General features: G+C 36.9%; 6 protein-coding genes, 7 long non-coding RNA genes and 2 pseudogenes across 17 annotated transcripts; 13 read left to right on the forward strand and 2 right to left on the reverse strand.

The window, feature by feature from the left end:
• The first annotated feature begins 16,091 nt into the window (after positions 1 to 16,091).
• Positions 16,092 to 22,739, forward strand: LOC147523545 (anthranilate phosphoribosyltransferase, chloroplastic-like). The gene is made up of 10 exons (XM_086598953.1): positions 16,092 to 17,734; positions 17,819 to 17,962; positions 18,049 to 18,210; positions 18,303 to 18,386; positions 18,864 to 19,052; positions 19,948 to 20,038; positions 20,212 to 20,271; positions 20,375 to 20,493; positions 22,072 to 22,206; positions 22,295 to 22,739. Exons 1-10 carry the CDS (start codon positions 17,525 to 17,527, stop codon positions 22,334 to 22,336), a joined length of 1,236 nt encoding a protein of 411 aa, XP_086455079.1. The 5' UTR covers positions 16,092 to 17,524; the 3' UTR covers positions 22,337 to 22,739.
• Positions 22,740 to 25,596: 2,857 nt separating this feature from the next.
• Positions 25,597 to 26,523, reverse strand: LOC147523546 (glutaredoxin-like). Of its 3 annotated transcripts, XM_086598967.1 has the most exons (5): positions 26,414 to 26,523; positions 26,268 to 26,381; positions 26,090 to 26,178; positions 25,918 to 26,016; positions 25,597 to 25,828 (listed from the first exon to the last, which is right to left on the reverse strand). In XM_086598967.1, the coding sequence occupies exons 2-5, from the start codon at positions 26,378 to 26,380 to the stop codon at positions 25,743 to 25,745; spliced, it is 387 nt and encodes a 128-aa protein (XP_086455093.1). In that variant the 5' UTR covers position 26,381; positions 26,414 to 26,523; the 3' UTR covers positions 25,597 to 25,742. The 3 variants fall into 3 exon arrangements, with proteins under 3 accessions (XP_086455093.1, XP_086455098.1, XP_086455087.1); XM_086598972.1 differs by having other exon boundaries at positions 25,597 to 25,844; positions 26,268 to 26,434; XM_086598961.1 differs by having other exon boundaries at positions 26,268 to 26,428.
• A 5,462-nt stretch (positions 26,524 to 31,985) lies between these two features.
• LOC147523547 (uncharacterized) lies at positions 31,986 to 45,410 on the forward strand. The gene is made up of 4 exons (XR_015196590.1): positions 31,986 to 32,715; positions 35,684 to 35,772; positions 41,984 to 42,186; positions 45,040 to 45,410. It is a non-coding gene; the product is annotated as an uncharacterized LOC147523547 (long non-coding RNA).
• LOC147523548 (uncharacterized) lies at positions 38,515 to 40,309 on the forward strand. The gene has a single exon (XM_086557598.1). The coding sequence runs from the start codon at positions 38,564 to 38,566 to the stop codon at positions 40,307 to 40,309; it is 1,746 nt and encodes a 581-aa protein (XP_086413724.1). The 5' UTR covers positions 38,515 to 38,563.
• Positions 40,375 to 41,583, forward strand: LOC147523549 (uncharacterized). The gene has a single exon (XM_086557608.1). The coding sequence runs from the start codon at positions 40,375 to 40,377 to the stop codon at positions 41,581 to 41,583; it is 1,209 nt and encodes a 402-aa protein (XP_086413734.1).
• Positions 45,411 to 45,972: 562 nt separating the features above from the next.
• LOC147523550 (uncharacterized) lies at positions 45,973 to 46,931 on the forward strand. The gene is made up of 3 exons (XR_015196595.1): positions 45,973 to 46,240; positions 46,449 to 46,611; positions 46,678 to 46,931. It is a non-coding gene; the product is annotated as an uncharacterized LOC147523550 (long non-coding RNA).
• Positions 46,932 to 47,089: 158 nt separating this feature from the next.
• On the forward strand, positions 47,090 to 49,269 carry LOC147523551 (replication protein A 70 kDa DNA-binding subunit C-like). Its single transcript, XM_086598979.1, has 9 exons — positions 47,090 to 47,171; positions 47,251 to 47,369; positions 47,476 to 47,557; positions 47,864 to 47,993; positions 48,071 to 48,216; positions 48,322 to 48,439; positions 48,528 to 48,695; positions 48,776 to 48,892; positions 49,024 to 49,269. Exons 1-8 carry the CDS (start codon positions 47,161 to 47,163, stop codon positions 48,884 to 48,886), a joined length of 885 nt encoding a protein of 294 aa, XP_086455105.1. The 5' UTR covers positions 47,090 to 47,160; the 3' UTR covers positions 48,887 to 48,892; positions 49,024 to 49,269.
• A 2,044-nt stretch (positions 49,270 to 51,313) lies between these two features.
• Positions 51,314 to 53,803, forward strand: LOC147523552 (uncharacterized). 2 transcript variants are annotated; one of them, XR_015216121.1, is made up of 4 exons: positions 51,314 to 52,588; positions 52,654 to 52,812; positions 52,916 to 53,415; positions 53,537 to 53,803. It is a non-coding gene; the product is annotated as an uncharacterized LOC147523552 (long non-coding RNA). The 2 variants fall into 2 exon arrangements; XR_015216123.1 differs by having other exon boundaries at positions 52,679 to 52,812.
• Positions 53,804 to 56,189: 2,386 nt separating this feature from the next.
• LOC147523553 (uncharacterized) lies at positions 56,190 to 58,114 on the forward strand. Its single transcript, XR_015196603.1, has 3 exons — positions 56,190 to 56,605; positions 56,700 to 57,188; positions 57,599 to 58,114. It is a non-coding gene; the product is annotated as an uncharacterized LOC147523553 (long non-coding RNA).
• Positions 58,115 to 58,170: 56 nt separating this feature from the next.
• Positions 58,171 to 59,845, forward strand: LOC147523554 (uncharacterized). The gene is made up of 3 exons (XR_015196620.1): positions 58,171 to 58,914; positions 59,072 to 59,360; positions 59,806 to 59,845. It is a non-coding gene; the product is annotated as an uncharacterized LOC147523554 (long non-coding RNA).
• Positions 59,846 to 59,877: 32 nt separating this feature from the next.
• On the forward strand, positions 59,878 to 61,338 carry LOC147523555 (uncharacterized). Its single transcript, XR_015196610.1, has 3 exons — positions 59,878 to 60,061; positions 60,147 to 60,403; positions 61,263 to 61,338. It is a non-coding gene; the product is annotated as an uncharacterized LOC147523555 (long non-coding RNA).
• Positions 61,339 to 63,149: 1,811 nt separating this feature from the next.
• Positions 63,150 to 64,751, reverse strand: LOC147523556 (GDSL esterase/lipase LTL1-like; annotated as a pseudogene).
• Positions 64,752 to 74,543: 9,792 nt separating this feature from the next.
• LOC147523557 (4-hydroxy-tetrahydrodipicolinate synthase, chloroplastic-like) lies at positions 74,544 to 77,817 on the forward strand. 2 transcript variants are annotated; one of them, XM_086598989.1, is made up of 3 exons: positions 74,544 to 74,856; positions 74,943 to 75,008; positions 76,533 to 77,817. In XM_086598989.1, exons 1-3 carry the CDS (start codon positions 74,795 to 74,797, stop codon positions 77,458 to 77,460), a joined length of 1,056 nt encoding a protein of 351 aa, XP_086455115.1. In that variant the 5' UTR covers positions 74,544 to 74,794; the 3' UTR covers positions 77,461 to 77,817. The 2 variants fall into 2 exon arrangements, with proteins under 2 accessions (XP_086455115.1, XP_086455117.1); XM_086598991.1 differs by lacking the exon at positions 74,943 to 75,008 and having other exon boundaries at positions 74,659 to 74,856.
• A 464-nt stretch (positions 77,818 to 78,281) lies between these two features.
• LOC147523558 (uncharacterized) lies at positions 78,282 to 80,118 on the forward strand (annotated as a pseudogene).
• A 13,847-nt stretch (positions 80,119 to 93,965) lies between these two features.
• LOC147523559 (uncharacterized) lies at positions 93,966 to 97,548 on the forward strand. The gene is made up of 3 exons (XR_015196641.1): positions 93,966 to 94,090; positions 96,221 to 96,320; positions 97,429 to 97,548. It is a non-coding gene; the product is annotated as an uncharacterized LOC147523559 (long non-coding RNA).
• The last annotated feature ends 23,117 nt before the right edge of the window (positions 97,549 to 120,665 follow it).

Genomic DNA, 120,665 nt, shown 5'->3' on the forward strand with positions numbered 1-120,665 from the left:
TATACATCCTGCCCACGATACATCTTGCGCACTGAAGACATGCTCTTATAATAAATCCCTCTAATTTGTAAACATCATGATTTACCCCCCACCCCCATCACTCCGTCTGACTTCTATCCAATTCCGTTAGTATTCCAAAATTATCTCTCAAAAAGAGTCGTTATTACATTTTGTCTTTTTCTTATTTACACTTGAAAAGGAGTTATTAAATACCCGTTATACCCTTGGTTCAAGGGTAATTTCAGTATTAGATGGAATACCAACAGAAAGGAAATAGAAGTCAAACGGCGTGGGGGATAAATCATGATATTTACAAATGTGGAGGGTTTATTATAAACTGACAAATGTAGGAGGTTCTGACAAATTAACCCCTAAAATAATTATAGCTTGCCAAACACAAAATTCATTATTAAAAAAACTAATCTGCTATGTTAATTATAATATATTATATTTTGTTGCACCTAATTCCTGTTATTCCTATTATCCTATACGGCTATATAGTTTAGAATTCTCAAGAATTCATTACATGGAGCAGTTTTGAATTTTTTATACATTGATATGATCTTCAATGCATACGCATCTGATGTAATTTATATTAGAAAATTTTATGAGTCTCAAATTTGTCTTTGCATCTGAAAGAAGAAATGTGGTAAATTCGAAGGAAATAGATTACGCACTTTCTTATCAGTTCAGCAGTGTGTTTTTTAGAGTGTTATCAAATCTCAGGCCCAGCCCGTGGTGCAATAAGTGTTGGGTGGTCCCTAACCATAGGAGTACTGTTTCTGTGCAGACACCCTCTAATATAGAAATACTAGTGTATGCCCGTGCCTGAAAGGCACTCATCTCTTTGGTTTAGTGATTTGCCCACAATAGATAGTATTTAAAATGTCTAAGAATTAATTGAGATAAAATTCACTTACTATGATGGTTATGGGTCAGTAGATAGTACTACCAAGCGAGCGATATTCTTTAGTTGTTTTTAACTTATTAAACTTGATAATAATGATGAGAATGAAAAATAAATAAATTAAACTTGATAATAATGATGAGAATGAAATGCAAAATAAATAAATAAAAGAAAATGCCTGCAGCAAGTATCGAACCCGCGACCATACACTGAAAGAACACTGCTGATGTAACCGGGTTGCGAACACTGCTAATGCGATATAAAACTGACTTAACTAATTAAAAACAGCTGAAACACGTATCTTGAGGTTGATTATCACATTTCAGCCATCCAATTGTGTCAAAAATCGATCTGGACCGTTGTTTGTCTTAGGCTAAATGTAATTTTGTCCTGTAGTGCCGAAAAAATTCCTAACTTATTATATAGATACCTTGAGAAATGGGTGTGTGCTCGAGTAGGCAAATTTACCACAGCAGCTCCAGGATGCGATGACATCTCTACACTAGAATATAGCCGGGTCTTCCGGAAGCCTCTTCAACTCTCGAGTAGGCAAATTTAAATCTCTTTATTTACTTAATTTAAAAACACCTCCCTCACTAAATTTAGAATAATCTCCATTTTTATTAATATAATTTGAATAAGGTCATTTTTTATTAATAATTTAGAAACACCTCTCTAATGGTGGCTTAAATTAAATAATTACCCTCATTTCCCACGTTGAAATTAAAACAAGCCCTATTTTATTATTGATAATTTAAAAGAACCTCCCTAATATCACTTAAATAACATAATTATCTCTCATTTTGTTTAAAAAAAATAAATAGTTGAGTCTCTCTTATATAATTACAATTACAATTTACAATTATTATCCAAACAAACCATGCTAACTATCGATCTCGAGAGACGGGTTTCAAGACTTAAAAAAACCGATGGCGTAGCAAGGTTTGCATACTTGTCAGTATTGTAAGCTGGGATCATTATAGAGGTAGTCGCCCTCGAACTGTCGAACACGCGTTGTTAGAGGGGCGCGGCGCACACCCCAGGGCTTTGCACAAGCAAAGTTTTGGTTTTTCACAGATAAATCGAGATGAAATAAAATTTCGTTTTACATTGAAATTTCAAGTTACCATATAAAAGAAGTTAGGGTTTTGACCCATAACAAATGAGAGAGTAAAACGAATTTTGAGAGCAACCAAAATTAAGAAAAAATAAATAAAATTTGTAAGGAGAGAGATTAGTTAAAAGAAATATAGTAAGTGTGGAGATACTTGAGAGGAATGATTGTAATATTCATTCCCACTATTATAAAATGATTGGCTATTGTGAAAATTTAAATAACTATCATTGACTGAACCACGGTATATCTTGTGTCTTATTGTGTTATGTTTTTACATTGTTATTGCTTGTTTGTGATAGTTAATTTCATAGCTTATGTTTGTGGTTGTTGATTGTAGTGAAAGCTTAAATTTTGATTGGAGTTTAGAATGTCCATATACAAAACTATCTTAGCAGGGATCGATTGAGGAATCGATTGGTATCGGTTTCCCCAACTATAAACTCCGTCAACACTCAACAACCTGCCTATGGACACGTGGTGCAATATGTCATTATGCCCCATGAACGCCGTCTTTAGTTCAAACTTCAAACAACTATTAATTGTTAAACATAAATGTTTATTAATTATTTTTCTTCATTTGTGTCCTAAATATGTTTTTCTAACATTATTGAATCCACTATTTTAGTATTAATATCTTGTGTTAATTCCTTATTTCCTTCTCTTCTTCATCAATAGTTTCTTTGTTAACTATTTCAGTAATTATACACATACCTGAATTTCATTAACTTATAATAATTAAAATACCACATTATTAAGAAAAAATATATTAATTTTTGTGCATTTGCTTCTTTAATTAAAAAATATGTTCTTCACTTTCCTTCATTTTTGTATTCGCCATTTTTATTCCATAACAAACAAATAAACAAAAACATTGTGGTGCCAAAGATGCAATATGTTCACAACAGAACTTTTTCTAGTTGACGCTTCCGCTCTATTTATTTTGGTTTCGTAGAAGTTAGAAATAATCACTCCTGGGCTTTTTTTTAAGGAGGGAACTCAAAAACTCTTTTTTTTTTTTAAACAAATTAATAGGGTTTGGCAAACTCTTACCTGTATTAAACTCGTAAATAAATCATTTCCCTTAGATCATTTAAAACTAGTTCAAAAAGTTTACTATCTAAGGGAGGACCATTACATACATATTAATCATCAAAAGACACAGATAGGTTTGCAAGGTAATACGCACTCTTGTTAACTTCTCTATAGGCATGTGTAGAGAAAATTTCTGTTTCTCACGATCGAGGCCAGCCGCAGATCGAGTGGGCGCTACTTCGCTCATGACTCCGATGATTTAAGCGACCACCCAAAAAAGCGGCGCCAGCTTCGGTGCTCGATGATTTTGGCGCGACCAGCTCAAAGGGCGCCCAGCCGAGTCTTTTTTATGGGCCTCGCTACAGTAACCGCGATTTTTGGTTTTTTGGTATAAAAACAAAATCAGTTTTTTGGAAAACCTAACTTTTCCAAAACCAAGAAAGAGAGTGATTACAAGAGAACAATTCTTTGTGAGTTGAGTGTTCATTCTTTGTGAGTGAATTGAGAGAGACTTGTAATCTGTTACTCCGGACATCTATTAAAGCTTGGAACTCGCAGTGTGGATGTAGGCAAATTGCCGAACCACGATATATCTCGTCTTGTGGTTTGTTCTTCTTTTACATTGATTGTTTTATTTCATATGCTTGTTATTTGATATTGAGAAGTGTTGGGATATTGCTTGGAGGGTGTTGAAGTCTTGTCTATTGAGAAAGATCAATCTTTGTGTAGGATTGATCCGTTTGGTGTGGGTAACGTTGTTTCCGCAGTTAATTATTCACAACAATTGGTATCAGAGCGTAGGTATACGACCTAGGATTTTGAGTTTAGTACTAAAATTTGTGTAGACAAGGTGTTCGATTAAATTCCGAGGTGAAATTGTTTCTTTTGGGTTATTGTGTGTAACTTGAAAGATGGCTCCCAAGATGTCAAATGCAAGGTTTGAAGTAGAGAAGTTTAATGGGAAGAATAACTTTGGGATTTGGCAAGTCCAAGTAAAGGACATCCTCATCCAACAAGGTTTGCACAAGGCTTTGAAGGGATTAAATCTAAAAGCGAGTATGAGTAATGATGATTGGGAAGAGTTCGATCTTCAGGCTTGTTCATCAATCCGGTTATGTCTTGCTAATGAGGTCATGTATAGTGTGATGGGAGAAAATACCTATAACACCTCGTGTTTTATTATACGTATTTTTGTATTTAATTAATTAATTTAATTGTTTATTTTAAAAAAAATTCGTCGGATTGGACTCGGGATACGTGGGCTTGGTTTTGGGCCCGAGTCAGTGTTGGGCTTGGGTTTCGGACCCAAGTATATAAACACCCTGTTCTGGAAAATAGGGTTGAGAGAAAAATAAAATATAAAAATGGAGGCGGAGATGAAAGCTGGATTTCTGGAGGGTGGAGCGCGACGGCTCGGACTCGGAGAAATTCGTAGGAGCTGTTCATACAGGTGAGTAGCTATTTTGCTATTTCACCGGATTTATGGTTTTCGTGTATCAGTGTATACTGTTTAATGTTTACACTTTTATATACCGCTCATTATATCGCTTTATTCGGCGTTGTCCTGTCAGTTGAAAACTCTGTTGAATTTGTCGTGTTGTTAAAACTCGAAAACTCGGAAAGTGAGGTTGAACTGTTGAACCTCGACAGACGTTAATGGCTGCATGAACCAATGCCAAAGAACGCTTAGGATCAAAAATTTATATTGCGTGGTCTTAATATAGAGATTGGTGGGATGGGAAGATTTGGAGTTTGACGTTTGGTTGCTGTCGAAGCTCTGTAAACACGTTAATGGCGTCAGCTGTCGTTTGATTGTTTTTAAAATTTGTTGGGTTTGATGGATTGTTGGTGAGGGAGTAGTGTAGTAGGCGTGAGGGGGATCGAGTGGCCGTGATGAAATTGTTGAAGCTCCCAAGAAAATCGTTAATGGCTGCCAAGAAACCGCCAGTAACTGTTATGGTTGGCTTTTGGTTTTTTTGATTTTGAATGATTGGGTTTTGCTTTTTGATTGGTGGTTGGAGGTCGTCATGGTGGTTTGGAAGCCCGACCAATAATGGCGGACGAAAATTCTAGATCTAGTTTTTTGTGATGTTTGGATTGTATGATTTGGGGTTTTCGTTTTCATTAAAGTGGTGTGGGTTTCTATGAGGAGTCAAACCGCTAGGTTGGATTGGGTGGCGATTGGAATCTGGTGGTGGTCGGTTTTTGGTGGTGGTGATAGGTGAAGAAGATGAAACGCGATAACAAGCCGATTTGGGCTTGGGCCTTAAAGCCGCTTGTTTGGGCCGGTTTAGATTATTTTATGTGGGCCGAAATCTAATATTAAGTTTTGGGTTGGGCCAAAACTCTATTGGTTGATTTTGGGCCCGATTTTAGTTGGTTTTGTTTAAGGCCTTTTTCCAATTAGTCTATGGGCCGTTTCCTTTGTTTTGCTGGGCCGGTTTCAGTTAAATTTTTAGGCCGAACCCATTTGTATTTGTGGACCAGTTTAACTTAACTGTTTTGGGCCAGTTTCTAATATTGATTGGGGCCAGTCCATTGGACTTAAAATAGATCTACTTGGGTCTTTCAACTTTTAGACTTTCGGGTTCTAAGGTTTGGGCTTGGCCAGTTGGGTCCGAACCATTACCTTAGTCATGAGCCCATGAGCCATGCACATTGACCTTAGCCATGAACCATGGCTATGACCTCGAACCTGTTGAACATGGAAACGACAGTTTAACTTCGACCATGATGGTTGACTTTGACTTTGACCAGGGTTGACTTTGACCAGAGTTGACTTTGACCAGGGTTGACTTTGACCAATTGACCCAATTTGACCTTTTAACTCGGATTATGATTTGGGTTATTAAGATAGGTCTAGGGCTATTAGCATACTTGACTTTAGGCTAAGACCTCTATATATACGTGTGTATGTGTATTAACTACTATGTGATTTTGCAGTATTTTATGATATGCAACGTTATGACACTAAGACATCCCTGAAATTAATAACGCGTAAATAAAAAATACAGGAATCAAGATACTCATTCGTTCTCTGAAATGATATATAAAATAAAGTTTAATAATGCGTAAACAAAATTTACCGAACTCTTTTAGAACTCTCTACGCCACAAGTTTTAGAATTGAGTTTTATGACTGTTGATGTCATATATTAGGTGGGCATTTATTGAATGTGCCATAAATGGCCCGTTAGCGTTATATATGGGTATTCATTGAATGTGTCATGAATGACCCGGGTATTCATTGAATGTGCCATGAATGACCAGATTGTTTGGACTACCCTAGAGAGGAACTAAGGTATTCGCCTTGCGGGCTAGTTGTATTCCTTGAGTGTACAGGAATGTAAGGTTAGGTATTCCTTGAATGTGGCGGGAATGACCTAAGGTACATAGGTTGTGAAATATGTGTATAAGAAAAGTAATTGATTAATTAATAAGATAAATTAATTTGATTGTGCAAGTGTGCTTGGGTTTACTTTTGAATACCTATAGGATATCGACAGATGTTAGAAGTTCTAACTTTCTTTTGCAGGAGGGTAGGACTTAATAACATTTTGTGCAGGGACGCGGTCCTACCCTTATACAGCGGCGGATATCGGTAAATGTAATTTAATTATTTAGATATTAAAAGGGAGTTATTAGAATGAGTTAATAAAATGGAGGTTAATAAAATGGAAGTTTTGCTTGGGAAGAAGCTATGCCGGTTGAAATGACGGAACTAACTGTCTTCCAAGCTGTGAATGATTGAGTTATGGGAAATATAAAGTGATTGTTTGGTTTATTAAAGTATGATAATGTTTATTTGTATTTAGTCTACTCATACCAACAAATTCAATTTGCTGACCCATGTTTGCTTTGTTTTGGCAACGTGGGTGTGTTCTTGGGAACATAGGTGGAAGGCAGTGGAACCGTGGCGTGTGATTTGATTCTCACCGAGCACGATCTGGGGAGTTTAGTTTATTAGGTCGATCTTTTGGAAGGATGTAATAACGTGGGTTACATTTTATATTACATGAGAATACGATGTTAGAAATTGTTATTAAGTAAAGTTTGTTTATATTTGTATTGAGATGGAAGAAAGTTTTAATAAAGTGATAGTTGAGGAATTTTGAGATTTTTGTTGTTAAGTTGATCCCGCCAGGATGTGGGTTTTAGGTTTTGACATGTGTTGTATCCCCGTCATAGCACGGGTTTTAGACAATTGAACCAAGTGATGGTTGAGATATTTATATTTCAATTATTCATTTATTTTAATTATTTAGAAAATCGGTCTGTGACAATACCGCTGCCGGTATTTGGCTCAAACTAGAGTCTATGTATATGACAAAGAGCATGATGAACAAGATGTACCTTAAGAAGCGTCTTTATCGGTACATGATGGTCGATGGTTCAACGATGCAAGAGCACGTTAGTGAGTTCCGTCGGCGTCGCCTAGCGGATTATTTGAATGTTGGTATGAAGATGGATGATGAGGATCAAGCGGCATGTTTGATATTCTCCTTGCCGAAAAGCTATGAGCATCTAATGACTACATTCATGAACGAGAAAGTCGTCGATCTTGACGAAGTTCAGAGTGCACTTCTTTCTTATGAGTTGATGAAGAAGACACGTGTAGAGAATAGCATTGATGCAAGTCGGGGGCTAGTGGCAAGAGGAAATTAAATGCGAACAGGGAATTATTCAAGTAATGATAATTCTAGGTCCAAGTCAAAGAAGCCTTTAAAACATGTACGCTACAGTCTTCTACAATTGCAATGAAAAAGGACATTACGCAAGTAATTGTCCTCACCCGAAGAAAGAGAACAAGAGAGATGGTCAGAAGAAAGGTAAGGCAAAATTTGAGGCAAATTATGCTTCAGGGCTCTGAAGAGGATGAGTTCAGTCTCTGTGTGTCCACACAAGACTATATGACGAGAGGTGGATTCTTGATTCCGATGTTCCTATCATATGTGCCGAATAGAAAGTGGTTTACTTCTTATGAGAGCATTGATGGCGGTTCTGTTTTAATGGGTAATGACGTTGCTTGTAAGACGGTAGGAATTGGAACTATACGGGTCAAGATGTATGATGTATGATGGTGTAGTGAGGACTCTAACCGATGTGAGACATGTTCCTGAGCTAAAGAAAAGTCTTATTTCTCTTGGTACCTTGGATTCCAAAGGCCACAAGTTTGTGGGCGAAGGTGGAGTCCTAAATATTGTTCATGGCTCTTTAGTTGTTATGAAGGGTCAAAAATATGGAACCTTGTATACTCTGATTGGTAGTACGGTGATAGGCGATGTAGCGGTGGAGTGCATGTAGTAATGATTACGAGTGCACTAAGATGTGGCATATCGTTTAGGGCATATGAGTGAAAAGGGTTTGTCCGAGTTATGCAAGCGAGGGTTCTTGAAGAACTTGAAGAAGCCAGTATGGGGTTCTGTGAGCATTAAGCGTCTATGGGAAGCGATCTGAGTCAAGTTCAAGTCAAGCAAGCACCGCGACAACAGGCATCCTTGATTATGTGCATACAGATGTTTGGGGACCCTCCGGGTGGCTTCCAGGGAGGTAACGCTATTATGTCTCATTCATTGATGATCATACTCGCTATGTGTGGGTGTATATGATGAAATCAAAAGATGAAGTGTTTGAGACATTTAAGAAGTGGAAGGCAAGGGTTGAGAATCGCGCACGAGATAGGAAGGTAAAGACATTACGGTCCGACAATGGTGCTTGAGTATACCTATGGACCTTTCCAAGAGTTAAATGCGCAACAGGGAATTACCGGACACTTTGGGCCAAATCGAGGGGGGCCATACAATGAGAATGGAATGGCGAGAGAGGATGAATAGAACTTTGCTTGAAAGAGCAAGATGTTTATTGTCTAATGCCGTCTAGGCAAAGTATTGGGCGGAATCACGGTGTCCATGGCGTGTTACCCTGCATACAATAGGTCACCATACCGGCTATAGATTGCGGGACACCTTATGAGGTGTGGTCGGGTAACCCACCGTGATTATAGTATCTTGCGAGTGTTTGGATCGACAAACTTACTACCATGTGAGGGGCGACAAGCTAGATCCCAGAGCTAAGAAGGCCATATTTCTTAGGCCGCCAAAATGGGGGAGTAAGGGATCTGATTGTGGTGTCTAGAAGCCCACAAGTTCACGGGTCGTGAGAGATGTTACTTTTGATGAGACTTCCGTGTTATCTTTTGAAGCCGGGAAGTAGGCTGGGCGAATGGTGAGTCTATAGAAGTTCAAGCTAATGAGCTTGAGTTGTCGATCTGCCGGATGACCGGTTAGATCATGATGAGGTACCAAATCATGGAACCACACACCAAAGGAAGAAGAAGAGCAAGAGCATCCGCAACTTGTGGTGGTGACCACAAACCCGCGAGACAAGTTAAAGAAGTGCACAAGTATGGGCACGAAGCGGTGAAACACTATGGTCGTGGGATTTAGTGGCATATGCTTTGAATATCGAAGATGATGAGCGGATAGCTTCAAGGAAGCTGTTAGAGATGCTCATTACAAAGATTGGTTAGTAGCTATGCAAAGGCGAGATGGAATCTCTTGATAAAAATCACACATGGGACCTAGTTTTATTGCCAAAAGGGCAAAAGGACTATCGGCGATAAATGGGTGTTGAAAAGAAAGAGGTCCTTCCCCGAGTCCGAAAAAAGATGGGTACAAGGCAAGAGTGGTAGTAAAGGGTTTTCCGCGAGAAGGAAGGAGTTGACTACAATGAGGTATTTTCCCGGTGGTCAAACATCGTCCATTAGTGTGTTATTAAGTTTAGTTGCTCACTTCATTGGGAGTTAGAGCAACTTGATGTGAAAAACTTTCTTGCATGGGGACTTAGAAGAAGAGATCTATATGAGACAACTTTGAGAAGGGTTTGTCGTTCTTGAAAGAAGATTATGTATGCAAATTGAATAGGTCATTTATGCGGGTTAAAAGCAATCGCCGAGCAATGGTACAAGCCGCTTTGACACATTCATGATGCAACATGAGTACACCCGAAGTAAGTATGACTGCTGTGTCTACTACTTTAGAAGGCTTCATGGTAATGACTTCATCTATCTCCTGCTTTATGTGGATGACATGCTTATTGCTTCCAAAAGCATGGTGGAGATAGACAAGTTGAAATCTCAACTTAGCTCGAGTTTGAGATGAAAGACTTAGGTGGAGCCAAAGAAGATCTTGGGCATGGAGATTGACAGAGATAGGAAGAAGCGACGGATAGTTATATCTCGGAAAAATACATTCGAAAGTAATTTCTCGATTTGGTATGGAGAATGCAAAGTCGGTTTCTACTCCTTTAGTTTGGGCATTTTAGGCTTTCACTAAGTTCTCTCCTAGTTGATTGGAGGAACAAAAAAGCATATGGCTAATGTTCCTTATGCAAGTGCCGTGGGTAGTTTGATGTATGCTATGGTGTGCACGCCCGGACATTTCCACAGCAGTTAGTGTTGTGGCGGTATATGGAAAATCACGGGAAGCGGCATTGGGAGAAGCGATGAAATGGGTACTAAGGTACTTGAAGGGTACTTTGGATGTGGGATTAGCTTATGGTGGAGGCACTTGTTATGTCGATGGGTTTGTGGATTCTGATTATGCGGTGATCTAGATAGAGCGACGATCGACTCATCGGTTATGTGTTTATGATGCATAGTGCACGGTTAGTTGGAGGTCTATGCTTTGCAGAACTCTGATTGCTCTATCTACTACCGAGGCGCAGAGTATATGGCGGTGGCGAGGCGAAAAAGAGGCACTATGGCTTCGAGGTCTTCTAGATGATTTGGGTATTAAAAGCGAAACGGTGTTGTTGTGTATTGTGATAGTCGAGTGCTATTCATTTGGCGAAGAACCAAGTTCATCATGGTCGGACCAAGCATATCGATGTCCGATATCACTTTATCACGGGATGTGGGTTGAGGATGGTGATGTAGCACTTGAAAGTAGACACCCATGACAACCCCCTGGCGATATCTTGCGAAAGTTGTCACCGGAGTTAAGTTCCAACACTTTTTTGGACTTGCTCCAAATCCTACATGTTTGAAAGAGCCACAGTGTGGGGCCGCCTTCTTTAAATGAGGCGGATTATGAAGTCTTCCTTCTTTGGAGGTGTACTTACTTGGATGTGATCTTCTTTGGATGTGTTTGGCTCGGTTTTATGTGTTAAAACCTCACCGAGGTGGAGAATGTATAGAAAATTTCTGTTTCTCCGATCGATCGAGCGCCAGCCAGAGTGAAAGCGACTTCAGCTCATGACTCCGATGATTTAAGCGACCAGCTCAAGAAAGCGCCAGCTCTCGGTCTCGATGATTTTGGCGACCAGCTCAAAGAAAGGGGCGCCAGCGCTCGAGTCTTTTGCGGGCCTCCATTACAAGAAACGCGATTTTTGGTTTTTGGTATAAAAACAAAATCAGTTTTTTGGAAAACCTAACTTTTCCAAAACCAAGAAAGAGAGTGATTACAAGAGAACAATTCTTTGTGAGTTGAGTGTTCATTCTTTGTGAGTGAATTGAGAGAGACTTGTAATCTGTTACTCCGGACATCTATTAAAGCTTGGAACTTCGCGGTGTGGATGTAGGCAAATTGCGAACCGATATATCTCGTCTTGTGGTTTGTTCTTCTTTTACATTGATTGTTTTATTTCATATGCTTGTTATTTGATATTGAGAAGTGTTGGGATATTGCTTGGAGGGTGTTGAAGTCTTGTCTATTGAGAAAGATCAATCTTTGTGTAGGATTGATCCGTTTGGTGTGGGTAACGTTGTTTCCGCAGTTAATTATTCACAACAGCATGAGAGAAGATCATATCCTAAAACCTTGAAACTTCATATTTGAGTGCAACAATTAAATTATAGGAGAGCCATGGGGCTTCTTTAGAACCTTTGAGAATTTGAATTGCTCTGAGGGAGTCATAACAAACTTTAACCTTCTGAATATTTTGTTGCTGGCAGAGATGTAGTCCCACTTCAATAGCTTTAAGATTTTGAAATATTAATGAACGTTGGTAACCTCCACCGGTGTAAGTGAGAATAATATTCCCATATTGATCAATGACTATTCCACCATAGCCCACAATGTTCCGCTTCATAGAACCATCAGTATTCAATCAGTTTCATATACCCTATCAGAGGGAAATTCCATTTGTAGTAGATAGGTTATTTAGTTTTGAAATTGACTTGAATGTCCAACCTTGTCAGTAAGCATCTGATATTTGCATAATCTTGATTAGTGTCAATCCTTATTCCGAAGTAAATTTTCATTTCTTTGATAATAGAGTTAGCGATATGATTAGAAGTGCTTGAATTGTTACTGAATCTCTTGTTATTTCTCTCCTTCCACAAATGACCTATTGTGGTACAAACATACACCTTGTATATTTCAGTTTGTGGATTGTGTTTTCTATAGAAATTAATTATATCACACCATTCTGCATTTGAAGCTTTTACTGATCTTCCTAAGCCAATAGCATTTTTCACAAGTGACCAAACATTGGTAGAGAATGGACAATCAAAGAAGAGGTGCTTAGAGTTTTCCCTCGCAGAATCGCAAAAACAACATGAAGATGTTGTAATGACCTTGTAAAGGTTCTTTTTGGGCGAACCTTACGTGTGTAGGAATTTTGGGGAGAATGATGTTGCGACTGAGTTCGAAGGATCAAACTGCCTACGCGTACCCAGTTTGCTGACAACTTGGAATCAAGTCGAACGTAGTTCATTGTTTAGATTCTATGATCGAATGATCGATGGCGAACGGAGAAGATGGAGAGTGAAGAAGAAACATAGGATTCTCCTCCCCTTGTTAGAGAGTGGAGAGGAAATATATAGAATTCTCTCCCCCCTTTGGTGCTCCATTAGTTAATGATATTTAGTATTGCATTGATAGCTATTATTGCTCTATGCATGTATTCATGTTCATTTTGTAACCATTTGGTAACTCATGACTCTTGAGATGACCAATTGTAATGATTCAATGAATTAGTCTCAAGATATGATCCATGACAATGACACGTGTCGCAAATATATTGATGACAATATATGTCCCTCACACAACCCCCTCTCGTTAGGTCGTGCTTTCTTAAGAACAATCTGACGAGATAAATAATTTGACACGTGTCCAAGTGGAACAGTGAACATGTTGGAGCTCGTGTGAGTGTTCTGCTCTAGTGAGCGTAGGTCTAGAACCCTTAATGCTTAAGTAAGCATTCTGTTCGAGTGAGTGTAGGTCCAAGGACCATATAGCGCTTGTGTAAGCGTTCTGCTCCAGTGAGCATAGGTCAAGGGACCCTTAATGCTTAAGTAAGCGTTCTACTCGAGTGAGCTTAGGTCAAGGGCGCTCATGTGAGCATAGGTCAAGGGACCAAGAGTACTCATATGAGCATCCTGCTCTAGGGAGCGTTTGAGCTGGAGTGAGCGTATTGCTTTATTGAGCGTTATGCACTGGGCTGGCTCTTGTCGTATAGGTTCCCAATTAGTGAGAAATGTTAGTGCTATGTAGCATTCAAGCTTGAGTGAGCGTTTTGCTCAAGTGAGCGATGTGGCCTATGGGAGCCTGGTGCTCTTAGAGAGCGTTCTGCACTAAGTCGGTCCTAGAAGTATAGGTCCCGAACTAGTGAGAAGTGGTGGTGCTATATAGCGTTTGAGCTCGAGTGAGCGTTATACCCAGGTGGGCATCGTGACCCGAGTGAGTCTGCCTGCTCTAGTGAGCGAGTGGCTCTGGTGGCTTTAGTGAGTGTCCTGATTTGGAGATCGCAGTTGATAGCTAGCCTTGACTTGGTGTGACTATAATTAAACCGAACTTGATTTTTAGTAGGGCATCAAGTTGATTGGTTGATAGCTAGCCTTTTTGGAGTTTAATTGACCTGTGAAAATGCGAGCTGACACCAAAGAGTTAGTACAAATTAACGATAGTAATTTTGGAAATGTGTTGAGCATTGAGCTCAAATAATAACTGAATTGAACGTGTTTAGATGGCAATAAATAGCCCCAGTTTGGAGATGGTTTTGTCTAACCCCCATCTTGGAGCTTGAATGACTTGCACTAGATCGAACTAATACTGAAAAGGAATTAGAACAAAATAAATGGTACTTTCGTCAATAAATCGAGCATTGAACTCAAAATGCTAGGTTGTATGTGCGCATGTGGCTATAGCTAGCCCCGGCCTCTTCGAAGTGTAAGTGACCTGCCAAGGAGCAAACTGCACAGCTAATACAACTAGCCTCCTATATGTTCAAAGTATAGTCAACCTGCAAAGCACCCATCCATCTATAACAGAAAGGTCGTTAGTAGATGAGGTCGTCCAAAATGTATCAGAAATAGTCACGTCCTCTTTCTGTTACTACCATTAAGCCTTATGGCAGCATAATAAAAGATTCAGTCCAAGAACATTAGGCAATATCCATAGTGCAAGTGAGCGACTGTATGCTCACTAGATCGGAAATACTTGCTTTGGCATCCACTTGGTATAGTAACTAAGGTGGACGTTTGTCCAACAAAATGATCGATGGAGATAATAATCCATCTACATGCTGGATTATGTTGTTTGTAACGTCTATTTGGAATTGAGACTTTGAGTTAAAATTACTCGAATTGGCAGCGAACGGTCGACATTAATAGTTTATCGTAGATATTAAGAAACATAAAGCTTAGTGTAACCGCTCATGGGGCTGTGCGTAATTAATTAAATTGAAGTTATGCGGATATAAGCAAAATTTGAGATAAACAAGGGCAACTAGCTATAATCATGACGGCCCCCATGTGATAGCAATATGAAACCAATAACACTTCAAAAGTCATGAAAAAATTGTGAGTGTTTCTTCTGGATATATACAAGACTGTAGAATTTGGTGATAGTTTGAAATAATCAAGAGCAAGAATTATTAGTGCTTGTTGAGGTCGGCATGCAAGATACTCAAGTTCGAGAACTAATGGTAGGGGGTCGTCTCTGGAACAAGGCACAGAGGGGACTAACATGGTATCTTCAACATTCCATATTATTTGATATTAGATGCAAGTAATTATAGGAGTGAATATGCCACATCAGAATTTGGTGATTTTATTCAAACCAAGACAAGAACATGTGAAGGTTGTGCTTTTATTGATCTTAGAAAAACATAAGTGATGTTCTAAGCAATTGAGCCTTTGTGCGTCAGTCGTGAAATTCATAGCAAGAATAAACAAGTCTGATTAGCGCATTTGTCTTGCTATAGTAACGTGTGGCATTAACCTTCTAAAGTCATAAGCCTAAAGAAAGGCAATATAGGCAAGTATAAGAAGAATTGGAGTGAAAGACTTATCTGATGATCAAAGCTTATCAAGCGACTTTTCGTTAGTGCCTTCTCGTACTCCTAAGTTTTTTTTGAACCATGTTTAGTTCGGTCATCGTCTAACGCCATGCTTCAAGGGATTGGAAATCCAATGTTTTCTTGAATGATATTGTTGGAAAAATAAAAATGTGGATTTTTCCAAAAAACTCGGTCCACAGACAGCGCCAATATAAAGGATGTTTTTGGTAATCCTTACAAATGTAGGTTTAGTGAAGAGATTGGGATGGTTAAATTGAGTTGACCGAGTTTGTATGGACGAACTGCCTACGTATCAAGTTCTCTCTGTTAGGGGGAGACTTGAATCAAGTCAAACGTAGTTCCTCCTCTTCTTTATATAGGTGAGGGTGCTCGCGCCTCCCCTTAACCCGCGTCCAGTCAAATTCTAGACTTGATGGCACTTAAAGAGTCATAAAGACGTCCTACGGTGGAGTAATGGCGAGTGCATCTGCAGCTCCGGTCTTTAAGGTGACAGCCAGTCCTATGTTACTAGCCGTTGCAGTGATGGACAATATGAGCGTTCTGGACGCTTGCCTTTCTGGATGCAGACGTTCTGTGGGGGTGGCGTTCTGGGTGCTGACGAGGTCGCCCGACTATAGAGTACTAATCTTGAGCAACCTGGACACCTATATGAGTGTTACTGTCTTGGTGTGTTGGACACGTGCTTAATATTACTGGAAGTGTATATTACTCCCTCACAAACCTTTTTGTGAATAAGTCTATCTTGAGTAGGTAGACTCTCTGAGAAAAGATGCCACCCATTGAAAGATTACTTTGGATGCTCTAATGTCCCCCAAACCATCGAGCACCAATTAGGTTTGCTTCGTTTTCTTCTTAATGCTTGGTATGTTGCTTTTGAACTGAATGCCCCATAAGGTGAGTTCAGCCAGATTACTCTATCCTCAGATAAGTAGCGATTAATCTCGGTTGCCAAGACAACATTCTTAAGATCTGGATCAGGCAAATTGAGTACAAAATGATTCCAATGACCATTTGTGATGAGAGTGCTTACCTTGGCATATAGAGGAAAGTTCCAGTAATCTTTTGCTGATTGTATGTTGATCAATGAACTCTCATGCACCATGGATCATGCCATAAAAGAGTCTGGTCACCTGTTGAAATACTATATCTAAGGAGCTTCATAGCAGTTTTTCTGTTGTTTAGAATACATCTCCACGGCCAGGAGCAATCCCTAGGCACTGACATAGTCCAGAAATTTTTTTCTTTGATGTGCTCTGCCCAGTTCCATGTGATCCATAGCCCTGAATCTTTGCCTGCAAGTTTATAAATGAGACCACAATAAGCTGTTCTATTCCAGATGATAGGATCCTGAATCCCCAACCCTCCTTCCATTTTAGGGTATTGAATATTCTCCCTACTAGACTGGTGCATATTTTTCCCCATTTGAGATCCACTCTATAAGAATTTTGCACAAATCTGTGCAACCTTGATCAACACACCTTGAGGGAGAATAAAGGTTTTAGCCTAGTAAATGTGGAAAGAAGCTTGAACAGAAATGATCAGTTAAAGTCTGCCTGCATGACTTAGAAACCTATTCTTCCAGCTCTCCACTTTCATATAGTTGTTTTCTCGATCAAAGGCAAACAATCTTTGATACTTATTCTTGCTGAAACCAAAGGAAGACCCAGATATTTTACAGGAGGAGAGACAACTTGCATGCCCAAAATATGGCCAAGATGGGAACCATCTTGATGGTAGATTTGTTTAGGTTCAGCTGCAGACCTGTAGCCCCTTGAAAAATCATCTAGAATGAGCTTCAAACCCCATATAGAATCCTCATAACCTTGAATGAAGATTAATACATCATCAGCAAAACAGAGGTGAGTGACTTTAGTTGTCTTACATGATGGATGAGGCTTAAAATCTCTTCTTTGCAATCCTGTTTGTAATAGCGAGTTGAGAATTTCCATGATCATCACAAACTTATTTGCCAAGTTAACCTCTTTACTTTTCCCTTTCTATGATAATTTATTTACCCATTCTCATTTATTACTCCCAACTACCAAGGTTGTTCAATTATTAACCTCTTCTCTCTTAAAGACTAGTTATTGCAGTACAGGCTATCGTCAGTTCTCTATTTACTGGTGCTTTTTGCCGCATTTGAAAACGTAAAACATTTAGTCTGCAATGGCTCTGTTTGGTTGTCGTGCTCCAATTTTTTGTTCCTCAAATATTTGTTGTAGACCTCTCAAAAGGCCAATTACATCTTATAAGTATTCCAATATCTGTGTACCACTTCGTCGAATTCCGCGAGTGAGCTTAAGAACTGTGATGTCTAGTTTGCCTAACAATTATCAGGAGAGTTCCAATTCTTCATCCAAGTTTTCAATTACTGAGGTATAGAATACTTTCTTCTTAGGGTAGTTTAAGTACTTCTTTTAGTGTGTGAAATGATGAATATTTATTTTGTGGTTTTTTTAGTTATTGGAATCATTGATAAATCGGGTGGACTTATCGGAAGAGGAGGCGAAAGGGTCGCTCGATATTTTATTGAATGAGAGGAATGATGTATTAATTAGTGCTTTTCTTGTTCTCTTGAGGGCCAAAGGAGAGACTTATCAAGAGGCTAGTATTTATATAATTTCTCCCTAGTACATTATGTTGTCGATATCATTTTATCTCTAGATGATTTATAGGGATTTTATGTGCAGATTGTAGGACTAGCGAGAGCAATGATCGAATGTTGTAAAAAGGTGAACGGTATGACTGATTTGGTAGACATTGTTGGCACAGGTGGTGATGGGGCAAACACAGTTAATATATCAACTGGGGCTTCTATTCTTGCTGCCGCTTGTGGCGCAAAAGTTGCCAAGGTAATTTTCCTTTCACGTGAAAAAATAGAACAGAGATTTCGATTGGTTTGTCGGAAGGAAATTAGGAGATTGACATCTTATTAGCCTTGCAGCAAGGAAATTATTCCAGTTCTTCAGCTTGTGGAAGTGCAGATGTACTAGAAGAACTGGGAGTGGCCATTGACTTAGATCCTGAGGTCGGTCCGAAGAATTTTGCTACTTACTGAATTTTCATGTGGCGATGTTTATATCCCTAATTAATGTAGAAAAGATGGTTCATCTAATTAATTGAAGATTTTATTATAGGAATATGATATAAAACTGACAATTCTGGACTAAAAATTTGGAAGTCTAGCTGTTGAAATTGGAGTCGTTTGTTTTTTTCTCCCCGACACAAATGGTAATATGCAGAGCATGACCATTCTAATTTCTAAACGTACATAACATATGCATCTTCTAAGAGAACATGAAATGAAAAAATGAGTGCAAAGTAAGTGCTATGATGCACTTTATATTGGACCCCCATACCATTTGGTGCATTTTTGCGTCGGCACTCATATTAGTATACTTTCTTCTCAAGTATTGGTGAAACTTCATCGGCATTTTAAAGCTACTTGTGTTTTACTTGGGTCGATTCCATGATATGATAACCTCTTTTTCTGTCTTGTGATCAGGGGGTGAAGAAATGTGTAGCGGAAATAGGCATTGGTTTTATGCTTTCTCCCAAATACCACCCATCAATGAAAGTAGTTGGTCCTGTAAGGAAAACCCTTGGAGTGAAGACTGTGTTCAATGTCTTGGGGCCTCTACTGAATCCTGCAGGAGTACATTTTGCAGTCGTTGGTGTATACAAGGATGACGTAGTAAGTCTAAACATGTTTGATTGTAGCATTAGTGGGCTCTCTTCAGCTTTCTAGACATACAAGGATGACGTAGGCTTTCTTTTTTACCAAGTTAAAACAGCTCAAGATCAAAGTGTTTGCAATATGATGGACTTGGAAGGGCTGCAAAAAATTGGTATCTCAATGCACCTTGAGTCGGACCTTTTGCACTCTACATGCAGTTAGATATCGACTCTGCAATGCATTGGCATAGGCTGGAATTAATTGAAGAAAAATAAAGCATTTCATCACTGCTTTATCCATTGAAATCAATGGTTGTCTTAAATGACTTAAAATTGAGGAAAGCTGAAAGTTTTTCTGTAGCTCTAATCTACATACGAAGTGCTAGTATATTACACCGTTAATATGACAAATTGCATGCTCTTGGTTGTGTTTCAAAAATCTGGTGCTTCTGTGTAATTTTAGAGTTTTGCACAAACAAGTTCGATCCCTTGCCATGTTTAGAGAGCACGGACATTCCCAGTGTTCATTGTCAACACAGGGTTTTGTTGTTCACAGTAGGAAATTTAACATCTGTATTGTGAAGCACCATTTGGTGTTTGGAGCTTATAGGGACTAAATGCTTGCATAACTTTTCCTTTAACAGCTAGTAGCATAATTTATATCAGAAAGGGTCTGTCTCTGGTACATCATATCACCTGAAAAAGCACATTCACTCACTGCCAGAGCAGTTTGTGTTTCATTTGCTCCATTCTTTCTTATTAAACACAAAGAGTAATCATCAACTTATGCCGTCTTCACTTACCTTGTATGGATTAGACTTGAGCATTGCACTTCTTATACCTTATGTACTGGCAATTCTTATATCTTAGATGCTTATTCCTGATGCTAGATGCTTCTTTCTTTTTCCAAGCAGGTTCTCAAAATGGCAAAAGCACTACAAAGATTTGGCATGAAAAGGGCACTAGTCGTTCATTCGGATGGTTTAGATGAAATGACGCCACTAGGTAATATTTGCCCCTTATGCTTTTGAATATGCTAATTAAACTCTATTAGATCTTTGTATCTGCGAATCAGTTTCTGCCCTGATCTTTCTATAGATCTACCTTACTACTCATGTTCGATAATTGATTTTGCATACATCTCGCTAACGATCTAACAATATCCACTATATTGGCAGGACCTGGAACAGTCCTTGATGTTACTCCTGAGAAGATCAAAAAGTTCTCTTTTGATCCACGTAACCATCTTCTAAACCATACTTTCCAGTTAAAACGATTTCGATGAATTTTTTAACATATAACAAGTCAGATTATCTTTAATCTGTCTGTATGACTGGACAGTGGAGTTTGGTATTCCCCGGTGTACTCTTGAAAGCTTAAGAGGAGGAGGCCCCAGTTACAACGCAGAGGTACTAAGGCATGTACTCTCTGGTGAGACAGGATCAATTGCAGATGCATTTGTAAGAATTTTCCTTCTTGATTATCATATCTGCCTGTATGACCGGTTCCTTCATTTTCTTACCCCTCTTAAACGAGTTTCTAGGAATTTTGTCTTCTTTGTGGATGTTCATGCTTGTTTTAGAAGTTAAAATGGCTGGTCCCCAGAAAAACCATGGAAATTTGAGTTTCCGAAATGGGGCCCCTTTTACTTCATTTTTTCGTAGTCTCGTCCACTTCATTAAAAATATGAAAAAATAAAGTAAGAATAGAATGTCAATAAACCTACTCTTATAAGTTCAGAAAGTGCAGCAATCACCAACTAAAACACCAAAACACGCATAGGAACAGAAATGTATGTTGTTCGAAGTACCAAACATTTTAGTATCTGTTTGATTTCATTTGGGAATCCACTTATCAGTTTAAAACTTTAATAAATAGGAGACATATAGGCATGGGATCTTTCCTCACCATCAAGATTTTTTCATGAAGAACTCTTTTGTAAATGTTATCCATTGCTCTCCTTGTGTATCAAAATTGTTCTCTGCGGATGGAGAAAAATTGCTCTCGTGAAATCTAGAACAAAAATGTAGGAGTTTTTCCATGTGAAATTTAGCACATCCTTACTTACAATCGTAGCTTCCACCGACCTCTGGTGTCTCTGGCTCCAAAATTACTAGGTGTGTTGTTTCAGTTACCAGCTCCAGATCATTGGCAAATAATCCTCAAGAGGAAAAATTTCCGAAATTTGATATTGCCTGCATCGTCTGATTACTAATCCCTTTAGGCAAGTCCATAAGTAAAACAGGCTTCTTATACCACTTATACTCTAGATCCTAGACCTTCGCCTCTTTTCCTGATCCGATGGGAAATCTTGATTTCTACATCTGTAATAGTTGACACAAATCTTTCTTTTCAACATATCTAGTATATCTGCTCTCATTTAATCTCCATCAAATATATGCTTTCTCTAGGTTAAGAGTACAATTATGAAGATTTCTTCCTAATGCTTAAACCACAACTTAAAACCAACTGCTTGTATGGAACCTTAGCTTCAATCTGTTGGTGACTTGGTGTCACCCACTTCGCATTGTAAGCTTCTCACAGTATTTTGATGTCAATGGCATTCAATGAACCAGCCCTAGATGAGGTCGTCGGAGAAGATGAAGTCTGTTGGTGACTTGGTGTCACCCACTACGCATTGTAAACTTCTCACGGTATTTTGATGTCAATGGCATTCAAAGAACCAGCCCTAGATGAGGTTGTCGGAGAAACTAAGTTGCTAAAGAATGACAATTTTACATGTTCAACTTGTCTAAGTAGTTCTCTTTACATGGTATCAGAAGTGTCCTGTATTTGCTGTGTACAAAGAACCCACAAATTCTGATATATATGGGGATGCAGGAATGAGCTCAATTTTGCCTAGCAAAAATGTATCTCCCTTATCTGTATATTTGGTCAATGCTTCATTTTTCTATAACTAGTAATCATCTATCTAGGTGCAACTGCATCAGTTCACTTAACTCTGCGATTACACACCAACTCCATTAGCTATTTTAGAGTTCTGATACTGAGAACATCATATTTCCTGAACAATGAAGGTCCTAAACGCAGCAGCTGCCCTGTTAGTCAGTGGGCGTGTCCACAGCTTAGCTGAAGGAGTCGCATTGGCCCGTGAAACACATTTGTCAGGAAAAGCTTTGAAGACATTGGATTCCTGGATAAGTACTTCCAAAGTAAGTAAATTCTACTACTCATGCAATTAACTCTTTCATATAAGAATGGCTGCTACACTAATTTCATCCTATTGTTTCATAACTGCAGAGGGCAAAGATGGTTCACCGCAAATTTCCAGTTGAATTGTAATTGAAATCGGAATGAGGAAGGGGAAGAAAATACATTATTTATGAGAAACAGACATTAGATATTATGATATCTTCTCATTCCATGCTATACCAGATTTATACATCTATGCACCGATCAAGTGTCTTGCACCTGCTTATGGTGTCTCAAGTACTCGCCGATTCGGGAGAAAACTGAAGTTTCCACAAGAAAAAAAAAAGGGGCATGAAAAGAGAATCAAACTTGTAAACAACTAAAGAATTTGAGAAGATATTAGTCTGAACCTTTGGCTATCTCCATTTTCGTTTATTGTAATTCCCACTTTTGTAATAATATTCTCTTTTCCTTTTACAGTGTTCTCTTTCTGTATTTTCTCTGTCTCGACTTTTGAGGCTCAGCCTGAATGTAATCTTCTCTTCTCCTTTTACAGTGTTCTCTTTCTCTATTTTCTGTCTCAACTTTTGAGTCTCAGCCCAATTGACTTTCAGACCTCAAGCGAAAATGCATGTCGACTGCGGCATGGTTCCAAATATAGGGGCACTGTAGGTTATTCCCTAACGATCTAGAAAAGGTAAGGTTATCACTGATACTTCACTGTTGTGTATCTCGTTGGTTTTTGGTAAAGGGGTTGTCACCTTAGTGTTATGTCTAACCCTGTGAAATTGTTTTCTTGCATTTCGAGTTTACATTGAATATTTTCCTTTCTTTGGCACCCTGCGTCCAATTTGGAATTACATCGTTTTGGGAAAACACAGTTTCCAACTCTGACTTTGTTATTGTCTGAGTTTGAGTTATTTTGAAGTGGGAAGTAATCACTTGGTTACTTGGTCTGGAATGTCAGTACAGAAGACAGGGTAAAATCACTCATTGATTGATTTCTTTGATTCTTTTTGTGGTGTGTGAACCGAAAAAGATGAATAGTCCCACATTGAACAATGAAAATAGTTTATTATGGATTGATAAAGTGGAAATATCACTAACTAGTAATAGTACTGAGACTTTTTTTTGGATAAAACTCCACACCCATAGCCCAAGCCCAATGTGTTGTTAAGTAGGGGACAATATGGGGGTATATGCATGTACTCTTTTGCAAACTATTTGGGATAATAGGAACCTCCAGAAGTTTGAGAAAAGAGCTATGAGGAGGGTGGAGCTGCTGACAACTCTGTTCATACACAATGGCAAACTATTTGGGATAATAGGAACCTCTAGAAGTTTGAGAAAGGAGCTATGAGGAGGGTAGAGCTGCTGACATCTGTTCATACAATGGCAGAGAAGGCTCAAAGCTTTTGAAAGGGAGAAATCTTTATCTTTATCTTTATCTTTAAGAAGGAATACTAACTCCAATGATAATTCATCCTCTTCTAGCTTCAACAGTCATACATATGACTACAATATAAGTAATATTTCACATGCAAGTCATTCTATATCTCATCCAGTTGATTTTGTGAATATTAGGTTTGATGGAGCTTTCAATGAAGAGAAGCAAACTGGGGCAAGAGCTGCTATGGATTGGAATGAACATGGGGTACTAGTAGCTGCTGCGGTCAGTCGTTTCAAGGCAAGGTCTGCTAAGGAAAGTGAACTTTGTGATGCTAAAGTAGCTGTCAAGTTGGCAGCAAGTTTAGGAGGACATTTTGTGTTTGAAGGAGATAACACTATGGTGATCAAAAGTCTGTCACCAGAAGATTATCCCCTCAACTGGTCCTTACATAACATTGTGAACATTGTGGAAGGCATCCAATAGTTAGTTCTTTCAATTATGTATGTTTTGGGTGGATCAACAGAATCTGTAATGGAGAAGCTCATGAGTTAGCAAAATGGGCTAGTAGATCCACTGGCATGGATGAGCTACCCATATGCTGGTTGGACTTCAATTGTATTCCAGTTACTCTTTAATTTAATATAAGGTGGTTTTATCGAAAAAAAAAAAAAAATAAAAAATAAAAAATAAAAAATGGTACAAGAAGAATGTATCATTTTAAAACCACGAGACAGCACTGTAAATGGCAGTAAGTCCTGACCCAGCTGAAAGGGCTTAACCTAGTACAAATTTATCTTAGTAAGGATCCTCTTCTGGGGTACTGAGCATGGTCATTAACCTAGTACAAATGTATCTTCCTTCAATGTACATTTGATCAATAGTTCCTTCTCTTTAACTAGGAGATCATCTTCATTTCAACTCTGAATATAGCTGAATCAATTCACTTATATCTTCAATAACGCTCGGACTCCATTAGCTATTTCAAATTTCGGATACTGAGAGCCTATTCTATTACCTGAACAATGAAAAGGTCTCCAAAGCGGCAGCAGCTGTATTAGTCAGTGGGGTGTAGAAAGCTTCGCTGAAGGAATGGCATTGGCTTGCGAAACACTTTTGTCCTGAAAAGCTTCACCGAAACTAGACTCTTGGCAAAGTGTTTCCAACGTAAGTAAATTCTACTTCACTGCACAAGAAATATGGAGTGAAAGAGGAAGAAGAAGGCTCGAGCACTGGCAACAGAACTAGCACTGAAGTTGATGCAGGACATGAAAGTGTATTTGCAGAACGGCATACTCTCATGCAGGACATGAAAGTATAGTTGCAGAACAACAAATATAGCTGATAGACTGGGCATTGAACTGACATATAAAGAGCATGAGGAGCTATGGTGTCAATGGGAAAAGCAGAAAGTTAAGCAATTGAGATCATGTTGGATGGAGCGGTTGGTGAGAAAACTGATGGCTATGATGATCTCTCCAGGGATTCTAAATGTGATGTCCGTGATGGCTATGATGGTCTCTTCAGGGATTCTCAAGGTGATGTCCGGAGTGCTTTTTGTATCCTTCAGGAACTGAATGCAATAGATGCAGGACTTAAAAGTGCAATTAAGAAATGGCATGGAAAATGGTGGTAATGTCCGACACTCTCAGAGCAGTGCACACATACTACAATCATGTACAAAGAGAAAACCAGCCTGGTATTGTTCACACCTTGTTGCGGCTATAAGAACTTTTGGTTCTACGTTTGTAAGTTTTATAAGTCAACAAGTTGACACTCTTAGTGTATTTCGAGCCTCCTCATGATCTTAGACCAACTAACAACTTACTAGAGGATTTAAATTAATACAGGTTGACGTCTGTCAGAACCTCTAAAAAATAAAAACTACACCGTACGACTCTTCTGTACAAGAATGGTTGCTAGTCTATTTTTATTGTTATCGCCTGGGGGAAAGATTATTCACCTCGGGTTTCTAGTTAAAGTGTATTAAATCAAAACGCTTATCAAATAAAAAATACACGTCTTCTGAAACAGATATTAGCTACTATGCTATTCATCATATATAGAATATATATATAATGTCTACAAATCCATTCCTCATTACATGCAACTGTAAATTCAAGTCTTAACCACATATACATATTTTATGCACTCAAAACTTCTCGAACTTCAAACTTCAGCTGATGACTTCGCAATCGCACCAACTTCATTAAGCCGCGGCACAAGCTTCCCTTGTTTATGCATTGCCAACACAGCTGCAACCATGCCATACTATTATCGATTAAAAATTATAATAACCACAAATAAACTTCAAATAGTATTATTATGGTAATGACTATCTTACCATCGCAACCACCAATATGATCTCCACCAATAAACACGTTGGGCACAGTCCGCTGTCCAGTCCACGTGGCTAGTGCAGTTTGAATCTCATCACCATCACCTTTGTAGTAACAAATTTCGTCAAACAGATTGACCAAAGTATAAAATATAATAATAATTAACTAATTACTCACTCTCAATATCCAATTCAACGATGTTGTAACTAGCACCTAGTTGCAAAAACAGCTGCTTAACCTTCGTGCAATACCCACAATAAGTCTTGCTATAACCACACATATAAATATATCAAAATTATGTATCAAATAATAAATGGAAAAATCTAAATTGAATCAATGAAAAAAAAAATCAAACCTGAAGACAACTACTGGATTTGAAGAAACAATAGTCTTAGCTTTAGATAACGCCATATCTGGTTGATGTTCACCTTCTTTTGGTATAGCTCCAGAACTAGATACTCCACCCATAATATATATATATATATATATATATATATATATATATATATATATATATATATAGTCTTCTTCTGTTTTTTACTCTTGCGGTTTCGGGCTAGGCGGCGTTTGATTATGCTTCCATATCTTTAATATATATATATATATATATATATATATATATATCTAACTTCTTTAAAGAAAACGAGGGCTTCAACAGTAAATTCATCACGCCATTATTTTTTTTTCCAATTTTGCCCCTTATCAAACACGAATATTACAGCTCATGCTATTTTTTGTTTTATTTGTTTTATTTTGTTTTTTTGCAGGGATAAAATGGTAGTTTCACGTCCATAAATTAATGAAAAATAAAATAAAATAGGAGATTGTTAACGTGAAGGAGACATATATATATATATATATATATATATATATATATATATATATATATATATATATATATATATATATATATATATATATATATTCTATTAGTAAAATACACCATAATTAACCTGGCCTTTTAAATTAGACCAGCCTTTTTTCTACCGCCTAATACCCCTAATTTAATACAAAAAAATATTATTCAATGTCTTTAAAAAGGACTATTTCGTCATTTAATTTTGTATTTCCATTTATACCCTTCCATTACAACACACAGACAAAGGAGTTTTATGTAAATTAAGGGCAAAAACCAAATCCACGCCTCTATATTGACATGTACGCGGTTTTTGCCACTTAACTACCATTAATACCCACATCAATTACCATTAATACTCATTAATACTGAGTTCTTCCAACTTCCTCTCATTTCTTCATGGGCAGGTAGGCCTTTTTCTTTCCAAACACAAATCCGGATACCCTTTAAACTCTGTTCCTCTGGCTGGGTTTCTTCAGGCAATCAGAAATATTTTGATTATCTGAAGTTGTCGATTTCAGTCGCGTTTCTATTTGACATCATTTGAAAGATTAAGTGAAAAAACAAGAGATAAGACCTGATCTAGCCCAACTTCAGAGTTTTGGGATTTAGGTGGCCAGGTAAACGACATAAATTTGCATTGGAAGGTTGGTCTGCGCACAATTTGTAATTTATGTGATCGATGCTGCTTGTCCGTCTCGCTTTGAAGATTCGAAATCTGGATTGGGTTAGTGATGTTCTCTGCCCGATTTCTGCTGGTTTAGCCTTGGTATGCGTTATATTCTTTGTCGAGTTAAGTTTGGATGAATATTGTGTTTCATATATGAATGGTTTGTGCAGAAAAAATACTTCGGCAGCAGGATCTATAGGGGGCACCTCTGTTGATACTAGCTAACAAGCATGTGAGATAGCTGCAAGATTTCTCTCTCAGGCCTATGTATTGAACTCCCATACTGCAGTTATAAAAAACTCAATGCTTTGGAGACATGGTGTACTTTCTTAATTCAACTTTTTTGCTTCCTGTTATTAAAGTACAATCATGTTGCATAACTGAATGCTGTCCATTGTTTCCATCTCAAGTCACATAAAAAAATCACTAATAAAGATGAGATTGAAACACTACTATTGCATCTGCTTGGCTTGCTGTAGCTGTTGGCTTGAAGTCTTTCCGCCACTCTGAGGAATCTCAAGTGCAGGAATAACACCAAGCTGTGAAAAAAATATATGTAACAATGCATAATTGTTGAGTTATGAAGTTTTTTTTCTCTAGGCTGTTGGTAAAAGTTTCTTTGCTCATAATTTATTTTTGTAAAGTTGCTTTTGGTTTTTTACGAAACAGATAAATTTGAGTCCTCGCCTACACATATCGTTACAATACCCCACCCACTGTGAGTGTGTTTCTAGAGATATGTAGATCCTTCTTACTGTTACAATAGGTTTGTGTATTTATGTTGGTTTTTAGTTTTTTTTTTTAGTTTTTGTTGTTTAAATTATTGGGGGTGCTCTAAATTGGTTTCTCATATCAGTTTCTGTAATCGGTTTAGTTTTGTTTGTCTAAGAAAATGACTTCTTCTTAGGACACATTGGTAGAGAAAGCAGTATCTAAACATATACACTCAATCTACTTCGTTCACTATGACCCATTTTAGTCTCAACAACAACTACACATAAAAAAGATTTCAAGACTTTCGATTAAGCTTTTGGTTCTTTGCGGGAAGTTTACTGAATGAGGGATTCTTGCCATGATGATCAGTCCGCGAATTATAGTGTGCTTACATGTATTCCAAACTAAGCCTTAATCAATTGTGTTGTCGTCATCTTTGTGAAGCGAGCAGTTTTTTATAATGGAACTGGCTAGAGTCGCATGGCATACATTTTCTAAACCGATATCAACCTATGCCCTCATGATAATGTCTTTGCATGTCGGTTGAGGCATCATTATGATCTACTCAAAGAGATTTTTTTTTTTTTTTAGTTTTTTCTTTTCTCTAGAATGGCCCATAGGTAAAATGGTCTTTAGATTCTCCCTTCTTTCCTTATAGTAAGCTGTGTTTTATGTGGTGTTGTATGTGCCCTCAAGTGTCTTGAATATTAACTAACAGTGATACAGGGTCAGAGGCATACTGTATAAGTGGTCGTGTTGGGTAACTCGTGATTGTAAGCCCGTGATTGTGGTGTCCAACACGGGCACATAAATTAGACCTTTTGATACCATATAATTAACCTTTATTAATTATAGTCCGTGACTGTATTAGTAAATCACAGACCTCAGATTATATGCCTCACAGACCTTTTAATACTGTATAATTAACCTGGCCTATTAATTTAGTGTATGTCCTTTTACGGTGAATTAATATCCTTAAGGAACCTTTCCCATTAGGAGAATAACGAAAGAAGATATATTCAGAGGAAGTTGTGTGCAAAGATTTGGAAGCAAAGTAGGCAAGGCCCGTTAGGCCTTGGTTCATCCAAAGAAGGCCCATGAGGTTAGTACATAATCTTTTCGGTAATGTTTTTCCATGAAATTCAACTAAGCACAATCACCAAATTAAAGTGTAATGCATTACCACTCCAATTAAATGCCTTTTTTCTTAATGATTGGCATGCTTTTTTTGCTCATCGATTTTTATTAACTTCCCACCCACAATGAGAGTGTATGTATCTTTTCAAAACGCGTTTATAGAGTAATCCATTGAATGCAAATGTTCTTAATGAGAAATTGATTTGACGAGCTCCACTATCGTTATAATGAAATAAAAGAAATTAGGCATTGAGGCTTTAGAAAACAGGATAACGCATTACAAAGCGTTGTGGAAAAAGAAAGTATGGTTATTGCTTATTGAACACAATTTGAAAATCATGTCCGTTTTGCTTTACAAGTTACATAATTTGAAATCGGGTATGTTGTTAATTGTTCTCTGGAAGCATATTTACATAGTCGATCCTTTTTGCTATCGAAGTTATTAGTATAAAGGAAGCAATTCTTGATAAAGATAGCTAAATGTTACAACTTATGCATTGATTTTGATATATGGTGACACGAGACTTGATTGTTTTTAAATTTTTCTATGTTGTTGTTCATATATTGATGGGTATTTAAGCATAGGGTTCGGATTAGCCGTAATTGAATCTGAGGCCCCATTGTGGTTATTAGTCATTATTGGTATTCTTTTGATCAATCTTTTGTAGTTTAGATTTTATAGCTTTTCATTTTTACTATTTATGTGGCATGATTTCACCATGAAAGTGACTAATTTCACCTGCAGCAGCCCCGTCCGCTTTGAATTCTGATATGTATTGCTCCTGTTGTTAGACCTTGCTACAATCGCCTGCTCTCCTTATATTCCCCTTCTTAAAGCTTGACACTATTCGAACAACCCCGCCCCTTAGGGGATGCCCTCTTTTCAAGCCTTTCCAACCCCTTCTCCCGCTTCCTAAATTTGATGATTTGCTTTCATAATCGTTTTAATTTGATGGTTTTGAATTGCGTTTTTTTTATAATTTCATTTTCGTTAACTCATACTTGGTAATGTTGAATTTTTTTTGTCTGGTTTGGCAATAGTGGTGACTTACTAAGTCTTCATTTGGGATTGCATTTGGGTTCAGTGCTCATTCTTATTAGTGGTTTCCCAATGCCTAAACGACTAAAATGGAGCCATGGGTTTTAGAAACATACGAACGCGGCTATCATTATTTTGCGGGATGAGCATGTACACATTTTCCTCATGTGTCAACCAGCGTACGTGTTAGATTCTAAATACTCATACATTTGTGTATTATAACTTGACCATCCTGTATTGAAGCTGTGCTATGTGATTAAGAGAACGGCATTGGACTTTAGCTGGATATAATATGATGAACCTTTTAAAAAGACATTGCACTTAAAATAGTCCATATTAGACAACTTATAATTTAGCTTATCATACTAAAACTGGACATAGCAAATTTAGTTGAACATAACACCTTCAATCCAGGCGGTTTATACTGTATGTGATAATGGGTAGATGTTCTGTTAATTTGTTATGTTTTTATCATGGCAGGTGGTATAATTATTTCACTTTCTCGGCTCTTTTGACTTTGATGTTTATGATAGACTATATGGTTTGTTTATTAAAGTTGTATGGTTCGATATGCTTAAGTCCTAGCCAATGTTCTATATCACCATTTAGTAACAAACAGGGACAACGTCCTCTTGGTATCATTTATGTTATGTTCATTGGATGGGCTCGGTAAAAAATTGTTCTCTTCTACATCTCTATTCTCATCCGCTATGGTTACCCAACCATGTATGGGGGTTGCAAAGTCCATTAGGCATCGATTCTAATCCGATTGATTCTATTGTCGTCATGCTGATAGTTTTTTGACGTTTTGTGATTTGCTAAATGGAAATTGACCTCTTACAATAGCCACGCATTAAATCAGTGGCTACCATGTTCACAAAGTGATGATTTTGCCTTTTGTGTGCGTGTGTCTTTTCAGACCGTAACTGCCATAATCTTAGTGATGATAAGCTAACAGGGTGCTTTTTTATAATGCCCATGCCTCTGGTGCATTTGTTTTTGGGCCATTCAGGGCCAGGACAAGCTTACATGTTCACTTGGAACAGTTATTTTTTAAAATATTTAACGAACTCTTTGATCAGTATGCAAACCATAACTATTTAGCGACTTCTATTGGTTTTGTTGTTTTTATGTATTTCTGGTTTTGATCTCGCCTGTCATGCTTAGTGGCCAACTGCACTATGCTTTCGTGGCCCTTTGCCCTTTACCGCACCTTTAACCAAGTACCATCAATGTTTGCGACTTCTCTTGGATTTGTTGTTTTTATATATTTCGGATTTTGATTTCGCCTGTCATGCTTTGTAGGCGACTACACTATGCTTTCGTGGTCCTTTGCCCCGCACCGCACCTTTAACCAAGTTGCTTTTGTGTTTCAGTCTTAATGTTTCCAACATGCCTTGATTCTTGACCAAAACAAGGTCTACAATGATTAGGTTACTGGAAATCCAACAACTCTACACACATACCTACACATATTTGATGTCCCTTGCCATTCTTTGCCATGCCTCCGCATATGCCTAATCTAACACTACGTGACCAACTTCTTTGCAATAATGATTTAAAAGCTAATTCCGTATATGCAAGTTTAATTATTTATAACTGCTTTTTTAATTGGCCATTCAATGTTTAATGTGGCGTGATACACAATCCCTCTACGGCGTCTCATTTTGTTTTTTGGTTAAGCCCGTACGGCTTTACTCTACCACTAGAATTATGGTCAACTGTCATTGTGCCCCTCATGGTCATCGACACAATAGTCATGGATAGTTTTTTATTCATCTCGGCTATGATTAGGTTTTTCATTAACATTGTTTAGATCAAATTCCCAACGTTATAAACATCATTTTTGAGCCTTACAAGGAGATTTTTTTTCCATTTTTTCCTCTTTTCTCTAGAATGGCACATAGGTAAAATGGTCTTTAGATTATCCCTTCTTTCCTTATAGTAAGATGTGTTTTATGCGGTGTTGTATGTGCCCTCAAGTGTCTTGAATATTAACTACCAGTGATACAGGGTCAGAGGCATACTTTATAAGTGGCCGTGTTGGGTTACTCGCGATTGTAAGCCCGTGATTGTTGGGTCCAACACGGGCACATAAATTAGACCTTTTGATACCATATAATTAACCTCTATTAATTATAGCCCGTGACTGTATTAGTAAATCACAGACCTCAGATTATATGCCTCACAGACCTTTTAATACTGTATAATTAACCTTGCCTATTAATTGAGTGTATGTCCTTTTATGGTGAATTAATATCCTGAAGGAACATTTCCCATTAGGAGAATAACATAAAAAGATATATGAAGAGCAAGTTGTGTGCAAAGGTTTGGAAGCAAAGTAGGCAATGCCCGTTAGACGCGATTCATCCAGCAGTGCCCATGAGGTTAGTACATAATCTTTCAGTGATGTTTTTCCATGAACTTCAACTAAGCACAATCACCAAATTCAAGTGTACGTACCATTCCAATTAAATGCCTTTTTTCTTAATGGCTGAATTCTTTTGCTCATCGATTTTTATTTCCATCCCACCCACAATGAGAGTGTATGTATCTTTTAAAAAACGTTTATAGAGTAATCCATTGAATGCAAATGTTCTTAATGAGAAATTGATTTGACGAGTTCCACTATCGTATAATGAAATATAAGAAATTAGGCATTGAGGCTTTAGAAAACAAGATAACAGACACAAACGTTGTGGAAAAGAAAGTATGGTTATTGCTTATTGAACACAATTTGAAAATCATGTTTGTTTCGCTTTACAAGTTACATAATTTGAAATTGGGTATGTTGTTAATTGTTCTATTTGGAAGCATATTTACATAGTTAGTCCTTTTTTGCTATCAAGTTATTAGTATAAAGGAAGCAATGCTTGATAAAGATAGCTAGATGTTACAACTTATGCATTGATTTTGATATATGGTGACACGAGACTTGATTGTTTAAAATTTTTGTTATGTTGTTGTTCATACATTGATGGGTATTTAAGCATAGGGTTCGGATTAGCCGTAATTGAAAACAGGCCTGACTGTGGTTATTAGTCATTATTGGTGTTCTTTTGATCAATCTTTTGTAGTTTAGATTTTATAGCTTTTCATTTTAACTATTTATGTGCCATGATTTCACCATTAAAGAGACTAATTTCACATGCAGCAGCCCCGTCCGCTTTGAATTCTGATAAGTATTGCTCCTTTTGTTAAACCTTGGTACAATCGCCTACTCTCATTATATTCCCCTTCTTAAAGCTTGACACTATTCGAACAACCCCGCCCCTTAGGGGATGCCCTCTTTTCAAGCCTTTCCAACCCCTTCTCCTGCTTCCTAAATTTGGTGATTTGCTTTCATAATCGTTTTAATTTGATGGTTTTGAATTGCGCTTTTTTTTTAATTTCATTTTCGTTAACTCATACTTGGTAATGTTGAATTTTTTTTGTCTGGTTTGGCAATAGTGGTGACTTACTAAGTCTTCATTTGGCATTGCATTTGGGTTCAGTGCTCATTCTTATTAGTGGTTTCCCAATGCCTAAACGACTAAAATGAATCCATGGGTTTTAGAAACATACGAACGCGGCTATCATTATTGTGCGGGATGAGCATGTACACATTTTCCTCATGTGTCAACGAACGTACGTGTTAGATTCTAAATACTCATACATTTGTGTATTATAACTTGACCATCCTGTGTTGAAGTTGTGCTATGTGATTAAGAGAACGGCATTGCACTTTAGTTGGATATACTATGATGAACCTTTTAAAAAGACATTGCACTTAAAATAGTCCATATTAGACAACTTATAATTTAGCTTATCATACTAAAACTGGACATAGCAAATTTAGTTGAACATAACACCTTCAATCCAGCGGTTTTATAATCGCGTGATAATGGGTAGATGTTCTGTAAATTTGTTATGTTTTTTTCATGACAGATGGTATAATTATTTCACTTTCTCGGCTCTTTTGACTTTGATGTTTATAATAGACTATATGGTTTGTTTATTAAAGTTGTTTGGTTCGATATGCTTAAGTCCTAGCCGATGTTCTATATCACCATTTAGTAACAAACAAGAACAACGTCCTCTTGGTATCATTTATGTTATGTTCATTGCATGGGCTCGGTAAAAAATTGTTCTCTTCTACAACTCTAATCTCATCCTCTACGGTTATCCAACCATGTATGGGGGTTGCAGAGTCCATTAGGCATCGATTCTAATCCAATTGATTCTATTGTCGTCATGCTGTTAGTTTTTGGACGTTATGTGATTTGCTAAATGGAAATTGACCTCTTACAATAGCCAGGCATTAAATCAGTTGCTACCATGTTCACGAAGTGATGATTTTGCCTTTTGTGTGCGTGTGTCTTTTCGAACCGTAACTGCCATAATCTTAGTGATGATAAGCTAACAGGGTGCTTTTTTATGATGCCCATGCCTCTGGTGCTTTTGTTTTTTGGCCCATTAAGGGGCAGGACAAGCTTACATGTATACTTGGAACAATGATTCTTTTAAATATTTAACAAACTCTTTGATCAGTGTGCAAACCATAACTATTTGCGACTTCTCTTGGTTTTGTTGTTTTTTTGTATTTCTGGTTTTGATCTCGCCTGTCATGCTTAGTGGCCAACTACACTATGCTTTCGTGGTCCTTTGGCCTTGACCGCACCTTTAACCAAGTTGCTTTTGTGTTTCAGTCTTAATGTTTCCAACATGCCTTGATTCTTGACCAAAACAAGGACTACAATGATTAGGTTACTGGAAATCCAACAACTCTACACACATGCCAGCGCATATTTGATGTCCCTTTCCATTCTTTGCCATGCCTGCGCATTTGCCTAATCTAACACTACGTGACCAACTTCTTCGCTGGAATGATTTAAAAGCTAATTCCGTATATGCATGTTTAATTATTTATAACTGCTTTTTTAATTGGCCATTCAATGTTTAATGTGGCGTGATACACAATCCCTCTACGGCGTCTCATTTTGCTTTATTTGGTTAAGCCCGTACGGCTTTACTCTACCGCTAGAATTATGGTCAAATTCCCTACGTTATAAACAACATTTTTGAGCCTTATAAGGATAATTCCGATACTGTCTTTACATATTCATTGGATGCTGTGATATAAATGAGGCTTACATAAAAAAGGATGATCCCAGTTCACTTTCAAATTTTATACTATAATTATAATTATGAGATTAGTGTTACATATAAAGGTCTCGAGGTAGGATCAAGACAAGCAGCCATCATAGGCAATGCTTCAACATCTTCAATAGCCAATTTACCCCCCATTGGGAAGGGTATAGAGCCTTATGTACGTTTACACAAGTTTTTTAACCTTTTTTCTTTTGTTGTTTGCAGTCAATACGGCTCATAAGCACTCTGTCGATCTTTTGAGCTGCGTACAACGCTATAATGATAAGTTAATCTTCGCCCAATTAGAATTTAAGGTGCGTTGGCTTCACTCTTGAACATCTTCTTCCTTCTTAGGACCGGTATTGTTCGAATCAAAGTCGTCTATTGGGATATTTAGGATCACATTTTGATTATGTTCCTCTCTCTAATCAAATGAAATACATTATTATATTTGCCATCTTTGCATGAATCGCTTAAGTTAAAGTACATTCCGCAACTTATTTTAGTTTTTGAATAACTTGCGTACCTCACCAAATATGATGATATTATTTTAATTTTCTTGACCATCAACAACTATATATTTAATTCTTTATTCTTATTATCCTCGTGTGCTTTAAGGTATGTTTAACTTATTTGTGTTTTCTGTACTATTATATCTTTTCGTTTTGTTTTATTAATCTGTTAAATTTTTTTTGTCTGCGTTGTTTCGTTTCTTTACATTTTCGAACCTGTTAAGTTGGGACTGGATTAGTAACTCCCTAGAAATCATTTCTTTTCCTACCTTTGCAAAGTGGTCAGTGCAGGCAATATATTTTCCGTTTACAACCATTTAGACATGGATGCGCATGAGGAGCACCCAAGCTTGGGTTCCCTTAGTGATCGTGACGTACGACAACAACAACAACAAAACCGGCGTAATCGAGAGAGAGCAAGAGTAAGCAATATGAGCTCGGAACAGATGGCCCAGCGAAGGGAACGTAGGCGAATCAATTATTATCAACGAATCCGAAACCAAAGAAATGAAGAATTGACTTCTCAGAGAGAGCGCATGCGTGTAGCGTGGCATGCCCCTCAATCGTTTCTTGCTGATGGATCGTTGGACTCCAACAATTCGACGCCTCCCGAGTTAATCCCAGGCCTACACCCATCTAGAGATGTTCCACACGTATTGCTTTACGGAGAACGTGATTTGCAACGAATACGTCTAACTCATATAAGGCAATATGCTCGGAACTGTATTAGTGCAACGGCATCTACATCGGACATTGGTGGCAATGACGGTAACTACCACCACTAATTACTTATCCGCTTAGATTCACAACCGATTATTTATCTCCGGAAAATGAATTGACTCTAATCAGGTTTGGGCATCCTAGCTGATGATATTCCTTATGACTCTGCTATCAATAACGTTGGCTTGAATGGGGTAGACATCCAGATCAGCAGTGGCAGCGAAGGCGAGCCTTTTGAAGGTTACATGTGGACCTAAATCTTGACCCAATAATAGATTTGTTCTTTTCGTTTACGTATCTTGCAATACAAGGACCTTTATTTATTTTGTAGACATTGACGCTGACCACGGGGATTTCTGTGTTGATGCCATTAATCCATTCAATGGGATTAATACTGTAATTCACTCTGATGATGTCGGGGGGAACCATGGGGGTTCAAGAGAAGAAGTACTTCCTATGCAAGGTTAAACTTTGTCCTTGAATTAAACGTATCTATTTCATGTCTTTTAGGCTTTTCTGCTACTTGGCTTATGTGATTAGTATATTGACTTAGCAGAGTGTGTTGCATTGGATAACGGTCAGATCGGCCGGAGGAGGGGAGACACGGCTAGAAAAAGGCGGAATCATAATTGTGCACGAGGCTATGACAACTCTTTAGATGTTCAGACACATCGTTTACCACAAGCTACGAATTGTACACAATGCCAAGCGAAACTATTTCGTCGCGAACCGCCCGGTTTTTGCTGCTCAAATGGGACAATAAAATTGCCAGCTTTAACAGCTCCGCCTGCGATGATTAATTTATTCACATCTCCATCACCAACCGCTGTCGATTTTAGGAAGAACATACGTGCATATAATCATGTCTTCTCATTTACTTCTATGGGGGTTCAGATCGACGATGAACTGGCTAATGGTCGAGAAGGAATTTACACGTATAAAGCCCGAGGCTCTATTTATCACCGTATCGGTAGCCTTTTGCCCAGTCCTGGTCACAGACCTAGATTTCTTCAAATGTATATATACGATACAGATCATGAGCTTGACAATCGTATGGCTGAAAATGGAGTGTTGGACAGACGGGTATTGGCTATCATTCATAATGTTTTAAAGGAGAATCCGTATGTCCAGATTTTCCACCAAGTTTCCCAGAGGTTATCATCACCGAATCTCCGTCTACTTATTAGAGATAACCCAACAGGAGCACATCAATATAGCATGCCTACATCTTCTCAAGTGGCGGCGATCTTAGTTGGTGGTGAGGATCCAACTAACCTAAATGAAAGGGACATCATAGCTCAACGAATATCTGGAGAGTTTGAGAATGTTCCCGACACGGCCGGCTATTATGATCCACTTCAATACCCTCTTCTACTCCCTTACGGCAGCCCGGGATGGAATTTGCATATGTTCCGTTCTAATAGAAAACGACTCACGAGTCAACAATTTTATTGTTACTTGCTCCAAGTAAGCTTTCAACTTTGATCTATTTAGTGTTTTGTTCTGTATTGGTTTTCCAAAACAATTACCTGACCAATGTCTTATCCCATTGTTAGATTCGACCAAATGATCCACTTCTACTTCTCCGTAGTGGCCGTCTTTTGCAACAATACATAGTTGACAACTATGTTAAAATATCAACTCTGAGATTAAGGTGGATACGTGATCACCAACAAGAAATTAGGGCCGAGCTTTATCAAGGACTACAAGACTATTTAAGCTCGGTGAAAATCCATTCAGGTGTGTATTAAGTTTTATACTTTATTACCATTTGACCGGTTAGACATCCTTATATCCATCTCTTGAAAAATATTTAGGTAATGTTGGACGCAAAACAATCTTGCCTGCATCTTTTGTTGGGTGTCCCCGTGACATGCACCGGCGATATCACGATGCTATGGCATTAGTTCAAAAGTATGGGAGGCCGGATTTGTTTATCACAATGACTTGCAATCCGTCTTGGGAGGAGATCACTGATGAGTTGTTAGAAGGTCAAGTTCCAAATGACAGGCCAGATGTGATAGTAAGGATATTTCGTGCAAAGCTTGAAGAGTTGAAGAATGATTTGTTTACTAAAGGAGTTCTTGGGAAAGTCGTGGCACACGTTCATGTTATTGAATTCCAGAAAAGAGGAATGCCTCATGCACACATCCTTCTTATTCTGGACGAGAATGACAAGCTAACAACTGCAGACGATTATGACCAAATTGTTAGAGCAGAAATTCCAGATCCAAATATTGAACCAGAGCTATATGAGATTGTTGTCAGACACATGATTCATGGACCGTGTGGTACTGTTAATCCAACATGTGTTTGCATGAAAGATCAGAAATGTACAAGGAATTTCCCAAAACAATTTGCACCAGTAACTAATCAAGGTATTGATTCCTATGCTACATATATGAGGCGAGACAATGGTGCTTTTGCAATTGTCCAGAATCATCATCGTCGTTACCGTGTCGATAATCGTTGGGTTGTACCTTATAACCCGTGGTTGTTAAAAAAATACAATTGCCATATCAATGTGGAGGTATGCTCGAGCATTAAAAGTGTCAAATATTTGTACAAGTATATCTACAAGGGTTCAGATCGAGTGGCCATGGAAGTAACATCTACAGACAAAGAAGAACAAGATGAAATCAAGCAGTATGTAGATGGACGTTGGATTTTCCCACAAGAAGCCCTTTGGAGAATTTTTGAATTCCCGCTTAGTCAAATATACCCATCTGTGTATTCTTTGCAGGTCCATCTTAAGAATATGCATGAGGTCACCTATGAAGGCAACCAACTCATTGAGGATGTTTTGGCTGATGATAAGAACTCCCGCACGATGTTAACAGAATTTTTTAAACTTAATAGCATTGATGAGGCTGCTCGCCTATATCTTTATCGTGAGATCCCTGGACATTATGTATGGAACAGGACGTCCAAGCATTGGCAAGAAAGAAATGGACATAATCGTGTCATTGGAAGGCTTTATGCAGTATCCCCTCTTGAAGGTGAGAGGTACTACTTGAGGGTGTTGCTTAATCATGTTCGAGGACCAACGTCATTTGAGCATCTACGAACGGTCGGATCTAATGTATACCCCACATTCAAAGAGGCGGCTGAAGCATTGGGCCTACTTGAAAAGGATGATGATGTTCACGAATGTTTGCTTGAAGCATCGAGGATACAAATGCCCTCTTCTCTACGGAAATTATTTGTTACAATTTTGGTATATTGTAATCCATCTGGAGTTCGTGATTTGTGGAATGAATTCCATAGCTATATGGCCGAAGATTACACCGCGTCGGGTTTGAACTCAACGTATGCGACAGATCGTTTGTTACACGAACTTCAAGTGTTATTGGAACAACATGGTCAAAATATTTCGGGCTATGATTTGCCTGCAATCACCGAAGCACATGTCGACCTAGATGATATATCCAATTTGGTTAGAGAGGAACTGTCTATTCCCATTGCTTCAGAAGACATTACTTCTGTAAGTAAACTTACTAATGATCAAAAAAATGCTTATGAACAGATTATCATTTCGGTCCAAAGGAAAGAGGGTGCGGTATATTTCGTTGACGGACCCGGTGAACGAGCAAAACATACTTATATAAATCCATTCTAGCAAAACTCCGGAGCGAGGGCCATATTGCTATTGCAACAGCAACTTCGGGAATTGCTGCTATAATGATGCCTGGCGGTCGTACGGCCCATTCTAGGTTCAAGATTCCAATACCAATTACATCGACCTCCACATGCAAAATAAGCAAGAAGAGCAAATTGGCATGTTTGTTACAACAGGCAAGTATACTAATATGGGATGAGGCTACAATGACACATCGTTATGCGTTTGAGGCACTGGACAGAACTTTAAAAGACATCACAGGCAGTGAATTGCCTTTTGGAGGGAAGGTTTTCGTTATGGGTGGTGATTTCCGTCAAGTACTCCCTATTGTTTCACGTGGGACAAGAGCACAAACTATTGATACATGTATTACAAACTCACCACTTTGGGATAAAGTACATGTGGTACGTCTTAAGGAAAACATGCGAGCGAAAAATGATCCCGCTTTTGCGGAGTTTCTTATGAGCGTGGGCGATGGGACTAGACCATTTATTGATGGGGACATGATTGAACTTCCTAGAGATATTGTAGTGCCGTGGGAGAATGAGCATTCACGTGTGAATCTTATAAATGAGATATTTCCAAGATTACATGAAAATGCCGGTGACACTAACTACATGATTAAGAGGGCAATAATAACTCCTAGGAATGACACTGTTGAATTAGTGAATGATGAAATAATAAATCAGTTTCCAGGTGAAGAAGTGTCGTATTACTCTTTCGATTCGGTTGGAAATGATTCGCGTGGTTTGTACCCTCAAGAGTACTTAAATTCTATTTGTCCCAGTGGTCTGCCTCCTCACCAGTTGAAACTCAAGCTAGGAGCTCCAGTTATTTTAATGAGAAATTTAGATCCTAAGAATGGCCTATGTAATGGAACACGACTCATATGTAGAGGGTTCGACACACATGTAATTGATGCTGAAATCGTTACTGGAAATTCAGCTGGTGCTAGAGTTTTCTTGCCCCGCATTCCGTTGCACCCTTCTCAAGATGCAAGGCTACCTTTTGAGCTGACTAGGAAACAATTTCCTATCAAGTTAAGCTTCGCTCTGACGATAAACAAATCACAGGGTCAAACAATACCAAATGTTGGAGTATATTTACCCGAGCATGTTTTCTCCCACGGCCAACTCTATGTTGCTTTATCAAGAGGGGTTTCACAATCTTCAACTAGAGTTTTAGTTAAGAAGGGAACATTGAGGGGTCTCTCTGGAACTTACACTAAAAATGTCGTCTACAATGACATCCTCCGTTCTTGCAGTGCACATTAGCCGTTGGTGTCTTCTGTTCTTAGCTGCCTAATTATTGCTTCATATATCTGTATGTTATTTCAATCTTCCTTACTTCGTACGTTGATTGTGTCTCTTATGTATACAATATAGAACTACAGTTGCCTCTGCAATTTCCTTGCGTTGTGCACCGGTTAATCCATCAAACGAGGTTTAGTGATATGTTATCATTTGGTTTGCAATTTGACAAGTCAATTGCACTCTTTTTTGTTATAGTAGGTAATTTACATAGGTTTTTTCCAAGATAAAAATTAATTTTTATGTTGTTCCATTAAGTTCATTTCTGTTGAGAAGATATATAAATTTGTTAAATTATGCCTATACATATCCATTAACATGTGTAACCAAAGGAATTGATATTGTACTGCATGTGTTCCTGCAGCAATATTAACTACGCGAATTAGGTTTTCCTGATATCGCTACATCAAGATTATGTTTGCCGTGGTTACGTTTGCTAGCGAAGTTATTATATAAAACGGCGGAGTGGATAGTGTGTTGTTACAGTTTGTGATCGTTTCTTTAACTGGATGGAGCTTACTTAACTTTGGAGGCAACAAATTTTTCGCAAGCGCCAAGGAAGAGGAGGTAATTATAACTACTTTAAGTTCTACTGTTTACGTTGTACACTGTTGGTTGCGATGGTACGAGTGCCGAGAGCTAACTGACCTTATTGTTGAGTCTGGGATACCCTGGTGTCAGGGTGGGGAGCCTACTACTACCCTTATTGCTTCCAATATATGTTGAAGCAAATGCCAATTCCTAAATTTTTTGAGGCCTTTATCTACTACCAAGGCCTGATTTACACTAGAATAGATGGATTCGTCACCACCAGGGGTACTTAACCTGATACATCTGCTTGGCTGGGTGTGAGGTCAAATGAATAATCAACTCAACTGGGAATCCTGAAACAAAATATGCTGTCATGAGCTGACCTGAAACAAAGCCGATTATGTTGCTCACATGCCCCACCGCAAACTAAATAGCAGAGGTGAGTTATTCGGTCGAAAGACGCCGGGGATAAAGGTTAGTTGGACGTTTTGCACAAATGGTTTACCTAAAAATAGGGTACTATATGATACGGGCAGATTACCCTAACAACAAAAGCAGGCACTCGTGATAGTTAGTTTCGATTTTGCTTACCAAGCCAGCGCACGGGAAGGGATTCCCACAACGAAGTATTATCCATTGGGTCAATCATATTCCCTTGGGTACCTAGCCGTCTATGGAACACCTGGGAGCCAATGTTCAGAGCAAATAGATGCCACTGGTCCGAGCTTAGGGAAGCGTCCCCGGCATGGGTTACATACAGATCCAGTCGATTATATAAGATATAAGATCCCCTGCATCAGTTCCTGGTCACGCTGCGACTAAAGAGTCATTGTGTGGTCAGTCCTTTACCACTGAAAAGCTGTACCAGCCCTTCTCCCGGGCTTTTAAGATTTTGAAGTCATAATGGATGGCACAACTTGAGGAGTACAGTAGGGTGGCCGTTGAAGGGTCTCTTTCGTAAAATCCCTTTTTGTTAAATAATAGGTTCTCCCCCTCTTGAATTTTATCTCTATTAGCTGTAGTGGAGAAATCCTAGATCAGAGAGAGACACCCGCAATCAGAGCCGAACAATCGCGGATCGCCCTGTGCGAAGCGAGAAAATAGCACCTTCGCCACTTACATCCGCTAGAGCGTAGGTATCCGATTAGGACGTTGAGTGCTTCCGGTGAAAGCCTATCGGGTTGGGTTTCTTTGATCCTTTGATCTTGGTCCTTTCCTCTACGAGTTTCTCTTCCACCATGTAAAGTTACAACACTCTCTTCGACAGGCCAATGGCCAAGGCTTGCTCTGAGAATGCCCGTTGTTAATAAACATTAACATTATCTTGCTCATCCATATTGAGAAGTTTATACATTTCGAAATCTTCATTTTTGTAATGTTCTGGAATGTTAAGTACCTCAACTGGCAAGTAAGTTTGATCAATCTTCCTCTCCTAGCAGAAATGGAAAGGTTGTGAGTTTCTTTGCCCGACAGGGCTTTGGGCATTTGATTAGCAAAGGCCAGGTTAGGGTCGCCCCTGAAGCCATTCGTAGTCATGGCGGCTTTCCTTTATTTTCTATTTAGTGTCGAGCAATTGTTTCTTTCTTTTTAAGGGTGTGGCTCATCAGTATACCTTGCCTGCCCCTAGGAGGCCTCCCTATCCCTAACCCAGGGAGTGGCTTCAAAGGACGACGACATTCGATCCTGCAGGAAACTTGCACGTGTAGCTCAGAGCGTTTAATGAGGCTAGCTCGGAATACACTATGAATGAATCTTTTTTGCCGTTCATATGATCATTGTTGTGGTCGGCATAACAGCCAACTACAGCTGTAACTGGAACCGCAATTAGTTATTCAGCTGAGTATTAGCTGATGAGGCTTGGTGGGCTCACATATTCAAAGATGAAATGGAGCATTACCATAACGAGTGTGTGGGAATCCGAAAAGCCATTTACCCCGTATTTAAGCCCCAACACGGCAAAGTGTTAGACAATTACTCTTAACACTTAGTCTTCATTGCATTAAGAATGTAGCTACACTCCTAGAGAGTTGATACCTGATCGTCCAGTCTTAGGCCCACATTCGTCTTTCATTTCTTCCCAGTGAATCCCCTGTCTCCCTTGCTATAATAAGAACTTACCAAGGGACAAGGAAAACTCCATTGATTTATAGATAAATAACCATGTTCTGATTGCAGTTGTGATAGGCTTTTAATCTTATGGTCTTAAACAGATAAATTTAATTTGCATTTAATAAGTTCCACTGGCAAGTACTCACCGTTCTATGTTACTGCTCTTCTGCCAGTCTATTTTTTGTTTCTACTTTAATTTTGCAATCATCTCAACCTAGAGTAAAACCATGCTCTGTTTAGTCCTCTAAACCGACATTACGTTCTGATCGGCTTTCCCAGCTGAGCTGATCGTACATGAGTCATGGGGACCTTATGTTTAAGAATCTAAAGACCAGTTTACCTATGTGCCATTCTAGAGAAAAGAGGAAAAAACAAAAAATAGTTAGTAACCTCAGGTGAATCAAAGGGCATGCCAAGCAGAATGAAAGCATCGGCCAAGACCACGAACTCCTAGCCCAATTGGCATGTGACGTAGATTTGATGTCTTTGCGGTGTCAACAGGATAATAGTTAACATCAATTATCTTATTGAGGTTTGTAGTAACTAAGGCGGTAACCTGTCAATGCAGAACAGCAACGTAATTTTGAACTTGATGATGATATGACACAGATTAACCTAAGCCTAGAGCACATGCTCAAGACAGTTAATAAGAATTTCAGCCAGCTTCATTCCCTATCTTCAATCCACCAATTCACTTAACCTTACATATAGAGATATAGAAAGTGTCAAGTCAAGCATCAAATGATTTATTGATTAATGAATTTCTACCTGTTGTTTCAGGGGTGATTTAGCGACTTTGCCGACTTTTGTTTCCAACTATTCGGTGACAGGGTCAGGGAGTTGGATTCCGTCAGTGAGCCTTCAATCTTGGCTACTCATGGCTACTGAAATGGAATTATTGCTCCTGGTAGACGTTCACCACCAAACGGAAACTGTACATCAAAGTAACCAAATAGTGGTTCATGTGTGGAAACCACCTTGAATTTATGCTACTGCAGCATGTTTTAAGAGGACTGATGGTGACCAAACATTTTGATATACAAAAACACCAATTCTTCATATATTTAATAACAATCAACGTGACCTATACCTCATGTGAGAGCCTATATTTCTATTGTGCGCTATGGCCGTGAGATTACATCTCTAAAGTTTTCTTGCTGTTTTTTTAAAGATATTATGATTGCTTATTTTGTTTCATTTTGAACGTCCTATTGATTCAGTAGACAATACGTTAGCAAGTTATCATTTCTTGCCAATATTTATATACGTATTTGCAGTTTAATTAGGATATTCGTCCAGTTAGTAGATTCACATTGTAGTATACCAACTACTCCTAATGTGTACATTTGAACCACAAGAGAAGAAAAGTTACTAATTTGCACCTCAAAACACAATTGCAGAAACTAATACTATTTTCGCATTAATAAGGCGGTATGAATTTCCCCGTATCACCACACTCAATCATTTTAATCCCAATTAAATCAAAATTCAATCATTTTAATCTCAATGCTTATTCCAAGGAAAAATTATATAAATCAAATTTAAAACATCTTAATAATTAAAAAAACAAATTAAGAGCCAATAATAATAATAAAAAAAAAAAAAAAAAAAAAAAAAAAGTTAAAAGTGAAACATAGGTCACAATCATAATGGGCCTCATACACTGTTCATCTTGCCCATAACCAACTAAAATTTAATACGTGAGCAGTTTTAATTTATCCCTTTGCCCATTTAATGGGTGCTACCTCCGTCATTCCTCCTTCTAAAACGCCTACAATCTAAACAACTTCCAGTCCTCCCATTAATGTATATGTTTAATATGGAAAACGTATGCAACACCCTTACAGTCTTTAACCTCTTAAATTGGTCAAGACCGTTCTACTCCAAGGCTACCTAAACTATTGTTTATATACATGTTGTGCTGGAGAGGTTGTTGAGCATATCGTCCAATTGATCAAGAAAAAATATTTGCACTTTCCAGGTATTCGTTGTAGTTACATACCATGCTATTATTTTCCTCTCAATCATATTAGTCTTCGCCTTATGCGCAAAAAAAAAACTTTCTTCTATGGCACTATAAGCAGATTATATTCTTTTTTCTTATGTAATCTAGATGCTCTTTCTTTGGAATTGTGTGTTTAAGATGCCCGCTGAATTTCTTTCGTACATTCAATATGGTTGTTTTGTAGAAATCCTTCAATGGCAACAACACAATTCCAACACCTTTCCACGCTTCGTACTGGCACAACCAAATTGAAAATAAAAGTTCGTCTGACCAGAATGTGGGAGTCAATCCACTGGAATAACAACAATGAGGTCTTAAGTAGAGACTTTCTGCTATTGGATGCTAAGGTAATCAACCGCGTTTGTTTTGCAATCATTCAGAATTGACCACTGATTTTTTCCCCTTCTTGCCAGGGAACCCACGTACATGCTAGATTGGAATCGAAAGATTTTAAAGAATTTGACAAATTTGCAAAAGGAGCTTTGTTGGAAGAGGGCAACATCTACGTCATTGAGAGATTTGACGTCGTGTTAGCAACGACCTATCGCCCAGTGGTGCATCCCTTTGTAATAAAATTCAAACCAGAAACATTGATACAGCTAGCTGATGAAGGGGGGGCTGAAATCGCAAGATACAACTTCAATTTCATTGAGTTTAACGCGGTGCCGAAAAAGTTAAACGTAAAACTCTTCTATCGTAATCAATCACAACCTTATGCTTAAATAGCCCCTCTCCATTTGACTTCCCTATTAAATTAAACTGTATCTTAAAGTAAACTGAAAATGATCGAAAATCTAACCTTATATTTATTTAAACAAGCAGATGTGATTGGTGTGTTGAAAAAATTCGGCAGCACAAAACAAAAATCTGGATCAGTCTTAAAGGAGATAGTTCTCATGGATCATAAGTTAGTAGCCCCTTTATATATCAATTTAAACAAACGAACATGTCATTGTAACGTAATCCAATTTTTTCGTCGACTTTAGGCGCGCTGAAGTGACCATTACTTTATGGGGTGATCTGGTCGGGTCGATTCCTGATAGCATACTAACACAACAGAATGTGATCATTATAGCCACTTCGCTGGCTGCAAGGGATTATCAAGGTAATAATACATTTACCATGTTCACAATTTGAATTGTTACTGCAAATTAATTAATCTTAATTTCTATTCTAAGCCGATTAACTTTTAATGTGTCTTTTTGTTGTAGACAAGATAACCCTTTCATCTGTTAGTGGTACAAAGATCTATGTCAACCTAGATATCCATGCTGTCACTGAATACAAGCGCCGGTGAGTTTAGCATATTTATCTAACATATTTGCATTCGTTCTTACATACCGCATTTAAAAAATGGTTATGGAAATAAACAAAAAATGATATATAGGACAGAAATGGCACAACATATAACTGTTGTTGATGAACGTTAAGTATTTTCGTTTATATAACAAATGAATGTGTTGTAATCAACCACAATGGCATTTGGGCCAATTTCCTCTCCCTTTAATTTGTTTGTGTATATGGGTTACTGCCATTCTTTGGCTATATTGTCCTTTACACATATCGAGTCCTACAGTCATTTTTTTTGTTGCCCACTAGCATTGAAGCTGCAAACATATTAGTCGAGCTTGAGGCGCCTCCTCAAAATCTATCTGAAGAAGCACTACTTAGCGACAAGAGAGTTACCATCGGTGAATTGAAGGATATGGGAAGAGATCAATCATATAAGGTATATGCTAATTTTTTCTTTCATATATGTATGTGTATACCTTTTGCTCAAAATATACTCCATTCTTTCTTATGTAGGGATCAAGTTATACATGCAATGCCATTATAGACAAAGTTTACAGTAGTAATTGGTACTACAACTGTTGCAAGCGTTGTATGAAAACGATTGCTCATACTGACCCCAATACACACTGTCGAAAATGTAGGGTTGACAGCGAAAAAAAGTGAGTTTAATATGTGTTTTGTGTTATTTTTATTTCAATCAAGTACAAAATAGAAACTATATGTATATCTACTTCTTGCCTATACACATTCTAACATCTAAACAGATACAAGCTTCGATTTGCTGTTAACGATTTCTCGGACATTACAACTTTTGTGGCTTTCAACAAACATGCTGAGCACTTGATTAAGAAGTCAGTTGAAGAATTGGAAATTATCCATAAGGCAAGCTAATTAAAAACCCACATTACTTCCATCTATTTTTAAAATGAAGGTCATTTGTCTAAATTACCCATTCTTATCCAAATAACAGGACCAAGGGGCCAAAGCCGTTCAAACTGAACTAAGCAAACTTGAAGGCCGCTCTTACATTTTCCAGGTGCAAATTACCGAGTTCAGTGCAAAGGAAGGGTTTGAATCGTTTACCGTTGAGAAAGTTTACACTGACCAAGCTGTCATCGATTGTCAATTGGATGAGCAGGTAGTTTAATTCGTGTCTTTTTGTTTAGGTATCAAATTTGTTTTACTGCAATCACATCTAACCGTTTTACACAACCTTAGGGAAACCAAGATGCATCTGTGGAGTCAGCTGCTGGTGTTGTCGAAGAAGCTGATCCAGGCAAAGAATTGAACTCCGAGCTGGCGCCATCAAAAAAAAACAAAAGAACATAGTTCAAGGTGAATGTACAGCACAACACTCTTGGATGTTGTCATTTAAAATCTTATTTATTTTGTTTATTTAAAGAATACTACATGAAGCATCAAATCAAAAGTCTGTGTTACAATTTTTCCCCCTTTCTACATTGCAGGACACATCCATGGCTGCCAAAATCAATACATTGTCTTAACTCTACTTCTTTTACTGTGTGTTCTTATAATGAGGGATTTGGGTACTATTTGAGAAATGTTCCTCTTTATGCTTTTTTTCCACTGGTGCCTTTGTGTTTCTCTTTTTTTTTTTGGCACTATCTGTTTCGTTTCGTGGCTTGGTGCTTCCATATCAACTTTGAATTGTTTTTTATATCAGTTATATGTTAATTGTTTTGTTCCATTTATTTTTCCCTATGTTTTTTTTTCATGTACCATATGCTGCAATTTTTCTCTTACTTTCCCATGCGCATACACGAAACATCTATCCTAAGGATTGTTGCTACCATACCAGTACAGTAGAAATGAGGGTATATGTGGAACAGATGGAATCTCTTATGCAACTTTCAAATGTAGCACGTGTATTTCATATGGTGTGCCTCTCCGTTTTCAGGTGGTTTCATATTCCAGTTTTCTGTTTACCTTTTCTGCAGTTCAAATGGATTCTCTCTGTAAATCTTTTTTTCCCTTTTGTTCTGAGATGAATCTGTTAATACCATTATGTTACTTACAGGGTTGTTCTGTTTCACATTGGAAGTTAACGGAAGGTATACAGAGGTTGTGGTTAGGATTATTAGCAAACAAGCCCGACAAGTAAACACCTTTCGGACCGCTTCTGGTGATCAAGATAATTTCAGGATTAATTTTTATTAGGTTAATGCTTTTGCTGATATTGCTTTAGGCAACCACTTAATCATAATATAATTAGGGATGATGTCAAATCGAAGCCTCTACAGCGTCATGCGCTCATTGTATTCTGATTACCCCTTGGTGGTTGGGATTTTACGGCGTGTGCAAGGTATGATTTTGCATAATCAATCTCTTAAGTTAACCACAACCTCTATAATATTCCACATACCTAGCATGAAAGTTTTAAACATTAATTTTTTGTGGTCAACTATCAGAGTTCGGGTTCAGCTGATTTTTGGGCCACCAAAGCTTTTCAATCTAGGTATTATTTGTTTTATCAATTTTGTTCTCACCTATACTACTTTGACTTGCTTACCTTTCTTTTGTGTTCAAGTATCATCATATATTGCATGAGGTTTTATTTTTTCTTTTCTGAATGCATGATTTATGAAGTCGGTGCATGCGTGGCCTGAATTTCAAGGTTCATCTGTGTACGTGTAAATGTGGGTTCAATGGTTTCATATGTTGATGTTGTTCGATAACTTATTGGTTTTTAATATTGTCAAGAATGGTATCTTAAGAAAAAAAACCTTTTATCAAGAATGGTCTCCATGCCGAATAACACGTTTTGGCTCACATAAAGGGTTCCCATTTAAGATTAGCTTATCAATTTGCAAATCCCCTTGAGAGTTCACACTTTCAACCGAGCTGTGGGCTTAATATTCCTATATAGTTCATTTGCTATCGTGGGTTAACTAGGTTTAGAGAGGAGTTCATTTGTTACCCCATTAGGAAGTAATATTCACTTTATTCAACTTGGTATCTCTATAATCAAACCCATGCATTTTTACTTTCTTTGGCTATTTTGATACCATTTTCCCCGATTTCCTTCTAGAGCTTTTTTATAAAACTTACTTTCTTTGGCTATTTTGATACCATTTTCCCCGTACCTTATGTCAAAACGACCGCCTCTTCCTTCTGGAAGTCAACTGCAGCTGAAGAGGCCTTTTGATTGAAATTGATTAAATTAGAATTTATTCTTGTTTTAATTTTAATGTTTAGTTAGTCAATTACAATTGTTAGATCTAATTTCATTTACTTTATTTTTTTGATGAAGCCTTGATGAAAACTTTTGTTATAATTCTATTCCACTCTAGAAAGTCGTGTTTAGCCATGAGAATGGGTTTCTTAAATCCTTATTTTTAGGATGTAATTGTGTTTTCGTTTTGATAAAGCTCTCATTGACTTAAGGTTACTAGTTACTTAGAAATCAATTTTTATGATGGTTGTTCAATGATGGTTGGTTTCTTCCTTCCTTCTTTTATCTAGTTCAAAAACAAGCATTTTCATAGCCCGTAGTTAAATTCAACGACTTTTTTTTGAGAGTTCCTTCTATTGACAATTTGTTTTGAACTGATTTTTGAAAATAGTCTTTTTTAAATCCTGGATGTAATTGTGTTTTCGTGAATGATGGTGTTTACAGTTACTATTCCCTCCAAATGCGAGACCCCATAATGGTGGATAACTTGGAGTGATCTTATGGTGGTCTATTGGCAACGTTACTTGCCTAACCTGCTATCACCTTTCAAGGTATCGGTATGGATTCCTTGCTTTTCATGTTAAGTTTGCGCTCTCTTTGTCCCTTGTGATGAATAACCTGTTTGCAAAGAGTATGCAATATTACAACGATATCCTTCTTGTAGCATATGTAACCGCCTTATAGACCGTCCTTTTTCGCTTGGCCATATTAAGGTTATGAATATTAGGCATTGGGGTTGGCTGTCGATCAACTCTATACATGTCAAACCAGTTGAGAGTAATCACCATATGAGGGTACGTATCCTTGGTCCAAGCAGCACAAATTTTATAGGTTTTACAATACTTTAGAATCTATACTTCTTTTATCCCGACAAATATTTGTCAATGTTCATGGTATTGGGGTCTTTATTAATATTTGGTGCTAGGTTTGTTGCCGATCAACAAAGGAACGAAAGGTGGAGTGATTTGAAAGAACAAATTGTTCCTGGAAATAAAACACCATTTGGTTGCTAGAATTACCCATATTTAGCTTGGAACTTTAGATTTAGAACTAAAATTTTCTGATACATCAATGTGGCTTGAAGTTTTGTGGTTGGTGTGTTGTGTGTGGAGTCTTTTCTGTGCAATTATGCAGTACATATATGGATTGGATGTTCATAATAGAAGAAAAAACTATAAGCATGCGAACATATAATTTACCTTCTAACTCTTCCGTGTCTGTATTTTCAGCTTAATACCATGTTGAACTCGATAGCGTTGATCGTATATTAGTGGTTGACTCAAATAACAAAAAATAGTAAACCGAAGCGGGGAGGGACTAGATCAATTGTTGGGGCCTGTTTCCCCAAAAAAACAAAGGGCTGTCCTGGAATCTTTGTCACCATTGTGCAGAGAACGTAATTTGCCGAATGGACAACATATTGTCACTATTTGTTTTTTCTTTGAAAAAAAAGAATAGGGTCAATTGACATTTTTACCTTGCACTTCTAAAGTTTTTTATTCTTAGATGTTAGGCTAGGGTATTGGCATTGGTTGTTTATAGCTTTTGCTATCCAACTGTTCTAACGTAAGTTGGCGTGCAATGCTTACAGTGTTAACATTGGCAGCCATGGTAGTGTATCTTCGAGGAACTATCCCTTAAAATCTATTAAGATATCCCTTTACACTAAAGTCACTATTATGAAAGCTTTTTACTGGTTTGAGCAAATAGGTTGAAAGGGTTGATTCCTTCTTTAACCTTTTGAAGTCCTGCTGAAGGCAGAGCGCTTGGACAAGGCCAGACAGATTGATATTGCTTCGAGAGGGCCTCGCGGCCATTCTTGGCAGAAGACATACCAGGTATGGGTTTTGTCCTTATCTATTGTGCTACCAAATCTTTTCTAAAATTACACTGCCATCCTCAGCCAAAGTCCGATGTGGGTGTGTCAGCTTTCCCTCCGTCGAGCCAGTAATGGTCTACACATCACACATGCGTGGAAACAGGGCTTATTGCATCGCCCTGCTTTGCAAGCAAAGTGTTGATGCCTTGCCAATCCGAGCTTTGGACATTGTTCCGTTTAATGGTACTCCCATAAGTTACAAAACTCTAATATATATGTTTGCTTAAAGTGTGACATTTGGGCGGTTTTATGAAACATCAAATGCTTTCATTGTTTCTTTCTCCAGGTTGGTTAGACCCATTCTAAGGGTGTTATCTGCTGTTGGCCTGAAACAAAAGAATACTTAGGCATAGCCAACGGACCAGCTCCTTGATTCATTAGTGTTATTCGAAGTGAACACTCTAGCTGGATATTTTCCAGTGGTCTCAACACTTGATCAGGTTACAAAGTATTGCATTTTTGATAAACAATAACTCTTCATGCATTGATTCACAATCATAAGTTTCCGAGCATATTAATGTGTTTGTCATTTGATCTTTAGTTTTAAATTGCAGATCTTTCTAATTAGATACCAACTTGGTAAGCGTGAAATGGACTGGGGCTCGAGGCAAGCATGTTGTTTACGAACCCTTTTTATCAAAAATGATATTGTTTAGGAGCTTCTGATGACAATAGTCCAGTCTTGAAAAACGCCAGACCTGCGTGGGGTGCCAAATAGATCACTTCCGCGTTACTCTTTGACTCTCGCACACTAACCCTTAAACTGACACCACTGCCGATTGGAGCGTAAGTGATGTTATAATACTTAATTTGATTGTCACTTGACACGTTGAATGCCTATACCTGAATTTCTCAAGCAATCTTAAATGACTTTAGTTGACTGACACCTATCATACACATGACGCAGCGCAGCCTTGGAACCCAGCCGTGCGCTGCCCCTTCTGAAGTTTTCAAGTGCCCCTTCTGAAGTTTCCAAGTGATGTTGAACAGGAACCAGGCACCAGTTACCCCTGACCAATGTGTCCAAAGTTTCAGGCTTATTTCCTTTCAACGCCCACGCGAGTCAAATCAATGCTTAGGACTTGACTCCGATATAGTTATCACCATTCGTACTACTTTTAATTGTATCATCTAATTTTCTCATGTCTGAACTGTAATCACCTTTGCAACTGTGCTTGATACTTGACCCAATCAATCAATTTACTTATTGAATATAATTTACCAATCCCAGACCTATGGGCAATGCCAGTTATATTTTTATCAGGACTTATTTTCCTTACAATTTTTAAAGGTTAAACAGCATATGCTATCCAAACACTGAGCTATGTAGATATTAACCTCATTGGATACTAACATAGCATCACAATGTGTTGCTATCAAATACAAATGCGGTGCGCTACGTTAAGCAATCTATTCCACCAAGTATCCTATTAGTATAGCTTCTAAGATGTGTTAGTACTATACAAAGCATTTCTTATTTTTGTTAGTGTTTGACTTGGAGATTAATCCATGTGAAATCTCCATATTAGTTGATACATTTCTAAAGGTACTCAAATGCAACAACACTACACATACATCCAACCTTTGTTTTAGACAAAGTTTTTTATTTAGTTATGCAGATAGCGAACTAAGGATCCTTACAAGAAATTTCATTAACAGCGTAAGTCGAGATCTTTTATGAGAGTTCTTTGTACAAATAAAAGGGTTAGTCCATCACAAGTTTAATCTATGTGTTACTGTGTGGATGGGGCGGAGGTTACTTTCTAAATCCAACTATTATATGAACTGCAGGTTTCCAAACATTATGGAGTTGCAACATATAACTCAACACCACCACTGTGACCTTCCAAGACTTTGGATTCTTCAGTAACTATACGTTGGACAAACGCACAGAGTCTCACTCTTATTTGTGCGCACTACATGCACAAAGTGTACTACAATTTGTGTACATAAGAAATATAAGGCAATCTTGAAGTTAGGTATGTTAACTCGAGGAGTTTGTAGATGCCTATAGAAGAGAGACGGTCACTGTTGAAGGGATTATTTGCCCCGCATGCATATAGTCTAATGCATATTAAACTGAAATACTATTAATTTTTTTATTATAATATATATCCATTTCCATATGAATACTGCAATAGTTTTTTGTTCATAAATCCATATTATCGCTGAAAATTATAACGAAAAAAAACAAAATTGTGTATGTGTACACAAAAGCAATGATTTTGTTTTAACTGATAAATAAATTATGTTGTTTCAAAAGTTGCTTCCATACTAAGAGCTTAAAAGATGGTACAATTACTAGGCGATTACATGTATCTTATATAAGTAGCATGCTAATATTGAACGAACACGTACCAAGACTTTGATATTTTGACGCCATGTGGGGCCATAACACTATAAGCACTGGAACAGGTATTATACAAGCAAACAACACAGTTTTTCCATTATAAGGCGAAATAGTTAACGGATACTGTTAGGCTAACAACATTGTCAGAAATATCTACAGTTGAGCCTTTTGTACTCAAGCTTATAGATTTTTCTTTAATTTTTAATCCGGAAAATCGATCTTCAAAACAGGCTAACGCATATGGCAATGGCACCATAGGCTGGGATGAGTTCAACACGGCGGCAATGCATATAAAACAAAACGGATGGACAAGAGCATCTCTATACTGCATTCCCAATTCCAAAACTTTGATCAAGATCGTATAGGTACGACATATGAGAACAATTATTTTAGTCCCATAACATAATTATGACAAAAATGACGAACACTCCTTCGTAACAAAAAAATGTTGAAACTCCAAAATCATGTTAGGCCATTTAGGAGGCCATGATTTTCTCATTGGTTGTGGAACATTATGTTAAGTGCCAAATAGTATTGACACCAAATAATAACTTAACATAAGAGTTTCACTTGTGTCTTCAATACCCGTTTGTTTCGCCTGTACTCTCTGGAGGCATTTGATAGTAATTGGCCTTCCAATGGTTGCAAAATGTTACTTATGTAGCTAACATGAATGTATGAAACATGGGCGAGATGGTCTTCAGTTGACACTAATGATATATGTTTTGCATCAATATACAAGAGTGAATGTCGTTAAATTACTTAATTTTATGGTTACTTGAGACGTGTCATGCCTATACCTGAGTTTCTCCCAGAATCTTGAATGACTTTAGTTAACAGACGTGCAACGGACATATGATGCATCACATCCTTTGAGTCCAACCATGCATTGCACCTTTTGAAGTCATCTGTACGTAGTCTTCCTCCCCCGTTTCTTATTAATTGTAATGTATATAAATTGTTTTTATCAGGCACTGATTTAACATTGTTTTTCTTTGGGTTATACAAATAATATGTTGTTTTTCACTCCCTCTTAAGATTCAAGCGGGCTGAATATACTTGCGTTATTAATTACATGATTGGTTTTATACATTTGTATTGGCATCATCGTGTGATAACTGTTAAAATATAGACACATTTTAAATAAAGGGATTATAAACCAATAAGCAAGGGTCGAAAACACATTATTACAAATTATTAGATTCACATAACTGCTTCAAAGCAATTAGATCAAATTCTTGCGCATCCAAAACGTCGGTACCAATTATGGGCTTTCAATAATCCCGTCACGTTAGCCCAATTTAATCCTTCGCCAGCCTCTAAAATGCTTAGTCTCCCACTCTATTCACTTAAGTTCAAACAAAAGGAATCGAAAGACACCAATAAAAAAATTAATAAAAAAAACGGAAACACTTTCCACCCAAAAATGATTAGCCACTATCCATACCTCCTCCCCAATCATAACTCGACGAACCCCATTAATGCCCGAAAAAAAATAAACCGTCTGGCTCTCCAGCTTATTTCTACTTTGGGTTGGTTTGTTTTCTATAAATCCCCACGATTTTATTACATTTCCTCAATTATTACTCTCATTGCTTATTCATTCTCTCCAGCTAGACAAAGAAGGTAGGCATGTTATTCTTTCTTATTGTGGCTCTCCACTATTGTTTCGAATATTTCCTAACTAATTCATTTTCTTTTTTTGGTCATTCCATAACAGGCTATGGCTTATAACAACATTCCAATTTCATTCAAAAACTTGCTCGATGAGGCATCCCGAATCCTAGGTATGCAATTACCATCGTATGGATCAAATTTCGTCAACAGGCGGTATGAGGCATGGGTTGAACTGCAACCTACCAGAATGAGGTTTCTTGGCTTGCCCACACCATACAGGGACGACTCTGAACAAGTGGCGGCACGGCTGGCCGTCAACTACCTTAAGAATACGTTCGAAGTCGAAATCATTGACTACAACTTCCGTGAACTGCGTGAAACACGGGTGCAAGCCGAATCTCTTCGCAACCAAGTTAATCAGCTTCGTAACCAAATAGCACAAGTACGCAACCGGAACCTGACCTTGCAACATCAAATCCAGAATCTACAGCACCCGCTTGCCAATCCAGAGGTGATAATTATCAGCGATGATGAAGCCGATGAGCCCAACCATTATGTCGACTCGGATTATGAACCGTCCATGGACATTGAGGCAGGGTCCGAACCTTGAAGCTTTTACTTTCAAGTGTTTTTCTTTACTGTTTGTTCTTTTAAGTTTCCCTAAAGCCTCGATAATTACTTTCTCCAAGCCTAGGTTTGTATCAAAGTCGTTTATGGCTATGCTTACTATTAAGTTGAGTTTAAGAAGTGTTTCAGTCCTCTAATGCTGCTACGTATTAAGTTTATGTATGTGTTTGAAAAAAAAACTTGAGCAAATCATGCTTAATTCCCAATTTACTATGATATTTCCATTACTTTTGCAACTAATAATGACAGTTTATATGTACACATTCTTTTTTGTGTTCATTGTGATAAGTGCCGGCTATAAATTCAAGCAAATATATGTGTTCATTTGCCTGTTTCTACCTTCTTTTGGTATTCACCCTCTTCCCATTTATTCAGGCTATGGTTGACGCAAGTCTGTGTCCTAATGTTCCCACATGCAATTCTCTTCTTACTGCATTCCTTCGGGCACACCGGTTCCCTGATGCTTACGAAGTGCTTAAGAGTATGTTGGTTTTGGGAACTGCAACCTTCTTTACAGACTCACAAATTGCTCTTCTGCTGCTTTACAGACATAAGAATTCATAGTGATATGATGTTTTGTTGTTAGCTCATAACAACCACTGGCCACGCAGCTCATGCATTTCTGGTGTCCATGCCAGCTGCCAGCCTATATCGTCAGAACGTGAAAGATCGTACAAGCAACTTCATTGATCTAATGCACCCCTTCCAATTGTGACTTCAACCTCACTGAGGGTCGCTCCTTCAACAAAGCACTACAAACTGGAGATACGAACATGCGTCTGTCATTGAGGGCTTAACCAAAAGACTATCAAGCTTATGGAACCCACACACCTTCAACAGCTGCAGATAAATCAGTTATGACTGCAGCACATCCCGCAGATGCCAAGTCAGCCTTAAAGAGCGATTAAATACTGGGCGCCTCCTTCGCTTTGTTGGAACCCCTTTGCCAGCCGGTTTCACCAAATAAACTAAACAATGCCGGTAAAAAAAAAATACAGAGAGGAGTTATTTAAGAAAAAGCTGACAGAAAGAATAGCTCTGGAACACATTGTTGCAAAAGGTATGGTGGCTGCAATGCTGCTGGATGGCTGAACTTGATGGATGCGTACTTGGAGGGTTTAGATAATGATAGAATGTAAGTGAGTTTAAAAAATGATCAAATATGGACGTCATCGAAGTTGCTCTCCAAGTACTCGACGCTTTTTGTACCGGTGGCGCCCCTTGGTTCGTTGTAGAACTGCCCAGCTTATCTTCAGCAGAACCTTACACATTGTAGATGTCAAATTTTTCTGAAAAACTTTCAGCTTGGAACGGATCTGACGTCAACTGCTATTTGTCACTGCAACAATCCAGATACGGTTTGAGGAAAGTCGCCGCAGCGTTTTCAACTGCTATGGATGTCACTTAAATTGATCTCCACGTCCCCGCAGCGTTTTTATCCAAATTTGTCAGTTAGTGGTGGCACTTGCTTTGGCGCAAGAAACCCCGTTTAAGCTCATGGGGGAGCTTCTAATTTAAGATGTCGACTGATTTCAGCACATGCTTAGCATTAGAGGTTTTTTCCTAGATTTATCCGTACAAAAGGAGCTTGGAGTGAGGTGTATGTGCAAGGGAAGAAGGCTCAAACGGGGGTCATAAGCCCATGGACACCACTTGCTACGAGTTATTCTTCTTCGGCAGCGTCAACTTAAGTAACCTCTCCAGGTGTTAGACCTGAAAGCACTCTGACTTTGACGGCCAACAACTTTGGCCAATCTTCTTAGTTGGACTCAGATCTTGCTCATGATTAATATGATGTTGGATTTGCCTTTTATAAAGCCTCACCAGTTGCTTATCATTCTAAATCAGACCAAGGGACTTACGTTAGATTAGAAGAAAGGGTTATGAAAAAAGAACATGTCAGTCAAAAGCTTTATCGGATTAATTTCGGGACAGTACAAACGCCTAGCTATTATTTGTATGTGTGACAGCCTACACACTGCCGTTCAAGCTCAAGCCTGCAAGGTTCATAATGAACTTCAAATATCCAGTTATGGGTGAAATTGATAAAAGATCAATTGAATGGGTCCAGGATGCAGTTTCTTTGTTTGGGCCGGAAGATGGTCAAAGACCGCATAGGTTGTAAATCAACACTGAGGTACAATTTACAAAGTTTCATGTTAATTCATGGTTAACACTTGGTTGGACCTGTTTAATAAGACCATTCATGTGCTATTAGTGTTACTGGTTCCACCTGGATGTCCTTCTACCCAATATATTCAGATGTTGTTTAATGATTAATGCTTTTAGCCAATAGATTATCCTCATTTTTCCGTGTAAGATGAGGGCTTACGATCAGGAGCTCCTGCTAACAGTCTTACCCAACTGAGTAACTATATATGAATATGTCATTTTAATCTTGAACAGTTATATGTAGAAATTTAATTTGATTTTGCTGCCCCTGAAATCAGATACCAGCTTAATAGTTGCTTCATTAGTCCACGTAACCAGCTCCTTAATGTGTTATCATAGTTTGCCTATATTCTTACGCTATCTGATCCTCTGCTGCAGGTTTAAATGGGTAACTGTTTATTGTTGTGCAGATAGCAAGAGCATCCTTAAAACCCGTGGACACTGGGATGGGAATGGTCAAAGAAGGAAGTTATCTGGAGCATGACGGGAGCCCAAGCCACAGAGCAGGGGGATTGTTCAAGGTTCAAAGGAAATGTTCCCCATTCTTTGTTTTACGCAAAACCATTTGTCCTGGATTTACTGCCAGGAACCCCTTACAACCAACAGGTTGCCAATTGCAGCAAAGGGGGAGTGATAACTTCATGGATCCAGGATCGTGACAATGCAGTAGTGGTCTCCTCATAAATGTTTTCCCTAGATTGTTTAGTTAGTGGTCTTTTTGTTCTAAGATGTGTGGTTTATGTTTATGAAGGTAGAAGCTGGACACACGGTCCTTATTCATCACGTACCGGAGGAGTCAAGTCTCTTTTGTGCCAGTAGGCAAATGCCCTTGGCGCCACTGTAATTGGAACTGTATCAATAGAAGAGAAGGCAGCTCAAGCCAAAGAAGATGGATGTCACCACATCATAATCTACACTCAAGAGGATTTTGTTGCTACGGTCAGCATGATAACATCAGGCAAAGGAGTTGATGTTGTCTACAACTCTCTAGGAAAAGATACATTCCAGGTAAGCTCTGTAATAAAAGATACATTATGATGTAGACTTTGTAGAAAACATACATGCCACATAAACACTCTGTGTGTTTTAGACAATAAACTGATTAGTGTTACTATAAAAGGGATTTTTAATAGACCGGAATGACTAACTTTTTATTTATATTGTTGAATTTGAGGAGAGAGATGAAAGAACCTAATATTTGTTAAGAGGGAAAGCAGATTGTTCTGGTTAAACGGATTTCGATAGGTGTTGAGGTGGGGAATTATTTAAGGAAGACAAAAGAGTGAAAGTCAACAAGCGAGAGATGCACTGCAGTTTTTGACAATTGGTGCTCATATACAAAAGACTTCCACAAGGCCATCAGTATAAAGAACAATGTATCTATCTCGAGGCTCATCTTGAATGATCATTTTGTATAGACTAATGTAACTTCTCTCTATTGAGTTGGGTAATTCAGCTTGAGTAAGAAGAAGCTCTGCAAGAGGAATTGGAACCATTATATAGTTAGGAATTGGATAACTAAATTGGTGCCCCTAGATAGTAAAAATGGGTTATTTCAAAGAAATCTCATGCAAATTAACCAAATTGTTTCCCCAGCATGTGGTTTTCACGCCAGTATCCATTTTTCTTTCTTATAACCTGTATATAAAAATTCATGCATCAAAGTCATGTCTAACAAGAACTTATTGGAAATTGTCGGTATGTGGAACTAAATGAGGATCATTATGCAGAAAGAAATTTAAAAAAGTTGAACTTGATTACGTAATTGTGAATTAAAAGAGGAAGCTTAGAAATTAATTTTCGTACACAATCATCTCTATCCTTATGTTTAATCATCTCTATTCTAATACCAAATTTTATCTTGCAGGCTACATTCTCTTTTTTGTATACGTTATTGATCGGTTACACGAATATCTTCGAAAACTAATTGGTTTGAGGAGTAAAGTTGGAGCTTCGAGCGGAAGTTGAAGTAAAAGCTTCAAAAATAGAACCTTCGGCTCAAAGATAAAAGTTCAGAGGAGATAAGGTCACTTAAGGAAGAAATCTCCAATCTCACAGAGAATTTGAAGAAACTACAATTGGAATCTCAAGAGAAGGAGAAACAGGTTATCGCTGCTGAATATCGTGTTGTGGCCCTTCAAAAGCAATCGGAGGACCTACTTCTCGAATATGACCGATTGTTAGACCAAACTCTCGGGGCGGATTAAATTACAGAGAGGTTGATAGAGGTCTTCATGCAGCTCCTCCAACCTGCTCACATTCACACAGTGGTTTTGGTTTTTTTTTAAGTTTGACTTAACATCGCCTTTCTTATAGCACTTTCGATCATGAATCGCGTACATCAAAGAGGTACTCTGATTAAATATCAATGATGGAAAGGCATATTTCGATTGATGGTTTGATCTAAATTTTGTATTTTCTGCTGAATGTAGGTGGTCCGTCTCTCTTTTTGTGTGTTGTAGCCCTTTTACATTCTGTATTGACACTGCAAATACAGAATGTTTCATCAATAAGAGTATGCAGGGTATATATAAAGTTAAAAGAACTCCATGCTAATTCAATACAGTGGTTCAATTCATTGACTTTTGGACTGCTAATTTACCATGTCATGTCAATTCCAATTATGCAATATCCTTCTTATACCACGGACAATTTAAATGTTTTTTATAAAAGCGTTGTACAGTGGATGCATTAATCAAAAGTTTTTGTTGATAAGTAAGAGATAGTAAAGTGGAACAGTATAGTTTATGTTGAATTTAACACATGATTTTCTTGGTTTCAGATGAAAATCAGTATGTTTAACCACAGGCTCAACTGGAAGTAGAGTTCAATTCAACAAATGAACACTGCAGTTATGTAGGTTTTCCAGTACAATCAGAACATATGGATGTTTTAGTACAAATAGAACCATCTAATTAGATCTTTAGATCCATTACAACAGCCACAAAGAGCTTAGACATAGAGATCGACAAGCCGCGGCTTGCTCAAGAAGAAAAGCACTGATCGAGCACAAGATCCATTAGAACATTCACATCTGTGCACTGAGACAAGCCACACTGAACAGAAGCATGTTATTGGATCACTATATCTATTACAGCAGTCACAACAGTTGGACATAGAGACAAGCTATGCTCAAGAAGAGAAACAGCTGATTGGATCACAACATTCATTAGAACATCCACATCTATACAATGAGACAAGCCATACTGAAACATAGAAGCATGTGATTGGATCACTAAATCCATTACAACAGTTGCACCAGCTGGATAATGAGACATGCCATGTCCAAGATAATAAGTCGGAGGATTCTAAATCGAAGCCACAGAGGGAAGCCCAAAAGGTGAAAGGCCAAAACATTTTTTCCTTGCTGTATTTATCTTGAGAGGCCTCAAATAGCATTGCCAGTGCTTAGCTGTTGGCAGCATCAGTTTTTTTAGTTAAAGTTTTTATTTTACTGTTACAATTCCTTTTTATGGTCAGAGTTCTTTTGAGAATGCATCAGGTTTCTTCAGCAAACTTTTGCCTATTCAGCTAGAGAACTAAATTTAAAAAAATGCTGATTTGAAGTGTTATTTTGCATTTGTATTGACAAGGGAATGATATGCATAGGACAGAAGTGTTTTAGGAAAGCCCATGAGCTTCTACACAATGTATGTAAATGGTGCTGCACCAATTCACTTTCAGATTCATGTTCTATCTTATTCTATTAACTGAATTGCTTATCTTTATTCATTGCAGGTTGTCACATCACCAACTTCAGCACCGAATGCTATATCTGTTGAAGCACTAAAAAATACATTCTGGTGTCACTGATACAGCATGGGTAGGTTCTCTTAAATTGTTTCTTAAACTTCTGAATATGGGCTTCACATTGGGATTTTAATTCTTGAATCTTCCTTCTGGTTTCTTGATTAGCCACTTACAATTTTTGCACGTTAAGAGTTGTATTTTTAAGAGTACGTTATCACGCTGTACATTCTCAGTATCACACCTTAGATTATTTGGTTTGATGAATAGTTGTTGGTGAAATTAAAATGAGACTGTTGTTTTTTTTGTTATGATAGCTTCCCTTTCAAAACTTTTTTTATTACTCTAGCATTTTTTTTACTGGTACATGATTTTGATGATTTTGTTTACCATTGTTGATGCCCTTGCTTCTTTTCTCATTATTTGTATAAATAAGCGTCTTCAAATTGAGAGGTGGAGATGTCCCAACACTTATATCCCTTTCGAAGCTGACAGGAGATGGCCCAACACTCTCTCTCTATTGGAAATTGAATTATTACCAGTAGTACTTTCTTATATTCGGATATCACATAGCGAACGTAATCTGGGAGAGCAAATTGGCCAGATCTTACATAAGATGGGACTAAGTAGTAGTTGTTAACAAAGTCATTTCCACCACAAGTGATGAGAACAAGTGCTTCGTTCACCAGTCTTTTGGCCTGAGCTGTGCCCAATGAGTGCACCCACTCTTTGCTGATCCTGCTGGAAATACTGAATTTGCTATTAAGAAAGTTTATGTTTACCTGCATAATAGTGCGTCATCCATTACGACGTATTTATTAGATAGGTTTTTTTGGCGCTAAGTGAGCAAGTTTAATTGATAATGTAAATACACTAAGTAAAGTTCCATTTCGGGTTAGTATTATTAGATAAGGTTCGGTGGTGTGGGTATTAGAATTTGAAATGTGAGGCTTCTTACAAATTGGATTCCAGTGTCGTTGAGGACTCCAATCCCAGCAGAGGCAAAGTTAGCACCAACAAGTAGTCTCCGTCCAGTGAGCTATGGGCTTAAGTATGGCATAGTAGGTTCTTCACCAATTGACTGGCCTCATTTACATATATATATTTATGGCATGTGTTAGTATATATAACATAATTCTAAATTTAAGTAATAGAGCACTTTCAAATAAATTATACTAAAAAGGGAATTGGAAAAAAAAAAAGTTACTAAAGTACTTGGCCTTTGCTCAAATATGGAGCATACTTCCTTAAACTTTACAGTCTGCGTACTATAGTGTATAGACACAAACTATAAACGTACTCCAATCAAAAGAATCTCAAAATATAAAATGCATCACATGAAAAATGAGAGATATTTTACTGATAATATCAGGGATGTTGAGTCCATTGGAGAAACGGCCAATTGCACGATGAGTGGGATTGTCGATTCCATATGTGGATAAGCGTCAGCACGAGAAGTTGTTAACAGATAATTGCTGTTGCCACTATCCACAAGTGAATCGCCAAATACAAAATAAACACGCGCCTCTGCTTGAGGAACAAAAATGCCCAACACTATAACTACACTTATTAGCATGGAAGCAACAAAAGCCGAAGAGTTATCCACAGTGTTTTCAAATGTCCAGAATAAACAGTGTTGAACACAGAAATCTCTTGAACTATCTATGTTTCAACACGCTCAACTCTGACACGTACAGAATGATGGGTTTGTGTGCCATTATATAGTATTTTGGTTGTAAACAAACACAGTTGCAAATTAATATTTCTTGGAGGTAGGTTAATAAAAAATGGCGAAGTAATATTATGTTTACACTTTTCGGCAATTTCTTTTTAACATCGCGTGCATGGCACGTGCATCTTGCTAGTATATATAAATGAGGGGTCGAGTGAATAGAGAATGTGCGTGGACATAGGGGCATTTTGGTAATTTTATATTTTTTTATTATTTTTTTAACTTTTTAGGGGTAAAATAGTAATTTAACCTTTAGAAGTTAAAAAAAAAAGTTTGTGGATCCCACGTAGGTACCACGTGCCCAGTACCTAGTATAGAAAAACGAGAGGTCGAGTGAATAGTAAAGATGTGTGGACATAGGGGCATTTTGGTAATTTTATATATTTTTATTAATATTTTAACATTTTGAGGGGGCAAAATAGTATTTTAACGTTTATAAGTTTTAAAATAAAAAAATATATATTCTATAGATCCCACGTGGATACCACGTGCACAGTAGCTAGTGTCGTTTAGACGTTAGTCCGAATGGGGTATGTGTCATACGTGGCAAATTATCGAGGAATGAGAAGGAAGATAAAGCCCAAGCCCGCCACGTTTTGTATCTGGGCCTTTTGGGCCCTTAAGCATTTCCAAGGTGGCTATAGTAAGAAATGGTGGTCACAAAAATGAGTCATCTCTAAAACTGGGTAACATGATATTTTGCCGCTGAAATTGGAGAGCATTCCCAGTGGAATGTAAGGAAATAGCAATTTGTCACCTTTTTTGATAAAAAAACAATGGCCAAATACAAGAGTGATAATTTCACTAAGTTACAATAAATGTAGTATTTGTTATCGAGATTGTTACTGAGCTGTGAGTTTTGGATGGAACTTTTTATTCCGTCTCGTGTGTTTTTTTTTTAAAATTCGTTTTTTATTCCGTTCACGTGTTTTTTTTTTTTTATTTTACTTTTTTTTTCGGTTTTTTCTTTTTAGTTTAGACGTAATGTTTCATTTCGTCCGCCCGTTTTTTCAATATTTTTTCGTTTTTAATAGACTGAAACATTTCGTCTGAAGTTTAAAGAGCTTTTCACAAGCAAGATAGTTATGAGGGGAAATAGTCCTATGTGACGTCTATGTAGAGGTAACAAGTTGCTGATCAAAGCTGCTTGCATTGGGAATGCTCTAAGACCCACCCACGCCATAACTTGAGGTTAACTAGCAGCTAAAAAGGAAATTTGGAAAGAGTCAAATAAAAATAAGCCACGATGTCACATGACAATCTCACTGTGCGCGACACTAGCTTTCCATGTCGCCCCATATCCACAAAGCTTTTTCCACAAATTTGTGACCAATATTACCTAGGCAGTAGATGTAACCAAGATGTTACTTGACCAGAGATGATTTTTCCAGTTTTTTGTGATTTTTTTTCAGTGGATGTGGCTAGGGGTGTAATCGGGGCAGGCTGGGTCAACCACGGGTTAAATAGTGATGGGTCGGGTTTAGGGAATACAAATTCAGTGGTCCCCGGCGGGGCGGGTTGAAGTGTCATGTCTTAGTACCATCACCCGGCCTGTTGGGTCAGCTTACGGGGCGGGTTTTGGGCGGGTCATCCGGGTCGGACGGAAATTATCATTTTAACCCAATTTTACCCAAAAAAAAACGTTCTAATTCTACAAATAATATATTTCCAATTCACAACATAGAGAAAAAAAAAATTGAATCAATCAATAAAAAAAAAACTTGAACTTGAACCCAAAACCATATCTGTAAATTTGAAATTTTTTTCTCGTGATTTACGGGGCGGGTTTTGGGCGGGTCATCCGGGTCGGGTGAAAATTATCATTTTAACCCAATTTTACCCAAAAAAAAATTTCTAATTATGCAAATAATATATTTCCAATTCACAACATAGAGAAAAAAAATAGAATCAATCAATAAATAAAATAAAAAACTTGAACTTGAACCCAAAACTATATCTGTAAATTTTTAAAAAAATTCTCGTGATTTACCATTTGTAAATTGATTATTTTCCATATCATGATAAAATGAATATGAGAGCGAGGATCTATGGTACAAAACAATAAAATATAAACTAAAAGAATTCAAAAAATTATCATTTTAACCCAATTTTACCCAAAAAAAAAATTTCTAATTATGCAAATAATATATTTTCAATTCACAACATAGAGAAAAAAAATAGAATCAATCAATAAATAAAATAAAAAACTTGAACTTGAACCCAAAACTATATCTGTAAATTTTTAAAAAAATTCTCGTGATTTACCATTTGTAAATTGATTATTTTCCATATCATGATAAAATGAATATGAGAGCGAGGATCTATGGTACAAAACAATAAAATATAAACTAAAAGAATTCAAAATTAATATAAGGATGAATGATTCATCTTTTCCAAAATTCAAAAGTTGAATTTGAACTTTTGATATTTGTCCAATGTTCAAACTTGAATATATAAAATTGATGTTAAACTCGTAAGTTTGTATTCATATCTCTCAAATTCCTACAAAAATTAAAACAAAATATAAACAAAATACAAAAATATTAGAGTTAGAGTCTTGAAATTGTGCGGGTCAACGGGATTAGGTCAACGGCTTTTGACACAGTGCGGGTCAAGTTTGAGCATAGAACCTACACCCATAGCCCGACCGCGTAAAAATGGTGGCGGGGCAGGACGGGTCTATTTTTGGGTCGGTGCGGGTTTGGGTGGCAGGTGAAGATTGGATACCCTACCGGATGATGGGTCAACGGTTTTTTTTTACACTCCTAGATGTGGCCATCACCTAGAGATGCTTTGATGCTACCTTGCATAGAGGTGACCACCCCGAACAAAATCACTCTACCTTGAAAAGCTTTTCTTAGCAACAACAACAAGGTGACTAGTTAAGGGTGTTCATTCGGGTCGGGTCGGGTCGGATTACCTGTGATCGAAAGTTTGGGTTTTCTCTTGAAGCTTGTACTTTCCCTAAGTTGTTTGTGGCCTCTTCTACTTTTTGTATAATTTTCTTGTAGAGGGCCAATTAATGAAACCTAAATGTTTGCTACTCACTAAATTTTCAGAAGTCTCACACCCAAAAGAAATTTGTTGGGTTTTGGGGTCGGGTTCAGGTACCAAATCCCCACCGAACCCTAACCTATTATATGTCGAGTAAGTGTGAGGGTCGGGTTTAAATGAACACCCCTAAGAGCATTTCCAATGCAGGTGGATTTATTTCCCCTCTTATCACTATCGCGTAGGCAGTATTTCCCAAGTTTTTCACCGTTTTGGCGAAAAGCAAGGTGAGGCTACCCAATGCAAAGGTGAAAAATAATCCCGGACGGGATGTTGGATTCCGTCTGGAGGCATTTTGATTGAGCGGAATGAAACATCCCGTCAGGTATTTTGTCTGAAGTTAAAAAAAAACTAAAAAAAAAAATCGAGACGGAATGAAACATTCCATCCGAAAAAAATACACAAGACGGAATCCAACATCCGGTCCGAAGTTCACAAATTAGCCACTATCTCGATTGAAGATTTCATCTTGTTTTCAATTTGGGAAAATAGTCACCAGTTAGTCACCTTTGCATTGGGCACTGGAAACCAATCATTTCCACCTGCATTGGGAATGCTCTAACGGTGTCTCTAGCATGGACCAAAATATCACCAATATATCCGATATATCGGTATTTTGGTACACCGACATCAATATTTCCGACATATATCCACCGAATATAGAACTCTTTTTTTCCCGATATATATCGGAATTTCCTATATAAAACTTTATATCGCCGATATAATCGATATATCCGATATTTACGATATATATCGGTTGACTTTTTGACCATTTTTTAATATAAATCCGATATTTCCAATATATTTCCGATATTTCCGATATATATTATATATCCGATATTTTAAATAGTTTGAACTGGTCATCGAAAAAATGGATATATCCGATATATATCGGTTTTTGGGTACACCGATATATTCATCAATATCGATATTTTGGGCATTGGTCTCAGTCAGTAGTCCTTAGATATATATTATAGCTATACCCTCTTGGCTCTATTTTTCAAGGCTTTACAGAGTCTCAAACTTTTTCTAAACTCTAATACTAATTACGGAAAAAAAAAAATCCAAATCTTTAGATATATATTATAGTTATACCCTCACCAATCTATTTTTTGGAGCACTCTAGAGACTCCAATTTTTTCTAAACTCTATTACTAATTATAAAAAAAGTATGATATAAATAAATAAACAATCTCATCTAGAGTTTCACAGAATGTCCAACTTTTTCTAAAACATATAGCTAATTACGGGAAAAAAACACTAAATTGCAAAAAATAATATTTTCAACCAAAAATCCTTAGATATATATTATAGCTATACCCTCTTGGCTCTATTTTTCAAGGCTTTACAGAGTCTCCAACTTTTTCTAAACTCTAATACTAATTACGGAAAAAAAAATCCAAATATTTAGATATATATTATAGTTATACCCTCACCAATCTATTTTTTGGAGCACTCTAGAGACTCCAATTTTTTCTAAACTCTATTACTAATTATAAAAAAAGTATGATATAAATAAATAAACAATCTAATCTAGAGTTTCACAGAATGTCCAACTTTTTCTATAACATATAGCTAATTACGGAAAAAAAAAAACTAAATTGCAAAAAATAATATTTTCAACCAAAAATGATTTTCCTGAAATCCTTACACTACAAAGAATAGTTTCCACACTAATCTCAGACGAAGTTTAACATAACAAAGTTTCTTTCTAGAAAATGATGAAACAATGAAAGAACAAAGGAAAAAATGAATTGAGTTGCTTGAACATTTACTTTATGCATTTGTTAACCACACATGTAACTGGAAAAAAGGGACTAATCATAAAATAAGTAATAGTGTACACCAAAAAACAAATAAAATTGTATTGTATGCAATATATATATGGGCATAACAAATAAAGTTGAATCAATTTGAGGTGTAAAATTTAGTCACAGATTAAGGATTTCAAAACCACATGCCACAATAATTACGATATATTCTAATTAAATTTATGAATTTTATAATTTTCAATTTTAGCGGAATAACGAGATTCAGTTAAAACGGACGTTGGCTTAAATAAATTATATAACTATTGATTTAGTTAAAATAGACGTTGGGCTTAAATAAATTATATACCAAACCAAACCAAACCAAAACAAATTACATGTGGAAAATTAAATTATATAAAAAATAACATCACAAAATATATAATAGCAATTGGAAAAAAAAAAAAAAAAAAACCCCAATAATAACAAATATTTTCAAATATATATAATACTGCATGAAACTAACGTCAAAGAACAATTACCGAGAAACAAAAAACTATATGCAAATGCATTGAACTAACCTCAAATAATATTTAACAGGAAATCGAAAATTGGATGCACATGCAAACATTAAACTAATAAACTAATCTTAAACATTAATTAATGGACAATCAGAATATTGATACAACTGCATTAAACTAACCTCAAAAAATAATTAACGGAAAATCAAAACTTGGATGCAAATACATCAAACTAACACCAACAAATAATTGTCGGGAAATCGGAAACTGGATGCAAATGCATTGAACTAACCCTCAGAGATTAAATTACCGGGAAATCGGAAATTGGATGCAACTGTATTGAACTAACCTAAAAAAAATAACTAAATTGCAAAAAACAATCTTTTCAACCAAAAACGAGTTTTCTAAAACCCTTACGCCACAAAGAATAGTTTCCATACTAATCTCAGGTGAAGTTTAATATAACAAAGTTTATTTCTAGAAAATGATAATGAAACTACGAAATAACAAATTAAAAAAAATGAATTGAGTTGCTTGAACATTTACTTTATGCATTTGTTAACCACACATGTGACTTGGAAAAAAAAAAAAAAAGTAAACTAATCATAAAATAAGTAATAGTGTACACCAAAAACAAATAAAATTGTATTGTATGCACTATATATATGGGTCTAACAAATAAAGTTGAATCAATTTGAGGTGTAAAATTTAGTCATAGTTAAGGATTTCAGAAACCACATACCACAATAATTACGACATATTCTAATTAAATTTATGAATTTTATAATTTCCAATTTTAGCCGAATAACGAGATTCAGTTAAAACGGACGTTGACTTAAATAATTTATATAACTATTGATTTAGTTAAAGTAGACGTTGGGCTTAAATAAATTATATACCAAACCAAACCAAAACAAATTACATATGGAAAATTAAATTATACAAAAAATAACATCACAAAATATATAATAGCAAAAAAAAAAAAAAAAACCCCAATAATAACAAATATTTTCAAATATATATAATACTGCATGAAACTAACGTCAAAGAACAATTAATGAGAAACAGAAAACTAGATGCAAATACATCGAACTAACATCAAATAATATTTAACAGGAAATCGAAAATTGGATGCACATGCAAGCATTAAACTAATCTTAAAAATTAATTAATGAACAATTAGAATATTGATACAACTGCATTAAACTAATCTCAAAGAATAAATATCGGGAAATCAAAACTTGAATGCACATACATCAAACTAACACCAACAAATAATTATCGGGAAATCGCAAACTGAATGCAAATGCATTGAACTAACCCTCAGAGATTAAATTACCGGGAAATCGAAAACTGGATGCAACTGTATTGAACTAACCTAAAAAAAATAACTATAAATTGGAAACAGGATGCAAATGCGTGAAACTAATCTTTACAAATAATTAACGGGAAATCGGAAACTGAATGCAACTACACTAAACTAATTTCAAAAAATAAATTTGATGCAAATGCATTGAACTAACCTCAAGAAATAATTAACGGAAAATCAGAAATTGGATGCAAATTCATTGAACTAACCTCAAACAATAATTAACAGGAAATCAGAAACTAGATGTAAATACAACCTCATTGAATAATAAACGAGAAATCGGAAACTGGCCGGATGCAAATGTATTAAACTAATCTAAAAAAATGATTAACGGAAAATCGGAAACTAGATGCAAATGCATTTAACTGAGCGCGAAGAATAATTAGCAGTAAATTGAAAATTGGATGCAAATGTATTAAACTACAGCAAAGAATAATTAACAAGAAATCGAAAACTGGATGCAACTGCATTGAACTAACCTCAAAAAATAAATAACAGAAAATCAGAAATTGGATGCAAATGCATTGAACTAACCTCAAAATATAGTTGTGTTATATGTTGTGGGAATGTCTCGATAATTATAGTTTTGCATTTAAAACGGTGTTTATCTAATCTTTTTTCGTATAATTGGAAACACCTTGCTATTCAAGTAGCTTCAATATGAACTTTATCTTATTAGACAATTTCATAAAACTTCAATCAAACTTCTATTATTAAACAACAAATGAAGTTGAAGGGTTTTATCAATGGTGAGTTATTTTTTTTTAATAGAGAGTACGTGAGGTTTTCATATTATAAGAAATTTGGATGAGTGAGCAATATAATATCTGTATATAATAGTTATGCATATATAGTTGAATATATTTTTCAGAATAATTAATATGATAGGACCCGTTCGTAGGTAATCTTTGAAGATCCCACATAGTGAGTCAAGTATATAATTTAAAGAATAATTAACGGAAAATTGGAAACTGGATAATGTTTGATGATCCAATATAGTAAATCAAGCATAATTTATTTTTATGCCATGTTTGCAAGGACACTACATATGGATAAATAGAAAGTTGGTATTACACACCACATTGGATAATTAAAAGAAAATCGAAAACTGGATTCAAATACATTGAACTGAGCTCAAAGAGTAATTAATGGGAAATTAAAAACTTTATGCAAATGCAATAAACTAAACTCAAAAAGTAATTAATTAAAATCGAAACCGGATGCAATCATTAAACTAACGTCGAGAAATAACTAATGGGAAATTAGAAATTGGATGCAAATACTTGAAAAATATTTAACAGTAAATCGGAAACGGTATGCAAAAATGCATCAAACAAACCCCAAATAATAATTAACGATGAATCAGAAACTGGATGTAAATGCATTGAACTAACCTCAAAATATAATTAACATGAAATCAAAAACCAAATGCAACTGCATTGAACTAACCTCATAGAATAATTTACGGGAAATCAGAAGCTACATGCAAATACATTAAAATAACCTCAAAGAATAGTTAACGGGAAATCAGAAATCGGATGAAATTGCATCGAACTAATTAAAATCTCAAAGCATAAATAATCATAAATCATAAACTAGATGCAGATGTATTGAATTAACCTTAAAGAGTTATAAATGAAAAATCGAAAGTTGTATGCAAATATAATGAACTAATCTAAAGACTAATTAACGAATATAGAAACATAAAAAAATGGATGCAAATGCACTGAACTAACCTCAATGAATAATTAACGGGAAATCATAAATTTGATGCAACTGCATTGAACAAACTTCAAAAAATAATTAACGGGAAATCGAAAACTTGTTGCAAATGCATTAAATTAACCTCAAAAAATAATTAATGGAAAATCATAAATTGGATGCAACTGCATTGAACTAACCTCAAAGAATAATTAACGGAAAATAGAAAACTGGATGTAACTGCATTAAACTAAAATCATATATTAACTAACAAGCCGGGAAATCAGAAATTGCATAAAATATCCTTGATGAATATTTAACGGAAAATCAGAAACTGGATGCAAATGCATTAAAATAATCTTAAATAATAGTTAACTAGAAATCGAAAACCGGATGTAACTACATCAAACTACCCTCAAAGCATAAATAACCGGAAATTGATTGGAAACTAGATGGGAACTAACTTCGAAAAGTAATTAACGGGAAATCAAAAACTTGATGCAGATGTATTAAACTAACCTCAAAGAGTAATTAACGGAAAATTGGAACCTTAATGCAAATGCAATTAACTAATCTCAAAGAGTCATTAACGAAACATTGAAAACTAGATGGAACTGTACTGAATTAATTTTAATGAATAACTAACGGAAAATCGTAAACTTGGTGCAACTGCACTAAACTAACCTCAAATAATAATTAACGGGAAATCAAAAACTTGATACAACTACATTGAATTAACCTCAAAGAATAATTAATGAAAAATTGGAAACTAGATCCAACTATATACATTGAACTAGCCTCAAAGAATAATTAATGTAAAATTAGAAACTTGATGCAAATGCATTGAACTAACCTCGAAATATAGTTGTATTATATATAGGGAGAATATAATATCTCGACAAGTATAGTTTTGCATTTTAAGTAGTACTTATTATAATTATTTTATTATGATTGAGAATGTCTTGCTATTTAAGTAGCTTCAATATCATCTTCGCCACATTGAGCATTCTCACAAAATTTCAATCAAACTTCTATTATTAAACATAACAACCAAAATAAATCGACGGGTTTTACCAAGATTTGGTGCTTTCGTTTGATAGAGAGTGGTGCAAAAAATTTAAACAAGTGATTAATATAATTTTCATATCTCATAGCTATGAATAGTTGCTAATATTTTTTAGAATAATTTAATATAACGACACCCGTTTGTAGGACGGTTCGAAAGCTAGTCACTCACCTAATAATCTCATAAAAATAGCAATGCAACCAGTAACCTTTCGCTGAAAATTTTGTTTTCTTAAAGTGAACACATGGCGCACGTGTAATCCGCGTGCCAAAACCCTTGTCTGATAGCAGAGAATTGAAGGGACAAAAACCTTCCGTTTTGTCTCTCCTCTCTTTACTTTCCAAATGATTTTGATTTAAGCTGCTAACAATAACATCTCCAATGTTATCTCAACACACCATTCTTTACTAGACTTTCACCTTCACCTTCACCTTCACCTTCAAAAGCCTTTGTTTTAGGTAGATATGTATTCGTTAAGGACAACTTTGCAGCTTCCATACTCTGTTGGTTCTAACCACTGCAACAAGTTAGTCTTTCTTCCCCTCAATGTTATGTCCCTTGATTTATGTTTCTTGTTTCTTATTTATGCTGTTTAATATCTTCTGAGATCAGGAACAGTGGAAGATGGACGTCACCAAAAGTCCATCTCCCAATGCGCAGCCTTGAAGTTAAAAATAGGTACACTTACGTGAGCTTATATTAGTAGGGTGTGGTTGTTTTAGTTTATTTTAAAAGGAGATACAGATGTTTAGTATTATGTGTTGGTGTTATCAGCATGTTACTGTATGCAGAGTACAAATTGTGGCAAAAGTATTTGTAGTTTCGACCCTATCATCTATAGAATGTTGCCATTTGTTTCGTTTATGCGGATCATTGTAACTTTCTTTCTCCTTTTGTTCTTGTTATCAAAGTTTAGAAAATATGCTATACAATTATATACTCTCTAGCCCTCTTTACCAGTTCCTTATGAATCGAGATTTAGAACCATTTTTTCAAATGTTAAGCCTAAGGGAAAACCGTTTAGTGGCCAAGCGACGTTTTGGCGTCCAGATGTCAATTTAAACTCGTGAACAAAGTATTTGTCAAAACATTTAGTATTTAGCAATAAGGATTGTATTGTATAAAGGAAGAACCGTCTCTCAACCGATGTTATTCAGGGGAGAAACTTTTTCTTGCCCCTTTTATACCAAAAATGCAACTCAATAGTTTTCTCTTACTTCCTTTGTAGATTATGTTATTGCGTATTAGACCTAATAGGATACTATGCCTCCGACTGGTGGCATGTACCTGCAAAGTACACCCATTGTCTTTGAGGCACAGAAAGAATGCAAAAGGTCTGAATAAATTATATTGAGAATGCTCTTTTACTATGGTTGAAATTGTGGAGGAGGTTTAGTACACTCTTGTGACTTCTGTCGTTCAGGTGGGAGTTCATCGTGTTTTGAGGCACTGTGTTGTTTTATTGCCCTTGTCAGGTTCAGGGAGAGTTTTAGTTGGTGGTTTTTTTTCTCTCTGTTCTATTTCTCATAGAAGAGATCAAAGCAGTAGGATCTGGTATCCTTCAATAGAAAGCACAAACAACTATGATATGCCAAAGTTTGCTTGGTTTTAGTTGCTAATGAGCTGTTCCACTTAACTGTGCTACGAGCCTACTAATATCATTGCCATGTTGGACACCAAAAATAGAATGGGAAATTCTAGGCTTGATGACAACTAACTGTTGTGTTTGGGAAATCTGATAAGTACATCATTTTGATACGTTATTGCACGTGTAGCAACAATAGAAGAAGGAAGTGGGATAGGAAAATCAAAGGAAGAGGTACAATAGAATGGACTCAAAACGGCCCCATCCAGAGCCTTAAACCTTTTCTCCTCACCTTAAGTAGAAAAGCATATAGTATTGATTCTGATCTACTAATTGGGACATCTCCACCTTTTCCACTAATTTATGTTACTTTTGAACCCAGGTAGTGATTTAATAATATTGATATATATATATATATGGGGAGGGATAGAGCCACATTCTTATGTGCACATTATATATATGTGTGTGTGTGTGTGTGTGTGTATTTTTGAATTCTCATTACATCTCATTCAAATCCCATTAAGTATTGGCAATTAAGTGTGTTATGATTTTGACAAGTCTGGCAATAATTTTAAATTCTACATACCCTTATATTTTATCTTTGTTTGTTGTTTCAGGACAGTGTCCGAAGATATAAAATCCCTTAGATTGATAACAGCAATCAAGACCCCGTATCTTCCTGACGGCAGATTTGACCTTGAAGCTTATGATGCTTTGATGCACATGCAGATAGTTAATGGTGCCGAAGCAGTGATAGTAGGGGGTACAACTGGTGAAGGTCACCTTATGAGCTGGGATGAACACATAATGCTCATTGGACACACTGTCAACTGTTTTGGTGGGTCAATTAAGGTAATTGGGAACACCGGAAGCAATTCAACCCGAGAAGCAGTTCATGCCTCTGAGCAGGGATTTGCTGTTGGCATGCATGCTGCGCTTCACGTTAACCCCTACTATGGAAAGACTTCTTTGGATGGATTGGTATCACATTTTGAGGCCATACTTAACATGGGTCCGAGCATTATATACAATGTTCCATTGAGGACGGGCCAAGATATTCCTCCTTCTGTGATCCATTGTATTGGTCCGCATGCTAACTTTGCAGGCATCAAGGAGTGTGTGGGCAATGACCGAATTAAAGAGTACACGGAGAAAGGGATTGTGGTATGGAGTGGCAATGATGATCAGTGCCATGATGCGAGGTGGATCTTTGGTGCTCGTGGAGTGATAACTGTTACAAGTAACTTGGTACCTGGATTGATGCATGAACTCATGTTTGGAGGCAAGAATCCTTCATTAAACTCGAAGCTAATGCCACTTATTGAGTGGTTGTTCCGTGAGCCAAATCCAATTGGTATGAACACAGCTCTGGCGCAGCTAGGAGTTGTGAGGCCTGTTTTTCGTCTGCCTTATGTTCCTCTTCCGTTGTCCAAGAGAATTGAGTTCGTGAACATAGTGAAGGAACTAGGTCGGGAGAATTTCGTTGGAGAGAAAGACGTGCAGGTTCTCGATGATAATGACTTCATCTTAGTTGGTCGTTATTAATCTCAAATTGTCAGGTTCAACAGTAGTACTTCTGGTTTACTAATGGTTAAAAATAAATGAAAAGCAATAGTGGGTTTTGGTTTTTTTTTTTTTTTTCACCCACTAATAAAGCAATAGTGGGTGGGTGGATTATATTGGGGCCTTGGGATGTGGGGGAGGCCTATTTTGCTATATGGTCAGGTTACAGTAGGACTTCTGGTTTATTTAGTTTTGGATTCTTCAGATTTGTTTTTGATCTATTAACAGTAGCTGAAAGCCTGAAACTGATCGACAATTTATGTAAATCCTCTTCCAAGAGAACCAAGAACCCAAATGCCACTCCTTGTAACTTGCCAATATATATTCTTGCCTTGCTTTTTTTTTTTCTAGATAATGAGTCGAATTAGCAAAGATTCAGAAAAGATTTTCACTAACCATCCATGTGGCTGAATGAGTCAATGACCTTCTCCCATTATTAATCCACAAAAAGCAAACAATGTTTAAAAGCTCTTACTTACAGGAGTTACAGGACCGATAATCTTTTTAATTCAAGACTTTATAATAATCCAAATTATTTTAGTTTGTTGTCTTCGAGTGATATGTTGGCTTTATGAAGCCACGTTCTTTTACTAGGGTACTAAGAAATCTGTTACTATAGTTTGTTGAAATCTTGTGTGTAAAAACTCATATGGGAGGGACGGCAATTGTATTTTGTCTCTGTACTAAGGTTATTGTAATCTTGCCGCCAGCTTTCCCTTTTTTAAAAGAAAAAAAAAAAAAACAGAACAGCTGAATCTTTCTTCTTCGTATGCTCTCCCAACTATATTTCTACTGGTACTCAGTTCAAAACTCTCTTGATTTCATCGCCGTATTGCAACCAAGTCTTATGCAGCCTCCCGTTTTCAAATGTAGTGGTATTTCTTGCTACTGTCATCTTTTATTTACTAATTAAAAACCTTGAGTAAGGCTTAAATTCAATTCAAGATGGACAGGCGACTGTTTCAGGCTGCTTTGACAGGAAATGTCGAGTACTTAGTTAACTTGCTCAAAGAAGACCCCCTTATGCTCCATTCTGTTGCACTGGAATCTACGGAAACTCCTTTACATGTTGCCACTTTGGCTGGGCATATTAGTTTTGTGAAGTTTATCATAGGGTTGAAGCCAGAATTTATTGGACAGTTGAATCGAGATGGATTCACCCCCATACACATAGCAGCTGCAAACGGTTACTCTGAGATTGTAAAGGAGCTTTTGAAAGTCAATAGAGATTACTGTCGTCTTACAAGTAGAAATGGAAACACTCCTCTTCACTACGCTGCTATTAGAGGTACGGTAGAGTAGATGTCGTAAGTGACTTGATTTCTAGTTATGGTGATTCAATTGATGCTACAACCACTTGTGGTGAAACTGCTCTTCACCTCGCTGTCAAGAACAACCAGTTCGAAGCATTTTAAGTCATGATCAAAAAGTTGAAGCAGCTCAACAAAGAATCTATTGTAAATTTGAAAGATGAAAGGGGAAACACAGTCTTACACCTTGCAGCCTATATGAAGCAACGACAGGCAAGTAACACTTTATACCAGACTCAAGTCGCCTCAAATTAGGTTCTGAATTTGTGTATGATTATTCGTCACTTCATTGTGAACCATAAAGGAAAAGGTGGAAGGTTTATGCAAAAAGAAACGGTATAAGAATTTATAAATTTATTGAAAATCTTTATGTAGAAGACTAACATACTTATTTCCATCGTTTGCCTAATTGGCTGGAGGGAATATGCATGCTATTCAAGTTGGTCATCAAAATTATATGCTAACTACGGAGAACACCTGATACAATATCAGTAGAGAATGTGTGTGGATATTGGAAATTATATTCTAAGGTTGAATTTAATGAATTCTGGACAGGCGGTGGAGTTGTTGCTTGTGAAGGATACTATTACACTTGGAGTGGTAGAAGTGAACACCATGAATGAAAGCAGCTGGTGACAGAGAGATAGAGGAAATACTTCGAAGCGCTGGAGGCATGAAAGCGCAAGAACCACTCTCTATTGTAGCAACTCAACCAGCTAGTCAAGCTCAAGTAGTTCTCACAGATAACAGATTAGATACATCTGAATTATCTCGACTTGATCAGTTGGTAGAGTACTTTGGCTTTCAAACAGGTAAAGATTCCTCTAGCAACGTTCGAGATGCGCTACTAGTCATAGCAACACTAATTGCAACAACAACGTACCAAGCAGGATTAAGCCCTCCTGGGGGTGTTTGGGCAGATGATAGCAAACCTGGCGATCTCAAACCGCATATTGCAGGGAAGGCAATTTTGAGTTCAAAAAGTTGGATACAATTTGGTTCATTTTTCATTTGCAACACAGTAGGATTCGATCTGTCTCTTTTCTTCATAACCGTCCTAACAGCTAGATTTCCTTTGAGGTTGGAACTACAATTGTGCTTGTTCGCTCTTACGTTTACTTATCACGTTGGCTGCGAAAACGAAGACAAGGAAATTCAGGGCCTTAAACAAGTAGGTCTTTTTGTTTGGTACGTCTTGCTGAGTTCTTCAGTCATGTTCATGAGAGCCATATGTGAAATGGGACATTTATTATATTGATTGATTCAGCACCACTAGATTTCGGTTGCATCTGTTTTCTCAACTGATTCTCAGGGAAAATGTTTTTCGTTAGTTTCTTGTGTACCTGTTGGCATCATCTAAAAGGCTGCAAATGACAAATCTCCAGTTGTGGCTATTAATTAGTTTCTGCATATATGTTTTACCAGGTTACCTATTTTGAACTCTGGCAGCACCATGTAAGTATTCTCCGTTCTCAAACCAATCACTACAGCACACATGTCCACACACCCAGTGGCGGAGCCAGGAAATTGGGTGAGGGTGAGCCACAACTAGTTACTATATAAAAACTAAAATAAGATAACACCCAATTTGTCAAATTTTTGTTTTCCCTTGCATTATTTTTAAAAGTAAAAAAGAAAAAAACACAATTCGAATCCCATCACAAAAAATATGTAAATTTTGGAATTACAAAAGACTAGATTGCTTAATAGATCGATTTAGGAGAAAAAAAATATTACACGGATATTTAGCTTTAGAAAATTAGGAACTTAAGAAGAAAGTGCCTACAAATATATGCTTCTTACAAATATATATGCTTATGGAAACCACTTTAAAATTCCACAAATGAAAAAAACAATAAATTCTTTAAAACTGTAAGGAAAATAGTTCAAAAGGCATTGGGAAAAAAAATAAATACATAGGCACAATAAAAAATATTATACAATGTTTCGACATTTTTTTTTTTGGCTAAAGGGTAATTAATATTAATAACAAAAATGGTGTTCTGGACTTTACAAAGCGTTTACAAATTCTAGATTGGGAATATAATTCTCATGTTTACGCTTTCTCAAAAATCTATAGTGGGTAAGCAAAATTTGGATTTTCAAACTAGCTTGTTGCGCCAACATGGTTTATGATCCCACCATTGTTTTAAACTATACATGTTTAGACACCAGTACATTTTTTTTGTGGTCACTTTAGCATTTATTTTAATTGTTTTCGTTTTCGTTTTCATTTAATCCCGAAATTCAAATCAATGCTTTAAGTAGATTCAAAAGTAAATTTACTACAATTTTATGCAACAAATTAAATTGTAATGGACTCAAGTAATCGATGGATTGAATTCATTACGTACAAAATTGAATTATAACTAAAAAAATAAGAGATTGGGGAATTAAGGTTTAGAAAACATACCAATAAACATGCATATGAATTATTGGGACTGAGATTTGAAAATGTTATTACTCTTTTTTTCTCTTTCATCTTTTTTGGTTTTCCAAACAAGGAAAAACACTTGCCAAAAGTGTTGTTTCTCAAAATACATAAAATTAGAAATGTAACAAAATCATTTTCATATATATAGTAGTAATTTTTTTTTTGGAAGAAATTGAGGGTGAGCCAGGGCGTACCCTGGGCCCCCCCTAGCTCCGCCACTGCATACACCAGCTCGTGTCTTCACAGCCTCGCATATTCTTAAGTCGTACTACGCCACCAGGACGTAACCACGACCCAAACTCATATGAATTTAAATAGAGAGATAACATCACCTTAACATGGAAATAAAACATATAATATATATACACTTCTCCTAATTTCCTACTGATATATTCCATAATCTTGAGATATTTTGGATACTCCTAATATAATATAATTTGGATATATTCCATTCTATTCCTAACTTGATATCCTATCTAGTAGAGATATTTCCACCATATATAATAATAATACTTAAATAAAGATCCAATGCTTCTCGTTGTATCATATACTTAAACACATGCATACTTGCTCTATTCTCAACAAGACCAAACAGAAAACATATTCACTTACAATGGTAAATGACGTTGGCTATGTTTTTGTATCCAATTGGATAAAAATGGTATACAGATAGGGAGAACAGATGAAAATATGATGTAAGGTTATGCAACAAAACCGCTAGGTACGATGTTAGCGACAGAGAAGTGATACCTAAACGTTAGACCTAATAGGTACAATTGTAGCTCCAACCTCAAAGGAAATTTATGTGTTAGGATCGATATCATAAATAGAGACAGATCGAATATAATCCTATTGTGTTGCAGATGTAAAATGATCCATATTGCAGCGAACTTTTTGAGCTCAAAATTGCCTTCCCTGCCGTATGCGGTTTTGGATCTCCCTGTACGCTGTCTTCTTTTGTGTATGTTTTTGGGCTAAATCCTACTTGGTATGTTGCTGTTGCAATTAGTGTTGTTATGACTAGCAACGCATTCCGAACGTTGCTAGGGGAATCTCTACCCATTTGAAATCCAAAGTACTTTACCAACCGATCAAGTGGGGAAATTACAGATGAATCTGATGTGTTATGTGTGATAACTTGAGTTTGACTATCTGATTGTTTAACTTCAACAGAGAGTGAACTAAAGTGGTTATCTTAAGCTCTAGAATGAGATGTAGTCACAAGGTCCACTTTCTGTGGATGTTTCAAATGTGGTTGTAAATGTGTGGATTTCTACCTACGATCTGATGTTGAGGTTGATGGGGAATGACTGCACTCTTATTTGGGATAAGAGTTGTCTACGTATTAAGTTTCTTTGGTGAACTTAAATCAAACTTTACGTAGTTCATCTCTCTCTACTTATAGATGTTTGGTCTGACTTTCCTTATTTACTTCAGGCCGTTGTCAAGTGTAGATCCATATTTTGTGCTCTCTTGATGATTCGTCATTACTCCTGCTTTACAAAGTAAATGTCTCCTTCATTGGTGCGTTGACTGAGCTTCATGATCACGGTAGATCATTTGTTTCTATGTATGGCTGTATTTGATATTTGGGACGACCTGAGTTTGGGTCGTGGTTACATCCTGGTGGCGTAGTACGACTTAGGGATATACGAGCTGTGAAGATACGACTTAGTGTGTGGACACGTGTGCTGTAGTGATTGGTTTGAGAACGGAGGGTACTTACACAGCCCCTTTTATTTATTATTTTTTTTGGATAGCGGTGGTGCGAAAAGAAAAGATAAAATAAAGCTTTTTACACATGTCATACAGCTGGTTTATTTGAACGGTTTTGGAAAATGTGCGGAAACTGTTGGATCTGATCCATGGGCCCAACTCGCGGCGGATTTGTGGGCCAGGTAAGTTGGTTATGATTGTGTTTTGTGGGGAATGCAAAACGTTTTGGCTCTTTTCGAGATTTGTGCAGCTAAAGGGTTTTTGTGTCTGAAGGCCTTTCATCTCCTCGTTTTATCAAAACAAAGGAAGAAGAAAAAGAAAAGCGAAAACTTTCCAACCTTTTGTCTCCAGGTGTGTTTCTCTTTGATACACAAAGTTAGATCTTTTTGTTTCCTTTTCGCTTTTGTCAGGTCGATTACTAGTAGTAGTTTGAGTTGGGAAGTTGCATTGAATTAGTCGAGGGAGACAACTGTGAGTGATGGAGATGGTGGTGTTAGGGCGCGTAGTGGAGATAAGGCGTCATAGTCTTCCTCATTGGAGATGATGGCTGAGGAGGCGGTACCTAGGTCGGTAGGTTATCCTATTGATTTAAGGGAGTTTGGTTTGGAGAACTCCGATCTGACAATATACGACCTGAGTGGAGAGAGGAATGTATTTGGTTTGGATTACGTTCCTCGAGATGGGGGTGTTGTGGTTTGTTATGGTCAATTGAAGGCTGGGATGAGGTTACCGTTCTCACGTCTTACTGTGGAGGTTTGAACTTTTGTGGGAAAGCCCCTTGTCAGTTCATGGAGAATAGTTAGAGAGTTTTTCATGTATTAGATTTGTTGAATAATAGGGGTTATAACATCTGTTAGGTTTATCAGATGTGCTTGAGCATTTTTCGGTGAAGAGGTCATTTGCTATGAATTTTAGTTTGCAAGTGGTGAAAGATAAATATGATGTGATTGTGGGTGTGAGTAAAGAGGATTGGGGGCGTAGGCCCTTACTGGTTGTGGGTAATTATTGTCCTTCTCACTGGGAGTTGGCGAATCGTACTATAAAATGGGATGGTAGGTCGTTATGTTATAGGTTGTAGTGTATGTAGGGTAGTTGATATTTAGAATGTTCTGACAACTTTATTTTGTTTTGCAGAGGTTGCTATTCGTGGGCATACGAACACCGGAGCTATAGAAGAGTTTGCTCGTTTGAGTTGGGAGGAGAAACGATCTGTCTTGGAAGAAGTTGCGCATTACTTCAAGAAGGACGGAGGTGAGAAAATCAACCGGAAGAAGGTTGAGCAAAATAAGAGGGACCGAAAGTTAGTCTTTGATATCTCTGACTCTAGCTCGGATACTAAGATTGATCGAGAGGATCAAAGAAGGGGATCTGTTTCTAGTGCTAGGACTGTGGGAGGAGGCTCTGGTACCCATCCTGTGTCTAGACGACCTGTGGAGGTGGGTGAGAATGATAGGGGAGGTCGTGGAGGTGGGAGTGCTTAGGGAGGTGGTGATGCTCCTGCTCCATTTCATAGGCCTCAGTTGAAGAGGCAAGCTGAGGGTGGCGAGCCTGAGGGGGCTAAGAGGACGCGACCTGAGTATGAGAAATGACCTGTTATGGTGGAAGGTCGTTCTTCATCAGGTCGGGCTCCTTTGAAAATGATGAACTTGAAAGAGCTAGCCGTTGATGTTGGTGTGGCTGATGCTAGGGGCAAGAAGAAGGCTAGTAACACTGAGCCAACTGCCCACAAATGCAAAGGGTCTCGAAGTGCGTTCCAAGGTGATAAGACTGACGAGTTTGACATTCTGGATAGGACGGTCACCTATTACGACCCAGTGAGTGGGCTGACACGGCTGGTGAAGAATAGGGACTGTAGTTTCAAGTCTTCACTGATTGCAAATAGACTGCTGGAAAGCATTGTCCTTGATGGGGATAGAAGTGCCTTGGAGACTGGGAAGGATCTGGAGGCGAATCTGAAAGACATGGATCGCTCGATCTATTTTGTAAGTATCCTTCCGATCTGAGTTTTGTTTTGTGCTTTGAGTTATTGTTTTTTTACTTATTTTGTTGGTTTGTCAGGTTTTAGCTATGTATAGGAAGTTGAGAGAGATGGTGATTATTTCTGACTTGTACAAGGAGTTGAAGATTGCCAAGGAGGCTTATGATAAGTTGGTGGTTGTGCAAAAGGTTGAACGAGCTGAAATGGTGGGGCTGAGGGCTCAGGTCGGAGATTTGGCTGGGAAGGTGGCCTTATTGCAGCCATCTCTTGACTCTTCAAGGGTGGAGGTAGCACATTAGATTGCTAAGAGAAAACAATCGCAGGCCATTGCTGAACGAGTCTAGAAGGAGTACAACAACCTGGTTGATCTGGTAGAGAGCGGTGATATTTACGTTATAGTGTATGATTATATAGAACTAGAATGTAAGTACAAAATCCTGAAAAGGTATGTTGAAAGTGGGGATGCAACAGTAACTGTATAAAGTACTATTGTAGATGCTAGTAAACGATCTGATCTACCAACCGACCTGAGTGTTGCACCAGCTACCGAACCTACTGAGGATGCTGCCACTGTAACGCCCGTATTTAAAATACATATTTATTTATTTATTAATTAATTTAATTATTTATTTAAAAATCGGCTGGATTGGATTTGGGATATGTGGGCCTGGTTTCTGGGCCCGAGTCTGTGTTGGGCTTGGGTTTCAAACCCAAGTATATAATCACATTGTTCTAGATAATAGGGTTTTTAGAGAATAAAAAAATAATAAAAATGGAGGCAGAGATACAAGTTGGATTGCTAGAGGGTGGAGCGCGATGATTCGAACTACGAGGGATTCGTCGAGCTGTTAATTAAGGTGAGTAGATTAGTTTTCTATTTCACGAAACATGTTAATTATTCTGTTATTAATCTTTGTCCTGTCGTTGTTAAACACTTGTTAAATTGTCGTTGTTAAATTTTGTTAAACTGTCATTAGTTGTTAAAACTCGAAATCGACATTGAAATGTTGAAGATTTGATTGGGCCCGTTAACGGCGGCGCCAGCCCAAACAAACAATTGTCCGGTATATTGTTTGTTATACTGTGTTGTTGAAGTAGATTGATTAAAGTGTGGTTGGGATGGGTTGTTGGTGATGGGGTACCAGTGTAGAGTGTGTGAGTGCTGGAGATGGGCACTGGTGGAAGCTCGAAGCAAGCTATTAATGGCGGCGAGATCGCAGTTAGGATTAGTAATTTATATATTTTAAATCTTGATGTGTGAATTATGTTTTGGATTAGTGATGGGTAATTGAATGCCGGATTTGAATGGAGCTATGGAAGCTTGCAGGTGCGATAATGGGGGCGCGAGGGTGATACTGGGATACTGAGGGTTTGGTTTTTAATTTGTAATTTTCGTTGTTTGAACTGCTACTTTTGGTGTCGCGGGTTGTTGGTTGTGGATGTTTGGTTGAGTGGGGGCTTAGCAGTAGTGCTGTCGAAGCTTATGGAAGTCGTTAATGGCGGCAAGAAGTTTTAGATCTAGTTTTGATGAAGATGAGGGATTAAATGATGTGAGATTTTTGTGTTTGACAAAGTTGTAGCGGTTTTTGCAAGGAGTGAAACCAATGGGTTGATGAAGTGAGGGGTGGTGGCCGGAAATTTGAGCTGGTGGTGGAGGCTGCTGGAGGAAGGAGATGACGAATTGGGCTTGGGCCTAGGTTGGTTCCTTTGGGCCGGACCACACTAGTTTCAATTGTTTTGGTTGGGCCCGATTTTGTTTTAAGTTGTTGGGCCGGACCAATTCAATTAAGTTTTGGACCAATTTGGTTCAGTTCAATGGGCCGGTTTGTTTTGTTTTGATTGGGCCCGGTTTTGTTTTAAGTTGTGGACCAGTTTAATTTAAAGTTTTTGGGCCGGTTTCAGTTCAATTTTTGGACAGAACCACTTAACTGTTTTGGGCCAGTTTCTAATATTGTTTGGGGCCAGTCTATAGGATTTAAAATAGAGATCCCAATGGGTCTTTAAACATTTAGACTTTCGGGTTCTAAGGTTTGGGCTTGGCCAGTTAGATCCAAACCATTACCTTGGTCATGAGCCCATGAGCTATACACCTTGATCTTAGCTATGAACCATGGCTATGACCACGCACCTGTTGAATATAGAAACGAAAGTTTGACTTCGACCATGATGCGTTGACTTTGACCGTTGACTTTAACCGTGGAATGTTGACTTTTTCCAGATTTTCACATATTTGATTATATGGACAAATGTAGTAATAAAATATTGTCGTGAATTGTCTAACTTGGTTGGTCATTATCTAATTAAGATTTGACGTGAGTAGTGTGTAAAACATATATATATATATATATATATATATTGTGCTTTGATTGTGGCCTGTGGATTGTTTAATTGTGCTACGTTTTATGTTGTAAATTGTATGGACAAATCAAATGCTAAAATGCTGTGGAAGCTTGTATAAATTTGGTGGTCATTATCTAATTAAGATTTAACGTTGATATTGTGACATTATATAATATGTTGGGATATATATATATTAAATGCAATAGTTGTGGAGAAATAAATGTATAGACACTCTATTATTTTATCTGTGAGATGCTAATAGAGTATTCGTGGATATTTCCCACGGGAGTGTGGCGTAGAGCAATAATACATTGGCACGTGAAAGAATTAAAGTGGTTACGAGATATAATTGAGATATTTCTAAATATGGTGGCTTAGTGCAATAAGGTATTTGACCTGCACGTGATATAGTGGAATTATTATGAGTCATTAATGTATGACACCTAAATAAATTACGTAACGAAAATCCTAGAACCTAGCTACCACAACTCATGTGATTTGCCATGTGTGGGCGTGTGCAATTTGATTGGCCCTTCTGGCGTTTCAGTGAATCTGAATGGCCCTTCGGGCGTAAGTAATGTGATTGGCCCTTATGGCGTTTCAGTGAATCTGAATGACCCTTCTGGCGTAGCCGAATAGTTGCTTGATTATTCCGTTCGCAAAATAGAACGAGACACACGATATTTTATGCCGAATAGTGGCAGTACTTACATAATGGCTTCCGTGTGAGGGTTACCGGTGTGCGGCATCCCGCTCAGGGTAGTTACGCACGGAGTGATTCATTATGTAAGGGGAGGCATGTGGATGTACATGTTCGGCGTTGGAAAGCGATTGTGGTAGCCAGGCAAACTAGGTAAGACATAGATACGATGTGATTTTAGGGACACACAAAGAAAGCCTTAATTAATATAATTATGGTAATATGTTGGTTATTTGTTTAGTTCGAACCTAAAGCGCCTCGATAGAGGAACTACATGCCTTATTTAGTATGAGTATAGTTTGTTATGTGGTTAGTGGGAAGTTAAGGCGCCTCAGTGGGGGAACTACCTGCCTTAATTATTGTACTTAAGAATGTTGTATTAGTTGTTAGAAGTTAAGGCGCCTCGGTGGAGGAACTAACGGCCTTATAGATTGTGTATATATATATATAATTATATATTGTATTTTAGGGCTACTCACACCAGCATTTTTATAATGCTGACCCGATTTACATGTTTGCTTATCGGGTGTGTTCATTAAATGAACATAGTTGATAAGTCTTGACAGGTTTAGTGTGGAAGAAGATTGGTTGCTGCCGTGGTTTGCGTTAGCGTCGCATTTCAAGATAGGCTTTGTTTTCTTTTGAGGTGATATAGATTTTCAGTTGAGATAAGGTTATTTGCATTTTCATTTATAAATTTTTGTAATGAAGATGACTTTTGTTTAAGTTTAAAATTTTTATTGGTTTTTATTTATCCGCATATTTAAACTGTTTATGGGTTTTTGGAAGTGGAGAGTGCATCACACCTCGGAGATCGAAGAGTCGGGAACAAATAATATTTTTCCGAATTCTGTCAAAATTCGGGGTGTGACAGCCACTGAAGTGCCTAATGCAAGTGGTGATCTGGCTAGTGGCTCTGTTGGTGAATAGGGCTGCAATTTGGACCCCTTGAATGTGGAGAATATGTCTCGTGTCAACTAATTTTGCTCTTCTTGTGATATGTTTGATTATGGATGAAGTTTTTGAGCTATATTTTCTTTTGTTGTTAATACTGATAACTTCTATCTTTGATGGGAATACTGAGGTCATTTTCCCAGGATAATTTGGGGGCCTCTAGTATCTAACTGATTTTATAGTAAGTAAAGTAGTTAAATTACTTACTTGTTTTGAAATTAGATTAGATGCGAATTTGGTATGAATGTGATTACTTCCCTTGTTTTTTGTTTTGTTATTTGACGACCTGTACTGCATAGTAGTAGATTCCACGACCTGTCATATTTTGGTAGATTACCTGATGCTTTTAGGTCATAAGTATTTTTGCATGACCTGATAAATACGCGTAGTTGGCACCTAGGTTTCTTCGTGTCCTTAGGTGTGTGTGGATTGATTGAGTGGTTCCTTTTGGGGAAACTTCTTATTGATTTTTACTGATAATTAGCATTAGAGTAGTAATTATAGTTGAGTCAAACTTAACCCTTTCAAAGGCCTTAAGTTGACTTGTGGTCCTTTTGGGGGTACCTTGGATTGGATTTGACTGATAATTAGTCTTTGCGTGGCAATTATAGTTGAATTGTGCTTAACCCTGGCGTTGGTGTTAAGTTGATTTGCGGTCCTTTTGGGGGACCGTGGATTGGATTTGATTGATAATTAACCTTTGCATGGTAATTATAGTTGAGTCATGCTTAACCCTGGCGTTGGTGTTAGGTCGGTTACTTTGATATCCCAGATCGGGCAGCGAGTGCAAGATGCGTGGTACTCATGTTATGCAAGGAGAACACTTATACGCGAAATGCTGATGAAATTTTATTCATATTGATTGATACATCTGGAGAAAAATTATTGGTAAAAATGCTTGAGTAGAGCTGTATTCTAAGGTCGGGGAAGCACATCACTGAGCTGAGTTTTGATCCAGTAAGCTCCATTTCCAACGACTCTATGAACTATATATGGGCCTTCCCAAGTTGGGCCAAACTTGGCTGGTGCTAAGGTCTTTTTGAGGACTAGGTCGCTAGCTTGGAAAGATCTTGGGACGACTTTCTTGTTATAAGCTCGTTGGATAGGTTGGTGGTACCGTGCTAGGGATATTACGGCAGTTTCCCTTCGCTCTTCTAGGAGGTCGACTTCTTTAGATAAGATGTTGTCGTTTTCACCTGATTCGACGATGTCAGAACGTGTAGTTATGATTGTAAGTTCTGATGGTATTACTGCTTCTGTTCTGAAGTAAAGTGTGAAAGAAGACTCGTTGGTACTGGCTCAGGCTGTTGTTTTGTATGCCCATAAAATGTTCTCGAGTTATTCTGGCCATTGGTTTTTCTTGCTCTCCAACTTCTTATAGAGATTCTCTTTGATGGATTTGTTTGTGACCTCTGCTTGGTCATTGCTTTGCGCGTATCTAGGTGTAGAAAATGCTTGAGTGATACGCCACTTTTGTAGGAATGCCTTGACTTGTGTGCCGGCAAATTAAGTTCCGTTGTCCATAATGAGGGTGTGGGGTAGACCAAATCTTGTGATGATATTGGTCCATATGAAGTTGATGACGTTGACTTTCTTGACTTGAACAAGTAGGATTGCATCAACCCATTTGGTGAAGTAATATGTAGATGCAATGACGTATTTTATTCCTGTTTTTTTTTGTGGGATAAATTGTCCCATGATGTCTAACCGCCACATATGAAAAGACCACGGGCTGGCTATGTTGATCAACTCCCGTGCTAGACTTAGGTGATTGTAACCAAATATTTGACATTGGTGACATTTCATAATGAGTTGATTGATATAATAATTAGAATAATTAAACATATTTTACTTCTTCTTGATCATCCTTCACAAATACTACATACATTTAGGATTTTAATAAAATGGATTGACATGACATGGCACAATCTAGAACTCATAATTTTCTTTATCAATGAAATCTTTGGGATGCAAAATTTTCTCTATGCACTTAGGATATAATTCAGTTGTAATTATTTATCAATGAAACTCTTGAGCACCTTGGGATGGTGAATATATCCTCTCTACATTTCTAGGCTGCTAGCGAACCATTTGCACTCTGCAATCATATTTCCTCTTCGATACACATGCACAGTAAAAGCATTAACCGTGTTTAAAACTTAAAAGCCCCTAATTATTTTCCAGCGCCACTATAATACCAATCCACATGCGTAACCTTTACAGCCTTTTTATTCTCACCAGATGTCCATATCACAACTACTTTTAGGCTGTGTTTGGTTTACAGGTTTCTATTTCAAGAAGAAATTGAGTTCTTGGATTTCACTTTGCCTTGAATATATTTTCTGTGAATCCTTTTTTTTTTTAATGTTTAGTTCAAAAAGAAAATGATTTCTGTCTCCTACACTACTAGAGCCCTCAACCAAACCTCGCAAAACACTACAGCAAAACCCTCAAAAAGTGGATCAGTATTGCGAACCACTGGATCAAACCTCGCATAACACTACATCACACCCCTCGAAACCCCAAAATTTATGTTCTTCCTCTTTTTGTGTAAACTTTGTCATTGATAATGGCGGAAGATCGTGGTAACACATGTAATAATCTAACCATTAGCAGCGAACATTATTGTTTTGTACAGATGGGCAGAGGTTTAAATCGAAAGATATTATGCCTCGACACTTCTTAATCAAGAGATAAGGGAAGAAAAGAAAACAACTTTCATTTTATTTTTAGGTAAGTTGGTTTCTTGACTTTCTTCCATTTCTACATGCCCGGAGAATCTATTTTCCTCGGGTTGCCAAACACATTATATTTGAGTATTCAAATTCCTGGAAACCATTTCTTTACCCTGACCACTTTTCTGTGAACCAGACGGAGCCTTAGAGTTTTAGCAACCCACTTTTTCAAAGCTTCAGAAAAGACTAAGGGATGTGTAGTGTTGACATATATGAGTGTTCCGAGCCTACTCTAATATATTAATATACTTGACTCTTCACATAAGTTCGAGTTTATTGAGAAATTGACAATTTAACAAGATGCAAAAACATAAAAATATGTCTCTAGGAGTCCAGACTCCAGCATAAAGCACACTGATTATCAAGAGCACGACCTAATTGCTAAGAATAACCTAATAAGTTGGTATTTATCAATGGAGATTTTGCAAAATACAGGGACTACCTACTAGTATTTTACCACTTTAAATGTAATGAAACTCAAGGACTAAATTCATATTTCCATTCATTTTGATCATCGTTACTATTTGATCATACAAACAAGATCATGAGTCTTCCCATTATACCATCTAGGAGAATCTAATATTGCAAAAGGATGACTACATTATATTATACCTTTCTTCATAATGTAGTAAATAATATTGATAAAAATCAACTCCCACATATTCACAATAACATTGGTCTATTTTGTACAATCCCTATTGGTCTTATAAATCTTACTATATATAAAATAGAGGTTCTAGAGTACGCAGGCACACCGGTACGCAGGCTTCTGGTCCAAGTTTTTTTTTAGTATTTTTTTTGATAACCGGCTATATAAGTTTAATGATATTTAATTAAAATGGTGAAAACATAATTTACAACGTAGACTTTAATTTAGATTAGAGAAAAACCAACGCCCTCTTCATCTCTTTCCTTTCTATTGTTACCACCGTTCAACTGCCACCAGCCATTTGAAGCTTTTTATTCTCATCTCTCTCTCTCTCTCTCTTCTCTCGCACAAACAAAAATATGCAAAACTTCATTCTCCGTTGTGCAACGCAGCTGATGACGTTTAATAACAAAACAACCGCAATCAAATAAAGGTATTTAACTAATTCTCATTAATCTATCTTCCTGAAGAAATTACTTTTTTAATTGTGTTCCTGAAATGTATTGTCACTACTTATTGCATCGGTTTGCTCATTATTAACTATTAAGTTTTTAGTAACAAACATCCAACGAATAGGGCTGGTCATTAGGCTCGATGCTCGTGAGCAACTCGGTGCTCGGCTCGAGCTCGCTCATTTAGAAATATGAGTCAAATATGAGCACGTTTTAAAGCTCGAGCTCGAAATCAAGTAGCTTGCGAGCTACTCGAAACTACTCATATTTTACATAATTTTGTTAAAATATAGGATAATTGTTATAATAGTGTGTTGAATTATAATAGCTTATCACATATTAATTGTAATAATAGTGTGTTCACCTTATAACATTTGTTAGATAGAGGTTCATTGTTATTTTAGTGAATTGTAATCACACTCACATATGTCATGAGATTATCTCTGCATGTTATTTTGATATTTAGTAAGTATTATATATCTATTTTTGCTCATTTGTATCTAGAATATGTTCGAATTCAAACTTATGCACAAAACAAATCAAATCAATATTGAAAACTTGTGATGGAGTTCGAACATATAGCTATGAACTGTCAAGATCCAGACTCGAGAGCTACTCGGACACTTGATGAGCCAACTCGAGCTCGACTCGAAAGAATTTGAGCTTGACTCAAGCTCGACTCGAGAGACACACGTGCTCGACTCGAACTTGCTAAAGCTCGACTCGACTCGCTCGATGACCAGCCCTACCAACGAAGAGCACCAATGTACATGACATGTAAATGGAAACAAAAATAGATTGAATTGCTTATTTGCTTGTGGTCCAAGCTAGTAATGTAGAAACCAAAAGAAACTGATCAAATACTCATTCTGCCTGATAGTATATCCTGAAAATATATGCTTAGCTAATATTACCATGTGTTCGCTGAATGACTAACATTTTTAAGAAGCCTCCCAACATGCTTTGCTCTTGTGTCCTGTCATAGTATGTTAAGCATACTATGTCACTATTATTCAACTTGAGAAATACCTATATCTAATTTCTTATGGCTTTTGAGAGCTTATTCGACAACGTGCACTCATTTGTTTTTTTAATTCCAAGTATAATGTTGGTATTGTATTTGGACCTTTTGTGAAAAATCTTGAACAAGTTCTCATTAGAGTCACCACATGATCTGAATATGTCCAATGATATTCTTTTTCTTGAATCAGGTAGGTAGAGGATGAATTGCCAATCAAAATAAAAAAGTAGAGAGGACTCGCTTGCCAGAGAAATCTATAAGAAGCTTCTTGAGGTTGTGCAACCTTGAAGACCACACATTTTCTACGGTTGTAGTGTGTTCAGGTATACTTGTTTTGACTCAAGCTCTTTTACATGTTGTAGCTAGTACATTTTCACTTCCAAAAACTTCTACAACATAACTGAAGATGGCAGTTCTAAATCTTGTTCTAAAAAATGAAAGTTTACCCTAGATTTTATGTATTTGCTTATAATTGAAAAAAATAATAAGAGAATCCCAACTTATAATTGTTATTGTAGTTCAGTAGTTGTAGTTGTTGATAGGGTAAGGACAATCCCAACTTGGGGCCTTTGATAATTTAAGTAGACTAAGTTTGTCCTCAGCTAGTAAATTGAAACAACCTGCATGCTCTCCACACCCCCCCCCCCCCCCTCGCACCTTTTATTCTTCTTTCGTGACATACACAAGAGAAATCAATATTGTATTTTCAAGCTAACTCCCAGCCTTGTTAAAGTATTGAGGTCCTGAGTTATATTATATATAGTCCCAGTTGCAAGCTTACTTGAATATGATATTTCATTCCTCACTGCAAATTGAACTCGGGAATGAATATATGCTTATATGCTTATCTTTAATCTATTTTTAATCTTGTTTTCCAATTTTCAACCACTAGACGACTTACTGCTGCCGGCTATAGTCTTTTTAACAATTGAGCTTGCTCTCCTTGATACATGAAGAATGTCTTTCAAATTGTATCAATAGCATTTGAAGTTGAAGAGGTTATGCAGCCACTCCCTTTCTTCCATTTCTCTTGGGCAGCACCACATGAATTCAGAAGTTTTAGCTTAATTCTCATAAAACATGCATCTAGTACTCTTGTAGCAAGAATCCTGATTTTTTGTATTCCATCTTCAGTAGAAACTGCCTTAGCTTGTGAAGCCGTTTTCTTGCTGAACCAACAATGAGTGCTTGAGCCAAATAACCTTGCTCCACCAAACTTTGTCTCTTTTCCTTCTTATACAAATGAAAGCAAATGACAGTCAACTTTGCCTACCGTATCACTTTATCAAGCTTTCAAATTCTTGCATCTTCTTCTTCCTATTTCTGAAGTCATAAGTGTCCTGTTCTTAGAGACACTCAAGGTACATACTTATAGGTGTGTCACGCTAATGTGGTGCCAGCCCATTTCCACTTGCATTGTAGGTTGTTTTCATGGTGTTCATGCCTCTGTATGCCTTCTTGTATCAATTTGTTCCGAAGGATTCATTTCCACTGCCCAATTCATTATTACATAGTTCTCGATTGAATTATTTGCAGGCTAATGAGACAAGTTGCATTTGTTATCTCAAATAAATGAACTTACCTTGAATTTGTTCCAGAGTTTTTAAATAGGTAGCTCATTAGACTTTGCTACTGACACATCAAGTTCTAACTTATGTCTTTGAGAAAGTGGGCTACTCAAATGATTCTTTGTTTGTTTTAACTGACTTCATAATAGTATGGAAAGCTTATGTTCATTCATGTTAAAAAAAATGTGTACCTAGTTTGTGTTAGTTTTAGCTGCAAATTATTACTAATATCATTTTGTAAATAAGCTAACATTATATTCATTAAAAAAAATTGTGTGACCTTTTGGGTTGTAGGTAACATTAGATTCCCTGATTATGAATTTCGTGGTACATCCTAATGGTTTTGCACGGACGACCCAAGTCGTATAAAGCATTGCTTGAAGATTGGCGTTGTTGGGTTTGGAGTGCTTACTTGGTAGTTTTACTTATTTCTTTTCTAGGTTACATGGACACGCCATATTTTGAAAAAAAATCCGTGTCGGATACGTATCCACGTGTCTGTGTCAGACACATATTGCATGTAATTTATCTCAAATTTTGATATTTTGCCGTGTCCGACAATTCGTATCCGTGTCCGATACGGCGTGTCAATGTAACCTAGTTTCTTTTAGGGTTCTATGTTCATGGATTTGAAAATATAGAATTAAGTGGTTTAGATTGGAAATATGTTAAAAGATTATTATATGGATGAGGCTATTGATGGTAGGTTATTGTTGGGTCATCAATCTTTGAGAATTATGACTTACGAGTGTGGTTATCGAAATTGTTAGTCTGTTCATTTCATCATATTATGCTCAATAATCTCACTAAAATGTTGCCCGAGCTATTTTGTTTCTCAAAACAAAATCTAATTTCTCATTAGGGCCAAACACGATATGAATACAGGTAAAGGAGAGTGTAGCTGAACTGGCGAAGGCCAAAGAGTTTGAGGATGGAGTGTTTGTAGTTTCCAAAAAGCCTTCTTTACAAATCTCATCCACTTAAGGTACGCACACATAAGTATTTTGTGATTAAAACCTATATTATAATGTCATTGTTTGTGTTAGATCGAGAATTCTATCTAATGGGAGGTTTGAAACTATTTGTGGATAAGTTTGGGGGTGGACAATTATTATTAACTATTAAGACTACTGCTAAGCAGTGACACATTTTTTATATATAGTTTTTATAGACATACGTACAACTTAATATGCACATTGGCCTTGGGTTTTGAATTTTAGTTCCTAAGTATTTCTTTGTTACCATCCTCAACCATTTGTAGTTCTTCACTGTTTAAGTCGCGATAAGATCACACATGTCTGATGAAATCAAAACTGCATGTTAGTATATGGTTGAGTTTGTTGCTATTGGAATAACTGGTTTTGTCTTTTACTTTTGTTTTGGTGTTTGCATGAACTTGAATTTTACTTGTGTTTTAAAAATGTGCTAGGCTCATTATCCAAGAATTTAAAATTTTAATATATTTGCGTTGAGTAAATACGTACCATAGTAATATAGTATGCATTATTGAATTTACTGTAAAATTATTCAAAATATCCTGTGTATACGCTCTTTGAAAGCGCTTTGGATTAGAGAGCTTACCAAGTTAGCCGCTTTCTCGCTCCCGCTTCACGTTCTGGTGACTAAGGTCTGTCGATCAACTAATAGTACATCTATTAAGTAGTATTGTCTTGCAATTGAGACTTCTAAGAATCTTCATGTATTAACTACTTATTAGGACTCAATAGCCAATAATGATAAGAATCAACGATATAAGTCCCTAGTGCTTTTGAGGTCCTTTAAACTTTGTTTGTTAATTATAGTTACAAGTTCCCTGGCTATCTTCAGTTGCTTGATTATTTTCTTAGCTTTGCAATTATGTGGCAGTGTGCAAGTTTCACTACAATTTCTTTTGTGAAAATTTCTTCTGACTTGGTCTTCATTTGGAAAAATTAAATATATGTCCTCATTGTTATGAGTGAACTATAGTGATTGTCTATTTATTTTTTCTGTGTTTCCTTGGCTGGATTGAAATATTGTATACACATTGGATGTTGTGTTGCTTAATTGGAAGTACTAGTTTCTTATCTTGTTCTTTTGAATTTTTTTGACAGTCGTAACACAGCTAAAAAACAATGGGATGAGACACTTGTGCTCGTGTTAGGTGGAATAACCCTCGTTCTACGTTCATTTTTCTCTTTCCTGTAGAGTTTAAGCAATTTCTGGACAGGTTGAACTAGTTCTAAAGTCATTGAATGGTTTTATTTGTTCTATTTGTTTTGCCTCTAAAATGTAATGTATCTCTGATTGTGGGAATCTTTGCTTCTTTTGTCGGAAAAACATTTTAAATGGTAGTAAAGAGGTTGCTTTTGCAGCAATAAATTGTTCTGCACAACCGCTCTTTCTCATTCTCTGAAGGTAACCTCAATATCATATCAGCTAGCCATTGATACTTCTGTAAACTACCAAATTCTTTCAACTAAAAGGATCGTATGGATCAAGGAAACTTGCCAATGCCTTATTTCAAATCAGTACTCGATGTATATGAGTTTGTTCTTTAGAAGTCGGTCGATGCTAGTGGATTTGATGTATAATAAACTGACATATACTGTCATTGTTGTTGGTATTAAATCATTAAGATCCTTGAGCATCAAGTGGACACTGTAGGCAACACACAGGCCATTGCAAACATATTTTAAGAGCTTAAGCCTCAAGCGCAACCATGACCATACTAGTAAAAGAGCTTGAGTAAAATGTTTGGCAATGGTTAGGCTTTGTCTTATATTTTTTGGGTGTTTTTTCGTGAGAGTAAATTTTATTTTGGTGAGAGTGAAGAGACAGACACATTAAGACAAGTGAGCTTTCTAAAGTCTTTGTGACTTTCAGATTGTATGTTTGTCCTGTTCATCTTGTTTTTTCTTTAGTTTAATTAATGAGATCCTTTGTGGTGAATCATTTTTCAAGTAGAAGGTTTTGTCTGGGTTGGCATTATGCAAGGATAATCCTCCAGTCAAATTTGGTTATGATTTATAGGTTATTCTTTTGCATTTTGTAGGCAGGAAAGTCTCTTGTTGGTGTCTCTGCAGTTTGTTGCATACATGGGGTAATCTTTCGTTGTTAGCTTCACAAGATCTCTGAAGGAATGAGCTTTCAGTGATATTTCCATATTAGATTTGCAGGTGCATCTTTTAGCATGCATGTTAGTGAAGACAAGTCATGTGATATAGATTGTCAGAACCCCCATCACCCCAGTATTCTTGAGTTTGGTAATCACAAGATAGTTTTCCAGCAAGTTTTCAGTTGGGATGGGTGACAAGCCTCTTTTTGTGTGTAGATGAGATGTGGGATATGTAGATAGATGGTCGTTGAACAAAATAGAAGCGTATCAAAACCTAATTATCCCTCAATAAGTAAAGGATGAGTAGGGTATCGTTCCACTTTTAAGTGTATGTTTATATGAAGGACAGGATTGGAAAGGGGGTTTGAGGATTAAAAACTATGATTGTAGAGATTTTAGATTCTAATACTAAACTAAACTAAACTAAATTAAATTAAACTAAACTATTGAGAATTTATAAGAGAGGGAATTCAAGAGATTAGAATCCACCAATACTTTTGATTTAATGACATTTTGCTTCATGGTTGTTCTCACAAGTAGACTACAATTAGGCAATCGAGCGAGTGCTGATGCCCTCTTGGACGAAACATCGTTAACGAATAACTCTACTTAAGGTTGTTCCTATGTTCATGTTACTAGTATCTTCTTTCCTTTTATATGAGCTTGGGCAGCTATTCAATGAATCACCATCTAAGGCAAACACAATGAATACTTCCCTTACTCTAAAACATTACACAACTAGAAGAAAAGTAGAGAATAATAGTATAATATTCAATTATAATAAATAAAATCCTATTCTAGCATTGTATTCAATTGCAATAAATAAAAGCATGTTACTAACAAATATTCAATTGCAATAAATACAACCTTAAACTAGCATGATATTCGATTGCAATAAATAAAAACCCTAATCTATACTTCCATCCCCTAATCTGGGCAATAGAACTAATAACTAAAAACATAAAGAACTAACCTGATTGAAGAACACCATAAACCAAAAGAATCATTAAACCTTAAGCACTGGCTTCATCTCCTCCCTTGAAGGAGAAGATTAGTCTTCCATAAAGAAGGAAGAACATGAAGAACGAGGAGAAGAAAAGTCGAAGAACATAAGACTAGAAAGACTAATTTATTAAGACTCAGCTTGTTAAAACCGATCTTTTATTATTAATCTCTCTCTGCCTCAAGTTCTGGAGACAAGAGTATAAGTGAATTGGCAAAATACATAAGGCACTTAGGTCCTCTATTTATAGAGGTTACAATGAGCTCTAGAGGCATTCCAAACCGTCATTTGTTTCCTAATACAAATAGACTTCTTTCAGAGTCCAACTTCGTCTCCAAAATTGAGAAGGAATTGGCTACAGTGTCGATTCATGCGTCTGGATGCACTATTCATGCGTCTCAGACGCAATCAATGCGTCTGGACACTCGATCCATGCGTCCCAGATGCATTAACCGATTTTGTCTCTTCTGCTCTATCCTTCTATCCTCTTTTGCGGGCTTTGGTCCAAGCAATGAATCTTTTGGCCTTGGGCTTCCAAATAGGCTTTAAAATAGGTCCAAGTCGCATCTTTAATAGCTTCAATTCCTTGGCCTTCTCCATGATTATCCACGGGCCTCCCATGTGATCCTTAATGCTTCGAATTGCTCTGTTTTACCCCATTTTCTCTAATATTCCACAAAACTCTCTCTTTCACCTGTAGAATCATAAAACATACTTACAAACACTATTAGTCTACTAAGATGGCTAAACAAGAGGCATAATCGAGGGTTAAATAGCACTTTTTAAGCACTTATCACAACTCCCAACTAGCCTTTTGCTAGTCTCTTAGCAAATAAAATAAAAAAAATAGATAAGTGATCAAAATCACATCCTAATAACAAAAATAAAATCCTAACTCATTTTCGCAGGCATCGCGATTGCATTTACCATATGCAACAAGGCTTTAAATCTTTAAGTTCTCCAAAAAGGATGAGTTATAGTCTCGTGAGGGTTTTCAGGTGATATACCCACAAAATCAATCAATAGCATGTTCAAGAATGATAGTATTTTTCAGAGAGAGAAATTCCTTACCCACTTAGTGCTTACTCCAAATGCATCTCCATTCTTTGACTACATTGCTACAAAGACTCATAGATTATGATGGGAGATAGTAAAATTGACAAAATTCTCAATCAAGGCTTATGTGTGTACTTCGGTCAATCTCCTATACTCTCCTATCCAAGAAACGGAATCCCTAGTTTACCATAGGTAGATAATCTCGACTTTCAATCCTCACCGGTCATACTCTCGAGAAAGAATCGCCGTAAGATGGTATATTATTTTACCTCATGTATGTGGGGAAAAGAATAATGCATACTGAACATCCCACATACTACCTTGAAAAACGGACTTTGAATAAAAAGTAGTCTCATGGAAAAATGGCAATCACATATGAAGTGTCGGGTCCTTCACTTTAGCATCCTCTCACCTATTCTAGACTTTGTACCATCTTGTAATGATAAGTCATGGGTTGTAACTTGGCTTGGGTATTGGCTTATGAAGGAAAGGTAAAAAGGATTCAAAGGTTGTTTCAAAAACACTAAGGGTTTTGCTTCATTATTTTGAAGATTTCTTCAAATTCGTATTCAGAGAGAAAATTCTTCCTTTGTCTTAGCTTTTCCATCCATTCGTTCAACTTTTTTTTTTTTAGCTCGATTGGTATATCCTTGATTAGTCTTGGATATGCTTGTTTTCCACTAGCTTCTTTCACTTAGAACAAAATGATGGTCTTCATTGTATCTCTCTAGTATTTCCTTGTAATCTTCTTTTTGTGATATTTCTTCCTCTTTGTGCCCCTCGTATTCTCATAAACATATGGGTATGGCTGATAAATATTTTGGCTATACTCCTTGTCTGGAGTTGGGTAAAGGGTAAAGGGTTTTATGAAAGAAAATGGCTTATTGTAAGGCTCAAAAAGGTTTAACATGATGGTCCTACTAGGTGGGATAAAGGCTGAATGGGTTCACTACTTGACTTATCAGTATGATACTCTGTTTCGAATAGACTACAAGACCTAATGGCTATCTCCCCAGTTGATGTCACTTCGTGACATAAAGAACTGAAAGATGTTGAGTCACTAAGACTCGGATTTTTTGTAAGAACTCTCCAAAGAATGGATATAAAGCTCAAGTCTCACGGGCAAAGTCTAAAAATTCTACTTCCAGTTTACTAGGGGTTTAAATCTCTCTTCTAGCAAAAGTACACAAAACTGACCAAGTATTATGGTGGTGCCTTGATAAAGAATTCTATCAACAAGAACTATGTTCGAGCATAATAAATAGTCTACGCGGTAATGAAATCAATAATATCAACTATCTATCAAACTCAACACTAAGCAGTATAGAATCTATATCCCAGACTCATCATTAAAATTTATTTTTCTCATGCTATTGATATAGAAACAAAAATATTTTTGTTTTTGAAAACTAATTTTTGAAATTCATTTCTCAAGTACACCCTCCCCCCAACTTAACATATGCATTGTCCTCAATGTATAGAAACTAAGTAAATGAAATGAATGAGAAAAAGGGAAGATGTTATCATTGATGCCGAATATCAAAATTAATCCCAAAAATAAGAACATTTCCTTTTACCAAGATTTTTTTTTTTTTTTTTTTTAGGTCTTTTTAAGTAAGATCCCTAAGACTATATATCATGCATTATCAATTTGGAGTGAGGAGATCAGATTTTCTTACCCAAATCTGACGAATGTTTGGAGGACGAGGAGGTCTCACCTTGTGGGTTGTCAAAAATACTCCTTGATATGTCGAAAAGATTGCTGGTGAAGTTGCTTATCTACCTTGAACTATTTTAGGTCTAATGATTGTGTGATAGGCCTTGTGGTTCCTCTGTGTAGAAGATTGACAAAAATCTTTCTTTCTAACAGGACAATAGTATCTGATGTGCCCTTTACCACCACAACGATGATAATGGATATCTAGCTGACTACGCTCAAGGTGGGTGGTAGACTGGTTCACATACTTCTCTCGTTCAGACAATGATGGTGTAGAAGAGGCTTCAACAGTGCAATGCTTCTTATCAATATGGTCCACTTTCTGCTTCAGAAGACTCATTTCAATTTCTAGATTCTGTTGTTTTTTCAAAACTTCTTTAAGCTGATTCTCTAGCAACTGATTAGTTTGGGCAGAAGTCTGTTGTTCATTCTGAAATGTAGAGTTCATCTTCTCAAGGTATGATACTCTCTCTGCCAATTTTCCATTATGCTCACTTAAATCCTAAATTTTCTGTAGAGATTCCAAGAACATGGCTAGTAACACCTCTGTGGTGGGGTTCTCAGGTTCATCACAGTTTTCTGTAGATTGAGCACTCTCAATTGTATCTTCGAATGGGAAGGATTCTTGTATCATGCTATCAAGGAAGTACACCTCTCCACCTTCAGTGTCATCACAATCCTTATTCAACAGGTGAAAGATATTTATGTCCATGGACATCTTACCAAAGTTGATCATCATTTCACCGTTGTGACAATTTATCAAAGCTTTTGCGGTAGCGAGGAAAGGTCGGCCTAGAATAATTGGAATTTTATCAAAGGCCTCCTTGGTGTCTATCACAATGAAATCCACTGGATAGTAGAAATCGGCTATTTGAACAAGAACATCCTCAACTATGCCTCTGGGAATCTTGGTAGAATGGTCAGCTAACTTCAATTTGACTTGTGTAGGCTTTAGGTTCTCCAGGCACAATGCTTGGTACACATGATATGGCAAGAGATTAACACTAGCACCAAGGTCTAAAAGAGCATTACCCGTGAATTTTTCTCCTATCTTGCATGATATTGTAGGACTTCCTGGATCTTTGAGCTTGATTGGAGCTTGCTGATGGATAATAGATGTTGTTTGTCCAGCTAGAAACGCTCGCTTTGGAACATGAGTACTTCTCTTTATGTTGCATGCATCCTTCAAGAATTTGGCATATGATGGCAATTGCTTGATCGCTTTGAGAAAGGGGATATTGATGTTATCTTTCTCAAATGCCTCCTTCATCTCTAAAAATTGCTTGTCATTTTTGCTTTGAGCAAAAAACATAGGAAAATGTGCCTTTGGTACAAACACATCAGCATGTGTTTGCTCTTCTTTCTCTTTGACATTCTTGCATATCTTGTCTTGATCATCTTGACAAATGGGAGTGGAAAGGATTTCCCCCATTTCCTTCCGAACTTCATTTGAAATCTTGACCGATTGCTTTGTAGCAATGTCATCATGAGAAGGTAAGTCAACCTTGTTGTCTATTTTCAATTCTGATCTAAGAGTAGTAACTGAGCTGACATGATCATGGAGGTGATCAGTACTAGAAGTTGTCCCAATATGGCATACATCTTCACTCTTCGATATTGGTTCCAATAAACTAGGTTGAATGGCTTGTGTCTTTACAGACAAAGCAGTAGTGAGTTGGTCGACCTAAGCCTCTAGAGACTCCATTCTAGAACATTGACTTGCCTGAGATTGTTGGAGATTGAAATGGAGACTGTGCAAGAAGCTCTAGAACACTTTCAAACTTCTGATTTTTCTGTGATAGCAAAGTAATTGCATTCTCCAGGGGGCAGGTGCGGCATAATTTCTCCTAGGATCAAGCACTAACTCTCCACTTGTATTGGAATTCTGTTGAGAGTATAATTGTTGTTGAGGAACCAACTGTGAAGCTTGACTTGTCTGTAGAATATAACTTTGATCTTGAGAACACGGGGGTCCAAATACTCTAAATCTCCAATAATTTCCTTGAAAGTTATTACCACCTTGGTTGGGCCTCTGAAATGAGTTTATATTGTACTCTCCAACTGATGCATGTTGATAGTAACTAGGACATTCTAGAGTTGCATGGGAAGTGCCCGAACAGACTTCGCAGTATTGGCTAGCTTGCATGATTGGGAGAGATTTAGCTTGAGATTTGTTGATCTTGGAGGGATTCATACAAAACTGGTTAAATTTCTTACTTAAAGTTTCAATGCTGGTGGCCAGGCTGGCCAATGTAGACTTCAATTCTTGATCTGATTGTTCATGTGCTTGGTAACCAAATTGCTTTGGCTCCCCCTCCATTCTAGCTACATCCTCGTTGCTAGTAGTCCATTGTTGTGTTTCTTCAGCTAAATTCTCGAGAAAGTTGTAAGCTTCCTCTCCATCCATTGATGTAAACTTGCCTTTGTGCATTGACTATATCATCTGCTTGTTCATTATCGAGAGTCCTCGATAGAAAAAATGAGCCAGTGTGCTCTTGTCATATCCATGATGTGGACATGAGACTAGCAGATTATTGAATTTCTCCCAGCTTTGATGATATTCTTCAGTCACTTTTCCTTTGAAATTGTTGATAGCTTGCTGCATGGCATCTGTCTTCTGGGGTGGGTAGAACTTGTTCATAAACTTTGTTCTCAACTTCTCCCAGTTATCTATTGAATTGATCGGTCGCGGCGCTTAACCATTCGAGGTTTTACCTTCGAGTGAGAGTGGAAAAAGAATCAACTTGATACTCTCATCTTTGATATTCTCGTTCTTGAAAGTTCGAGGTGGATCGATAGAAATTTGTTCATGTGAACATAAAATCAACATTAATCGAACCGTTGAACTTTGGAAGCATAGAGATTACTGATGCTCTAAGTTCAAACTGGTTAGCTTTTGTCTCTGGAAAAATAATACTACTTGGTGGGTGATTGGTGAATAGAAATCACTCAGCTTCTTCCTCTGTTGTGCTTGCATGGGTGGGATAGCTTCAGGATTATTGGTGTCCAAAACACCTCCATCATCATTAGGTCGCGCCATTGTATCAATCCCTGCCTAGTATTCTTGCTATCGAAGATGATGAAAACTATCCTACTATGCTTGAATGCAATTAAACTAATATGCAACTATTCTAAATTATACTAATATGCAAAACTACTTTCCTTCAACTAGGTTGGGCTTTGCAGCTAGTATCTCACCCATTGTCTAAAGCTGTCTCTTCTAGGATTATGGTGAATCATTTAGATTGCTTAAGTACCACGGCCCACAGACGATAGTCCGTTTGTCAAGATTCAGACAAGAAACACTAGAGTTTGATGTTTCTCTATGTTGGCTTACAACTTCAATTGTTGAAAAGGTCATGAATGCAATTATACTAGAAAGCAATAAAACTAAACTACGATGCAACTATACTAAGAAAACAATAAAACTAAACTACGATGCAACTATACTAAGAATGAAATAAAAAGAATGAATATTCGACTAACCTGGATGGTAGATCTTGTCTTCGAGATGTCCTTCAAGCTTCTTTCTTTCTCAAAAAGATGGATGATGCGGCTAAAATTATATCAAGATCCAAAATTCTAATCTTGAAAGAAAATGTTAAACATAAACAACTTAAAACGGCAGCGGCGCCATTTGACCTTCCTATTTTCGTGTATGTAGATGATGTATGGGATATGTAGATAGATGGTCGTTGAACAAAATAGAAGCGTATCAAAACCTAATTATCCCTCAATAAGTAAAAGATGAGTAGGGTATCGTTTCACTTTTAAGTGTATGCTTATATGAATGACAGGACTGGATTAAAAACTATGATTGTAGAAATTTTAGATTCTAATGTTAAACTAAACTAAACTAAATTAAACTAAACTAAACTATTGAGAATTTATAAGAGAGGGAATTCAAGAGATTAGAATCTACCAATACTTTTGATTTAATGACATTTTGCTTTATGGTTGTTCTCACAAGTAGACTACAATTAGGCAATCGAGCGAGTGCCGATGCCCTCTTGGACGAAACATCGTTAACGAATAACTCTACTTAAGGTTGTTCCTATGTTCATGTTACTAGTATCTTCTTTCCTTTTATGTGAGCTTGGGCAGCTATTCAATGAATCACCATCTAAGACAAACACAATGAGTACTTCCCTTACTCTAAAACATTACACAACTAGAAGAAAAGTAGAGAATAATAGTATAATATTCAGTTACAATAAATAAAATCCTATTCTAGCATTGTATTCAATTACAATAAATAAAAGCATGTTACTAACAAATATTCAATTGCAATAAATACAACCCTAAACTAGCATGATATTCGATTGCAATAAATAAAAACCCTAATCTATACTTCCATCCCCTGGTCTGGGTGGTCTGGGCAATGGAACTAATAACTAAAAACATAAAGAACTAACCTGATTAAAAAACACCATAAACCAGAAGAATCATTAAACCTTAAGCACTGGCTTCATCTCCTCCCTTGAAGGAGAAGATTAGCCTTCCATAAAGAAGGAAGAACACGAAGAACGAGAAGAAGAAGAGTCGAAGAACATAAGACTAGAAAGACTAATTTATTAAGACTCAGCTAGTTAAAACTGATCTTTTATTATTAATCTCTCTCTGCCTCAAGTTTTGGAGACAAGAGTATAAGTGAATTGGCAAAATACATGAGGCATTTAGGTCCTCTATTTATAAAGGTTACAATGAGCTCTAGAGGTATTCCAAACCGTCATTTGTTTCCTAATACAAATAGACTTCTTTTAGAGTCCAACTTCGTCTCCAAAACTGAGAAAGAATTGGCTATAGTGTCGATTCATGCGTCTAGACGCACTATTTATGCATCGCAGACGTAATCAATGCGTCTGGACACTTGATCCATGCGTCCCAGACGCATTAGCCGATTTTGTCTCTTCTGCTCTATCCTTCTATCCTCTTTTGCGGGCTTTGGTCCAAACAATGAATCTTTTGGCCTTGGGCTTCCAATTAGGCTTTAAAATAGGTCCAAGTTGCATCTTTAATAGCTCCAATTCCTTGGCCTTCTCCATGATTGTCCACGGGCCTCCTATGTGATCCTTAATGCTCTGAATTGCTCCGTTTTACCCCATTTTCTCTAATATTCCACAAAACTCTCTCTTTCACCTATAGAATCATAAAACATACTTACAAATACTATTAGTCTACTAAGATGGCTAAACAAGAGGCATAATCGAGGGTTAAATAGCACTTTTTGAGCACTTATCAATGGGAAATCACAATAGGAGCATGGCATGTGTCCTACCCAATTGATACTGTGCGAAGGAGGATGATGATGACCTCAGGAGAAGTTCTTAAGTATAAGAACTCTTTCGATGCATTCTCACTGATTATCAAGAATGAAGGGGCCAAGTCTCTCTTCAAGGGTGTTGGAGCAAACATCTTGTGTGCTGTTGTAAGTGCTAGTGTAGGTGTGCTAGTTGGTTATGACAAGCTACAACTAATTATGTATAGTAATGGAGTGAGGACTGACCGAGTAAAAATGAAAGACAGAATCGTGTTATTGAATTCATTATTGGTGTGGCAGAATATGGCAACTAAATGCAGGGTAAGTGTACTTGATAACTAAGTTTGAATTCATAAAATTTAATAGTGGATATTAATTTTACCTTTTACCTATTTTTTCAGTTTGCATTCATTCGAAAGTCATCAATAATCTCGAAGTAAAGTGGAAGTTCAGATCTGAGTCTTGGCTATGCCATTATATTGTAGAGAGTTCAATGCTATAGTCATCTGAGATAGTGCTCATGTAATGGTGGCGCCCTTGTACCTTCAAGTGAGTAATTATTGTGAGCTAGGGAGTATTATTGATAATTTTAACTAACACATTGTCAAAAAGGAACAAGGGTTAGAATATCCAAAAGAGTTGTAATTTTATTTTATTTTTTTTTTTTACGAATGTCCTTGAATTTCTATTAGTCCATATATTGACCATATATGTTTGTGTATTTGTAGTGAAAGGTTTGGTAGACAATATATGGTATTAGTATAGGTAAGCTTCAAATTTTTGTTTGCTCCTCTTTGTTATCCATTTATTTAGTCAATGTTCTTTATATGCTTATTCATTTCTACCTATTTATCTAGTCAATGGTGCTTCACACTATAATCTTTGGGGCACTTTGAAGAGTTTTTGTTACATTGTACATGTTATTATAAAAGAATCTGTGTGGATAAGTTTGAAACTAACTAATGGGAGGTTTGAAACTATTTGTGGATAAATTTGGGGGTGGACAATTTGTATTAACTATTACAAAAAATGACTGTTTAGTACCATGAACTTTGGTGGTTTTATCAATTTGGGCCATGAACTTTTTTTTTGAGGAAATTGGGCCATGACCTTTCTTTTTTGTATTAGTTTGGGCCACCGTTACCATTCCGTTACTTCATATGCTTATGTGGCGTGCCGGATGTATATGTGTCTGACCAAATGCTTATGTGTCACCGTTGAAGTGCACACCTAATCACCGGTGACGTGGCAACGAAATTTCAAAGTGTTTCAAACCCGAAATTTCACATAAGTTTCACAGAAATTTGACCAAAATTTCAACCCTAACATAAAACACTCAAGCCCATATATTAATTTCAGCCCAAGCCCAACAAAACCAAAAAAAACTTCACTGTTCATCTTCCTCACCATATTCTTGAGATGAAATTTTAATAACCCATCATTACTCTCTACATAATTAAGGATAACCATTGTCATAAAGAATAATATTTCAAACTTGTTCTAACTTCTAAGCATTAGAAAAGGTTAGGGAAAAGAAAAAAAAAAATACCATTGGAAAAATGGAGAGAAACTTGGGTATATAAATCAATGGAAGCTGCAACAGCTGTGGACCCATGAACAACCGCATGTTCACCGGATAGTATGATTTTTTTGGGTGCACGAGGAGTCACCTCCATTTTTAGTCTCTCATGCTTTTTTTCGTTAATTTCTCCAAACAAGAGAAAGAAGACAATCTTTTGAAACGAGAAAGTTTTGGCGAAAAGTTTTTAATTATATATACCTTTGTTTTGGCATACGAGTCTTGGATCGAGACTTAGAAGGAGCTGCTGCAGAGAAAACAAGTTGTGCTGGAGAGTCGCCTAACCTTTCGTCCGTCGGAAGAAGTGCTAGTTGAATTGAACATAAAACAAGACATTTACAAAGAGTTGAGAGTCACCCGCCAGAGTTAAGATATCTTGCAGATTTGGTTTGCGATTAATGGAAAAATCATTCGAATTAGGCGTCTAGGCGAATACAATTTGGTGTTATCTAACCATGTTATCCAGTTGAATTCCATCGTTCGAGATATGCTGCAAATTGCACCAATAAGAGAAGGACTTAAATGTGAAGCGTGTTCAATGCCAGTTTTACCAACTCCATGATCACTTTCTGCAAGTTAAATCTGATAATATGGGGCTTGTTATACAAGCATTGATCTCGAAGAAAGCAGTAGCAGAATCACTCCTTGCAATAGAAAATTTATCAGAAACTTCCACCCTATGTGAAACTAAAGTGGTTTGTGCATCCACGTACTCCCATTCCTCGCAAATATTCTTTAGAATGTTTGTACGTACTGCCTATCTGAGTGTGTACTTTTGACATTGCAGCTAGGTTTATTGCTGAAAATATTGATGTTAAACTCCCAGAATCAGTCTTTTTATGTAGCGGATTTAGGCCCATTGGGTCCATGGGTAAGTCCAGCACACATAACAGACGTTTGTACACATAGGCAAATTTTCTAACGGAAATACACCGGTGGCCCAAACTAATACAAAAAGGAAAGGTCATAGCCCAATTTGCTCAAAAAAAAAAGTTCATGGCCCAAATTGATAAAACCACCAAAGTTCATGGTACTAAACGGTCATTTTTTCTAACTATTAAGACTACTGCTAAGCAGTGACATTTTTTATATATAGTTTTTATAGATGTACATACAACTTAAAATGCACACTAGCCATGGGTTTTGAATTTTAGTTCCTAAGTATTTCTTTGTTACCATCTTCAACTATTTGTAGTTCTTCACTATTTAAGTCGCGATAAGATCACGCATTTCTGATGAAATCAAAACTGCATGTTAGTATGGTTGAGTTTGTTGCTAGTGGAATAACTGGTTTGGTCTTTTACTTCTCTTTTGGTGTTTGCATGAACTTGAATTTTACTTGTGTTTTAAAAATGTGCTAGGCTCATTATCCAAGAATTTAAAATTTTCATATATTTGCTACACTTTAACTTTAAAGTTGGCATTTGCATATATTTGTGATTTTCCACATTTTTTTACTCCACTAATCTTTATTTATTAATTTGTGAATTCCAGGACTACCTTTAGTAAGATGATACAGAAGTTGAACTCGCTTAGTGTAGATCTTTTACCTTCACATGTTAATTAGCTAAATGCGCGGGGAATGCGTTTGTATATGATTTAATTTAATAAGAAATAAAATTTATCCATTTTAATCATGCTTTATGAATGGATTTTGGTATATTATGCTCTTTATATTCTTTACATCGTGTACATCTAATAGTGGAATAGATTGCAACTGCGTGTAGCACTGCAGCCTTTCGTGTAGTTTCTATATGTAATAGAACAATGTTATCTTCTTTTAGGTAATCTATGGAGATTGACTTATTTGAGTACATGAAGGTACCACACTCGATAGATTGTTTGGCAAGCTCTTATGATTTCTTTGCTTTTGTTGGATTTATTGGAAAATGATTGGATTTGGTTGAGAATGCATTATGACAGGTTTCACACGTAAAAGCGTTAAAAATACAAAGGAGGCTATGTCAAAATTAAATTTTGAATGGAATGATTTGTGTTGAGATGTAGTATTCATTTTAATATGATTTGTATCGAGATACTTTCCAATTGGGGTTTATCCCGTTCAATGAGAAGTCTTTACTTTCCATTGATTCTTCTTTCCTCATAAAATTCTCGTCCAATTATAACCTAGCATGAAACTGAGTTAACAAGTGAATGGGCCAAGTCATCATCAATGAATTAGCATTATGTTATGTTCTTATAAGGTGTCTAATAGAAAGATTCACTAAGTAATCCCTTACCAATAGAAGTTTGGAAGGTGAATCTTGCCTTCTCATTGCATCTGAACCAAAGATGATTGATGATCTCTTCAGCCTAATAATTATTTTGTGGTGGTGCGTGGTATATAGGTTTATCATTACAACCAGTGGTTTTTCTTTCAAATATGTGATTATATTAATATTTATACATTAATTGATTTTATTATTACACATATTTTAACATCAATTGCATCATATTAGCAATATAATTTGGTAAAATTTCATCACATGGGAAATTGTCATACGATCTAAGGAAAAAGAGCGATGGATTGTCAGTGTATTGTCATGTATGTGTATGTAGAATTGTAGAGGGAGAATAAAAATGATGGATTGTCTTTGCACTCAAGGTTTTGTTGGTGATTATATCGATTGAAGAGATGAAGAATCTCAACATGGTGATGTAACCAAATAGTGGTAATGGAGTTCTCATTGCAACGAGCAAACAATTTTTTATATGCAAATCAAATGTTTGATTTGGTTCAAAAGAAAATACTTAGGTATGAAAAACACGAGTACATATATTTCCAAATTGGGTTAAATGCATAGATGGGTAACAAACTATACACGAAATCAAACATTGGTGTATAAACTTTGTTTTGAGCAATTTTAGGTAACGAAGTGTACCACGTTTTGCAACGTTGGGTTCTGTTTCACTTCCGTCCAATTTTTTCATACGTGTAAGATTGCCACATAGGAAAATATGTGTGAAAAAAATGGACGAAAGTGAAACAGAACCCAACATTGCAAAACGTGGTACACTTCGTTACCCAAATTTGCTAAAAAAAAGTTTATACACCAATGTTTGATTTCGTGTATAGTTCGTTACCTGCATTTTTTTTCTTCCAACGGTCAACTCAGGTTACATAACCACCCATCAATAGACTCGAACACTTTCCATATGTGGAACATGCGTTACCATTGTTTATTTGTAAGTATTAATAAATACAATAAATTGGTCCCAAGGCCCATTTTCGAGTGAAAATCACTTTCAAAATAAGCAATTTTTTTTAATCACTCTCAGGGACAAATTTCGGGTGAAAATAACCCATTAAACCAATTTTCGAGTGAAAATAACCCTTAAGGACAAATGGCCCGAATTTGAAATAAATATTTTCCAATTTTACCCATTATGTCATTTTGCTATGAACAGTGAGTGTTCATACATTATGCTGATGTATAAGCAATGATTACTCATACCCAAATAGGTGAACGTACCTCATACAATATATTGATGTATGAACAATGATTATTCATAGCTCATATATAGGTATAAACAATGATTGTTCATACTCTAATAGGTGTTTTATTGATCATACATTATGTTGAGATAAACATTGATTGTTCATACCCCAAATAGGTATGGATAATGATTGTTCATAGCTCATGTAGATGTATGAACAATGATTGCTCATACCCCAAATAGCTCATACAATAACGTACTCTATGTATGAACAATGATTGTTCATAGCTCATGTTGAGGTATAAACAGTGATATATTGTTCATACTCCAATAGGTGTTTTTACTAATCATACATTATGTTGAGGTATGAACAATGATTGTTTATACTCTAAATAGATATGAACAATTAACAATGATTGTTCATATAAACAATTAGTGTTCATAACTCATGTTAAGGTATGAATAGTGATTGTTTATACCCATAAACCGGGTCATTTCGGTTGGGCCGGGCCGCTTATTATTTTGTACCAGGAGTATACTTGACCTTTCATCTACTAGAGCCTTTTTTAATTTCACGTCAAGGGTATACTTGATCTTTCATCTACATGGTCCTTGTGAGTGATTAAAAAAAAATGTGTCCTCTAGAGTTATTTTTTCCCCCGATTTGTCCTAAGAGTCACTCCCTGTAACAAATACAGCTAATAAGAGATAGTGTGCTTATCAAGAGTTTCAAGTATTGTAATTGTTAAGCTAGTAAGCTTAGTAAAGTAGAATGAAATTAAGATTACAACAATTGACCAATTTATTTGAATGAGTATAATGTTGAATACAATCCAGTGTTTAATTTGGATAAAACATATATAGTCGTGGCTTCAAAACTGGTAAAAGTTGCCTACTCACCTAATAGGTAGGGATCAAAATTAAGCCAAGTAGTTATGGTTCACCTAATACAATCGATTTATGAACAATGATTGTTGAGGCGTGACTATTGATTGTTGACAGCAACACCAGTTCTGTGTATGTAATGTGAGTTATTGTATTTGACTTGACGTTTGAGCATCTCCAGAGAAATACTGCTTAGCTAATCTCCACGTTTTACATATTTTATACTAGGAGATTCAGAATTCAAAGAAGGCATCTACGCAAAAGTCAACGCCAAGGTTGTACTAATTAAACTCTGTGATGGGCACTACTAGGGATGGAAATGGGTCGGGTTCGGGTAGGTTGGATTATGGTATATCCTAGCTACAACCTTTGGGAGCTATGGGCAATATCTGTGTGTTTTCAGTTTTGGTTTTGGTTTTTCGCCACGGTCGTGTTTCTTTCTCTATGAACCGTAGATATTGACCCGTGTTTTTATATCCGTTAGATCTCTTGAAAAGTAAAGGAGCGCGAAATGAAAAGTAAGCAGCGGGAAATGAAAAGTTAGACAACGAAATATTCTACCTAGAATTACGGTAACCATCTTTCTTGTTAATTCAAAATCCAAAATCTAGAGTACTCTAGAAGCTTTAAATTCAAAATCCTTTTTTTATCGAAAAATTTAAAAAAAATAAATAAAAAAAATAACCGGTAACCATCTTTCTCTTTCTCCCGATTTTCTTCCCCCCTCTCTCTCTGAACACCACCACACAGACTTGAAGAGAAGAGCGGCTGTCTCAACTCGCTCCCTCACTTCTTTAGCTCATCTCACTTCCTCACAGGTGCGTTTTTTCCCCATCTTTCGTTTGACTTGGGTTATGGAAATAATTTCATTTATTATTGTTCTCTGTGTTAGACTTTTCTTATTACACAATTTTTGGTCTAAAGTAGTTTTCTTTTGAATCCGGTTTGTCTTGCACTTTCAAGACCTAACCAGTCCTCTTGGATTCGTATTGGGTTCTGTTCCGACTCAACCATCTCGAGGAGAACGTTGGGGAAGAACAAACTGGTTAATTTTACCGACAAGTTTTTTTTTTTTTTAATTGTTGGTGATGGTTTTGGAAGCACGGGGTAGATGATGTCCAAAAATTTCATAAAATTGAAAACGTTTTGCAAAATTGATCCGTTTGGGTTAAAATTTGTATTCTGAAATATCCAACCGAGTTTTCTAATTGATGGACAGGATTGTTTTAGGATTTTAGATAGTAATTTCAAATGAAAAGAACTTTAATTTTCTTTTTAGACGTGGAGAATCAGGTGCATGTTGGTCTTTTGTGATTTGGAGCTGCAAAGTAGTCTACGTTTTCTCTTTATGTTGTCGTACTTTGCTTTCATGTATGTCAATACTTTTTTTTGTATTGCTTTGTGGTTACTATTAGTGTTGTATCGGTGTATTCTTTGTTGTCTGCTTTGGTTGAAGCTTTTATAAACTATGTTGCAAGAAATGTGCGTGATTGAACCAGGAAGCAGTAATCTGATAGCTTTATATTGCTCACATATTCCATGTTCTAGAAATAGGCGCAACTGTTTTCAACGCTGGGAAGGGTGCAAATGCTTTCAAGTTGATATATGAATGCAGGGATGGATAATTCTATATGTTTCTAGATGACCATATGCATATTGCCGAGCTCTGGCATTGAATAATCTATGTCCTTTGTTATATCATGTCTTATGTACTATTTGCCCAATTTGATCATGAGTACGTCTGAAGTCCTGTCTTTTCTTGTTTTATAACAAGTGTTGCAGTGACCTTAGGTGATGGTTTTAGAATGAATATGTAATACCTTGAATTTTTACACAATGGTATTTCGGTAAATTTAACGTACCATTTTAAGTGATGCTAATGGAGTCAATGTTATTGTGAGCTTGGTCATTAAAATTTAATTTCGAGTATTGGTTAGTGAATTTGTGTCCTTGATATTATTTACTGGGCTGAAATACGTTTTACGTGCTTTCTAGTTAGATTGTGTTCCTGAGTTTTGTCGCGCATGCCGGAAATTTTAAGGATTGAGAGCAAGTCAATTGTTTCATTAAGCACATATATATACTAGAGAAGTACTACCAAGTACCAATTCATGTAGTTTTATAACAATTAATAGGATTTAATTTAACAATGTTAGTTAATTTCATGGGTGCAATTTACTATATATGAACTTGGGAGCACTATATACCAATATAATTAGTTAAATCATATGCATATGTATTTAGAGTATTATTAGTTGTAGCTAAGGGTTGAGTGGTTGACCGTGACAAAGAATACCAAAAGTTGGTCATTAGTCTGCATTGCATGGTTGCTGAGTACATCATGTAAACACCTCAGCTCCTACTTGAGTTTAATTAAGAGTTGGTGTGGTTCACCACTTTATTGCTGTTTTGGCTCATCTTAGTTGGGGGGGACACCTCCTTCGGGGAAGGCACAAGAGCTTATCATCTAAATTAGCTAAAAGTGAGAAAAGGGACGCCTCTTCACCTGGCCTGAAATAAATTATCACCATTATAAGCTTGGAAGGCTACATCCATGAACTCAACATCTCCTGCTAGTTACTAATAGAAAGAGGAGCTAGAATCAGGTAAGTAGCACTTTGGTAAGGGAGCTTAAAAGTCATATATTGTTAGAGGTAGGAAAAAGAAAAGAGATAAGGACGACCAGAAAATGAAACAACAAGAAACGAGATATGGAGGAAGCTAAGCTTGTATAGGAAGAGGAAAAAAGAGAACTCTAATTCTCCTTATTTTAGTGCTGATAAAAGCTGGTTTCTCACTAGTTTAAGGGTTGGGTATATGGATCGTTCAAGGTAGTTAAAAATATTGAATTTGAACATTTAATTGATATGTTTGATGGTGTGGAGATTTCAATATGTAATTGAGGACAGAAAAGGGGACAGACTATGGGATATCATTGCTTTAGTTTTGGAGTGGCACTTCTTTTAATTGATCATTATACTTTCTAGCTTGGTGAATCAAAAGGAGATCAGGATCTTAAGCTAGCTTGGTGGTAAAAGGATGACACCAAGTCATGTGATTCCAATCTCCACAATATATGCATACAAGATACAAGGTAAGTCAAAGTACCAGTGTGACAATGAATCCAAATAAGTGCACTTTAGTGGTGGTGGGTGAAATTGTCAAAGTTCAGTCTTAATGGTGGTAATATCTTAACAATCTCTTGTATGGTTTTTAACTAATTCACTAAGTTGGTAGTTCAAACACCATATAAGTAGAAATTCGACTATGTTTAGTCATTGCTTCCATATTGTAGACTAGAGGTTTAAGAATATTTGTGCCGTAGTCTGCCCAGGGAAGATGTGCTGGACTGACTTCGCGCTAGATTTTGTCATAGTTAGAGTTGGAGTTAGGTTTCATTGACTTAGGGAGAAAAGTTAGTTCTATGTGTCTAGTTTCTAATGGTTCCAGTTTCACAGTATTTGGATAATTGAGTTGGGAGTTGTGTTTTGAAAGGTCGACTGTTCCAACTCAATTTCGTGCACCTCTAACACATATTTGTTGTAATCTAATCGCTACCATGGACTAGTTTGATCTTTTCTTGCTTTCTTTACGTCTTTGGATGTTCAAGGTCAAGTAAGTAGTTACTCAAATATATCCATAGTCATGGTTTTCTACTTGTATGATTGTTAGAAGGTTGAACACGTGTTGTAGTCTGCCATAGGAAGCTGCACTGGTCTGATTTTGAGCTCACTTTTGACATAGTTTGAGTCAAATTTAGGCTTCAGTTACCCAGACAGAAAAGATAGAGCTATATGTCAATTTTCAAATGAATCAAGTTTCATTTGATTTGGACATCTATGCAAGGAGTTGTGAATTAGGAAAGACAGGCAGTTACAACTTTATTTTTATGCTCGTTTTACTTTCAATTATATTCTATCGTGTAGGTGGCACATAAAGTTGTCAATATGCGTGTTTATATTATTGTCGTATCCTTGCTTTTGACATAAGTTTTAGAGGACATTCCACCTTGGAAAAAAAATATTTAGGGATTCCAATGAGAGAAATAATAAGATAGAACCAAAAAGAGGGACTAATAATCAACACTTGTGGCCTTCCTAATCGGAACGAGCAACCTTACACATTATTTAATTTGAGTATATTATGTAGACTTAGCTAGAACTTGTTAATTTGTCAATATTGTAAGCCCCGAAATTAATACTAACTTGGACATATAGACTTGGAAAATATGGGAATCGAAAGTTGGGAAATTTGTTTGAATTATTGTGTTGTTGAATTGGAAATAAGGAAATTTGCTTAAATTGTAAAATTGTTGCATTGTTGAATTGGAAATAGGGATATTTTCATCAAGTTTGTGTTTAGTTTGATACATGGTCATGAAATAAACGCTTAATTGGAACGATGTATTATGTTAAACATTGTTAGATCTAAATTTAAGCTCTATTGACATAGCATTTACTTATCAAACTGATTAAATTGTTATTGATGTAATCCTCTTGCTATTGTTTCTAATTTAGGTTCCTGACAACTTATATTGGATTATGGCACTGAAGCGAAAGAGACCTTCTCAGTCCATTGGTAATAGGTCCCGATTGTGAAAAAGTTACGAGGTTTCTCATCAAGATTTCATATCTATATTGGCTTATGCAACATACATGGACGAGATTTGTAATAATAGACCGTTGGCTTTGGAACGTGAGGTTTTTCTCGACGAGATCAGTGACGATATTATTACCAAATGGATCATGAGGATCAACTGGCAAAACTTGATGAAAATAAAAGGAGTGGCATACCCCCATTTGGTCAAGTTATTTTACGCAAATATTCATGGAGTGGAAATGAAAAAACTCATTTTCAAAACAAAAGTCAGTGGGAAAGATATTGTAGTTACTCCTGCAAGCATCACGTCAACCCTTAAGGTTTCTCGAGGAGACGTTCATATTCTTTATCCATTGAAGGCCAATTTTCAACACCGCCACAAAGATTTTATTGCCAACTTTGTTGGAGTGGGGTCTTATGAAAACAGTCTGCCATCGACTATGATGAAGCCGCGGTTCCATATTCTCCATCGGATATTATTCTCAACTGCCCTACCAAAATGTGGTCATTTTAACCACATCAACGACTTTGGGCTTTATCTGGTCAATGCAATGCGGAAAGGGGATAAACTCGACTTGGGAACTATAATTTGGCATAACATTGTGGAGCATTCTGGTAAAAACAAAAAGATTATATGTATGCCTCATGGCATTCTTATTAACAAAATCATCACAGGCGTTGGTGTTCCTCCCCATTGCATGTGTATTCAGCAGGATTCCTCGGCCCATTAGCCAACTTAGTGTTTCAAGGATGACAAGTAGGAATGTGTACGAACAAGATAGTGATAACCACTCCCCAATAGCCCCTGTTGCTGCCAAAACAAAAGACTTATACCGGCTAACGCTGAGTACAAAATCTCAACTGGACTTAGTGCTAGAATACTTGAGGGAGACATGGCCTAACTCTCCGTCCTCCTTGGAACTCGGTACAGACTGTTCCTTTCACGAACTAGATAGTGATAATGACTACCCAATAGTCCTTGTTGGTGCCAAAACAAAATACTTTTACCGGCTAGCGCTGAGTAACAAATCCCAACTGAACTTAGTGGTAGATACTTGAGGAAGACATGCCCAAACTTTCCGTCCTCCTCCTTAGAACTCAATGCAGTCAGCTCCCTTGGATCGCATTTAGACTGTATCCCATTTGATTATGAGGGCCCTGAGGAAGAAGAGGGGAAGAAGAGGATCCCATTAGATATCAATATAGAGGAAAATGCTAATGATAATGTGGAAGTTGAGACGGAAGTGGATGGGGACAGTGAGGAAGTTGAGGCAAAAGCAGATGGTGACAGTGAAGAAGATGAGGAAGTTGAGACGGAAGTGGATGGTGGCAGTGAGGAAGTTGAGGCGGAAGCAGATGGTGACGAGGAGTAGTTTGAATGCATTGTTAATCAGGTATTCCATCATGTTCTCATCGCCGCTTTATCTTATTTATCTTGACAATAGAGCATGTTTTTGAATTTAGTTCTCCCGTTGACTCATTTTTATTTAATTGTTTAGGGTGAATTGCAACGAACAATGAAAGAGAGGATGGGTTGCGTTAAAGGGACATAAGTATATTCTACTATTGAATCTAGGGTTATGTACATTAAATGAAATTCACCCCTCTTGTTGTAATCCCCCAACTCTATTCCGAGATGATTTACTTGGTAGCACACTTTTTATCTTATGATGGTTTGGCACTTCGGTTGATTATATGGGCATTTTAAATAAAATATTTGGCAATTGCATTTCTATGACAGTTTTATCTTATCATTAATACATACAACTCCGTTGTTTACTTCTAATCAAGTATGCATTGTTATTAAATATAAATATATTTTTTACAATACTTTATGAGGTAGGATGGAACTCTGACGTTTTTCGTTAGGGCTTTAAAGATTGTTAAACAACAACTCACTTATACATCTGTTTTTGCCATCTGCAAGTGAATTTCCAAGGTCTGATTGAAGGTTAGTAAATCTTACTAAAGGCTAGATATTTGCTGCAAGGGTACTTCTTGTTTTTATTGTTTATTTTGTCTTCTCGGCCTTACAAAAATGAATATTTAGATTGTTGGCTCACTTGTATGAATGCTTAACAGGCCCTTAACACCATGCATAAACATACCCCGATCAACTGCTCCTTGTTCGTGTACTTCTGAAGCAGCTTGAATCAGTGTGGGAGGTGAGTTCCTTGAATCAGTGTGGATGGACAAGAACTTTCGTTCAGTGGCTAGTCATTAGGTAGTAGTAGAAGGTCCATGGCTTTACTCTCGTTAATATGGGTGTTCGGTTCATAGTTTTATTTTCATTCTAATATCATGGCTACCTAGTTGAGATATAATTTTGTAGTCTAGTGGTGCATGCCGAAATTCAGTTGCTCCACCATTACATGAGTAAACGGTAAGGTACGTACTTTCCAATTAAAGGATGACATGTGGTAAACTCGGTGTTGGGATGGTTTTGTCGCAAAGACGAGTCACCGCGTCAAAAATTTGATTATAGGGGCTTTATGTGAAAACTGTTTTCAGGGACTTAATCCCAAAAACTGTTTTAGGGACCTTTCTAGAAAGAGTTGTTTTTTTTTTTTTGTTAAATTTCGGATCTGATTTTCTGGGTTGGGCTTTTTGGGCAAAAAAAAAAAGAGATAGTTTAGAACAAAAAGAGGAAAAAAAAACATAAGAGTGGAGAAGGGGGGGTTGAAGAAAGGAAAGAA

This window comes from Coptis chinensis, chromosome 1 (genome assembly GCF_015680905.1).
Source record: "Coptis chinensis isolate HL-2020 chromosome 1, ASM1568090v1, whole genome shotgun sequence".
Classification (NCBI taxonomy): Eukaryota; Viridiplantae; Streptophyta; class Magnoliopsida; order Ranunculales; family Ranunculaceae; genus Coptis; species Coptis chinensis.

Coding starts and splice junctions, on each gene's coding strand:
- LOC147523545 (XM_086598953.1), top strand. CDS start 17,525: ATGGCTCTGTTTGGTTGTCGTGCTCCAATTTTTTGTTCCTCAAATATT. Junction 18,211..18,302: donor GTGGCGCAAAAGTTGCCAAG/GTAATTTTCCTT, acceptor TTAGCCTTGCAG/CAAGGAAATTATTCCAGTTC. Junction 22,207..22,294: donor CCTGGATAAGTACTTCCAAA/GTAAGTAAATTC, acceptor TCATAACTGCAG/AGGGCAAAGATGGTTCACCG.
- LOC147523546 (XM_086598967.1), bottom strand. CDS start 26,380: ATGGGTGGAGTATCTAGTTCTGGAGCTATACCAAAAGAAGGTGAACAT. Junction 26,179..26,267: donor AATCCAGTAGTTGTCTTCAG/GTTTGATTTTTT, acceptor GTGTGGTTATAG/CAAGACTTATTGTGGGTATT. Junction 26,017..26,089: donor CGTTGAATTGGATATTGAGA/GTGAGTAATTAG, acceptor GTTACTACAAAG/GTGATGGTGATGAGATTCAA.
- LOC147523548 (XM_086557598.1), top strand. CDS start 38,564: ATGCACCGGCGATATCACGATGCTATGGCATTAGTTCAAAAGTATGGG.
- LOC147523549 (XM_086557608.1), top strand. CDS start 40,375: ATGCCTGGCGGTCGTACGGCCCATTCTAGGTTCAAGATTCCAATACCA.
- LOC147523551 (XM_086598979.1), top strand. Junction 48,217..48,321: donor AGGGTTGACAGCGAAAAAAA/GTGAGTTTAATA, acceptor ACATCTAAACAG/ATACAAGCTTCGATTTGCTG. Junction 48,696..48,775: donor ATTGTCAATTGGATGAGCAG/GTAGTTTAATTC, acceptor ACACAACCTTAG/GGAAACCAAGATGCATCTGT.
- LOC147523557 (XM_086598989.1), top strand. CDS start 74,795: ATGTATTCGTTAAGGACAACTTTGCAGCTTCCATACTCTGTTGGTTCT. Junction 74,857..74,942: donor GGTTCTAACCACTGCAACAA/GTTAGTCTTTCT, acceptor TTCTGAGATCAG/GAACAGTGGAAGATGGACGT. Junction 75,009..76,532: donor AGCCTTGAAGTTAAAAATAG/GTACACTTACGT, acceptor TTGTTGTTTCAG/GACAGTGTCCGAAGATATAA.